Source organism: Rhinoderma darwinii, chromosome 3 (assembly GCF_050947455.1).
Source record: "Rhinoderma darwinii isolate aRhiDar2 chromosome 3, aRhiDar2.hap1, whole genome shotgun sequence".
Taxonomy (NCBI): domain Eukaryota; kingdom Metazoa; phylum Chordata; class Amphibia; order Anura; family Rhinodermatidae; genus Rhinoderma; species Rhinoderma darwinii.
In genome coordinates this window covers 123,427,544-123,553,871 of record NC_134689.1, presented here as the reverse complement: position 1 = coordinate 123,553,871, position 126,328 = coordinate 123,427,544, and the positions used below count along the sequence as shown (strand labels likewise).

At 41.8% G+C, this 126,328-nt stretch overlaps 1 protein-coding gene across 1 annotated transcript; it reads right to left on the bottom strand.

Annotated features, from left to right (window-relative positions):
- Window positions 1–5,045: 5,045 nt before the first annotated feature.
- On the bottom strand, window positions 5,046–72,972 carry ALDH1L2 (aldehyde dehydrogenase 1 family member L2). Its single transcript, XM_075856645.1, has 23 exons — window positions 72,817–72,972; window positions 55,427–55,571; window positions 54,353–54,587; window positions 53,873–54,038; window positions 52,151–52,252; window positions 50,240–50,329; window positions 46,596–46,730; window positions 45,179–45,304; window positions 44,901–44,992; window positions 43,423–43,567; window positions 42,140–42,259; window positions 41,428–41,555; window positions 40,655–40,805; window positions 36,688–36,758; window positions 35,407–35,512; window positions 35,159–35,246; window positions 19,510–19,603; window positions 19,292–19,391; window positions 18,380–18,478; window positions 14,986–15,151; window positions 13,963–14,068; window positions 9,233–9,432; window positions 5,046–7,149 (listed from the first exon to the last, which is right to left on the bottom strand). Exons 1-23 carry the CDS (start codon window positions 72,862–72,864, stop codon window positions 7,094–7,096), a joined length of 2,769 nt encoding a protein of 922 aa, XP_075712760.1. The 5' UTR covers window positions 72,865–72,972; the 3' UTR covers window positions 5,046–7,093.
- Between the last annotated feature and the right edge of the window lie 53,356 nt (window positions 72,973–126,328).

Here is a 126,328-nt window from a genome sequence, read left to right as displayed (position 1 = left end):
CACATTTTTACGGGCCCATGGACTTCTATTGGCCACGGGTACCTCCCCATATGCTTACGGGAAGGTGCCCGTGCCGTTGAAAAATATAGAACATGTCCTATTTTAGGCCGTAATTACGGCACGGGCAGGCCCATAGAAGTCTATGGGGCTCCCGTAATTACGGGTGACTACGTGTGTGCACCCGTAATTACGGGAGCGTTGCTAGGTGACGTCAGTAAATAGTCACTGTCCAGGGTGCTGAAAGAGTTAAACGATCGGCAGTAACTGTTTCAGCACCCTGGACAGTGACTTCCAATCACAATATAGATCAACCTGTAAAAAAAAAAAAGACGTTCATACTTACCCAGAGCTCCCTGCTTCTTCGTCCAGTCCGGCCTCCTGGGATGACGTTTCAGCCCATGTGACCACTGCAGCCAATCACAGGCTACAGCAGTCACATGGACTGCCGCGTCATCCAGGGAGGTCGGACTGGATGTCAAGAGAGGGACGCGTCACCAAGACAATGGCCGGGTAAGTATGAATTTCTTTTACTTTTTCTGCGGAAAGGGTTGCCCCTTCTCTCTATCCTGCACTGATAGAGAGAAGGGCTGCCGATTAGTGCAGTGCAATTTTGCAGCGAAAACGTGCCCGTAAATATGGGTGGAATACGGGTGACACCGGACCCCTATTTATGGGCACGGGTCCGTAAATACTGGTGCAATACGGGTCGAATACGTGTGACCAAGGACCCGTATTTACGGGAGGACAAAAATACGTTCGTGTGCATGAGGCCTTAGTATTGCAATTTAAAATAGCGAAAGGTAGATCCAGCTTTTAAATGTAAGTGTAGAATCGGTTTAACCCCTTCAGGACTGAGCCTGTTTTGGCCTTCAGGACACAGCCAATTTTTTCAAATCTGATGTGTCACTTTATGTGGTAATAACTTCGGAATGCTTTTATGTATCCAAGCGATTCTGAGATTGTTTTCTCGTGACACAATGTACTTTGATAGTTGTAGAATTTGGTCGATATATTCAGTGTTTATTTGTGAAAAACCACAAAATTCTGAGAAAATTTGCAAAAATTAGCATTTTTCTAAATTTAAAGAGGCTCTGTCACCAGATTTTGCAACCCCTATCTGCTATTGCAGCAGATCGGCGCTGCAATGTAGATTACAGTAACGTTTTTATTTTTAAAAAACGAGCATTTTTGGCCAAGTTATGACCATTTTCGTATTTATGCAAATGAGGCTTGCAAAAGTACAACTAAGCGTGTTGAAAAGTAAAAGTCCAAGTGGGCGTGTATTATGTGCGTACATCGGGGCGTGTTTAATACTTTTACTAGCTGGGCGGTCTGATGAGAAGTATCATCCACTTCTCTTCACAACGCCCAGCTTCTGGCAGTGCAGACACAGCCGTGTTCTCGAGAGATCACGCTGTGACGTCACTCACTTCCTGCCCCAGGTCCTGCATCGTGTCAGACGAGTGAGGACACATCGGCACCAGAGGCTACAGATGATTCTGCAGCAGCATCGGCGTTTGCAGGTAAGTCGATGTAGCTACTTACCTACAAATGCTGATGCTGCTGCAGAATCAACTGTAGCCTCTGGTGCCGATGTGGCCGACACGATGCAGGACCTGTGAGTGACGTCACAGATCTGCACTGCCAGAAGCTGGGCGTTCTGAAGAGAAGTGGATGATACTTCTCATCAGAGCGCCCAGCTAGTAAAAGTATTAAAAACGCCCCGATGTACGCACATAATACACGCCCACTTGGACTTTTACTTTTAAACACGCCCACTTGCACTTTTGCAAGCCTCATTTGCATAAATACGAAAATGGTCATAACTTGGCCAAAAATGCTCTTTTTTTAAAAATAAAAACGTTACTGTAATCTACATTGCAGCGCCGATCTGCTGCAATAGCAGATAGGGGCTGCAAAATCTGGTGACAGAGCCTCTTTAAATGTATTTGCTTGTAAGACAGATAGTAATACTACACAAAATAGTTACTAGTTAACATTTCCCATATGTCTACTTTATGTTTGCATCTTTTTTTAAAGTATTTTTATTCTAGGACGTTACAAGGATTAGAACTTTAGCAGCAATTTCTAACGTTTTCCAGAAAATTTCAAAAGGCCATTTTTTCAGAGATTAGTTCAGTTCTGAAATGGCATCGAGGGCCTTATATATTAGAAAGTCCCCATAAATCACCCCATTTTAAAAACTAGACCCCTCAAAGCATTCCAAACAGCATTCAGAAAGTGTTTTAACTCTATAGGCGTTTCACAGCAATTAAAGCAATGTAGAGGGGAAATTTACAATTTTCATATTTTTTTGCCAAAATTCATTGGTAATAAAAAAAAAATCTTTAACACAGAAGGTTTTACCAGAGAAACGTAACTTAATATTTATTGCCCAGATTCTGCAGTTTTTAGAAATATCCGACATGTGGCCCTAGTGCGCTAATGGACTGAAACACAGGCCTCAGAAACAACTGAGCACCTAGTGGATTTTGGGGTTGCCTTTTTTAGAATATATTTTAGGCACCATGTCCGGTTTGAAGAGGTCTGGTGGTGCCAAAACAGTGGAAACCCCCCAAAAGTGACCCCATTTTGGAAACTACACCCCTCAAGAAATTTATCTAGGGGTATAGTTAGCATTTTGGCCCCTCAGTTTCTTTACTAAACTTATTGGAATTAGTCTGTATAAATGTAATTTTTACATTAAATAAATGAGAGAAAGCACCCCAACATTTGTAAAGCATCTTCTCCCGATTACGGCAATGCAACATATGTGGTAATAAACTGCTGTTTGGACCCACGGCAGGGCTCAGAAGGGAAGGAGCGTCATTTGGATTTTGGAGAGCAGATTTTGCTGGAATAGTTTTCAGTGCCATATCGTGTTTGCAACGCCCTGGAGGGACCAAAACCGTGGAAACCCCCCAAAAGTGACCCATTTTTGAAACTGCACCCCTCAAGGAATATTTCTAGGGGTATAGTTAGCATTTTGACCCCACACGTTTTTGCAGAATTTATGAGAATTATTCTGTGAAATTGAAAATCTAAATTTTTTATAATAAAATTTAGTTTTAGCTCAGATTTTTTCATTTTTACAATAGATAAAGGAGAAAAAGTACCCCAACATTTGTAAAGCAAACTCTTCTGAGCACAGCAATACCCATATGTGGTAATAAACTGCTGTTTGGACACATGGTGGGGCCTAGAAAGGACGGAGCGCCATTTGACTTTTGGAGCTCAAGTTTTGCTGGAATGGTTTGCGGCACAATGTAACATTTGCAAAGCCACTGAGGGGCCAAAATAGTGCAAACCCCGCAAATGTGACCCCATTTGGCAAACTACACCACTCGTGGAATTTATCGTTATAGTGAGCATTTTGACCCCCCTGTTTTTTGCTGAATTTATTGGAATTAGGCAGTGAAGATGAAAATCTACATTCTTTCCACTAAAATGTTGAATTTTCTTTATTTTCACAAGCAATAAACGAGGAAAATCACCCCAACAATTGTAAACCAATTTCTCCTGAGTACGGCAATACCCCATGTGTGGTAATAAACTGCTGCTTGGACACACGGCAGGGCTCAGAATGGCAGGAGTGCTACTTTGCATGTAGATTTTGGTTGATTGTTTTTTGGGCGCCATGTTGCATTTGCAGAGCCCCTGAGGTACCAGTACAGTAAAAACCGCTGAGAAGTGACTCCATTTTGGAAACTATACCCCCTCAGGGTAATCATCTAGGGGTGTAGTGAGCATTTTGATCCCTCAGGTGTTTCATAGATTGTATTAGAATGAGGCAGTGAAAATGAAAAAAAAAAATTTTCCCCAAAAATATGTAGTTTTGCACCCAATTTTTTTAGGACAAAAAAACAACACAATTTGTTACCCAATTTCTCCGGAGTACGGCAATACCCCATGTGTAGCCCTACCTGCTGTTTGGGCACATGGCAGAGCTCAAAATGGAAGGAGCGCCATTTGGCTTTTAGAGTGCAGATTCTGCTGGACTGGTGTACGGGCACCATGTCGCTTTGCAGAGCTCCCTTCGGTACCAGAGTAGAGTGTAAAACCCTGAAAAGTGACCCCATTTTGTAAACTACAACCTTCAAGGCATTTATCATTTGCCTGCACTCATGACAGGGCTTAGGAGTGAAAGGCGCATGTGAGACCTATTTTGGTGATTTTCACAGCATTAGCCCACAATGGCCGCGCTCTGGGGTCAAATAGTAAAACATACCCCTGAATGCATTTTATTAAGGGGTGTAGTGAGAATTTTGACCACAGGTTTGTTTTTTTTATTAGAAATTTATGCTCAGTGGATGGTACAAAGTGAAAATTGCAAATTTCCACAGGTATATGCCATTTTAGTGCACAATATGTTGTGCCCAGTTTGTGCCACTGAAGACAAATACCTCAAACTGTTAAGCGGGTTCTCCCGGGTATGGCGATGCCATATATGAGGACGTAAACTGCTGTTTGGGCACGCTGCAGGGCTCAGAAGGGAGGGAGCGCCATTTGACTTTTGAGATTTTGCTTAGTGGTAGTTCTGTTTGGCGTTTTGCTGGTATTTCAGTTTATAATGTGGGAGGCATATGTAATCTGTGCGGAGTACATCAGGGCATATTAAGAGGGTATAATAATGGGGTAAATAAATAAGAATACATAGATATGTGGCCGGTGTCGCACTGATAAATGGTGCCAGATGTTATCCACTTTTGGACACTCTGTACATTTTGCATCGCCATATTCTTAAAGCCAGAACTTCTTTATTTTTTCTCCATTGGTCCTGCGTGAGGGCTTATTTGTTGCGGGAAAATCTGTAGATTTCATTGGTACCATTTTGGGGTACATGCGATTTTTTTTATTTCATTTTTTGGCAAGCAAGGTGACCAAAAAACAGCAATTCTGATGTTTTTTATTCTTTTTTTTTTTTTTTACGGCGTTCGCCATGCGCTATGAATGACAATTTTACTTTATTCTGCGGGTCGGTATGATTACGGCGATACCATATGTATATAGTTTTTCTTATGTTTTGCAGCGTCTGCACAATAAAATCACTTTAAATTCAAATTATTTATTTTTTGTGTCGCCATATTCTGAGAGCCGTAACTTTTCCGTCAAAAAAGCTGTGGGAGAGCTTGTTTTTTGCGGGATGGGCTGCAGTTTTTAATGGTATAATTTTGGGGTAGATCCCTTTCTTTATTCTGTTTTGGGAGGGGTAATGACTAACAGCGATTCTGGCATAGTTTTTTATAGCGTTCACCGTGCGGGTAAAATAGCGTGATATTTTTAATGTCCGGTTGTTACGGACGCGGGGATACCACATATGTGTACTTTTTTTGTTTAATGTGTTCCGGTTTTTCCTATAATAAAATAATTATTATGGGGAAAAATGTCTTAGTGTTTTTTTTAACATGAAACTTATTTTCTTTTACTTTTTTTACAACATTTTTATTAACTTGTTTTAACTTTTTTTTTGTCCCACTACGGGACTTGAAGGCATGAAGCCCTGATCGCTATTCTAATACACTGCACTATCTACATCGTGCAGTGTATTAGAGCTGTCAGCTATTCACTGACAGCAAGCCTATTAATCTTCACCTCCCGGCGGGGCCTAATAGGTTTCCATACTAGGAAGTGATTGTTAGTCTACGGTTGCCATTCGCAACCATAGGCTGCGATCTAAGGGGTTAATCGGCCGGATCAGAGCCTAGCTCCGGTCCTGGCCGTTTAGAGCACGATGTCAGCTGTGATAAACAGCTGACACCCGCACCTGTGGCAACCATTATGGTTGCCGACAGGCTAGAAGACACTTCGGTGCAGCGATTGCTTTGATCGCTGCATCTAAGGAGTTAATTGGCCGGATCGGAGCCTAGCTTTGCGTACTACGTGCGGTTTTGTGTGCGGCAAATACAGCGTAATACAATACCAGCATAGACCATGAGATTCTAGGGAATCTCATGTCCACACTGTGGTATTTTTCGGGACGCAAATTGATCCGCGGTGCTTATTTTCGAAAACCGCGGCATGTGATAAACCGCGGCATGTGAATTTATCCTTGTAGTTCTACAAAAATGTGCGGCAAAACCCACAGCATGAAAACGCTGCAATTTACTCAGCAAAACGTAAAAACTGCACCGAAAAACGCATAAAAAAGCGCACATTGCGGTTTCCTGTGGTTTTGCTGTGTATTTTCCGCATCGAAATACACAACGTGTGCATGTAGCCGGGTTATGTTCTTCTGAAAATGTTTGAGCCCTTTTACATCTGTTATAACTGGAGGGACACTTTACAGCAGAGTTGCCAATTGTGATTGTTTGTTGTACAGTATAGTTTAAAGGGAACCTGTCACCAGCATTTCACCTATTAAACCGACTATACCTGGTGGTAGTGGGTGAAAAATCATTTCTATATAACCTATAATTGTCTTCTTAGTCGGCTCTGTAGCTTTAGTATTTAGCTTTTTAGTGTTCCCACACCGTATGCTAATGAGCAGAAAAGAGTCAGATCTTCATTTGAAAAGAGTCAAATCTTCGTTTGGAAAGAGTCATATCATCATTCCTCAAGTCTTTCTAAGTTTACTTCGCCTCCTTACTTTTGATTGACATCTCCTCGCCTTCCCCCAGCACACAAAATCCCGCGCTTGTGCATTGATGTCCCCTTCTGGGGTGTGCGCACAAAGGGACACCGGATTATTACGATAAAAGGTGCAAAACGTTTGCAGACCGATATTTACAGTCGGAAGAGGAGTTTAGGAGCGGGGATAACGGCAATGAACTTTTTATAGCAGCGGCCAGTGAGTGATAAGTAAAGTTCAATAGGTGAAATGCTGGTGACAGGTTCCCTTTAAGAAGACTTGCGATTAAGTTTACAGTTGATACATTTCCCACTAGACTGAAGAAAACAATCCCTGTCTTTACTGAGAGATTGCATATATCATGTTTTCATGAAGGGAAGGTGCTGCATGAAAGTGACGGGATAGGCACGTGGTTTTCATTGTTCTCCATTTTCAAATATGCAGTTCTTGATATCGTGAAGATGAAATGCAATAGGAAAAGAAGTCCATGATGATATTTACTGATATGTGGCTGTAGAAAAACTGTTAATACTCCACTGTAACAGCTTTTGTTCTGAGGTATTCATGGAGAGCCTCTTCTCCTGCAGTAAAGAAATACACCGAATTAGAAGCCATAGTCACTATCTAGATGGAGTTTTCTGTAACAGAAAATACATCATTGAAGGATAGTCCTATAACAGAGCTGTGGCATACAGGCAGCCGAGGACAAAAGAAGGGTTTGAATAGGTATATTAGAGTCTTTGCTTAAAACACTTTGGCCCTGTTCACACAGTTTTTTGCAGCGGCAAAAAAAATGGCCCATATTGCATCCCATTGCCGAGGCGTTTTTTTCCCCCGCGAGCACAAAAAAACGCTTGCAGGAAAAAGAAGCAACTTGCCCTATGTTGAGGCGTTTTCTGCCTCAAAAACCCCATTGAAATCAATGGGAGACGGAAAAGACCGCCACGGCGGTTTTGATGCTTTTTTTTACGCGTTTTATCGCAAAAACCGCTCAGTTTTTTCCTTTGACTGTTGAAGAAAGGTAAAAAAACAACTAAAAACGTGTCAAAACGCCTGTGGTGCAAAACCACTTAAAAAAAAAAGAGCTGATTTTTCCAGGCAGTCTTTTCTGCCTGCAAAAAACTTTGTGAACAGGGCCTTAGAGTTCCAGACACAATGCCTCTAAAATGTAGAATTTGTTTGTAAAAGCTAATTGATAACAAGCCAACAGATAAGGCTACATTAACCCCTTAATGACCGGGCCATTTTGCACGTTAATGACCAAGGATTATTTTTTGTTTTTCCACGGTCGCATTCCAAGAGTCGTAACTCTTTTTTTATTCCGTCGACATAGCCGTATAAGGGCTTGTTTTTTCCGGGACGAGTTGTATTTTGTAATTGTACCATTTTTAGATGCTTATAACATATTGATTAACTTTTATTAACTTTATTTTAGGAGAGAATTGAAAATAAGCAGCTATTCCAGCATTAATTTTCACGTTATAAATTTACGCCGTTTACTATGCAGCGTAAATAACATGTTAACTTTATTCTATGGGTCGGCACGATTACGGGGATACCACATATGTAAAGGTTTTATATGTTTTTTCTACGTTTGCACAATAAAAACCCTTTTAGAAAAAAATTACTTGTTTTTGCATCGCCGCGTTCCAAGAGCAGTCATTTTTTTATTTTTCCGTCGATGTGGCCGTACGTGGGCTTGATTTTTGCGGGACAATGTGTAGTTTTCATTAGTACTATTTTGGGGTACATAGGACTTATAGATGAACTTTTATTTTATTTTTTATGGGGGGAATGGGAGAAAAGAGAGAATTTTGCCGTTGTTTTTTGCGTTTTCTTTGGACGCCGTTCATCCGGCGGTTTAATTAATGTGTTCATTTTATTGGTCAAGTTGTTACGATCGCGGGGATATCATATATGTGTATGTGTGATTTGTTTTGACCGTTTTATTAAATAAAACCACTTTTTGGGGCAAAAAAGTAGTTTTATTTGACTTTGACTGTAATTTTTTTTATTTTTTTTTTCCACAAACTTTATTTAACTGTTTTACTTTTTTTTTTTTTGTCCCACCAGGGGACTTCACTATGCGATGTGCAGATCGCATATATAATGCTTTGGTATACTTCGTATACCAAAGCATTATTGCCTGTCAGTGTAAAACTGACAGGCAACCTGTTAGGTCATGCCTCTGGCATCGCCTAACAGGCAGATGCTGAAGACAGACCTGGGGGTCTTTGTTAGACCCCCGGCTGTCATGGAAACCCGACGGCGACCCGCGATTTGTTTGCGGGGGCGCCGATCGGGAGACAGAGGGAGTTCCCCCTTCTGTCAAACACATTAAATGCCGCTGTCACTGTTGACAGCGGCATTTAATGGGTTAAACTGCCGGAATCGGCGCGTGCTTCGATTCCGGCAGTTGCAGCAGGAGCCAGGCTGAGTATAACAGCCGTGCTCCTGCCGCTGATCGCGTGGGTAAACTGTCAGTACCCGCGCGATCACAGGACGGATATATCCGTCCTCCTGCGCGAACTAGCAGCTGCTGAGGACGGATATATCCGTCCTTCGGCGTTAAGGGGTTAAAATCAGTCCTCGTACATAAAAATATATACAGTGATCTGTTTTATCTGGCCACTTCAATGTAAAATTAGCTAATCAAATATTTACCCAAGTCTTTGCCAAATCCAGACTGTTTAAATCCTCCGAATGGTGCCGCCACATCAGTTTTGTTGTAGGTGTTGATGAAAACAGTTCCTGCTTCCAGCTTGTCGCTCATATACATGGCCTTGCTAATGTCTCTTGTAAAAACTCCAGATGCTAGCCCATATTCTGTGCTATTGGCTCGTGCCAGAACTCCATCAATATCACTGTATGAGGGGAGAAAAAAAAACAGGTCAAATCAAAGCTGTCTGCACCTGATGACCATCCATCAATAAGATATCCGTTTCAGGCCGGGATCACACATCGATATGGAAATTCTGCAACAAAGTATAATAAAAGGTCATTACAACATTAAAAAATCAGCAGCAGATTCTTAGACATGATGCGGATTTTCAAATGCAAAAAATGCAGAAAACTTGTGTGAAAGTGTTCCGGGGTGTGGCATTCAAATCTGCAATGTGTCATTATATGCTGCGGGTTCTGTGCATGAATTCTCTTTGATTGGGCCATAGACATGAATGGGGAGTTTTAGTTTTGTTGCGGTTTTTACAGTGATTCCGCAGTTAAAACCACAGTAAATGTCCACCTACATATAAAGTTTTCTACAATGAATGCTTCACGCTAAATCCGAAGGTAAAACTGCTGTGGAAAATCCGCAGTGATTTCTGTAGTCACAATTTATTTCTGCAGCACTATTTGCAGCTGATTTCTGACTGATTTACCTGCAGATTTCCAGTTGCGGGAAATCTGCTGCGTATCCAGTCTGTGGGTACATGCCGTTAGGTTGTCATTAACCCCTTCAGGAGCCTGTTTTGGCCTTGTGGACGCAGCCGATTTTCTTTCAAATCTGACGTGTCACTTTATGTGGTAGTAACTTGTGAATGCTTTTACCTATCCAAGCGATTCTGAGATTTTCTCATGACATACTGTACTTTATGTTAGTGGAAAAATTTGATCAATGTATTTGTTTGCGAAAAACACCAAAATTTTTCTAAAATTTGCAAAAATTAGCATTTTTCTAAAATTAAATGTATCTGCTTGTAAAACAGATAGTAATACCACACAAAATCTTACACCGAACAAGGAAAGAACCAAGGAGTCTCTAAGTCAAAAAAATATATACATAATCTTTTTATTTGACAATATTGCACTGTTTACACAAAACGAGTTTCTAAAAATGAATCACAAATAAAAGCATGGCCGCCACATGGGTCAGCTGTTAATCAAATATGGACCCCCAGACGAAGGCGGAAGCCGAAACGCGTTGGAGCCGGCCGCCATTTTTGGAGTCTCAGCTACATGGGTTAGTACTTTGCTAGCACTCCTTGGTCTATTGTTTGCTGCTTTTTTGGTATTTGGGCCTTTACATATATATGGTTATTAGCCTAGTATCTATATATACATTAGCTCTCTCTTTTTTGGACATTATAACACATTGTTCATTCAGTCCTATTTCTATTGCACTTTTCATGCATGGGAGTAACATCCCTCTTACCGACTTCTTGAAGCAGTTTAACATATCACCTGTAGCCAGTATACCTCACCTTATCTATATCATGCTACCTATACTGTTGTTTTGAGGTATACTTTAATATGTCTTTACTTACATGACCATATTTGATTAACAGCTGACCCATGTGGCGGCCATGCTTTTATTTGTGATTCATTTTTAGAAACTCGTTTTGTGTAAACAGTGTAATATTGTCAAATAAAAAGATTATGTATATATTTTTTTGACTTAGAGACTCCTTGGTTCTTTCCTTGTTCGGTGTAATATATTTTGGGAGTACAGTCGCAAGTTATAAGGGAGGATATATATATATATATATATTGTGCCAGATGATGCAGCATGCATGCCCTGTATATAGGATTTATTTTTTTATGTTGGCATCGTTTTTTGACCATCCTTTTTTTTTTTCCTAGGACGTTACAAGGCTTAGAACTTTAGCAGCAATTTCTCACATTTTCAAGAAAATTTCCAAAACCTATTTTTATAGGTACCAGTTCATTTCTGAAGTGGCTTTGAGGGCCTTATATATTAGAAACCCCAGTAAGTCACCCCATTTTAAAAAATGCACCCCTCAAAGTTTTCAAAATAGCATTTAGAAAGTTTCTTAATCTTTTAGGTGTTTCACAGGAATTAAAGCAAAGTAGAGTGGAAATTTACAAATTTCTTTTTTTTTTTTTGTCAGAAAATCCATTTTTTTTCTGTAACACAAAAGGTTTTGCCAGAGAAACACAACTCAATATTTATTGCCCAGATTCTTCAGTTTTTAGAAATATCCCACATGTGGCCCTAGTGCGGTAATTGGACTGAAACACCGGCCTCCTTTTTATTAGAATATATTTTAGGCACCATGTGAGGTTTGAAGAGGTCTTGTGGGGCCAAAATAGTGGAAACACCCCCAAAAAGACACCATTTGGCAAACTACACCCCTCAAGGAATTTATCAAGGGGTATAAAGCATTTTAACCCCACAGGTTTTTTTCTGAATTTAGTGGAATTCGTCTGTAAAAATGAAAATCGAAATGTTTTCCAATAAAACTTAGAAATTATCAATTTTTACACGGAATAAAGAAGAAAAAGCACCCCAAAACTTGTAAAGCAATTTCTCCGGATTACGACAATACCCCATATGTGGTAATAAACGGCTGTTTGGACACATGGCAGGGCTCAGAAGGGAAAGAGCGCCATTTGGCTTTTGGAGCTCAAGTTTGCTGGATTGGTTTTCGGGTGTCATGTCGAATTTGCAAAGGCCCTGCGGGACCAAATCAGTGGACATCCCCCAAAGGTGACCCCATTTGGGAAACTACAGCCCTGAAAATAAACTTGTCTAGTGGTCTAGTGATGATTTTGATCCCATAGGTTTTGTGCTGAATTTAGTGTAATTAGGCCGTGAATACTTCTATTGTTTTTTATTGTTTTTTGTTTTTTTACGGCGTTCACTGTGCATTATAAATGACATATTTAATTTATTCTGTGGGTCGATGCGATTATGGCGATACCATATGTATTATCAATATATAAACTCCAAAAGCATTTATAATGAGGGCTGGGCACGAATTACAACAAAAACGTCACCCCATAGTTTACCATACAGGTAGCTCCATATAATAGACCATACACAGAAGAACACATAAGAGCCATAAAGCCAATTTGTATAAAAAGTAGAAATTTATTTAACACATATCACAGACAAAGTTTAAAAATAAATAAGGACAAGACCCTAGTATGAACAACGGAGCAATTATTGGCACTTGCAAAATAATGTCTATGGATGTAAGGGCTATATAGACAATTGTATAGACTGTATAGAAACCCAAAAGGGAAATTTCCCTATTAATAAAAAAATGAACCCTTTAAGTATGTTCAGTGAGTAGAAGCAAAATAGGGGGAAGGGAAAATTGAATAATGTGACAGTGCATCAGAATATCATTAGTATCCAACAGCCTTACCTATAGCAGCAAGAAAACGTAGTAGTCAGTGCTCGCTCCTTCACATGAACCCCAACACGCGTTTTGCTAAAGGTGCTTCCTCAGGGGTGACGCACATCCCCCCTGAGGAAGCACCTTTAGCTAAACGCTATGGGTAAGGCTGTTGGATACTAATGATATTCTGATGCACTGTCACTTTATTCCATTTTCCCTTCCCCCTATTTTTCTTCTACTCACTGAAATTGCAAGTGGCAATAATTGCTCCGTTGTTCATACTAGGGTCTTGTCCTTATTTATTTTTAAGCTTTTTGTCTGTGATATGTTATAAATTTCTACTTTTTATACAAATTGGCTTTATGGCTCTTATGTGTTCTTCTGTGAATGATACCATATGTATATAGTTTTTTTTATGTTTTACGGTGTTTGCGCGACAAAATCACGGTTTTAAAAATAAATATTTATTTCTTGTGTCGCCATATTCTAAGAGCCACAACTTTTTTTATTTTTCCATCAAGAAAGTTGTGTGAGGGCTTGTTTTTTTTTTTTTTGTACCATTTTTGAGTACATGCGACTTTTTAGTCCCTATTTATTCAATTCTTTGGGAGCTGAAGTGACTAAAATAGCGATTCTGGTCTAGTTTTATTTTTTTTATGGCGGTCACCGTGCGGGATAAATTACATTATATTTTTATAGTTCAGGCCGTTACAGACGCGGCGATACAAATTATGCATAGTTTATTCTTTTCATCTTTTTTCTAATAATAAAGGACTTTATAAAGGGAAAAGGGGCGATTTTTAATTATATTGAAATCCAATTGTTGGATCGTTGTTATAATACCCTGCAATACTTATGTATTGCAGGGTATTATACCTGTCAGTTTCACACTGACAGGAGGCATATTAGGTCCTGCCTCTGGCAGAACCTAATCGCCTTCCATAGATGGCAGACCGGAAGCCTTTGTTAGGCTTCCAGTTGCCATAGCAACAATCGGCAATCGCGTAGCAGGGTGCCAATATTGTTGTAACAACTTAAATGCGGTGGTCGCTATTGACTGCTGCATTTAAGGGGTTAATCTGTTTGGATCACCGCTGTGAGTTAAGCTGTCCATACATATTAAATGGTGGCCAATCCTGCTAATTTCATCACCATATTTTTTGTTATTTTCATTTGTTAGTACATTTTTAATTTGATCATACACAGTGCAGCAATATTTGGACTGTATTTGGAACCACAAGAGCTCCATATTGCAAGTTATTTTGTAATGTTTGGAAAAGGATTCCATGATTAAACTAAAGTACTTACCCATCTTTGAACTTGGAAATGACCATTACTGGTCCAAAGGATTCTTCTTCTGCAATGTACATCTGGTCTTCCACATTTGTAAATACTGTGGGTTCCATGAAGAATCCTACAATGATTAAAGAAGTTATCCTAAACATTCTATAAAAAGCAAAGGAGCATGTATTTAGTGAATATAAATGCTGTAACAAAACTCCTGTGTGTAAATAAATGTCATTCAATTCAATGATAGCGCCACCTAGATTTTCTACTGACCCTCTAATGCTGTGTCCACCTTCCAAAGCAGTCAGCAGTGGACACGCATGCGCCATCTCTAATACTTTTCAGAGTTCAAGTGGAGAAGATCCCACATAGGCACTATCCGCGTATGACAGCAGAATAATAATTTATACCGTAACATCAAAAGATTATTCTGATAGTGTGGATCGAGATGCTTCAGTTTATGGGGGTGGGGTTACAAGCTCTGGACTGCAATGAATCAATGGGAGATAGATCGGCAGGTGGGTCATGTTGGGCGGCGCTCCTGCTCACCCAAAACAGAACTACAGAACAGCGAAAGCATTGCGGTAAGGAAAGGATGAAAAAAAAATTAATTTATGGTGTTTTTTCTTTTATTAATAAAATTAGTCTATTTATTGAATCGCTCTCTCTATATATATATATTTTTTTTTTGTAAGGCGGTTCGTGGGATAATCCCTTTAAGTAAATTATGCTGTTTATATAAATTGACTACATTTACTGACAGAAGAGGGTTTTCTTTTGTGAAACTTTAAAAGCTCTTTCATATGAAATATAAAAATTTTCATTCACCATTACAGATAAGGGGATAATTTCTTCTAGTTTGCTCTTTAGCCCAATTCACCAGTCTTTAGAATACAATAGAAAAGTAGTTTCACCTATTATTTTCTTAAATTTGGCAAAAGCAAACCTCAATCTTCACAAACCGATTCCCTAATGTATTCTATTGGCCAGTGACCTTATGGTCATCTTGCAGTTCATTACTTCATTTGGAACCGTGTTTTTCACCTGGCCGAGGCACTTGTCTGGCTCCATAAACCAATGTTGCTCCCTCCTTGACTCCAGTTTCACAGTATTCCAGCAGTTTGTCTAAGTGTGCCTTGTGGTTCTGAGGACCATGGTCGGTAGACCTGTCCAGAGGGTCTCCTATCTTCATCTTCTTAATTTCTTCCACCTACAGAATGGCCATAATGCTTCGTCATAAATTTTATAGATATTGAAAAGCAAGCATGAAAAGGCGGAAGCAGGCATTTTCATAAGAGGATGGAGACTACCAGTTTTACTACATACAACTAATAATTTTCTAGTATACGTAATGCAATGCTCTAAACGCAACATCGGAATCTGATGACATTTAATAGTTTGACTTAAAACAGGATCTTTTTTGTTGTTTTTTTAAGATTAAAGCATAACTAAAAAAGATATCTCTCCCTACACACATATATATATATACACACACACACACACACACACACACACACACACACACACACACACACACACACACACACACACACACACACTAACACCCCCCCCCCCCCGCACTCCAGCAAGGTCCAGTAAGAAACTCTGTGGTTTTATTTGCCCATGTTTAGAGCCAAGTTTACACACACATGCTCTGTTTAGCTAGAACATTAAAACTAAGGGTGGGTTCACATCAGCTTTAGGTTTCGTTGATGGAACCTTACAGAACGGAGACAAATGGAAACCATAAGCAATGGAAGCATTACCATTTAAGTCTATAGTAATGCTAAGGGAAAGGTATGGCTTACGTTTGCCTTTCTGTTGATGGGTTACCCTGATGGAACCCATCAACAGAAATGAACGCTGATGTGAGCAGACCCTAACAGTGAAATAAATGGGCAGGTTCAAATCTGCTGTGACTGCAAAGCGATATCAAACAAAGACGCAGCAGAACTCTGCAGATGTTAAGATATATGAAAACATTGCACCTGTCATGGCAGGTAAGTTCACACAATTTGAGCCCATTCTCCAGAAGCTTTACTTCCCTTCCTAACCAGGCACCTTTTGATTTTTAGCAAAGTACAAATTAAAAAACAAATTGTTCTATTAGGCTGGGTTCCCATGGGTCGGATACGCTGAATAAAAATCATGCAGCGTGTCCGACCTGGAACCCATAGTACATTGTGGTGTGGTTTTTCTAATGGAATTTTCACTGCGGAAAGCAACGCTATGGGGAAAAAAAAGCCATTCATACTTACCCCTCCCTCTTCTCTGCACGTATCCTGGCCTCCTATGATGACATTGCAGGCCATGTGACACTGCAGCCTGTGATTGGTTATAGTGGTCACATGGGATGAAACATCATTCCAGGAGGCAGGACTGCAGGAAGAAGGAGAGTGTTCTGGGTAAGGCTGGGTTCACACACCTTATTTACGGACCTAATTCGGGCATTTTAGCCTCGAATTACGTCCGAAAATGCGGCTCAAAAGCGTCGGCAAACATCTGCCCATTCATTTGAATGGGTCTTACGATGTACTGTGCTGACGGGCATGTCACTTCTTCAGACGTAAATGGAGCCGTTTTCCATTGACTCCATGGAAAAACAGCTCCAATTACGTCCGTAATGGACGCAGCGAATAACGCCTGCACATGCCATTACGTCTGAAATTACGGAGCTGTTTTCTCCTGAAAACAGCTCCGTAATTTCAGCCGTAACGGAGGCTGCCGTGTGAACATTCCTAAAAAAATAAAAAAAATTCCCGTAGTGGTGCTTTTGCAGCGTAATTGCTGCGATGCCGCCTCAGAAGTCTCAACACTTCTTTCTGTGGCTGGTTTTGCATCCCCATTGAGTTCAATGGGAAAAACCCGCAGCAAAAAATCAACAGAAATGCAGCATAAATTGACATGCTGCGGATTTAAATTCCACACCGCAGGTCAATTTATTAACGTTTACGCTGTGATTTTTCTGCACATAATTCCGTTGCGGAAATTCTGCAGCGTTCACGCTACGTGGGAACCCGGCCTTACTCTTCCAACCTACATGCATTTGGTCTTATTTTTTTCTCAAAACATTTCATATTCTGTAAAAAAAAAATAAGTGATATATTTTGCTTTTTAAAAAATGTAAAAGAAAAAAAATAGTGAACATGTAATTTTAGGTAATGTTTTTTGACATGTGGAAAAACACACACCAATACACATTTGGCAACTTCTGCCGACTTCAGCGATACAAAATGTGTGTATTTCTTACACACTGAGCGCAAGTCGGAGCTTACAATGAATGCACATTTTCTAAAGCTGGTTTGCTGACACCATACGACAGTTACAGATGTTGTGAAGCGCCAAAACACTGTCAACATCCCCAAAATGACTCTCTTTTTAGGAAATTAGAACCCCCCCAAGGTATTATTAATGACATATAAAAGATTTTAGCCTTCTATTTCTTTTTCCAGACAATGCATTGACTTCAATAAAAAAGTTGGCATTTTGTTTTCAAATATGTGAATTCAGATGACCTTTTTTTTTTTACATCTGGTGCATGCCACTGGGTAAACACACCTGAATACATATTTGGCAACTTCTGCCGACTTCAGCGATACCAAATATGTGTGCGCAAGGCGGAACTTCTAATTAATGGGGCGCAAACTGGCTTTTGGAGAGCAAATTTACCAAAGCTTGTTCCAAAGCGATCTTTGTGCATGCGACCAGTGTCGCGGACAAAGTTGCCGTGTAGCCCAGCCTAAAACTGTACAATACATTAATATATATATTTATATATGAAAGATAAAGAGGTAGATAGAAATAATAATAATCTTTATTTGTATGACACAAAAAAACCTAAAACGATGATTATATCTTTATATATATCGATCTCGTATATATTGATACACGATATAGTAATAGGCTGCGGCTGCACAGCGACTTTGGACACGAAACAGGTCCGATGGCCAAAAATCGCTTTGTCCAGTAGCCTAAAATGCAAGTAAAATTACGGCGACCACATTCCCTGTCCTTACTTGCCATGTAGGCTACGAAACAGTGATCTTTGGCCGTGTAGCCCCAGCCTAAAACTATACTATATATCAATATATGTGAGAAAGATAGAAATAATAATCTTTATTTATATAACACAAAAAAATCTGCATATAGGTAGATGATTATTATAATATCTTTATTATGGACGAGATAGATATGAAAAGATATGAAAAGAGGATCCGGCACACCAATTTGAGGTAAAGGTCATTTTTATTTTGTTTTTAAAAGTGCAATGTTTTTCACGTCCGAGATGTGCAACGCCCGACTGAATCTAGCCTAAGGCTCACCAAAGGCAAGAGTGCTATTTAGCTTGTATTAGTTACTCTTTTGTTATTTATTAATTTTGAGCCTGTTTATAATACAATTTTTAATTTGGTGCTATTCATTTTGTTTACACACTTACCACTCTTCTAACAAATTCATCATGAATCGATTCTTCAACAAAAAGTCTACCAGCTGCAATGCAGTTTTCACCTTTGTTAAAGTATACGGCTCCCATACCCTGTAATAAGAAAAAATAAATGTAAACAATTAACATGCTGCCGATTTTTAAATACGCACCGCTGGTCAATTTATGTACAGAAAAAAATCTGCAAAGTGTAGATGAGATTTCTTGGCATGTCATTTACTTTGCTGGTACTGTATTGCACTGTGGATTTGTCGCACGGAAATACGCGTGGCAAATCCGCATTTAATACTCATCGTGTGCGTTTGACCTAAGGGTGTATTTGGGAGGAATAGCTGTTCGTCCGACAGCTATTTTAAGTGTATGGCCAGCTTAACGCATGCAGATTTTGCTACAGATTTTAAAGGGGTTGTCGCAACATGAATGGGAGTTGCAGTACCAGGCACAGCTGCTCCTTTCGACAAGCCTCTGCGCTTTTGTAAACGATAAAGGTGCAGCCCCATCATTCAGCTGATTGGTGGGGTCCCAGGAGTCGGATCCTAAGAATAGGCCATCAATGTTTAAGTCCTGTAAAACCCCTTTAAGGCACAAGTATGATTTGGTACTATTACCGTATAGGCGTAATGTGCTATGTTCCACTAAAACAGTGTGTTGTGTGCGATTATTTTACTACTATGGGGTCATACTGCTATGTGGGCACTGCTGCCTTCACACAATTGTTCATAAATCTTATTGTGGACAGAAATTACAATGTGGTGGCGCATAAATAGCACTATTTTTGTGTGTGCATATTGAATAGGAGCCATATCTTAATATTTAACTCTTTTCCACTCTAAATTATTTCAACAGCTTAACCACGGGACAAATAATCAAATTTATAAAAAAAAATTTTTTTTTTAATATACTCACCATTCTCACAGCTTTGTCAAGATCACAGTCATTAAATATGATAAGTGGAGATTTTCCACCAAGTTCCAGTGAAACCTTTTTAAGATTGCTGAGAGCACAACTGTATAAAAACAAATAAATAATGCATAACACTACAGAAAGGGAGAATGGTAGATACAGCGTTTACGTCTATGAAAAAGAGCATCCAGTAAAACCTACAGACCAGTATATGAGAATACCTTTTCATGATCTGCTTTCCTATTGGGGTGGATCCAGTAAAACCAAGCTTTCGTATGTCTGGATGTTCAGATAACCTCTGTCCAACGAGACCTCCTACAGAAGCCAATAGGAAAACAATTTAATTGGTTTTACAGTTTAGCTGAAATAATTCTAGTAATGTAGCAGAAACTTGGTTTGCACTCTCTAAGGACTCAGTCTTTTTGCAGGAGGCCTTATGGTGGTACACAGAGCCCCCTGGGGCGCTGTACTAAAGGGATGCAGGGATTGTGTTTGCTGATGTATGGTGCTTCGTGTGGCGCCATATGTCGGAGATATATTCCTCCGTAATTTTACATCTGATGGGGCATGCCCCGATTTCTCCAAAATCAGAGGCATATGGAGATACAGTAGTACAGTGCCCTATTATGGATTTGTAGAACTCCTGACATTAACTACCACAAGTGTTAGACTGACTGACTGACTGACTGACTGTCTGTCTATATACTAGTCCTTCTCAATGAATTGGAATATCATCAAAAAGTTAATTTATTTCAGTAATTCAATTCAAAAAGGGAAACTCATATATTATATGGATTCATTACACGCAGAGTAATCTATTTCCAGCATTTTATTATTTTAATGTTGATGATTATGGTAACAGTTCATGAAAACCCAAAATGTAGTGTCTCAGAAAATTAGCATATTATATAAGCTCAATTTCAAAAATGATTTTTAATACGGAAATGTTGGCCTACTGAAAAGTATGTACAGTATATGCCCTCAGTACTTGGTCGGGGCTCCTTTTGCATGAATTACTGCATCAATGCGGCGTGGCATGGAGGTGATCAGCCTGTGGCACTGCTGAGGTGTTATCAATGCGGCGTGGCATGGAGGCGATCAGCCTGTGGCACTGCTGAGGTGTCATCAATACGGCGTGGCATGGAGGTGATCAGCCTGTGGCACTGCTGAACCAACACTGTTGCTCAGTGGTCCAAAGTCCTGTTTTCAGATTAAAGTAAATTTTGCATTTCATTTGGAAATCTCGGTCCCAGAGTCTGGAGGAAGAGTGGAGAGGCATCAATCCAAGATGCTTGCGGTCCAGTGTGAAGTTTCCACAGTCAGTGATGGTTTGGGGAGCCATGTCATCTGCTGGTGTTGGTCCACTGTGTTATATCAAGTCCAGAGTCAGCGCAGCCGTCTACCAGGAAATTTTCAAGCACTTCATGCTTCCCTCTGCTGACAAGCTTTATGGAGATGCTGATTTCATTTTCCAGCAGGACTTGGCACCTGCCCACACTGCCAAAAGTACCAATACCTGGTTTATTAACCACAGTATCACTGCGCTTGATTGGCCAGCAAACTCGCCTGACCTAAACCCAATAGAGAATTTATGGGGTATTGTGAAGAGGAAGATGAGACACCAGACCCAACAATGCAGACGAGGTGAAGACCGCTATCAAAGCAACCTGGGCTTCCATAACACTTCAGCAGTGCTGATCGCCTTCATGCCACGCCGCATTGATAACACCTCAGCTGTGCCACAGGCTGATCGCCTCCATGCCACGCCGCATTGATGCAGTAATTCATGCAAAAGGAGCCCCGACCAAGTATTGAGGGCATATACTGGACATACTTTTCAGTAGGCCAACATTTCGATATTAAAAATCATTTTTGAAATTGTGCTTATATAATATTCTAATTTTCTGAGACACTAAATTTTGGGTTTTCATTAATTGTTACCATAATCCTCAACATTAACAGAAAAAATGCTGGCAATAGATCACTCTGTGTGTAATGACTCTATATAATATGAGTTTCACTTTTTGAATTTAATTACTGAAATAAATTATCTTTTAGATGAAATTCTAATTCATTGAGAAGGACTTGTATATACTGTATAAATAAATAAATATATATATATAAAAAAAATTTCAATACTCTTGGCAAGTTACTGCCATTAATCCAATGTGGGGCGTTACAGAAACAGCCATGCTAAGAAGGCCAATTTCTAATTTTAAGAAGGCCAATTTCCCCAGGGCTGCAATTAAGGATATAGACTGGGAACAACTAATGTCAACTAAAGGTACAAATGATAAATGGGAGATCTTAAAATCTACTTTGTATAATTATAGTGCAAAATATATTCTATAGGTAACAAGTACAAACGACTAAAATTAAACCCCACATGGCTTACACCTTCTGTAAAAAGGGCAACACATGACAAAAAAAGGGCATTTGAAAAATAAAAATCTGAGGGCACAGCTGTATCCTTTGTAAATTATAAAGAGCTTAATAAAATCTGCAAAAATACAAAATTAAAGGCAGGTGGCCAAGGATAGCAAAACAAATCCCCAAAAATTCTTAAAGTATATAAAATGCAAAAAAAAAAACAAGGTCTGAATTTGTAGGACCCCTAGATAGTGGTAATGGGGAGTTGGTCACATGGGATCAGGTGAAAGCAGTGTTACTAAATAGGTTCTTTAGATCTGTATATACAACAGAAGAAAGAGCAGCTGATGTAGCCGGTGCCAGTGCTGTTAATATATCAGTTGATATACTGAATTGGATGAATGTAGATATAGTCTGAGCTAAGTTAAATAAAATAAATGTGCACAAGGCCCCGGGACCAGATTGGTTACACCCAAGAATTCTTAAAGTACTTAATTCAGTTATTTCTGTCCCCCGCTTCATAATATTCAGAGATTCTCTAGTGACTGGTATAGTGCCAAGGGACTGGCGCAGGGCAGATGTGGTGCCAATTCTTAAAAAGGGCTCTAGGTCTTCCCCAGGTAATTCTAGACCAGTAAGTTTAACATCAATCATGGGGAAAATGTTTGAGGGGCTATTGAGGGACTATATACAGGATTATATGACAAAAAAATTGTATTATAAGTGACAGCCAGCATGGTTTTACTAAGGACAGAAGTTGTCAAACCAACTTGATTTGTTTTTATGAAGAGGTGAGTAGAAGCCTAGACAGAGGGGCCGCTGTGGATATAGTGTTTTTTTGACTTTGCAAAGGAATTTGGCACGGTCCCTCATAAACGTCTAATAAATTAAGGACTATAGGTTTAGAAAGTATGGTTTGTAATAGGACTGAGAATTGGCTCAAGGACTGTATCCCTCAAGTTGTGGTCAATAATTCCTACTCTAAATGGTCCCTGATTATAAGTGGTGTACCCCAGGGTTCAGTGCAGGGACCACTATTATTTAACTTATTTATTAACCCCTTCACAAATGCCATATGGGTATTTACTTTCCAACTGCCGATGCCCCGTGCAGTTGCCACGTGTACAAACGTTGACAGCCTTGAATGGGGTTTAATGAGTGCAGTGCTGCACTCTCTCATGTCTGCCGGGGCATTAAGAGCCCCGGACTACATCCCCACTGTAGATAGCGCCACACACAACCCCCTGTAGATAGCACAAAACCCCCTGCAGATAGCGCTACCTAAGCTCCCTCTAGGAACGGAATCTCCGGGCAGCTCTCTGGCCAGGGACCCTGACATTTCTTCATACCCGCTGTAAATAGGACCCCCCCCCCTGTAGATAGCAAACCCCCTGTAGATAATGCCAACTAAACTCCCACTAGGAGCGGAATCCCCTGTGTCAGATCGCTCTGTGCCGGGGCTCTCTGTGAGCGGAATCCCTGGCCAACACTCTTACCAGGGAGTCCGCTACTGGAGAAGCTCCTGGCGTCACTATCCATATATGGACAGTGACGTCAGTGGCTCTCTCTTGCAGCGGAATCCCCGGTGTCAGATTGCTCTGTGCCAGGGATTCCGCTACTGGAGGAGCCCCTGACATCACTAGCCATATATGGACAGTGACGTCAGGGGCTACTTCTGGAGCGGAGTCCCCGGCCACAGCGCTGCTGAGGCCGGGGATTCCGCTTTTAGAGTTAGCCCCCTAACGTCACTGTCCATATATGGAAAGAGACATCAGGGGCTCTCTCTAGGAGCGGAATCCCCAGCCAGATGGATTCCGCTCCTACAGGGAGCTACAGTGGTGTTATCTACAGAGGAAGGGGGTGCCAATTACCGGGGTGGGGGGGTGCTGATACATACAGGTGTAGTGGCACTATCTATAGGGGAAGTGGTGCTATCTGCAGGGGGTGGTGCTATCTGCAGGGGGTGGTGCTATCTGCAGGGGGTGGTGCTACCTGCAGGGGGATGTTGCTACCTACAGGGGGATGTTGCTACCTACAGGGGGAGGTGCTATCTGCAGGGGGGATAGTGCTATCTGCAGGGGGTGCTATATAAAGGGGGTGTGGCAGTATTTATATGGGCACTGGCATTATATGGGCGCTACCTACAGGGGACACTGTGGCGCTATGTGGGCACTGGCACTATCTACAGTGGGCACTGGCACTATCTACAGTGGGCAATGTCGCACTATCTACAGTGGTATTGCATCACTATCTACATGGGCACTGTGGTGTTTTCAGGTGGCTGCGACAAAAAAAACCCTAACGAATAAAATTTAATTTTTAACGTCCATGAAAAATGTAAGGCAAATGTCGGTGAAAAACGGCCAGATGATCATGTTATGGATTCAAATTTTTAGACGCATTGATGCAAAATAGCCATGAAAAACTAACAGTTGATTGTGTGAATATGACCTTATAGCCCTCTTATCTGCTCACAGCGATCCAGAGTGACAGTGTGTATGTGTGTGTATGTGTGCACACACACACACACACACACACACACACACACACACACACACACACACACACACACACACACACACACAATAGAAATATATAAAAATAATTACAAAAGTTTTTTTTCTTCAAATGTTTAAAAACATGGAATTAATTAAGCTAATGTAGAAAATGAAAGCCTCATAAGTCTTGTAAAAAAACGAAATAAAAATAGTTGTGATATTCAAAGCGGTTGCAAAGATATTATCGTTTAACCCCTAAGGGTATGTGCACACACACTAATTACGTCCGTAATTGACGGACATATTTCGGCCGCAAGTACCGGACCGAACACAGTGCAGGGAGCCGGGCTCCTAGCATCATACTTATGTACGATGCTAGGAGTCCCTGCCTCTCTGCAGGACAACTGTCCCGTACTGTAATAATGTTTTCAGTACGGAACAGCAGTTCCACGGAGAGGCAGGGACTCCTAGCATCGTACATAAGTATGATGCTAGGAGCCCGGCTCCCTGCACTGTGTTCGGTCCGGGACTTGCGGCCGAAATACGTCCGTGAATTACGGACGTAATTAGTGTGTGTGCACATACCCGGACGCAGCCTAGTTTTGGCCTTAAGGCTCAGAGCCCATTTTTCAAATCTGACATATTTCACTTTATGTGGTAATAACGTCGGAATGCTTAAACCTACCCAAGCGATTCTGAGATTGTTTTCTCGTGACACATTGGGCTTCATGTTCTAGGTAAAATTTGGTCGATATATTCAGTGTTTATTGGTGAAAAATTGCAAAATTTAGAGAAAATGTTGAAAAAATTGCATTTTTCAGAATTTAAATGCATCTGCTTGTAAAACAGACGGTTATACCACCCACAATAGTCACTAGTTCACATTTCCCATATGTCTACTTTAGATTGGCATCGTTTTTGGAACATTCTTTTATTTTTCTTGGACGTTACAAGGCTTAGAACATAAACAGCAATTTCTCATATTTTTAAGAAAATGTCAAAAGCCTTTTTTTTAAGGTACCTGTTCAGTTCTGAAGTGGCTTTGAGGGGCCTATGTATTAGAAACCCTGATAAAACACCCCATTTTAAAAACTAGACCCCTCAGAGTATTCAAAACAGCATTTAGAAAGTTTTTTAACCCTTCAGGCATTTCACAGGAATTAAAGCAAAGTGGAGGTGAACTTTGCAAATTTCATTTTTCTTGCAGAATTTCAATTTTATTCATTTTTTTTTCTGTAACACAGAAGGTTTTACCAGAGAAACACTACTAAATATGTATTGTCCAGATTCTGCAGTTTTTAGAAATGTCCCACATGTGGCTCTACTGCGCTCGTGGACTAAAACACAAGCCCTAGAAGCAAAGAAGCACCTAGTGCATTTTGAGTCCTCTTTTTTATTAGAATATATTTTAGGCAGCATGCCAGGTTTGAAGAGGTGTTGAGGTACCAAAACAGTAGGAATCCCCCAATAGTGACCCGATTTTGGAAACTACACCCCTCAAGGAATTCATTTATGGTTGTTGTTACCATTTTGACAGCACAGTTTTTTCACAGCACGTATTTGAATTGGGCTGTGAAATGAAAAAAAATTCATTTTTTCCAATAAAATGTCATTTGTGATCAAAATTTCTTATTTTCACAGGGAACAAAATACCCCATTTGGTTGCCCAATTTGTCCTTAGTGTGGCAATACCCCATTTGTGGTGATAAACTGCCGTTTGGGCCCATGGGTGGGCTCAGAAGGAAAGGAGCGCTATATGTTTGTTGGAGTCCAGATTTTGCTGGATTGGTTTTCGGGTGCCATGTCGCATTTGCAGAGCCTCAGGGGTATCAAAGCAATGGAAACCCACCAAAAGTGACCCCATTTTGGAAACTACACCCCTCAAGGAATTCATTTATGGTTGTTGTTAGCATTTTGAGCACACAGTTTTTTCACAGCACCTATTTCAATTGGGCTGTGACATTAAAAAAATGACATTTTTTCCAATAAGATGTAATTTTTTATCAAAATTTCTTATTTTCACAGGGAACAAAATGCTCAATTTTGTTGCCCAATTTCTCCTGAGTGCAGCAATACCCTATTTGTGGCAATAAACTGCCTATTGGGCCCATGGGAGGCCTCAGAAGGGAAGGAGCGCTGTGTGTTCTTTGGAGTCCAGATTTTGCTGGATTGGTTTTCGGCTGCCATGTCGCATTTGCAGAGCCCCAGAGGTATCAAAGCAATGGAAACCCACCAGAAGTGACCCCATTTTGGAAACTACACCCCTCAAGGAATTAATTTATGGGTAATGTGACCATTTAGACCCCATAGTTTCTTCACAGAACTTATTTGAATTGGGCTGGGAATTAAAAAAAATATATATTTTTTCCAATAATATGTCATTTTAGCTCAAAAATTCTTATTTTCACAAGAAATAAAATACTCCATTTTGTTGCCCAATTTGTCCTGAGTGCGGCAATACCCCATTTGTGGTGATAAACTGCCGTTTGGGCCCATGGGAGGGCTCAGAAGGAAAGGAGCGCTGTGTGTTCTTTGGAGTCCAGATTTTGCTGGATTGGTTTTCGGGTGCCATGTCGCATTTGCAGAGCCCCAGAGCTATCAAAGCAATAGAAAACAATCACAAATGACCCCATTTTGGAAACTACACCCCTCAAGGAATTCATTTATGGGTGTTGTGACTATTTTGACCCCATAGTTTTTTCACAGAACTAATTTGAATTGGGCTGGGAATGAAAACAAAATTATTTTTCCCAAATAATATGTAGTTTGGGCTGAAAATTTCTTATTTTCACAAGAAACAAAATACCCCATTCTGTTGCGCAATTTGTCCTGAGTACCGCAATACCCCATTTGTGGTGATAAACTGCCGTTTGGGCCCATGGGAGGGCTCAGAAGGAAAGGACCACCATTTGGCCTACTGGGGATTTTCTAGTGCGAAGTCATGTATGCAGAAGCACCTGAGGTACCAGTACAGTTGAAACCCGCAAGAAGTGACCCCGTTTTAAAAACTACACCCTTAAGGCATTCATCTAGAGGTGTAGTGAGCATTTTGACCGGAGACCTACACCCCATAAACTGTAATGTGGGTTCTCCCGGGTATGGCAATACCCTACATGTGGCTGTTATCAGCTGCCTGGGCACACAGCAGGGCTCAGAGGGGAAAGACGAGGGGGGATAAGCTGTGCGGAGGGCATCAGGGTAAGTAAAATTGGGGTAAATTATAAACCAAGGGATGTATGATAAATTTTAAAACACTCTTTCATACAGAGCTCTGGTTATTCGGGACACGTGTCACAATGATATATTGTGTCATCCCTTATCGCCCTCTTATAGCAGACTTTGCACCTCTTTTGACTTTTTCCCTTCTTGCCAGTTTGGGGAACTTCCCCTGGAAAGTGTTGCCGCCCTGGTACGATGCGTGTGGCCCCGCTTCCAGAAGTACTGGGTGCCCCCCCTTCCTGGTCCCTAAAGATTAGGTTCTTGATAATCACCTCTAGAAATTCCAGGAAAGTTCCCGTCTGGCCTGCACATCGACGTAGCACGTACGCATTGTACAAAGCCATCTGTATGATGTGCACGGCCAGCTTCTTATACCACACCGCATAGCGCTGTAGGGCTTCAGGGCTTGATCTTACAAGTCCACCCCTCCCATGTACCTATTGTAGTCCAGGATGCAGTCTGGTTTGGGGGTGGCCTTTCCTTCATATATCCTAAACCTGTAGGTATACCCTGATGCACTCTCGCACAGCTTATACATCTTCACGCCATACCTTGCCCTCTTACCCGGCAGGTACTCGCGGAATTGAACCCTCCCTTTAAAATGTACCAGGGACTCATCTATAGAAATACACTTCTCGGGGTGTATGATTGGGAAAACCGGGCACTGGAACGGTCTAATAGGGGTCTCCGTTTATACAAACGGTCAAAACTGGGGTCATCTCGGGGTGGGCACGGCTCATTATCAGTATAATGTAAGAAGCGAAGTATTGCCTCATTTATTTATTTTTTTAGGTTCCAGTTCAGTTCTGAAGTTGCTTTGAGGGGCCCATATATTAGAAACCCCTATGAAATACCCCATTTTAGAAACTAGACCCCTCAAAGTATTCACAACAGCATTTAGAAAGTTAATGAACCCTTTAGGTGTTTCACAGGAATTTAGAGCAAAGTAGAGGTGAAATTTACATTTATTTTTTTTGTCAGAAAATCCTCTTTATACCATTTTTTTTATACCACAAAAGGATTTATCAGTGAAACGCAAATTAATACGTATTGCCCAGATTCTGCAGTTTAGAGAAATATCCCACATGTGGCCCTCGGGCGGTAATGGGCTGAAGCATCGGCCTCCGAAGCAAAGGAGCACCTAGTGGATTTTGAGGCCTCTTTTTTATTAGGCACCATGTCCGGTTTGAAGAGGTCTTGTGGTGCCAAAACATTGGGAACCCCCCAAAAGTGACCCCAATTTGGAAACTAGACCCCTTGAGGTATGCATTATAGTTTTCTTGGGGTGCATGCGGCTTTTTGATCAGTTTTTATTCTATTTTTAGGTGGCGTGGTGACTAAAAAACAGCAATTCTACTATTGTTTTTTTATTATTTTTTTTTTACAGCGTTCACCGTGCGCTATAAATAAAATATTCACTTTATTCTGCGGGGCGATACGATTACGGCGATACCAGATGTTTATAGTTTTTTTTTATGTCTTATGGCGTTTGCACAATAAAATACGTTTTGTAAACAATCATTCACTTTTTGTGTTACCTTATTCTAAGAGCCATAACGTTTTTATTTTTCAATCAATAAAGCCGTGCGAGGACATATTTTTTGCGTAACGAACTGTAGTTTCGATCAGGACCATTTTTAGGTACATGCGACTTTTTGATCTCTTTTTATTCCATTTTTTGGGAGGTGAAGTGACCAAAGAATTGTGATTGTGGTACGGTTTATTATTATTTTCTTTTACGGCGTTCACCGTGCGGGATAAATAACAAAATAATTTTGTAGTTCAGGCCGTTACGGACGCGGCGATACCAATTATGTATAGTTTATTTGTTTGTTTATATATTTTTATTAATAATAAAGGACTGATAAGGGAAAAAGGGGGATTTTTACTTTTATTACTTTTAAATCTTTTATTTTCTTATTTTTACACATCTTTTTTTAACTTTTTTTTTAACTTTATTACTTTGTCCCACTAGGGGACTTGAGGGCAGGAGGCCCTGATCGCTATTCTAATACACTGCACTACATGCGTAGTGCAGTGTATTAGAACTGTCAGCTACTCACTGACAGCAAGCATAGTGGGTCCTGACGTTGTCAGGACCCACTAGGCTTCCGTCTATGGCATAGCCGGACGCCATTGTTTGGTGTCCGGTTGCCATAGTCACCATCGCCGGCCGCTATCGCGTAGCAGGCCGGCGATGGCAGCTTAACCCCTAAAAAGCCGCGATCTCTATAGAACGCGGCTTTTAAGGGGTTAATCAGCGGGGACACAGCGATCGGTCCCCGCTGTAGGAGCTGTGACAGCTGCTGAACAAGACAGCAGCGTCACAGCTCCTGTATGTGTCGGGAGGACGGCCGAAACGGCCGTTACTCCCGTGACGTACTATTACGTCATGGAGCGCGAACGATACAGCTGCCATGACGTAATAGTACGTCAAGGAGCGGGAAGGGGTTAAAGAAGTGCATATCAGAAATGGAAAATGTGGCCTGGACACAGGGGTATAAATTACCCTTGGTCATGAAAGGGTTAATAATATAGAGGATGGGATTAATAGCATTCTATTTTTGCAGATGACACCAAGCTATGTAATATAGTTCAGTCTATGGAATATGTTCGTAAATTGCAAGCGGATTTGGACACGCTAAGTGTTTGGGCATCCACTTGATAAATGAAGTTTAATGTAGATAAATGTAAAGTTATGCACCTGGGTACGAACAACCTGCATGCATCCTATGTCCTAGGGGGAGCTACACTGGGGGAGTCACTTGTTGAGAAGGATCTGGGTGTACTTGTAAATCATAAACTAAATAACAGCATGCAGTGTCAATCAGCTGCTTCAAAGGCCAGCAGGATATTGTCGTGTATTAAAAGAGGCATGGACTCGCGGGACAGGGATATAATATTAACACTTTACAAAGCCTTAGTGTGGCCTCATCTAGAATATGCAGTTCAGTTCTGGGCTCCAGTTCATAGAAAGGATGCCCTGGAGTTGGAAAAAAATACAAAGGAGAGCAACTAAGCTAATAAGGGGCATGGAGAATTTAAGTTACGAGGAAAGATTAAAAGAATTAAACCTATTTAGCCTCGAAAAGAGACGACTAAGGGGCGGACATGATTAACTTATATAAATATATTAATGGTGTAAAGGATTTGCCAGACACAGGTTCTGTGTCGACGGCCGTGGGCAATCAGTCTGCACCTGCTCCTATGTCTGTGAGACTGTCTCCATCTTCCACCACTCAGCATGGCAGGCTTAGGAGTGGGAGAGCCTATCACAGCCTGGCCAGACGGAGCTAGTTCCCGCCCACTGTCTATTTATACCTGCCTTTCCTGTTCCTCCTTTGCCTGTGATTCTTCTATGCTTGTTTCCTGGCTTGCTGCTGTTGCTCCTTGCCTTTCTGACCACTCTCCTGCTCAGCGTTTTGTACCTCGCTCTCTCCTGGTTTGACTCGGCTCGTTCACCACTCTTGTTGCTCACGGTGTCTCCGTGGGCAGCTGCCCCGTTTCCCTAGCTTCTGTGTACCCCTGTCTGTTTTGTCTGTCTTACACTTACTGAGCGTAGGGACCGTCGCCCAGTTGTACCCCGTCGCTTAGGACGGGTCGTTGCAAGTAGGCAGGGACTGAGTGGCGGGTAGATTAGGGCTCACCTGTCTGTCTCCCTACCCTGTCATTACAAATGGCACATACAAAAAATATGGTGAAATCCTGTTCCATGTAAAACGCCCTAAAAAAACAAGGGGGCACTCCCTCCGTCTGGAGAAAAAAAGGTTCAACCTGCGGAGGCGACAAGGCTTCTTTACTGTGAGAACTGTGAATCTATGGAATAGTCGCCGCAGGAGCTGGTCACAGCAGGGACAGTAGATGGCTTTAAAAAAAGCTTAGATAATTTCCTAGAATGAAAAAATATTAGCTCCTATGTGTAGAAATTTTTACCTTTCCTTTTCCCATCCCTTGGTTGAACTTGATGGACATGTGTCTTTTTTCAACCGTACTAACTATGTAACTGGTATGACCTGTCCAGTGGCGTAGCTATAGGGGTCGCAGCGGTCGCACTTGCGACCGGGCCCCTAAGCCTGGGGGGCCCACGGGCCCCCGTTGCCATACTGTATGCTTCCAAAAAAAATCTTCTTTGCCGTAAAGCCGGCACTTCCCGGTTACGGTCACATGGTACACTTAGTGTACCATGTGACCGTGTTGTCACGTGACACGTCTTCCGGACAGTGGAGTGGAAGAGTCGGTGCCGAGGACTCCAGGTGAGCTGCAGTCTGTGTTGTGTTGTAATGTATTGTGATGTAATGTGTTGTGATGCCTTGTAATGTATTGTATTGTGCTGTTTGCGGTGGAGAGGGGGGGGGCCGTTAAATCACAGCCCCCCCCCTCCTCTCTCCACCGCAAACTTCACAATACAACACAATACAGTATAGTACACATGACTATGAGAGCGGGGCTGCGGCTGTGTAATACAGCCATTGCCCCGCTCCTGAGTCCTGACATGTGCGCGCCGTCAGCATGATGTGATGCGGCCGGCGCTGCACTAATGATCTGCGGCACTGAAGACAGAACATGGCACCCCCATGTTCTGTCTTTAGTGCGTGAACCCCCGCTCATTAGTGCAGCGCCGGCAGCATCTCCTCATGCTGACCGCGCGCGCACTTACTGTCAGGAGCGGGGCGATAACTGTATTACACAGCCGCAGCCCCGCTCTATAACGGCGGAGATCAGAGGAACCTCTCATCTCCGCCGCTATTCTCCTGAATGCTGCAATCAAAGCCGACTGCAGCATTCAGGGGAAAATGAGAAGGGGGGGGGGGGATGCCCCTGGATCGTGTCACAGGGAATTCCTGTGACGCGATCGAGGGCCATACCATATATGGGCAAACAGCCCTGGGGTCTATTGAAGGACCCCAGGGCTGTCTTACCATATTTCCTGTTAGGGCATACTGAGGTATGTCCAACAACTGCCTGTGTGCTATCTGTCCACAGGCTAATGTACTGGCACATATCTGATATATGTCAGTACATTAAAGTTTAAAAATAAAGTAAAAACAAAGTAATGTTAAATAAAAAAACACACATTCACCTTTTTTACAATAAACATTAAAATAGGTCTCAATACATAAAATATACACATATTGGGTATTGGCGCGGCCGTAATAACCTGCACAACGTTTTTTTTTGCATTATTTGTGATGTGTACGCTGTAAAAAAATAAAATAAACTGCTTTCTATCACTTATTGTGAGGCACGAGGTGTGATGAATTTAACCTCCATGTGCCTCACATTAATAGTAATTAACCCCATCATGTTCCTTACACATTAACCCATTATGACTGAGAAACATGATGGGGTTAATCACTATTAATGTGAGGCACATTCAAAATTCATCATCACGCCTCACATTAGAAAACGAAAGACCTTTTTTTTTTTATTACTGTAAACGAAGTATCGGTATCAAAGTCCAAATTTTGGTATCGTGACATCCCTACACTGTGGGTCGCGTCCCCCTGGGGGTTCGTGTGAAGACCTCCGGGGGGTCGCGAGTCACTCACCGAGGTCCCGGTTCCATTCAATCCTGGAGCAAGGAGCTGGCATCTTCTTGATCCAGCATTCACTGTGCCCTGAGCGGCTCGACGCAGGCAGGCAGGATGTGTTGACATCATCGCGCCTGTCTGCGCTGAGTCACTCATAGCACAGACCGGAGGAGGCGAAGGATCCTCCACCCGACGTGGGAACGGGGATAGGTAAGTAATTATGCTATTTTTTTTATTATGCACATATGGGGGCATTATACTGTATGGGGGCTGATATTGTGTGGGGGGCATTATACTGCATGGGGGGCTGATAAGGCATGAGGGCTGATAAGATGGGGGGGGCATTATATTGCATGGGGGCTGATATGGGGGCATTATACTGCATGGGGGGCATTATACTGCATGGGGGGCAGATATGGCATGGGGGCTGATAAGATGGGGGCATTATACTGAATGGGGGCTGATATGGGGGAATTATACTGTATGGGGGCTGATATGGGGAGCATTATACCGTATGGGGCTGTTATGGGGGGCATTATACTGTGGGGGCAGCTATGGGGGGGAATTATACTGTGTGGGGGCAGCTATGGGAGCATTATACTGTGTGGGGGCAGCTATGGGAGCATTATACTGTGTGGGGGCATTATACTATGGGGGCTGTTGGGCAAAGCGTCTGGGCATAGGCATGCATAGGGGTCTGATGATAATGATGATGGTGGTGTTGTGGAGTGGTAGGGGGGCCCAAGCTGAATTCTTGCACCCGGGCCCATGAGCCTTTAGCTACGCCCCTGGACCTGTCAAATATTTATAGAACATTTTAGGGATACCCCATAGATGTCCCTTGTTCATAAGGCTCATGCACACTGCCACATTATGGATCTTTGTTGTACAGTACTGTAAAACTATGCTTACCGTATATCCTGCTATAATACTGTACCTCTGTGTAGCTCAAATTTTAAACGGAATGTGAGGGAAAAAAAATATGTTGGCAATTGTTGCCTTGCTTCATGAGGAGAATACAGTGTTTCAAGGAGGCTACCACAGTACACAGAGTTCCTACTGGTCCATAATACAGATCTGTAGGGACTTCCTGTGCCGCTGTACAGGGTCAGTGCACACAGTTTTACCATGAGAATGAGCCCTTATTCATATACCGATGTATAGAAATGTGAAAGAACATGTACCAGTTGTGGCTATCCTAGACTATAAGTAGTCCAGCATTAGTACAGTATTCATAAAGATAATCTGTCACCAGGTTTATGCTGTCCTATCTGAGGGCAGCGTAAAGTAGTGCCAGAGACCCTGATTCCAACTCTGTATTACTCACTTGTCAATGATCAATAGTTTTTATAAAAATAACTTTCTCACATCCAACTCGTATCCATGAGCTCTGGCTAGCCCTGCCCACCAGCCACTGATTAACAGCTTTCTCCTTATACCGTGCATTGAGAGAAAGTTGCCAATCAGAAGCGTTGGGTGGTGCTAGTGGAGGTTGTGCAGGGCTAGCCTTAGCGCATAAACATTGAGGACAACATAGCGCAGACTATGGAGTCCTTGATATTCATCAGGTGTGGCTAGCACCGCCCACCCGCTACTGATTGGCAGCTTTTTCCCTATTCACAGTATTGGGAGAAAGATGTCATTTAGCGGCTGGTGGGCAGGGCTAGCTGCAGCTCATGGATACAAGCTACATGAGAAAAATAGTTTGTTGCCCTCAGGCAGGGCAGTACAAACCGGTGACAGATTCCCTATAATAATATTGCATTAGGTTTCACATAATATATATTACTGTATTTTGTACATTTGGGTTATCTAAGTCTTTTTGCTGATTTTCTAATTGAATAAAATCAGCTACCATTTAGCATCTCTACTGATATTGTATTAAGTAAATTAAAAAAATAAAATGGCAATTCAAATTTTACAAATTGAGATTCATTAGTGTCCCTCCACTTGTACTGACATCGAGTGTGGAGAAAGGCTCCAGCACACTAGGCGTGGCAACTGTGCGACGGCCGAAGAGTATCGTGCATGGGTCCAATTCGGATACTCTCGGCATCGTACGTTTGCCACGTCTCTCCACACCTGGATACTTTAATCACTCTTGGCTGACCATTCTTGAAAACCTCGGGCATCTACATGTGAAGATATTCAGCTACAAGCTTAAATATGGAGAAAATTGTTATGTACCGTATGAAAATCATGAAAAGCAGCACATAAAAGTATACAAACAGCAGTCTAGAGTGTCAAATTACCTGATCCAGGCAGGATATTGATGACACCCTTGGGTACACCTACTTTAGCTGCAAGTTCTGCAAACTTTAAAGCTGTTAATGGAGTCACCTGAAATAAAAGTAATGATTAATATGACAGCACATACACACAGATTAAACTAGGTAACAGTTACATTCAAAAACCCGGATTTTGCACCGCAACAAACACCTATAATAATAACATGGTAAATGTCGATATATGCTGTAGAAAGAAAGAAAAGATAGAGTACCTGTGCAGGTTTTAAAACAAGGGTATTGCCTGCAGCCAGGCATGCGGCACTTTTCCAGGCGAGCATCATCAATGGATAGTTCCACGGGATAACTATGGCACAAACTCTGCGGACAGAAGACACCTGCAGATATTATAGATAAATTCTGAAAAAGCAGAAACAATGTAATCATGTTCTTCATGATTGACAAGAAAGGACACCAGCATGCTTAGGCCTCCTTTACACACCATTTCCTTTCTTTTCAGCATTTTAAAATGCATGTAAAAACGCCATTCATTTTAAGGCCTTGTTCACACGGTGCTCAAAAAAACCGACGTGTAAACGTGGCAAAAATGCTAGCGTTTTTGTAGAAATCTTTTAAAATACAGGCGGTTTTGACGCTTTTTGCCATGTTTTTTTGGTGGGTAATTAGAACTCCCATTGACTATGGGAATAGGGCGCGTTTTACGCGCCAATGATTGACCTGATGCTCCTTTTTTTAACACGATGCGTTTTTTAAACATGCATGCGTAAAAAAACGCGTTGTATGCACTACAATGCGCTTTCCCATTGATGTCAATGGGAAGCTTAAATGATGCATTTTTGACACGTTTGTATGGTGCGTAAAACGCGTCAAAGACATGCCGAATACACCCAATGTAAACAAGGCCTAAGGCTTTACATGTGTTTTTTTTATGAAGTTATTGATTTTATTTTGTTCATGTTTTCTATGGAAGAAAAAGGCAGAATAAACGCCACATCAAGAGCATGCTGCAATTTGAAAAAAAAGAACGTCATGGACTCCAAAGACGCTACAAAAATTCCACAAACCAAAATGCTGTGTATGTAGGCATCCTCATATTTGACAACAATTAGCCAAAAATCCAGCGAAAAAAAGCCAACGGAAATGCGAGTAAACGAAGTGTGTGAATCCAGCCTAAAAGCTCAAAGTATGAGGTTGTTTTTTTTTTTTTAAGTAAAACCTTCACCAGTTTGACCGTTTGTACATGGATCTGTACAGAACCTGTACTGAAATAGCCCCCAGTCACATTACAGATTAGAAAATGAAATGAATCCCCTTGTTGTTAATACTGTTGTTATTATTATTATTATATGCTATAAATGTCTGATAGTTGGGGGTCCAGGCGAATAGCCATCTGGCCATTCAGTCTCAGTCTGGATTTAGCCACTACCATCTGCCTTTCCTCTCGAAAGGTGGCTCTCCCAAAGGTTGGACCCCTGTGGATATGCCATAAAATATTTTTGGTAACTTCAGTAGCACTAGTATTATCATGTACTTACCCAAGTGGCTCCTTCTTAGTAAATGTTAAGTTGCGACTTGGACGAGCTTGATTTATTGGAATTGTAGAGCCCTAAGAAAAATAATGTTATTGTGGTGTTTACTACACACAAATATATACTGACATTCTCTATATATTCTGTACACTTAGAGGGGAATTTATCAAGCTGTTTAAGCCACTATAGTGGCAGAAAAAAAAGTAGCAAATTTAGGTGCACGTCTGTTTTGCGCAAAGATTTTCAACTTCTTTCACTTTTATGCCACATCCGGCACTTTAAAAAAGGGAATCTGCCGTAAATGATAGCGAAAATTTCCCTTTCCGGTGCACAGATGGCCAGAGATGCGCCTTATTTATTAATTATTATTCATTTTAATAAATTAGGTGTATCATACTCCAGCTTGCTATACTGTAGATTAAGACTGACATATGAAACACCAGTCTTCATAAATCTCCCCCTTAGTATTGCAGAAATGAAGTGTTTATTTTCTTGTGTATAAGAACACCGTTCAGCAGGGCCAGACCGGGACATAAAATCAGCCCTGGCCTTTTATAGCACACAGGTCCATTAGCTGTACAATAAATGTGTTTCTGCCTTTGCGGGCCCACCCTTCAGCTATACAAAAACATTAAAGGGGTATTCCGAGACCCTTCCCCCACAAAAAAAAAATATGATCAATGTGCTTTCCTTACTGTAATCAACCTGCTGACACTATACCTCCACAAAAAATAGATACTTACCATTTCTAGCGTTCTCGGTGCGGGCCATTTGTTTACATCGATTTCGGGGCTTGTTTGTTTTCATATAGAAGCGTGCATTAGGCTCCTCCCTCTTGTTTAATGCATGTTACAGAGAATAGCAGGGAGCCGCGCATGAGTGGTCCCGGCAGTAAAAGAAGACGCCCACATAAAGTAGTGTCACTAGTGACGTGCCGTATACTAGTCTAGGACTATTTTAACTTTAGTGTGTGGGAGAGTGTAAAATTAGTGGACAAATAAAAATGTAAATTGGAAAACCCCTTTAAACTTTGTTAAATGATGCCTTCCTGTTGTGGTATTCCGATATTTTATAAATCAGTAAGTTGCAGAAAAAAGCTAAATGGGAGCAGGCATGTGAAGGGCTGAATGTACACACTGTATATATATTGTACACAAATGCCAAAACATACTGTACACATGACTAATTCCATCATATATACTGTACACATGAACAACGACCGTAAACTGTATACATAAATAATGCTGCTATATATACACTACACACATGAATAATGCCACCATATATACTGTACACAAAAATTATGCTTATATGTAATGTACACAAGCATAATGCCGAGATATGTACTGTACACAGGAGTAATGCTGCTATATACACATAAATAATGCCACCATTTATAGAGTACACACAAATAGGAACACTATATACTGTACACATGAATAATAGCACCATATACACAGTTGAGTCACATATACAGTAGGGTTCACTGAAATTTTGTTTTAGACACACGTTTGGTAGCCCCTGGTTGATTTTCACAGTGAGCTGCTCCACTGTAGCGTGTTGTTCGGCCCTCGTGCACCTTCGTAGCAGACGTTCACCTCTCACATTAACCCGTTAGTGACCGCCAATGCGCCTTTTCACGGCGGCCACTAATGGGCTTTATTCTGATGCATAAGCCTTTTTACAGAGCTGCATCAGAATAAACAGAGCAGGGAGCTGTCAAATCTCCCTGCTCTCAGATGTAGCTGAGAGCTGGGGGCGTCCCTGCTCGAACGTGTGAGATCGACATAAGTATCGATCTCACCCGTTTAACCCCTCAGATGGGGCGCTCAATAGCGTGCGCCGCATCTGAGTTGTTTTGGAGAGGGGGAGGGAGCTCCCTCTCATCCCACTGACACCCGGTGATAAGATCGCCGAGTGTCTGTGTCTCCGATGGCAGCCGGGGGCCTAATAGAGGCATCCAGGTCTACCTGTAGTGAATGCCTGTTAGATCATGCCAGAGGCCTGACCTAGCAGATGCCTGTCCATTTTAAACGGACAGGCAGTAATACACTGCAATACAAAAGTATTGCAGTGTATTATAATAGAGATCAGATGATCGCATATTAAAGTCCCCTAGTGGGACTAGTAAAAAAGTAAAAAAAAGTTTAATAAAGTTAATAAAAAAAAAAGGTGAAAAAAAAAAATGAAAAACCCACTTTTTCCCCTTACAAACTGCTTTACTATTAAAAAACCAAAATAAAGTAAAAAAGTTATGCATATTTGGTATCGCCACGTCCATAACGACCCCGACTATAAAGCTATTACATTATTTAATCCGCACAGTGAACGCCGTAAAAAAAGAAATAAAAAACTATGGAAAAATTGCTGTTTTCTGTGAATCCTGACTTAAAAAAAATGTGATAAAAAGTGATCAAAAAGTCGCATCTACTCCAAAATGTTACCAATAAAAACTACAAGTCTTCCCGCAAAAAAAAAAAACCCTCATACAACTGCATCGGCGGAACAATAAAAAAAAGTTATGGCTCTTCAAATATGGAGACACAAAAACAAATAATTTTGAAAAAAAAGCGTTTTTACTGTGTACACAGTACTAACATACAAAATCTCTATAAATTTGGTATCATTGCAATAGTAACAACCCGCTGAATAAAGTTATTGTGTTATTTATACCACAAGGTAAACGGTGTAGAATTAGGATGCAAAAAAGAGTGGCAAAATTTCTGTTTTTTTTCTATTCCCCCCCAAAAAAAAGTTAATAAAAGTTAATCAATAAATAATATGTGCCTCAAAATGGGGATATTAAATAATACAACTTTTCCCACAAAAAACAAGACCTTATACAGCTATGTCGACGCAAAAATAAAAAAGTTATAGCTCTTGGAATGCGACGATGGAAAAACGTAACAAATACCTTGGTCATTAAGGTTTCAAATAGGCTGGTCATCAACGGGTTAATGGCACGTGGTGCTCCGCAGTTTCCACTAACGTGTGTTGACACAGCTCAGTAAAAAAAAGACCAGAGGGGATCACTGAGGCGCCGGCAATGAATTTAAAAGGTTAGTAATGCTTCTTTTATGTGACCTGTTTTTTCTTGACCCTGACTAACCCCTCTAATAAGAACTATGTGGGTGCAGTCAACCAGCACACTGTGCAAAGACACATCTGGAATTTGCCAGATGGCCAGTCAAGTCCTGTCGTTCAGTCATAACATTTAAACCACTGACAGGTGAAGTGAATACCATTGATTATGTTGTTAGGGTGCCAATACACTTAGCGGTTTGTGCCGCATGGCCAGGAACTGCATGGCATAAATCGAAAACAATTTACCATGAATTGACGCAGTTTTGTGATGCGGTTTTTGGCCACGTGTCAGGTACATGTGAAGTACATGGCTTCTTATGTGCTTCATCTGTAGTGCCCAAGTGGCAAATATTTACTGTAATACCGTTTCAACTATGGGATGCTCTCAAAAAACAAGTCTGATCCATGGAGGCCCCATCTGGCAATCTACAGGACTTAAAGGATCTTTTGCTAACATCTTATTGCGAGACACCATAGGACACCTTCAGAGGTCTTGTGGAGTCCATGCCTCGACAGGTCAGAGCTGTTTTGGTGGTATCGGCTGACCGGTGCATCTATATCACTATTAGATACACACTTTATCTGTATTTTTGTGGACTATTTGACACCTTTTAAAGGGAAAAGATGTATGCTACAAAAATGCAAACAAGCCAGATCTGAGATACCTACATTAAATCACACATGTTTTTACCCGTAGGCTTAATAAAAAAAAATTATAACATGCACTGGCATTCATGAATAATCTCCAATGTGTGTGTAAAGGAGGGACGTTTTTACAAAAACACTGGTTTCTATTACCAAACTTCCTTTATCTGAGGTACATGATAAGAAATCACACAATCAATCAGCAATTGAATCTAATAAAGTAACCCTGTAAGTAAACTCTTGCCTGAATTTTGTCGCACCATCCAGCGAAGTACCTGAAGGTCTGCACAGACATCCCCACATGGGTCTTCAGAGCCAAAGTGTACACTGCTCCCGAATCTAGAGCTTCAATGGTGGCAAATTCTTCTTGATGCTCTTCCATGAGATCTGCAAGCCTTGTGTTATAGTAATATGTACAGTTACTTAGAGTAGTAAATGCAAATATTCCTTTATTATACAATAAAAATAAAAAAAAGTCAGAAAATCACAAATGCAATTCTACAATGACTATTTCTAATATGAGCATAACTCCTAAAAAGGGGGCGAGGGTGAATGTGTGTGGTATGGGCAGATCCTGCAAATACTTAGGTATAGTCTAGCACAATTAGAAACAAAGTGCAAGGTTATACGTTTTTCTGGGAACCTGAAGATGATTCATGCTTTCCACAAGTTATTTCCAGCTTGCATACCCCTCCTTCTAACACATTTTCATTATTTCCCATGGTAACACCACAGCTTACTACTGCCGACTACAGAAACCTATGCTTAAAACTTTCAGGATCACAACCTAAAAAAAGTGCCAACTATTTCAAGCCTACTCTATTTGGAGATATTGACTTTCGCTGTCTTGATCAACTTTTTTGTTTATCTCTTCCGGAATTTCCTTTGTGTTCTTTACTGCCTACTGAGGTCACTAAAAAGGGTGGGGCCTGCTGTGACTACTAGGGAGTTGGTTGGAGTAAGGCCGCTGGAAGCGGAGGAAAGAGTGTGGGACACAATTTTTATTCACGTACTCACCTGTACAGTATTCTTCCCCTATCTCGAGCATTCATTTTTCCCCACTCCCCCTTTTCAAAGGCATCTTTTGCTGCTGCCACTGCTTTGTCTACATCTGCTACAGAGCAGTATGAGACTTTGCATAAAACCTATAAGCATACAAAAATGTTATTAATCAATGTTTACATTTTAAAGTGATTGCTCCCATTTAAAAAACATTGAAATTAGGCAGGAAATGCAACGCTCTTGCAGTCTCAAACAGAACTGCCTGCTGGGTCATCCATCCTTTATCAGTTGTTGCTTCTGAATGGCATAACTAAGATATATAATAAAGGAAGGAGAATACAGTAGTCAACAATAGTGAACATTTTTTCAAGTCCTGCCTAATTTCCATGGGTAATAACAGATTCTCCATTTACGTGCCTGGCAGGCACATTTTGTAATACTTTTTTATTTAAGTTATGCCAATTCTGTATCACAGTCCAATTTAGCAATACATCCCTGACTTGTGAATTGGGAAAGGACAGTTATAGTGCACTATGATATGGAGCTTAGATTGGTTGTGGCATTTTTATCATTACTTTGATAAGTCAACCGCATTTGCACACAACATTCATAGTGCCGGCTCATGCAGTATGGATTTCCTTTATGCTCAGATTAGTAATTTCAGTTTTCACCTTTCTAACAATAGCCTACAAATGTTTTAGATAAATAAAAAATCAACCACACTCACTGATCCATCTGTTGGATTAATAGTGTCATATGTTTTCCCACTGTCAGAGTCCAAAAACTGCCCATTAATAAAACACTGGTATGGCATCTTCACAGTCATATTGTTCACATTTAATGTAGCCTGCAGAAAAAAGAATGAGCAGAAAGACAATATATTTATATACAAGTATATTTTAGGCAGGTGGCTTTACTACAAACTTGGTTCAGCAAGGTCATTTTATTCGTCTAGAGCAGCCGGCAGGCAACCAAAGGGCTGCGGCTGCACCATTTTAAGCCACTTCTACAATCTGAAGTCATATTTAGTTTTCTTAGAAGAATCAAAGAATTGGGGTTTATTGTCAAATGTAGTAAATGGATTATGGATACTTTTTTTCCGGTTTTTAAAAGGTTTGTCTTTCTTTAATTATCCCCTTCACTATGTCCTAATAGAGGAAGGGGGGGGGGGGGGTGTTCCACAATTCCGGCTTCTACTGCAATAAAGAAAGCTTGAAAGGGGTTCCCAGCAGCAGGAACCTTGCAATCACCTCATATTAAAGCAGTTGTCCAGACTTGACAGCTCCTTTAATTTTATCTGTCGGTGCCTCTAACAAGGTGGAGAATGTTATCAGTGTAGTATCGAGCACTTTTCTTATCATTTGTAACACTCAATATCTACCTGTACATGGCATAAGCTTAGATCTGAGTTAGGGTCCTTCTACGCCGGCTAACTTTGGCCGTAACAACAAGCGTTGATCAACGAAACCGCTGGTTGATTGATGCTCGTTTGCGCCTTTCACAAGGAGCTATGATCAGTAATGTATGTATGGGGACAAGTTACTACGATTGCTCGTAGCCATGCATTACCATCATGTCGGCAGCACATCAACCTGTTTACACAGGGAGATGTGCTGCCGACAACGATAATATTTTCTGCTGCATAATCGATACAATTAGCCGATGAACGAGTGTTTGCTCCTTTATCGGCTGATCATTGCCCTGTTTACACAGGGAGATGTGCTGCCGACAACGATAATATTTTCTGCTGCATAATCGATACAATTAGCCGATGAACGAGTGTTTGCTCCTTTATCGGCTGATCATTGCCCTGTTTACACAGGGCAATGATCGGGAACATGCATTCATATGAACGCTCATTTGCCAGATCGACGGCCCGTGTTAAAGGGCCTTTAGCAAATGTTTTTTAATTACTTTGGCTAGAATAAAAGATGAGCCCTGTTATTGAGGACAGATAAACACACAAGCACAATGTTTACATTCACATTCTACAACTGAATTAAGACTTACATAATCTATAACCAGTTCTTCTTTATCCTCTCCCCTGAATTTCCTCACTACCATCTGTATAAAGTCTTGGAATGTGGTGGCCATGTAGACATCTTCATTCTGTAACTCTAACCCAGCACATTTTTGTTTAATCTCTTCCACCAACCTGTGGACAAAATAATTTTTTTTGCCATAAATATAAAAACAAACAATAAATGAAGTCACATAGCAGCAAAACATTACAGGCATATAGGTCAATAGTAATCACAGAAAAGGGAAAGTCGTGACCAGTAACAGAAGTGACATAAACTGTAAGGCCCTGTTCACACAGATTTTTTGGGCACGTTTTTTGATGCGAAAACCACACCAAAAAACATCCGAAAACAACTTCCATTGATCTCATTGGGAGGCGGAGACTATTTTTTTCCTACGAGCAAAAAAAAAAAAACGCTCGCGAGAAAAAAAAAAAGAATCATGACCTATCTTGAGGCGTTTTCCGCCTCAATAACCCCATTGAAATCAATGGCAGATGTAAAAAACCGCCACGAACGGGCGCGGCATTTTTTGACGCGTTTCTTCACAGATTTTTTGGAAAAAACGCTTGCATTGTTTTCCTTTGCCTGTTGAAGAAAGAGGTAAAATAAACGCCTGCAAAAAAAACTTGGCAAAAATCGCGGCAAAAAACGCGTGTGGTGCAAGAAAAACTGAGCTGATTTTTCCAGCATAATTTTCTGCCTGCAAAAAAACTCTGTGTGAACTAGGCCTTAGAGAGAAGTTAAAAAGGAAGTACGTCGTGTTCTCAACCTTTTCGTCTCCTTCTCTCTTTCCAAGAATGCCAAGGAAAATTCTTATTTGATGACGGCTGCACCCCTGATCTTACTCCATATTTGCATACAAGAGGTTGTGTGTGCAAGTTTCTTACCATTTGTTTCTTACCAATTTCTTACTATTTGAGACTTTATGTATTACATACTGCCCTGTGAGTTGTCCTTTGTTGTTTTTATGTGGTTTCCTATGAACTGGTAGAGTTTATAGTGGGCAATGTTGCCAGTGGTACCCCAGTAATTACTGACTTGGCAGTGACTAAGATTATGAGCATGTGCATCTAGATTTGATAGGATATTTCTCACTCACACATATCCTGTTAAGCCTTTTAATGTATAACAGAGCATAACACCACTTTAGGATGATATACAAATATATTTTTAACTCGTGTGATCTATTTCCTTGATCCTTGTATCCCCTAAAAGCAAATATTGGAGGGTCAGCTCCATAAACGCCTGGATTTCAGCAGATGTTTTCTCTTGAAATTAACCTCATATTTTTAAAGCCTGAACATATGGGGTGTGGACATACAGTAGCCTTAGATGGTTGGCAGGCGATATTAGTGAGATCTGGCGACAATTATCAAATGTGTATGGCCACCTTAATGTAAAACATATCAAACTGATATACATTTGACTTGCACAAGCCTGCTCTCTTCTTACTATATCACTTACCTGACAACATCCATAGACGCAGCTCCAGATTTAAAAAAGTCTGTGGTATCTTCAATCACTGCAACATTGCTTAGAATCCCCTTCCAAATATTCTAGGTACATAAAAGAGTCACCTTATGTACACTAATACAGTACCCAAAAAGATCAAACAGATTTACAAACTCCAACTGTTGTCCCACATTCATGATTCATATTGTTTTCTTCTTTTGTAAGTCACATAGTAGCATGCAATTTACAGTCATTTTTATTCCTGCAGTCAATTTTACATTACAACTTACCCTGATATGAGACTCCATGACCTTTTCCTCCTCTGTTAATTCCAAATCTGTAACATCACCCATTGAAAAGTAATTTGATGCAGGAATCATTTTTCCATCTTCAAATTGAAGATTTCTCACTATTAACTGAAACACATAAGAACATATTAAGAAAGTACTTACCCAATTGTCCCCTAAAGTTCCCTAGCCATCTTCGCTTACAAAATACACAGGTGACCACATTGGTCTCTACAAAATCATGAAGATCCATTGGGGTCACCAACAGCTGGGCCCTATTGCAAGGCAGCACCCAAACTCCCTCGAACACAGAGCTTGCATACATTAAAGGGTATTCAGAGCTCCTTAACGGCAAGGTATCATCAGAAAATGACCGATTTTTTAACCCCATCCTGCAAAATGACGTACTATATTAACGTTAATATTGAGCTAACCAAATTACGATGTATTATTACGCCCTAGTGATCGGTTGCAATGACCGCAAGCTCGGCTATAATTGATCTGATCCCAGCCATTTAATCCCTTATAGTCTATGGTCAATAGTGACTGTGGCATATAAGGAGTTTGAAAAAGGGAGGGGGCTCCCTCTGTCAGCCCAACTGCGCCCCGCTAGATGCAATTGTAGGGTGATGATGAGTTGCACACGGCAGCCGGGTGGGGGGGGGGGGGCTGACAAAGACCTTTAGGTCTGCCATAGGTATCTGTGTCTGCAATGTATGTGGCCTAATAGATTGCCTGTCAGTGTTACACATTAATGGTAATAATGCTGTGGAAAACAAAGTTTTCCAAAGCATTTTGGTAGCGATCAAAAGATCGCAGCTTCAGAGACAAAAAAATAATTACAAATACATTTAATAAAAAAAAGAAAACAACCCCCCAAAAAAGTAAACCTTTTTTGTTTATTAACAATGTTTTATTGTTACAAAATAATAAGCCATAAAAAAATACATATGGGGTATTGCAATACAGATTAGTTTTAACAAGCTATGCATGGTGAAAAAAATAGAATACAAAAAACCAATGGTGGAATTGCGGTTTTAGTTCCCATTCAGATTACACAAAAATATAATAGAATTCAATAAATTATATGTACCCCAAAATGGTGGCAATAAAAACTATAACTTATCGGGCAAAAAACATTGCTAAATCGACAGAAAAAGAAAAAAGTTATCTATGAATATGATTGGACTAAAGCCGTGCATCGGGTCTGGGGTGCCGCAAGTAATAAAATCTAAATTCTCATAAACTACAGTGATTTTCCCACTTGGTGACAGACTTCTGAAATCAGCATGTCTGTCACTTCTTTATGCTGCCCCCAGACAGGGCAGAATAAATATATGACAGATTAGCTTCAACAATAAACATTGAACGTTTAATTTACTTCAACCCTTTAACTAACTACAGCAGAATAATAACTCACCATTTTCCCATCTTTACCAAAGAGAACTACTCCATTTTTTGTGACAAGTCCTGACCTTGAAGCTCCTTCAACATGTAGTGGCTCACCTTTTGGCACTGCACCCTCCAGCAAAGAAGATCCATATAGTGTAACTATCTGGGAAAAAAATAAATAAATATATATATATATATACACTACCGTTCAAAAGTTTGGGGTCACCCAGACAATTTTGTGTTTTTCATGAAAACTCACACTTATATTTATCAAATGAGTTGCAAAATGACTAGAAAATATAGTCAAGACATTGACAAGGTTAGAAATAATGATTTTTATTTGAAATAATAATTTTCTCCTTCAAACTTTGCTTTCGTCAAAGAATGCTCCATTTGCAGCAATTGCAGCATTGCAGACCTTTGGCATTCTAGCTGTTAATTTGTTGAGGTAATCGGGAGAAATTTCACCCCATGCTTCCAGAAGCCCCTCCCACAAGTTGGATTGGCTTGATGGGCACTTCTTGCGTACCATACGGTCAAGCTGCTCCCACAACAGCTCTATGGGGTTGAGATCTGGTGACTGCGCTGGCCACTCCATTACAGATAGAATACCAGCTGCCTGCTTCTTCCCTAAATAGTTCTTGCATAATTTGGAGGTGTGCTTTGGGTCATTGTCCTGTTGTAGGATGAAATTGGCTCCAATCAAGCGCTGTCCACAGGGTATGGCATGGCGTTGCAAAATGGAGTGATAGCCGTCCTTATTCAAAATCCCTTTTACCTTGTACAAATCTCCCACTTTACCAGCACAAAAGCAACCCCAGACCATCACATTACCTCCACCATGCTTGACAGATGTCGTCAGGCACTCTTCCAGCATCTTTTCAGTTGTTCTGCGTCTCACAAATGTTCTTCTGTGTGATCTAAACACCTCAAACTTCGATTCGTCTGTCCATAACACTTTTTTCCAATCTTCCTCTGTCCAATATCTGTGTACTTTTGCCCATATTAATCTTTTCCTTTTATTAGCCAGTCTCAGATATGGCTTTTTCTTTGCCACTCTGCCCTGAAGGCCAGCATCCCGGAGTCGCCTCTTCACTGTAGACGTTGACACTGGCGTTTTGCGGGTACTATTTAATGAAGCTGCCAGTTGAGGACCTGTGAGGCGTCTATTTCTCAAACTAGAGACTCTAATGTACTTGTCTTGTTGCTTAGTTGTGCAGCGGGGCCTCTCACTTCTCTTTCTACTCTGGTTAGAGCCTGTTTGTGCTGTCCTCTGAAGGGAGTAGTACACACCGTTGTAGGCAATTTTCAGTTTCTTGGCAATTTCTCGAATGGAATAGCCTTCATTTCTAAGAACAAGAATAGACTGTCGAGTTTCACATGAAAGCTCTCTTTTTCTAGCCATTTTGAGAGTTTAATCGAACCCACAAATGTAATGCTCCAGATTCTCAACTAGCTCAATGGAAGGTCAGTTTTATAGCTCCTCTAAACAGCAAAACTGTTTACAGCGGTGCTAACATAATTGCACAAGGGTTTTCAAGTGTTTTCTAATCATCCATTAGCCTTCTAACACAGTTAGCAAACACAATGTACCATTAGAACACTGGAGTTATGGTTGCTGGAAATGGGCCTCTATACACCTATGTAGATATTGCATTAAAAACCAGACGTTTGCAGCTAGAATAGTCATTTAGCACATTAACAATGTATAGAGTGTATTTCTGATTAATTTAATGTTATCTCCATTGAAAATAACTGTGCTTTTCTTTCAAAAATAAGGAAATTTCTAAGTGACCCTAAACTTTTGAACGGTAGTGTACCTTTTGGAATTATGGGCAAAAAGTTCAACCTTGGTCTTATCAGACCAGAACATGTTTTCCCACATGCTTTTGGCAGACTTGATGTAGGTTTTTGCAAAATATAGCCGGGCTTGGATGTTTTTCTTCGTTAGAAAAGGCTTCCGTCTTGCCAACCTACCTCACAGCCCAGACATATGAAGAATACGGGAGATTGTTGTCACATGCGCTACACAACCAGTACCTGCCAGGAAGGCCTGTAGCTCCTTTAATGTTGCTGTAGGCCTCTTGGTAGCCTCCCGAAACAACTTTCGTCTTGTCTTTTCATCAAGTTTTGAGGAACGTCCAGTTCTTGGTAATGTCACTGTTTGTGCCAAATGTAATCCACTTCTTCAGGACAGTCTTCACTGTGTTGCATGGTATATCTAATGCCTTGGAAATTCTTTGGTACCCTTCTCCTGACTGATGCCTTTCAACATTCAGATCCCTTTGATGTGTTGTAAGTTCTTTACAGACCATAGCTTTCACATGCAACAAAGAAAATGTCAGGAAAATCCTAATAGAACATCTGAACTTTATATGGGGTTACTCAGAATCACTTTAAATAATGGCAGCTGTGTACTGACTACTATTTAACATGAGTTTAAATGTGATTGGCTAATTCCGAACCCTACAACATCCCTAATTATAAGAGGGTGTTCACACTTATGCAACCACATTATTGTAGTTTTGTTATTTTTATTTTTCCCCTATAAATGATTTCAGTTTGTTTTTCAATGAAATTGTACAGATTATGGGTCACATTAAAGGTGGAAAAAGTTCTGAAATTATTCATCTTGTACTGATTTTTTGATATGACAAAAACCTAGCATTTTAACAGGGGGTGTGTAGACTTTTAATATCCACTGTGTATATATATAATATATATAAAAATGGAAATTAATTTACGTTAAAGGGGTTTTCCGAATTATTTAATAAATTGGCCACGGTAGGAAGGATGCAAAAAAAAGTCATTGCTCACCTCACGGATCCCCATTGTTCCAGCGCCGCCACTTCCGTTCCTGCCCACCGCTGTGTATTGACATGATCACTGCAGCCAAGCACTCGTTCAAGTGTAACTTCTATGGCTGTGTACTGTCGTTCTGACTTACCCTCTGACGGCCGCGGCCATGGACGTGTGAATTCCCGACGGCATCTCCCTCCTGAGAGACGCGTGCACGGCCTTAAAGGGCTAGTGCGCACACAGTTGCAGAATATCTGCAATTAGCCCAGAATGCTGCTGGACTATAAAAGGGGCTCTGCCCTCTTGATCATTGCCTGAGCGTTGTTGTGTTACCTAAAGTTTGTCTTGCAAATGGTCTCCTAGTGTTTTCCAGTTTCCAGTATTACCCGTTCCTGCTGCCTGTACCCTGTATCCCGTGCTACCGTGCCGTCAAGAGTTGGAGTCGTGTTGTATGCTCCGCTGCATCTAGTGTGTCGCACCCCGCCGGGTGTCTTTCTACTATCGGAGCCTTATCTTAGCCTGAATCCATAGCTACTGTCTACATTGCCTCAGGTACCCTTTCTGAACTATAGACATTGCATTGTACCTGTTTGGCCAGCTGCTATCCCGCTACGCGGTACGGCCCAGTGAGTCCACACCCTGCGCCGTGACAACAAGCACATCATCGCTGCAGATATGACAATAAACAGCAGTGTGGAGGAATGGGGCGGCGGCGCTGGAACAGCGGGGATCTGTGAGGTAAGTAATTGCTGTTTTGTTTTGTTTTTTGCACCCCTCCTACATTGTCCAATTTTTTTAATAACTCAGAAAACCCCTTTAATACTAAATAACAATATAACAGCAGTTTTAATAGTCTTTTTTTAGTTGACATACCTGATCATTTATGACTGTCCACGCTCCAGGCACTTTATCATGTCCTCTTATCCAATTATGGATTTCTTCAGCAGAGTTGTCCCAACATATCTAGCCAGTTTAGTGAATTAGAAAATGATTAAAATAGACAATTCTTCATTAATGATATTTATTTTCTCTTCTGGAAGTATTGTGATGTTTACGAACATAAAAGATTTATATTATGCTCTGGCACAATGGCATGTCTCACAAGTATCGCAGATTGCGCCATAAAGCAGTCCTCATGCAGACGTACCCCACATGGGCAATCATCGGCTAGTCAGAGTTGGGCTTAACCCCTCTAGAACATGGCCTATTTTGGCCCTCGGTAAAGCTGTAGATTTTAATTTTTCGGCTAAAGGTCATATGAGGGCTTCTTTTTTATCAAGATGATTTGTATTTTTTTTAATGACACCATTTTCGGGTGCATATAATGTATTGGAAAAATTTAAATTATATTTTTTGTGGGGGTAAGGAAAAAAACATCAATTTTGGCATGTTTTTTGCATTTAATTTTTGTGGCATTTAACGTGCGGTTTAATTGATATGTTTAACTTTATTGTGTTTTACAACTTTAAAAAATCATTTCTTTTTGTGTTGCCATGTTTTGAGACATTTTTTATTTTTCCATTGATGGAGCAGTGTGTGGGTTTCTTTTTTGCTGGATGAGTTAACGTTTTAATTGGTACCATTTTGAGGTACCAATGAAAACGAAAACTTTTTATTGTTTTTATTGGGTAGACAAGGTGAACCAAACAACGCAATTCTGTTTTTTTTAAATTTTTATTTACCATGCAGGTTAAATAATGTTATACTTTTTTAGTTCAGGTTGTTACAGATGCGGCTATACCACTAAGGGCTTATTCAGATGAACGTGATATACGTCCGTGCAACGCGTGTGATTTTCATGCGCCTCGCACTGACCTATGTTAGTCAATGGGGCCGTTCAGACAGTCAGTGATTTTTACGCAGCGTGTGTCCGCTGTGTAAAACTCACGACATGTCCTATATTTGTGCGTTTGTCGCGCATCACGCACCTATTGAAGTAAATGGGTGCGTGAAAATCACGCGCAGCACACGGAAGCACTTCCGTGTAACGCGCATGATTTGCGCAACAGCAGTGAAAAGGATGAATGAAAACAGAAAAGCACCACGTGCTTTTCTGTTTACAAACATACAAACCGATTGTCATAATGATGGCGGCTGCGCGAAAATCACACAGCCACGCATCACACGGGGCTGACACACGGAGCTGTTATGGACCTTTTGCGTGTGCAAAACGCTGCATTTTTTGTGCGCGCAAAACACACATGCTCGTGTGAATCCGGTCTTATGTGTACTTTGTGGCTTATATTTTTCTTTATTTTCTTTTTTTTAGATATTTTTAACATTTCATTTATTTATTTTTTACGTTTCCTTAGGGGACTTGACTATGTATGAGCTTGATCACTTATATATTACACTGCAGTACTTCTATATTGCAGTGTATTATGCATTTTAGCATAACGCTGTCAGACATCCTATTAGGCCCTGTATATGTATTTAAATGTCCAGCGAATAGGGATTCAAATGATGGAAGATATGCCCAATGGTCACCTGTTGCTGATTAAAAGCAATGTTCTATTACAATAATGTACAATGATGAGGTCATGTTGGGCAGGTGATGTACTCTTCATCAGAGTACTGTATGCCTGGAGGACTGGTTATACTGGGCTAGTGTAGTATCTTAGGTCTATAAAAAGTGTACTAAGCCTGCTCAATGGTCATATAGCATAGACTAAACACAATTTACTTTTTTATTTTTTTGGACTCTAAAATTAGCAGATAAACATGGGCTCATGTGTCATGTTACAAACAATGTTGCATGAAATATACCATAGCACTACGGTTTACCTTCGCATTCTCCTTCTTTTGAATTCCTTCATAAGTAGCTCCATCTTCTGGTTGGCCTATACGAGGGGCTTTCCCATCGGCAATCAATTGTACAGCTTTCATCTAACCAGCCAAAAAAATATCTAAGCATACAAATCATATATTGTATAAAACATATAGTGCAGACAATTTCATGTCAATTTGTATATTAACAATAAGTAGCATGATAATAAAAATTGAGATGGCAAGGGCAAGGGTAGGTGGGAAAGACAACCTTCTAAGGTGCAGCTGCCTCTCCTGTCTAGGGGGGGGGGGTGGGCACATGACAATGACCTTGAACTTGATCCACAGTGGTAGTTACTTAGAACAGAGGACATAATGCCATCACTTGATCTATGTAGGTGTATGAATATACTTGTGAGGGTATTTTCACACGGCCTATTTTCAGAAGTAATTCGGGCGTTTTCCGTCTCGAATTACGCCTGAAAAAAACAGCTCCAATACGTCTGCAAACATCTGCCTATTGATTTCAATGGGTTTTAAGATGTTCTGTGCAGATGAGGTGTAATTTTACACGTCGCTGTCAAAAGACGGCGCGTAAAAAGACGCCCGCGTCGAAGAAGTGCATGTCACTTCTTGGGACGTAATTGGAGCCGTTTATCATTGACTCCATTGAAAAACAGCTCCAATTACGTCCATAATTGACGCCGCGAAAAACGCGTGCACTTGTAAAAACGTCTGAAATACAGGAGCTGTTTTCGCCTGAAAACAGCTCCGTAATTTCAGACGTATTTGGCGTTGCCGTGTGAACATACCCTGAGTATAAGTTCCTGTCAGTGAAGGGAAGCAATGAGTGTATTAGGGTATGTTCACATGGCTTATTTTCGGCGATTTTTCGGGCCGTAAATGCCCGAAAAACGGCTAAAAGACGGCCAAAAAATCGGAAGCAGAACGCCTCCAAACAACTTCCAATTGATTGCAATGAGAAAAACGGCGTTCTGTTCCGACGGGCCGTTTTTTTACGCTGCCATTTTTCAAAACGGCCGTGTTAAAAAAACGGTCGCGAAAAAGAAGTGCAGGTCACTTCTTGGGATGTTTTTGGAGCCGTTTTCATAGACTATTGAAAATAGCTAACAAAATGGCCATAAAAAACGCAGTGAAAGACGCGAGTTGCTCAAAAAAAGTCTCAAAATCAGGAGCTGTTTTCCCTTGAAAACAGCTCCGTATTTTCAGAAGTTTTTGAGTTTGCGTGTGAACATGCCCTTAACAAAAAATGTCTGAAAATAATGAGCTGTTTTCAGAGAAAACAGCCCCTCATTTTCAGGCGTTTTTGAAGCTGAAAATGAAGCTTCTTTTAATTTGGAGCTTCTTTTCAGGCATTTTTTGAGGCGTTTTTCATAGTGTTCAATGGAAAATCAGCTCCAAAAAACGCCTCAAGAAGTGACATGCTCTTCTTTTTACAGAGCGTCTTTGTGCGCTCCGTTTTTTAAAACAGCGGCGTAAAAAGGCGCCCAGTATGAACTAAATGCTGTTTTTCCCATTGATTTCAATGGGAAGATGCTTGTAGGCGTTCAGCTTCCGTTTTTTCAGGCGTTTTTCGAGGCATAAACACCCCAAAATATGCCTGAAAACACAGCGTGTGAACATACCCTAACTGTATCTAGCACTCATGAGGCACAGTGCAAGAAAGTAACAAAGTTTTACTTAACAAAGAAGATACAAAGAACTGAGAAAGGCTCTTACCATGGATTTCACTCCTTCTGGAAAGAGAAAACGGTTGTACAGAGAATCTACAGTATCATTGGCCTCCACATCACAAACTCTCTGGAGCAGTATTGGTCCTGTATCCAGCCCATCATCGGCCCAGAAAACAGAAAAGCCCGCCTTTTTATCTCCATGAATTAAGGTCCTGTGAATTACATTACATTACTTTGTTTTCCCTCAAAGTTTCTGCAGTGAATTATAGTTAATTTGTGAGGCTGCAAATGGCCCCGCCCCTTCCGCTAAGCTTCCTCACCTTTTTTTTTATATAAATGCCATGATCGCTATGAAATGGAAAAAGTTTTAAATTATTTCGCAAATATTGCGAGCGCCATAGCTTACGACTTTTTAACGCCACAAAACTGGTGTAATGCCATTAATAAATTTCTCCTAATGTTTTTTTGGTTACTTTGCCTTGCAGAACTTTTACCTATTATAATATTTCAACAGAAGTGGGCTCACCAATTGATAGCTGAGGCCCCTCTGTGACGAGGCAATATGGAAGGATGATAGATAATAGATCCATGCTTAGGATTATCAATGACATCCATAGGTATGAACTGGGAGCAAAAAGGCAAAACATTGAGTTCAGCTCCAACAGACTTGTAGGCTTCCACTACTTCTGGGATAGATTTCCCTTTTAGTCTCCATCGGGGGAACTTAAATACTGGTGTGCCATCCTTTTCGGCTGCCACTGCTGGAACGGAGATAATAAAATAACGGTCAATTGATTGTCAGCAGTCAAGTCTAGTACAAACAACAAAACATGTTTGAATTAATAGACTACACATAGATGTTATATCGCTCTGGTCCCTCGTTGTCATCTTTCCACAATGGCCACCGCAGTCTGAAACTTCCTAAGAATGCTCTGAATAGGGAAGTGTGAAACACGCTTCCCCTCTACTGCCCTTTGATGCGCAAGCACTGATGATGTCATCAGTGCTTTAAACCATCGTCCCCTGTCCATGTGTTTTGTCTCGGACAGGAAGCCTAACACGCGGTGCTCATTGCACTCAATTTACCCTTCCTGTCCTGCACTGATCATACGGATCAGTGCTGGCAGTGACAGAGAGGACTGTGCAGCTGTGAATGAATAGCTGCACAGTCCTAGAATATGGCAGATCTCTTTATGTTTAAAAAACAGGAACGGGGTCCCTGGCACCTAATTTCTGAATATAAGCTACAATGGTGTTTTTTTTTTTTTGCTAAATACTGTCAGTCAAAAAATCTGGTATTTATTTGCTAAGGAGGCTTTCAACATTAGACAGCTGTCAGCCAAAAATACCTATAAGCACAGATATCAATAATGTGGACTTTTGCTAAACGAATGTATTACAGTAACTATTATAATTTACATTTACAATTAGTAATTTTTTCCACTTAAATAAAAAGTATGACATTGGAAAAGCCTAAAATGAAGAAAGGCCTGTGGTCAGGTAAGGAGTCGGATGTTGAATAACATAGAATGACTCCACAATGTCATTATACAGTATCAGAGAAACAAGTGTCCAGGCACCCCTTGAAAATAACACTTACCTAAAGGATCTGCCTTCCCATCCTTGTCCGGGACGGTGAAGACTCCCACCACTTTATGTCCTTCCTTGCGTAGGTTACTATACACTTCCTGACCGAAGACACTCTGACCAATAAGAGCTAATCGTAGCTTATTCTGATAGTAGACCTGTAACACAAATCAACAATAGCAACACTCCCTATAGACAGCACTGAAATGATAATACTACAGGCAGAGGTTTGGCTTTAAGAAGTAGCAAGTGATATACTAGAGAAAAAGTATAGATAATTCAGACTAAATGACAATGTCATTTCACAATGACATGTGGCAATAATATAATACTAGTAGAATATTCTTCTGATTTCATTGCATTATATTATCAAATACAATAGGGCGACATACTTCGCAAGCACAGAATAATAACAAAAGGATAAGATTTAATGAGTCTCCAGAAAACAGTATAACTGATAAAAAAAATTGCAGAACATGTAATACAGTAATAGACAAAATACTATAGCTGCCTCCCGGATAACTAGGTATGAACTAGTTCATAATAGATGTATCTGATACAAGGAAGAAAACGAGATATTTCATAAATGGCTGCAAAATAATTTTAAAGTGTACCTGTCATTTCAGTAGACTTTTCATCATAAGATGTCATGTGTGTGTACATGAGGAATAACATTATTTCTGGCCTTTATATGATTTTTTTTTTTACATGGCATTTTTTTCAGCAGTTTTCCACTCTGCAGTCCTTATCTCTAATTCGCAGTTGTCTCTGAGCTAGTGGGTAAGCCTAACGGCTATCATGTCTTCTATACACCGCACACAGAGAAGAGGAGAATCTCGCCCTCCTATCGTTATTTATCACAGGGGCGTAGCTATAGGAGGTGCAGAGGTAGCAGTCGCCCAAAAGCCCCTCAGCCGCATAAGAAGGCACTAGTATTATAAATGGCACATGGTAGGGGCGCCCTGTTACAGATTTTGCATTGGGGCCCAGGAGATTCAAGTTACGCCTCTGATCTTTCACACACATAGAAGCAGCAGCAGCAGCAACATGGAGGACATTATACAGCAGTAATGAGCAGCGAAGCTGTGAAGCCAGCACCATACCTCCCAACTTTCGATGATTGCAAGGAGGGACGATTCATTCAGTGTACATCATGTGCCATGGCCATTTTGTCTTTGTTAAGCCAAGCCTCTAACCCCGCCAAATCCCTGTCCATATGTAGTGACCACTTAGGTTTGATAGAATTCAGTATTTAATTATACACAGTTAGGCCTCATTTACACGAGCGCAAAAAAACGCAGCGTTTTGCGTGCGCAAAAGGCACTTGCCAGCTCCGTGTGTCATCAGTGTATGATGCGCGGCTGCGTGATTTTCGCGCAGCCGCCATCATAGAGATGAGGCTAGTCGACGTCAGTCACTGTCCAGGGTGCTGAAAGAGTTAACTGATCGGCAGTAACTCTTTCAGCACCCTCGACAGTGAATTCCGATCACAATATACAGCAACCTGTGAATAAAAAAAAGCCGTTCATACTTACCAAGAACTTCCTGCTTCCTCCAGTCCCGGCCGTTGCCTTGGTGACGTGTCCCTCTCTTGACATCCGGCCCCACCTCCCTGGATGACGCGGCAGTCCATGTGACCGCTGCAGCCTGTGATTGGCTGCAGCCTGTGCTTGGCCTGTGATTGGCTGCAGCTGTCACTTGGACTGAATCGTCATCCCGGGAGGTCAGACTGGAGGAAGAAGCCGGGAGTTATCGGTAAGTCAGAACTTCTTTTTTTTTTTTACACGTTCATGTATATTGTGATCGGAAGTCACTGTCCAGGGTGCTGAACCAGTTTAACTCTTTCAGCACCCTGGACAGTGACTGTCTCCTGATGTCGCGTACCGGAACATTTTTTGCCGGGTTCGGTCAAAACGAGTTCGGCCGAACCCGGTGAAGTTCGGTTCGGTTCGAACGGTTCGCTCATCTCTAAGACACTCCGTTTGGATGTTAGTAAACAGAAAAGCACGTGGTGCTTTTCTGTTTACATTCAGAGTTTGACAGCTCTTGCGCGAATCACGCAGTTCGCACGGAAGCACTTCCGTGCGACCTGCGTGGTTTTCACGCACCCATTGACTTCAATGGGTGCGTGATGCGCGAAAAACGCACGATTATAGAACATGTCGTGAGTTTTACGCAACGCACTCGCGCTGCGCAAAATTCACGCATTGTCTGCACTGCCCCATAGAGTAATATAGGTGCGTACGACACGCGTGAAAAGCACGCGCGTCGCACGCGCGTATATTACGCTCGTCTAAATGAGGCCTAATAATGACAACAATTGTAATCCACACGGACTAAATCAAAGTCTTGTTAACTATAATCCGCCAAGACCAGATGGCTTTTAATTTTTATAATCCACAGGGAATAATTTAAAGTCTTGTTAACTGTAGTCCACCAAGAACAGATTTTTATTTCTTTGAGATGATATTTTATAATTGTACGTACAACATTGGTGTTTACTTACACCAATCTTCGCTACCTCACTTTCTTATTTATGTAGGGTATTCCTCAATCTGTCCTTTTTCAGATCAGTACTATCTGACGCACCTCTAAAATCCTCCCTCTCTTTCTAACTCTCTTGAACTGAACACCCTTGTGCTTCCCGCTCTTTCCGCTCATCCATCTTAGCTCCTCTCCCCTTTCCTTTAGCTTCTCCCCTGACATCTTCCACCTCCTGTATCCGCTATCTCCTTCTTCTCTCTACTGACCAATCGCAAACCAGGACCGGACTACTCCCATTCCAGACCCTCTGCTCTCTGACACCTCGCCGCACAAAGAAAGAATGCTCCACGGAAATCAACTCCCCCATTGCTCCAGCCACAACCCTGTCCACACGCCGATGCGGTCTCTACTACAGTGTCCCACACACACAGTATCATGTCCCCACACAGTATAATGCCCCCATAGTGCCCTCACACAGTATAATGCCCTATACACACACAGTATCATGCCTCCACACAGTATAATGCCCCCATAGTGCCTCCCCACACAGTATTAGGACCCCATAGTGCCTCCCCACACACAGTATATTCCCCCATTGTGCCCTCAACATATTATGCCACCATTGTGCCTCCCCACACAGTTTAATGCACACATCGTGCCCCCAACACAGTATAATGCCACCATAGTGCCCAGCACACGTGGTAATGCTTCCAATATTGCCCATAATGTGTCCTGAGGATGTAGAAACAGTTAAAACAAGGTATTGTCACAGTCCTCCCAGGACAGCGGGACATTGCCCGGAATCGGGGTCTGTACCGATGGATTTGGGATGGTTGGGAGGTATGCAGCACTGGTGTGAAATATAACCCTTACCAGAAGCTGCAGCAGCGTGTGTCTCTCTGCCTCTCTCAAACTCTGAGTGAACATTAGGAGGGGGGGGGGGGGGACTGATAAGTGGAGAGAGCCATTTTTCTCTAAAAAGATATACAGTACATTTGGAAAGTCTTCAGACCCTTTTCATTATTTCACATTTTGTTACGTTGAAGCCTTGTGCTAAAATAAATAAAAAATTCTAGTTTTTTTCCCCCATTGTTCTGCACTCATTACCCCATAATGACAAAGTGAAAACAGAATGTTCGTAATCTTTGCTAATTTATTGAAAATAAAAAAATAAAATATTGAATTTACATAAGTATTCAGACCCTTTACTACATACTGTAGTTAAAGCATCTTTGGCAGCAATAACAGCCTCCAGTCTTCTTGGGTATGATGCCACAAGGTTTGAACACCTGGGTTTGAGGATTATCTGCTATTCTTCTCTGCAGATCCTATCAAGCTTTGTCAGGCTGGATGGGGACCGTTGGTGGATAGCCATTTTCAGTTCTCTCCATGTTCGATTGGGATCAAGTCAGGACTCTGACTGGGCCACTCAAGGACATTCACAGAGTTGTCCCTAACCGACTCCTGTGTTGTCTTGGCTGTGTGCTTAGGGTCATTGTCTTGTTGGAAGGTGAACCTTCGGCCAAATTTGAGGTCCAGAGCATTATGGATCAGGTTTTCATTAAGAATATCTCTGTACTTTGCTTCATTCCTCTTTCTCTCAGCCCTGACCAGTCTCCTGTCCCAGCCGCTGAAATACACCCCCACAGCATTAATCTGCTACCACCAAGCTTCACTGTAGGGATGGTATTGGGCAGGTGATCAGCAGTGCCTAGTTTCCTCCAGACATGACTCCTAGAATTTAGGACAAAAAGCTCAATTCTGGTTTCATCAGACCATAGAATTTTGTTTCTCACAGTCTTAGGGTATGTGCACATGACCTCTTTTCAGACGTAATGGAGGCGTTTTACGCCTCGAATTACGCCTGAAAAGACGGCTCCAATACGTCGGCAAACATCTGCCCATTGCTTTCAATGGGTCTTACGATGTTCTGTGCAGACGAGCTGTCATTTTACGCGTCGGTGTCAAAATACGGCGCGTAAAATGACGGCTTGTCAAAAGAAGTGCAGGACACTTCTTGGGACCTTTTTGGTGGCGTTTTCTCATAGACCCTAAAAAACGCTGCGAAAAACGCGAGTTGCTCAAAAAACGTGTGAAAATCAGGAGCTGTTTTCCCTTAAAAACAGCTCCGTATTTTCAGAATTATTTTGTTAATCGTGTGAACATACCCTTAGGCCTGATTTACATGAGCGTGTGCGTTTTGCGCACGCAAAAAAGCGGCGTTTTGCATGCGCAAAAGGAACTTAACAGCTGCGTGTGTCATCAGTGTATGATGCGTGGCTGCGTGATTTTCGCGCAGCCGCCATCATTATGACACTCCGTTTGGATGTTTGTAAACAGAAAAGCACGTGGTGCTTTTCTGTTTACATTCAGAGTTTGACAGCTGTTGCACGAATCACGAAGTTCGCACGGAAGTGCTTCCGTGTGACCTGCGTGGTTTTCACGCACCCATTGACTTCAATGGGTGCGTGATGCGCGAACAGCGCACAAAGGACATGTCATGAGTTTTACGCAACGCACTCGCGCTGCGCAAAATTCACGCACTCTCTGCACTGCCCCATAGCCTAATATAGGTGAGTACGACACGCGTGAAAAGCACGCGCGTATATTATGCTCGTGTAAATGATGCCTTAGAGTCCTTTAGATGCTTTTTTACAAACTCCAGGCGGGTTTAATGTGTCTTTTACTGAGGAGAGGCTTCTTTCTGGCCACTCTGCCATAAAGCCCTGATTGGTGGAGTGCTGCAGTGATGGTTGGCCTTTTGGAAGTTTCTCCCATCTGCACACAGGATCCTTGGAGCTCAGCCAGATTGACCATTGGGTTCTTGGTCACCTCTCTTACCCTTTTTCCCTGATTTCTTAGTTTGGTGGGGCAGCCAGCTCTAGGAAAAGTCCTGGTTGTTCCAAACGTCTTCCATTAAGAGCTATGGAGGCCACTGTGCTCATGGGAACTTTCAGTGCAGCAGATTTTTTTTGTACCCTTCTCCAGCTCTGTGCCTCCACACAATCCTGTATCTGAGCTCTACAGGCAGTTCTTTCCTCCTCATGGCTTGGTTTTAGCTCTGATTTGCATTGTCAGCTGTGAGACCTTATACAGACAGTCTTTCCAAATCATGTCCAATCAAATGAATTTACCACAGGTGGACTCCAATCAAGGTGTAGAAACATTTCATAGATGATCTAGAGAAATGGGAGGCCCCCAGAGATAAACGTCAAGTGTCATAGCAAAGGGTCTGAATACTTATGTGCATGCAAAATTTGAGTTTTTCATTTTTTATAAATTTGCAAACATTTCTAAAATGTATCACTTTGTCATTATGCGGTACTGAGTCCAGAATGATGGAGAAAAACGGGATTTTTTTTTATTATAGCACAAGGCCTCAACATAACAAAATGTGAACGGGTCTGAAGACTTTCTGAATGCACTATATTACAAAGTTTCTTATATGCTATTGTTTTATGCAGTTTGTTCGAATGACAGTGCCTGTTTTAGGGACTTTACCTGAGGAGTCAACTCAAGGACTTAGGCAGAACACAAGTGTATTACAATACATTACCAATATGGTGTTCTATACAGATGCAAAAAACACATTATAAGAACACTAAACATAAAATGCAGAAAACAAAATGAAAAAACAAATTTGTCTCATACTGCAATTAACCCCTTCCCGACATCCGCCGTATATATACAGCGCTGTCGGGCAGGGCTTCCCACAAAGCGCAATACCATTACATCACGGTGATAGTGCGGGCCCAGGAGCTGAGCCCGCACCATCACCGCCGGGTGCCAGCTGTATGTTACAGCTGGCACCCTGAGGTATTGGCCAGGACCGGAGCTAGCATCCGATCCGGACGATTAACCCCTCAGATGCTGCGTTCAATAGAGATTGTAGCATGTGAGGAGTTTTTAGCCACCGGCACCCCAGCAATGTTATCTCCTGTTTAGGGATGCACGATGCATCGAAACTTCGATACTGTTTCGATACTTTGCATCCCCAAACGGTTCGATACCGTTATTTCATGTATTTCGATACTAAGTTGTGCGGCCGCACGGCTTAGTATAGTAACACATGAATGTATGAGAGCGGGGATGTGGCTGTGTAATACAGCCATTGCCCCGCTCCTGAGTCCCTGGCAAAGTGCGCGCCGTCAGGATGATGTGATGCTGCCGGCGCTGTACTAATGATTGCCGGTACTGAAGACAGAACATGGCGGACATACTGCAAAACACCCCCCCATGTTCTGTCTTCAGTGCTTGAACTGCCGTTCATTAGTGCAGTGCCGGCCGCATCACCTCATGCTGACCAAGTGTGCACTTACTGTGAGGAGCGGGGCAATGGCTGTAACACAGCCACAGTCCCGCTGTAACGGCGGAGATCAGAGAAACCTCCCATCTCCGCCGTTATTCCACTGAATGCTGCGATGAAAGCTGACTGCAGCATTCAGGGGAAAATGAGAAGGGAGGATGCCCTTTGGATCGTGTCACAGGGAATTCCTGTGACACGATCGAGGGCCACACCATATAAGGGCAGACAGCCCAGGGTCCATTGAACCCCATGGTTGTCTGACCATATTTCCTGTTGTTAGGGCATACTTTGGTATGCCCTAACAACTGCCTGTGTACTATCTGTACACAGGCTAATGTACTGGCATATAGATATATACCAGTACATTAAAGTTTAAAAATAATAAAGTAAAAAAAACAAAAGTAATGTTACATTTTTAAAAAAAACACACACACTATAATAAAACATTAAAATAAGTCTCGATACATAAAGTATACACACATTCGGTATAGTCGCGACCGTAATAACACATTTATAGCGTCATTCATGTTTACGCTGTTATAAAATGAAATAAAAACTGCTTTCTTTCTTTGCTATTTTACTATGTCACCAAATGCTATCACAGCTTTTCGAAACATACAATACCAAATATATAAAATTCTGAAATATTGTTAATATCATTGTCAATAACACCACAAGGAAATTAATTAACGTGAACTTCCAGTTTTAACAGTCTTTTTATATGCCATTCTTCAGCACAACGACACCCCTCTATAAAGAGAATAATCTCTTTGAGCTAAATGGATATAAACCTGCGTACCATGGCAAAAAACAACATATAACTTCTATCCCAGTCCAGTAAGTCCTTCCATAATGAACGGAACAAGAAATCACAAGGTTGTTCTTATTGACATTAGTTTGGGAGTAGATGATTTACTGGCACAAAACCCATCTGCCTGGGAGTAGCTGATTTACTGGCACAATACCCATTTAGGGCACACCTGAGCCAAGGCATTCACATAACAGCACTTTCAATTGCCTTCGGAAACAACATATTCTGTACCTTTAGGCATTCTTCACACACTGTTTTTCTGCTGTTTATTTTAAATAATATAGCTATTTTTGTGGTGCTTTTGGTGACATTTTTCATTTAGTGTCATATTTTACTATAGACATAAATGTAATATCTGGCTGCACAAAAGAAAATCACAACAAAAAACATAAATATGCACCACAATAAGTGAAACACCACGAAAAAAAACCACAAAAACGCAGCACAACGCTGTATATGGAAATAGAGGTAACTGTGTTGACAACTGGTGTAAATCTGCTATGTCTGCGACTAGTTTATTCTGGATTGACAATAACTAATGGCTGCTATATAAAATGGCCAGTTTTCAATTTAGCCTAAATGGCATATAATCTGCTTTATTATGGAATGTAGCTCTACATATCAGATTATCTAAATTGCAGGCATTACCAAGTACATATCTACAAATCAGGGTATGTCCACACATAGCAAAAATACTGCAGCTTTTCCACAACACATTTCATTGACCTGCGGTGCGGTTTTTCAATTAGCAGCATGTCAATTTATGCTGCAAAATCGCTGGTTCTCTTTTGCGGGTTTTCCCCATCAAGGTAAGACCCGTGACAAATAGCAGACGTTGCGATTTTTGCAGCGGAAAAGCAGCGATTCTTCTGCAAAAATCGTAAGAACAAAAAAAGCCAATACTTATTTGTCATCATGGCGACGCATTCCTCTGACATTCTGCAGCCCGGCCTCCTGGGATGATGTTTCATCCCATGTGACTGCTGTAGCCAATCACAGGCTGTAGCCATCACATGTATTGAAACGTCATCCCAGGAGGCTGGGCTGCAAGGACGTTAGAGGGACGCATCGCCATGACGAGGGGTAAGTATCGCCTTTTTTTCTTTACCGCTGTTTTCCGCAGCGGACCTTCCGGGCGAAAAAGTGCACAACAATTTTGTGCCGTTTTTTGTTCGGAATTCCGTGCGGGGTCCAGGGCCGATACGCTGAATGAAGGTACACAGCCTATGTGCTCTGTGTGAACACACCCCCATAGAAAACAGACCATGCAACTGCTATGGAACACAAAAGCACTGATGTAATATAAAAACATTTTTCATACAGCCGCTGTGTGTAAATGACATACATAATGTAAACTACGTAGGTAAAGAAACAACTTGTTTATTGGAATATATGAAAATATGTAATTGTAATAATGATTAGCGTTTTCAGAACATAGAACATTATTTTGCTTTAGCATTGCGCTACTGACATAATTAGGATCTCTTGACACTTCCAGTTATGTCTTTGAACTTTACACAAAAATATTCTTAATTATGTATACCCATAAAATAAATGGCTGCAAAAGGTAAGGAGTAAACAACATGTCTTGTGAACGTGAACAAAACTCTAAGTTACGCTCACACGTGGCATAATTGCATTCTATTTCCGCAGCGTAAACCTATCCTGCAGAAAACTTCACAATGTATGCCTATGGGAAACACAATGCAAGTACACCATGTGTGAGCGCACCTTTACATTGCTTCCATTATCCATATGTCTGACATTTACCAAGACCATAAATGCCACGGCAGCCTATAGCTGGATAGATGCATGAGATCCTTTTCAAAAGACATTAGCAAAAATATAAAAAAATTTGCATTATATAAAAATATGTCTACAATTCCAAAACAACTGTATGCAACAATCTGAAAACCTTTTGGACTGTTAAGAAGCTTAACCCTTTGACGGACCGGTCTCATAGTTGAGGTACCGCTTATACTGGGGATGTACCCTATCGCCCCCTCTGACCGCTCCCCCGGCTACTTTTTACTATGCCCTAACACAAAACCAGTTGCCCTGGATCGGGCGGCTCTGTATTATCGGCTCAATAGAGCTGGATGCAGCAATTATTTTTCTCCCCCGGTGGGTACACATAGCTTTTGTTCTTTAAATAAACCAAGTAACTAACTACACACAAATATGCTAATTTACTGTGCCCTATGTTTTATGTATGGAATAGTTTTGTGTCTAATGATCTTATACAACTGTTTGTACGTTTTTGTGAACCACTATTGTCTCATGCACCTCTGATAGGCTGTTGTAACTGCCACTCATGGGGTATTCTGGCGTTTTTTTATGTTTATAAACCACACTATCTGTGACTTTTTATGTATAAGGTCTGATGAAGGTGCCAGTCCAGCGTTGAAATGCGTCACCCCATTAAAGACTTTATTATAACCAAGCGATTTTCACTACCACCTTCTTGATAAAATAGCGCTATCTGACTTCACAAAAATATTTTTTCTCATCTAAATGCAAAACGACGTCGTGGAGTCTTATGGTCCCATCGGCTAGGAAGAAGCAGCAACTCCATCATTTTATTTCCTTTAAACAGTGTTGTGCCTGGATACCGCACAACGAAACCAGGTGAGGATTATTCTTACGACTGTATTTACAGACTTAATTTTTTGGGGTATTCTGCACCATGAGGCGCTTCTTCCCTTGATATATTTCAGATATAAAGTGTCCGTTAGGGAAGGGGCCTCGATAGATTCTAAATATTGTTGAATGGCTTTCACATGCGCTAATGGAGGAACTAAAGAGGACTCTCTCTTAATATCATATAAGTCAGAGTAGTACGCCTGAGATTCCCCAGTTATCAAGTCAGTCTTAGTGAGTTACATGCCCGATGCACTTTTTATTGATGAAATAAATGTTTTCTCTCGTTGTTGTTTAATGAGGGTGGAATCAATTTTGTACCCTTATCCCCATGTGCGTATGTTCTATATTTCAACAGTTGGAGGGATTTGGCTGATTGTACATTTAGGATATTCTTTAGTTTTTGTCTGAGGTTCCTTAATTCAGATTGCACTGAAGCAAGCTGTGAGCGTTTGTGAATATTTTCTAAGGCAGATATTTGACTTAATAAGTATTCATTTGTTTGGCTATCTCTTTCTTTACTCGGAAACCCAAGCGATAAGCTCTCCCCTCACGAAAACTTTATGCGTCTCCCAAAGGATAGGTATTGAAATGAGGTTCATCATTAAGCGTAAGAAATTCTACCAGTTTACGTTCCAGGTTGCTGGCATCAGAAGAGTTTTCAAGTAAGGTATCATTGAATCTTCAATTCCAACTACGAACAGGAAGATCTTGTAACCAAACTATAATAGAAATTTGAGTGTGCTCAACTCCCTAATAAATTGTGTAGAAAAGTCTTGTAAGCTATAAATCACGTACAGTAACATAATCGTATAGGCAAACCATAGTACAATATAATGAAATAAAATAAAAAGAGATAAAATTAAAGAAGACATGGAAAAAAATCTCAGATTGAGCTGCTCAGGGGCAACTCTACAACGGACAGTCACTCTCGTATATTTTCAACCTTACAACTTGAGGCCAGAAATGGAGGAAGTTCTTTCATTCGTGACTAAAGATTCAAGTGACCAGGTTAGTCGTATCAGAGTTCTTGTTTCTTGGAGATTTCAGCCTGGAAGCCACTTGCCAGACCTGTTGTGGAGGCAAATGTGGGAAATCAGGGTCCATTTGCACTGGAAGCCAGGATGGGATATCCACAGGTTGTATATCCATTTTTCCCAAAATTTGGGGTGGTCTTCCAGTGTGCGGATTATGATTCGACGTCCATCTTTCATGGTTGCCAAACTGAACGGGAATAACCATCTCACCTGCATCAGTTATTGGTCTCAGTTTTGCTAGAGTGCTCAGGGCCAGTTCCTGAAAAAAATAAGATTTTTGAACCTTCATATTGAAAGTCATGTTGCTACCTTGCTGCTTTCAGTAGAGTTGAAGTGTCCCCGAAGCTTAATAAGCCGCAAATAGCAACCCTCGGTGGGTCGTCCGCCGCTACCGATTCGGGAAGTCTTCGGATTTTGACGTTCCATCTGCGACTACGGTTCTCCTGATCTTCGATCATTAGGTGGGTAGTATTAAGGTGTTGCTGGTGTTCAGCAAGTGTATTGTAGACCGCTTCACTGTCTCAAAATTCAGGTTTGCGCACCTTCTAGCGAATCCACCCTGTGATCTACCTGTCGGATATCCCCTTTGATATCGGCAAGTTCTTTCATTACCGGGGAGATATCTGGAGTCAGGACTTTTTTGAAATATGAGCAAAACAGCGTGTCTCTACTCCCCGCTGCATCCGAATAGGCAGCAGAGCTGTCTCCATCGAATTCTTCCTCGCGAGCTTCATCTTATCTCGGCTAGATGGAGAGGTGAGTTTCTTCCTGAGGAATTTATCCATTTCGGACTGGTTATTTCCATGTTTTGTAGTGCTAGGGGAGTCTTTGAACATTTCTTTAGAGGTTTTAACCATTTTGCTGTCTCTTTTGTAATCAATATTAGCCGTAGAAGCTGTTGTTTCTAGAGATGAAGTGAGGAGCTCCAGAATTAAGCGTCCATCACGACTGCCCCCCCTGGAACAGCATTTTATGGACAGATGAAACTAAGATCAACCTGTACCAGAATGATGGGAGGAAGAAAGTATGGAGAAGGCTTGGAACAGCTCATGATCCAAAGCACACCACATCCTCTGTAAAACATGGTGGAGGCAGTGTGGTGGCATGGGCATGCATGGCTGCCAAAGGCACTGGGTCAGTGGTGTTTATTGATAATGTGACTGAAGACAGAAGCAGCCGGGTGAATTATGAAGTGTTCAGGGATTTACTTTCTGCTCAGATTCAACCAAATGCAGCAAGATTGATGGACGTCGCTTCACAATACAGATGGACAATGACCCTAAACATACTGCGAAAGCAACCCAGGAGTTTTTTCAGGTGAAGAAGTGGAATATCCTGCAATGGCCAAGTCAATCACCAGATCTCAACCCCATCGAGCATGCATTTCACTTGCTTAAGACAAAACTTAAGGCAGAAAGACCCACAAACAAGCCACAACTGAAGACGCTGCAGTAAAGGCCCGGCAAAGCATCACAAAGGAGGAAACCCAGCGTCTGGTGATGTCCATGGGATCCAGACTTCAGGCAGTCATTGCCTGCAAAAGATTCTCTAGAAAGTATTAAAAAATATATATATATTTTATTTATGGTAATGTTAATTTGTCCAATTACTTTGAGCCCCTGAAATAAGGAGGCTGTGTAGAAAAATGGTTGCAATTCCTAAACTCACAGGATATTTTTGTTCAACCCCTTGAATTAAACCTGAAAGTCTACAATTCAACTGCACCTGTTTCATGTCAAATCCAATGTGGTGGCATGCAGAGCCAAAATCATCAAGGTTGTGTTACTGTCCAAATAATTCTGGACCTAACTGTATACAAATTAAGAGAGTTCTGTCCACATCATGTTTGTCATCAGCCATCAGATTCTAGAGGGGAAATCAATTTCCATCACCCACTCCAGAATAGAGGGGGTCTTGGTAGAAAGCCAATGGCGGGGAATAATCAAACGAGCGGCCGGTCTCAGGAGCCCCCCTTTGTACATACGACTTTTTTATCACTTTTTATTACATTTATTTTGGGATCTAAAGTGACCAAAAAAAACACCGTTTTTTTTTTCTTTACGGCATTCACCCTACGGGATTAATAATGTTATATTGTAATAGTTCAGATTTTTACGAATACTTTGATAACAATTAGTTTTATTTATTTTATTTTTGCCATTACTTTAAGTAAAAAAATGGGAAAAGTTTATTTTATCCTTTTCATTTTAATATTTTTTTGTACATTACTTTAAAACTTTATTTAACTATTTTTTACATTTTCTTTAATTGCCCTAGGTGACATAAAAAAGTGATCATTAGATCGCTGGTACAATATACTGCAATGCTTTTTGTGTTGCAATGTGTTGCGATCTTTACTGGCTTCGATTAATTCCTGTTTGACCTGTGGCAGAAATCCAAGACAGTTCTGTCGCAGATATGCTGCGGATGTGCTGAATCACAAGGAAATAAGGAGCATGCTACTTATCCTCGCGGCAAATTTGTTCCCGCATTGCGGACATAAATCTATGTGGACATTTTTTGCAGCTCGTTGAATAAGATTTGAGGTGGAATCCGCACTGAAATCAGTCTCAAGTCCGACACGTGTGAATGGGGCCTTATCATTTTGAACCTATTTAAATTTTTAAAAAAAAATTGTGTTTAAGGCCTCATTTACACGAGCGTGTGCGTTTTGCGCACGCAAAAAACGCAGCGTTTTGCGTGCGCAAAAGGCACTTGACAGCTCCGTGTGTCATAAGTGTATGATGCGCGGCTGCGTGATTTTCGCGCAGCCGCCATCATAGAGATGAGGCTAGGCGACGTCAGGAAATAGTCACTGTCCAGGGTGCTGAAAGAGTTAACTGATCGGCAGTAACTCTTTCAGCACCCACGACAGTGAATTCCGATCACAATATACAGCAACCTGTGAATAAAAATAAGACGTTCATACTTACCAAGAACTTCCTGCTTCCTCCAGTCCGGTCTCCCGGCCGTGGCCTTGGTGACGCGTCCCTCTCTTGATATCCGGCCCCACCTCCCTGGATGACGCGGCAGTCCATGTGACCGCTGCAGCCTGTGATTGGCTGCAGCCTGTGCTTGGCCTGTGATTGGCTGGAGCTGTCACTTGGACTGAATTGTCATCCCGGGAGGTCAGACTGGAGGAAGAAGCCGGGAGTTATCGGTAAGTCAGAACTTCTTTTTTTTTTTTACACGTTCATGTATATTGTGATCGGAAGTCACTGTCCAGGGTGCTGAACCAGTTTAACTCTTTCAGCACCCTGGACAGTGACTGTCTCCTGACGTCGGAACATTTTTTGCCGGGTTCGGTCAAAACGAGTTCGGCCGAACCTGGTGAAGTTCGGTTCGCTCATCTCTAAGACACTCCGTTTGGATGTTTGTAAACAGAAAAGCACGTGGTGCTTTTCTGTTTACATTCAGTTTGACAGCTCTTGCGCGAATCACGCAGTTCGCACGGAAGTGCTTCCGTGCGACCTGCGTGGTTTTCACGCACCCATTGACTTCAATGGGTGCGTGATGCGCGAAAAACGCAGAAATTTAGAACATGTCGTGAGTTTTTTTCAGCGCACTCACGCTGAGCAAAACTCACGGACTGTCTGCATGCCCCCATAGACTTGTATAGGTCCGTGCGACCCGCATGAAAAGCACGCGCGTCGCACGGACGTATATCACGTTCGTGTAAATGAGGCCTAAAGGTGGACATTCAATTTAAGTCATATCTGTGTCATTGTTAAGATAAAGTATTGCACATTTTCTGTAGATAATCAAGCTTGTGTGAAATTCTTTGCAATGATATAATGATACCAGCGCTACACCTAGACTTTTTGTAGCGCTACTGATTAATTTTAACTATTCATCTACACCTGAAGTCTAAATAAATACATTGAGTTGCATGCAATCTTGTGGAGTGCAGGTGTCACTCAACAGTTAAAGTCAATCAGTAGCGCTACAAAAAGTCTAGCTGTAGTCATGGCCTTAGGCCAAGTTCCCACGTAGCGTAAATGATGCTGAATTGCCGCAATGGAATTCTGTGCGGACAATCTCATGCCCACGCTGCGGAAAAAAACACAGCGTAAACGTTAATAAATTGAGCTGCGGTGCGGAATTTAAATCCACAGCACGTCAATTTATGCTGCGTTTTTGTTGACTTTTCGGTTTTCCCCATTGAATTTTATGGGGATGAAAAATCTGCAACAGAAAGGCAAGTGTTGCGACTTTTGCGACGGAATAGCAGTGATTACACCGCAAAAATCTCAACTCCGGAAAAAATAAAAAATCATACTTCTGCAGAACTCCCTGCTTTATCCTGCAGTCCGGCCTCCTGGGTTGACGTTTCATCCCATGTGACCGCTGCAGCCAATCACAGGCTGCAGCGTCATATGGCTTGCAACATCATCTGGGAAGGCTGGACTACGTGCAGAGAAGAGGGAGGGGGTAAGTATGAAATTGCTGTCCGAAAAATTCGGACGTAAAGTGCTGTGGGTTCCAGGTCAGATACGCTGCACAGTTTTTACGCAGTGTATCCGGGCCATGGGAACCCATGCTTAAAGGAACTAAGGCTGGGCTCACACTGCGTTTTTAGTTTGCAGGAGTTCATTGACAAAACCCCAAAATTGCATGCTAAAAACGCAACAAAAAACGCACAATGTGAACCTAGCCCAACATTGACGCAATATTAATAGGATAAGCAATTAATGCCTGATTGGTGGGGGTCCAACTACTAATTGGACCCCCACTTATGCCTAGAGTGAAGGGGCTACATTACAGCCGTACCTCTGGCTTTTTTTTTTATAAATAGCGCCACTGCCAATACAGCTCTGTGCAGGAACTGTAAGGCTATGTTCACACGGGGTATTTTGCCGAGTTTTTTGACACGGAAACCGCCTCCCATTAATTTCAATGGGAGGCGTCGGCGTCTTTTTCCCGCGAGCAGTAAAACTGCCTCGCGGGAAAAAGCGACATGCCCTATCTTCGGGCGCTTCCGCCTCTGACCTCCCATTGACTGCAATGGGAGGCAGGAGAAAGCGTATTTCTCGCTGTTTTATGCCCGCGGCGCTCAATGGCTGCGGGCGAAAAACGGCGCGATAATCGCTGCGAAAATCGGCGTGCAGGGAGAGGAATATCTGCCTCAAAGTTCCAAACGGAATTTTGAGGCAGATATTCCTCCCCCAAAATACTCCGTGTGAACATAGCCTAACACTGCATTTACTAAATGGGGCTGCGTTGCAATATCAGACACCTGGTCAAGAGCAGCACCTTGTCAGAGAGAAGATAGCCAATATATATCAGATATTCATGGCATATTCCATGACAATGTTATACCATTTTTTCCGAATACCCATTAAATCATTTAAATTTATGGGACACTCAGATTAAACATCCCTGCCTCGGCCCCCTGAGGGCATGCCCACACGTAGCGGAATTGCTGCATATTTTCCGTCCGGAATTGCAGATGGAAAATACGCAGCAGAATACAGTATCAGCTAACAAATCCCATCCACAAGCTGTATAAAAATTCCCAGCAGAAATTCACCTGCAGTGCTTATAGGGATCCATTGTTTTCCGCAGAGACCTGTGGTCCCTGGAGCTGTTGTGAGCTTCAGATCCCCCTCAATTGACGGGACCCCATTTCTGCTTCTTCAGCATCTCCTAATAGGACATTTATCAGGTGTTCAGGGTAGCCCACCAAAGTCCCAGAGGACCAGCTTCTTGTCATGTGCCATAAATAAATATTGTATAGTTTATTGTTTTTAACAAAAATTGTAGATCTACGTCCAGACTGCAATCATACTGTATATACATGACTGTTTTCTAGACATAGTCTATGTATCGGTGTATTGGTTTCTGCAAGCAACATATGCAGCAACTGCAACAAAGCCACGGTCCTCCAGAGGTGGTCGCTGCAATATATATTGCTATGCCAGTATTTCGTTAACAGATGAATAAATGATTTTGATTTGATTTTCCATAGTCATGTAATAAACAGCCTAGAATCATTCTTGTAGAATCTCAGACTAATTCGATCACAGAGCCACATGGCATGAACGTCCAGGGTAGATAGGATTATATTTAACCTAGAGGCTGAGTGCCAGCGTATAATCATGCCAGTTCAGTGCCAGGTTACTCACTGTTGCGGTGGAGAATTTCCTGAAGAAGTGATTGGCAGTCCACATCATTTTTATAAGTGGTCAGCTCAGCGTCACCCAATTCCACCCAGACCGCAGCAGAAACAGAGCAATCCGCAACTATAGCCCTGAGTCCCCTGCTGCCTGCGCAGCTTGTCAAACGACGAGAACCAGATTCAGCCACGCCTCCGCCACAAGCCCCGCCCACTTTACTGTCTGTCATTGACGGGGAGCGCACGCCGCAGTTGTAGTTTTGCATATTGTCGCGTCAGGCTACGCCCACCTGTCACTCAGAACACGCCCCTATCTGACCATTTGCTACGTAGTGGCTGATGCAACATCTATGGAGGCGTATATAATGCATATTATGGTCAGAATCCTGAGCCATATCACATACGCTTCTATATCTCACTTGTATAGGTCACACTATGTGCGAAGCATAGCTACTGCTTGACGTGTTATGACGTGTCATTCTTGCACGGATAGAGGTCCCGATTTCTATAAATAGATGTGTAGGCCCAGGGTGAGTGCAAGAGGGGCACAACATTCAAAGGGTAACTAAACCTTCAACAAACTTTTGACATGTCAGAAGTTTTGATTGGTGGGTATCGGAGCACTGGCACCCCCACCAATCGCTAAAACGAAGCGGCAGAAGCCCTCGTGTGTGCGCTGAGTCAATTCGTTTCTGCTCGGCTTTTTCCGGAAAGCCGATGTATCGGAGTACGGACTCATAGTCTTTGGCTGGGTTCACACGACCTATTTTCAGACGTAAACGAGGCGTATTATGCCTCGTTTTAGGTCTGATAATACGGCTCCAATACGTCGGCAAACATCTGCCCATTCATTTGAATGGGTTTGCCGACGTACTGTGCCGACGACCTGTCATTTACGCGTCGTCGTTTGACAGCTGTCAAACGACGACGCGTAAATTGACTGCCTCGGCAAAGAAGTGCAGGACACTTCTTTGCAACGTAATTTGAGCCGTTCTTCATTAAAGTCAATGAAGAGCAGCTCAAGATTACGGGCGTCAAAGACGCCTCGAAAATGCGAGGAGGAGCTTTTACGTCTGAAACGACGCAGCTGTTTTCTCCTGAAAACAGTCTGTCTTTTCAGACGTAAAAGACAGTTCTCGTGTGCACATACCCTTTCTATTGAGTGCGTACGCCGCTACATCGATTTCCAGAAAAAGCCGAACAGACATGAAGCGGATGAGTGCTCACATGAGCGCTTCTGCCGCTTCGTTTTAGCGATTGGTGGGAGTCTCAGTGCTCGGACCCCCACCAATCAAAACTTCTGACATGTCACTATGACATATCAGAGGTTTGTTAAACGTTTAGTTACACTTTAAAAATAGGGGAACTTAGTGGGTTATATTAGGGATGAGTTGTATTTTTCAATGACAACATTATTTATATAATAACTTTTATTCATTTTTTTGTGGTTGGAATAGAAAAAAATAGTAATTCCGCCATTGTTTTTTGCATTTTTAATTTACGCTATTCACGGCGGCATAAATAATGTATTCCCTCTAATCTATGCGCCTGTACAATTATGGTGATACCAAATATGTGTAAATTTTTTGTTTTACTACTTTTGCACAATAAAAACACTTTTAAATAAAAATTATGTTTTTATATCGCCACATTCCAAGAGCCATAACTTTTTTTCCATCAATGTAGTCATATGGGAGCTTCTTTTATGCGGGAGACGTAGTTTTCATTCGTACCATTTTAAGGTACATGAGACTAAGGCCTCATGCACACGACCGTGTTTTTGCGTCCGCAATTCCCCCGCAAATCCACGGGAGAATTGCGGACCCATTCATTTCTATGGGCCCATACACACTATCCGTGTTTTCACGGGTCTCCGCATGTCCGCAAATCCGTGCCGCAGAAACTCAGGACATGTCTTATTACGGGCCGCAAATTCGATGCGGACATGCCAATAGAAGTCAATGGGCCCGTGGAAATTGCGGATACACCTCCGTGTGTCATCCGCAGTTTTGCGGATTTGCGGAAGTGTTGCTAGGCGACGATCGGGAATGAGTTCTGTCGTCATCCTGTTTTACCTAGGCTTTTTTTTTTTCATCCGCATTTTGCGTATTACATACGGATGAACTGCGGATTACATACGGATGAACTGCGGATGACATTTCACGGAACACGGTCCTGGAATTTGCGGACCAGAAAAACACTACGGTCGTGTGCATGAGGCCTAACTGATTAACGTTTATGAATTTTGTTGGGGCGATAGAAAAAACATATACCAATGTTGTCTTTTTGATTTTTTTTTGTCGCTTACCATGTGGTCTAAATAATATTAACTTTGTCGTCCGGTCGTTACGATCGAGGCGATTCCATGGTTACTTTTATTTATTTTTTACTCTTACAAATTAAAAATACTTTTTATTCAAAAAAATGTTTTTTTTTTAAGGTTTACTTTATTTCACGTTAATTAATTTGAAAAAATATTTCCACTAAGGGAATTTACTATGCTATATGCTGATCGCTTATATCAGTGATCCCCACCCACCGGCCCGTGACCCAATACCGGGCCACGGATCATTTGGTACCGGGCCGCAGTATCTGGTATCCGCCCCGGTGGCAGCAGGAAATTCCGGGCGAAAAACCGCACTAAACTGTCGTCCAGTTTTTGGCCCGGAATGTCCGCTACGGAAAACTGAGCATGTAGATTGGCTGTGATTGGCTGCAGCGGCGGTCACATGGGATGAAACGTCACCCAAGGAGGCCGACCCTCTAACGTCATCCAGGTGGGCCTCCTGGGATGATGTTTTATCCCATGTGACCGGCCCATACCTCCCAACCGTCCCAGATTCAGCGGGACAGTCCCGCATTCCGGGCGGTGTCCCAGGCGGCTGGGTGCATGTCCCGCCATCAACTGTATGCGTCCTCAGGACGCAGATACAGTTGAACCCAATTCTGAAGCAGAGAACCATCATTTCCCTGCTTCAGAATTAGTTCAGAGTGGAGAAGCAGAGGGAGCTCCTCCCCTCACCGAGGACTCCCTGGGCACAGCGCTACTTTAAGCACTGTGCTCGTGGAAGCCCTTGATGTCACTGTCCATATATGGACAGTGACGTCAGTGGCTACTTCTTGAGCGGAATCCCCGTTGCCGATGATCTGGCCGGGGATTCCTCTCCTAGAGAAAACCCATGAGGTCACTGTCTATATATGGACATTGACGTCAGGGGCTCCTGGAGATTGGCTGTGATTGGCCGCAGCGGCGGTCACATGGGATGAAACATCACCCAAGGAGGCCGACCCTCTAACGTCATCCAGGTGGGCCTCCTGGGATGATGTTTTATCCCATGTGACCGGCCCATACCTCCCAACTGTCCCAGATTCAGCGGGACAGTCCCGCCTTCCGGGCGGTGTCCCAGGCGGCTGGGTGCATGTCCCGCCATCAACTGTATGCGTCCTCAGGACGCAGATACAGTTGAACCCAATTCTGAAGCAGGGAACCATCATTTCCCTGCTTCAGAATTAGTTCAGAGTGGAGAAGCAGAGGGAGCTCCTCCCCTTACCGAGGACTCCCTGGGCACAGCGCTACTTTAAGCACTGTGGTCGGAGAAGCCCTTGACGTCACTGTCCTTATATGGACAGTGACGTCAGTGACTACTTCTTGAGCGGAATCCCCGTTGCCGATGATCTGGCCGGGGATTCCTCTCCTAGAGAAAACCCCTGAGGTCACTGTCTATATATGGACATTGACGTCAGGGGCTCCTCCTGGAGCGGAATCCCCTTTCGACAATGGGGATTCCGCTCAAGGAGTAGCCACTGACATCACTCTCCATATATGGACAGTGACATCAGGGCTTCCCCTTAGGAGTGTAATCCCCGGCCTATGCTCTGGCTTGGGATTGCGCTCCTAGAGGGAGTCTCTATAGGGGAAGTGGCACTATCAACATGGTCACTGGGCACTATATAGTGGCACTATCTACATGGTCATTATCTACATGGACACTGTGGCACTATTTAGAAGGGCACTGACACTAGGGGCTGCTTTGGGGGCATTATACTGTATAAGGGCAGCTAGGGGGCATTATACTGTATGGGGGCATCTGTGTAGGCATTATACTATATGGGGTCATTATACTGTATGGGGGCATCTATGGGCGCATTATACTGTATGGTGGAAGCTATTTGGCATTATACTGTGTGGGAGTCACTATGGGAGCATGATGCTGTGTGGGCTGAACTGCTGCGGTGGTCACATGGGATGTAACGTCATCCCAGGAGGCCGGCCTGGAGGAACAACACAGACCTCTGGGTACGTATATATATGTATATGTATATATATATATATATATATATATATATATATATATACAGTCCAGCAAATAGATGAACACAGCACTCCACAATAGCAAAAAATAAGGCCATGTGCTCGTCACCAGGGGATGAATCAATTCCCCTTTTTTTTTTTTTTAAATAGAAGAAAGCATAGAACACAGTGACGGCACCAGGACTTCAAGTCAGATGAAAGCAAAGTGGATTTATTCACCTAAAAAAAACAGCAACGTTTCGGTTCAACAGGAACCTTTCTCAAGCCTTGAGAAAGGTTCCTGTCGAACCGAAACGTTGCTGTTTTTTTGAGGTGAATAAATCCACTTTGCTTTCATCTGACTTGAAGTCCTGGTGCCGTCACTGTGTTCTATGCTTTCTTCTATATATATATTTATACACTATTTACGCAGCGTGTGGATGAGATCTGTATTATGCTGCCGCTTTTCCACGACGAATTCCATTGTGAAAAATCTTTGGTATTTACACAACGTGAGAACTGACCTTAACCCCCCAACTGCAAACTCCCCCACCCTCGCCAGTCCCTGGAAAAATTTTCTTGCATAAAACTGGTCCTTGGAACAAAAAATGTTGGGGACCGCTGACTTATATAATGCCTTGGTATACTTCGTATACCATAGCATTACTCTAGCTTTTCTGCAGCCTGAGGCGAAAATTTAAATGGCGCCCCCCAGATTTTGATTGACATCCCCCTGTCTGTTCTACATCACTAGCAGCCTCCTCCAACTCTTGCGGCTGTGTCGTTGCCTTGTACTCCCCTGGCATGCGCGGTGCAGCGTTGAAGCCTGGCAAAGTACACCTCGCTGCACAGTGTGTGCCCGAGTAGTACAAGGCAATGGCGCACCCGAGAAAGTTGGAGCGATAACAGCCAGGGGGATGTCAATCAAGCATGGAAAGGTGGGTTTGGAGGCAGGACAATGTGACTCGGCCATTCAGCGCTTATGCGGTTTTTCCTATAGATGCAGATACAATTATAGTGCAGAAGGGGGTGGCCGTGGCTGGTTTCAGTGGCGCCGCCGCCCCCTTAGGCTGGGTCCACACTGAGTTTTTTGCAGGCGGAAAATCTGCCTCAAAATTCCGTTTGGAATTTTGAGGCAGATTTTCTTCTGCCTGCACGCCGATTTTTGCGGCGTTTTCCGAAGATAGGGCATGTCCCTTCTTTTTAAAAAACGCCTCCGCCTCCCATTTCAATGGGAGGCATTTTCAGCCATTTTTTGGCGTGTTTTGCGGTGCGGTTTCCGTGCCAAAAAACTTGCCAAAAAACTACATGTGAACTCCCCCCTAAGTGAGGCAGCAGGCCACTGCCTGATGCGAGAAGCTCATCTCACCTCATGGATGGTGCAGCCCTGATTATTGCCTGTCAGTAACTGACAGTCAGTCTATTAGGACATGCCTCGAGCATACGGCCATGGCAAGCCTGGGGGCCTATATTAGGCACCTGGCTGCCATGGCAAACCATCGGTGGCCCGCGATTGCACTCGCGGGTTACCGATGGGTGACAGAGTGAGCCCCCTCCCTCAATAAATCACTTAGATGCCACAGTCGCTATTGACCACGACATCTAAGGTGTTAAACAGCCGGGATCGGTGGTAACTCTGATCCCGGCCATTAGTGCAGGAGCCTGGCTGTCAAAAGAAAGCAAAACACTCTCTCCTCCCGGACACGCATTCTGGGCTTATTCCGATGCACCGTGAATAAGTCAATATTTATCAGAATAAGGCCCCTTTGTGACCACTGTAAAAAGGTGTATTGGTGATCACTAAGGGGTTAAGGTGGCTTATATTCTTCCATTGCGCTGTAGAGATGGTTGTAAAACCCACCAGCAGATCATAGCAGCCTTCGGTGCAATGAAAGAATGCAGACTGCCACAAATGATGGCTTTTTATTGACAGGCCTTACAGCGAATATGAAAGGGATCTGAAATTTCCCATAGCCCTGTAGGTTCTTATCAATTAGATCTGCAATACCAATAATAACATTATATAAAGGAATTACTATGTATGCAATCCTATATAGTGTCATGTTACTGTAACTTCTTAGCACAATCGATGTACAAATGCTATTTCTTGCAAGCAGACATTGTACTGATGACTGCTGATTATGTTTAGCTGTTATTGACTGTCCAACTTTTGGCATGTAAGCAGAGATAAGAGTTTCTTCCTGTTTCAGCTATCCGGCACAAAATAGTGACTCCAAGGCACATCAGAGAGGATGCCCCCTATGAAATTATGGGGGAAATCCTGGTGACATCATCACTCGATTTTCTTCCATGATCAGGGGCGGATTATAATGAGGGCAATCTGGGCAAGTGCCCGGGGCCTGAGGCTGGAAAGGGGGCCCAGGCCGTACGGCTCCCGTACGGCTGTTAAACTTACAATTGCTTACTGTAGCACTGGCGAGACAGGGAACTATCCATTCCCTTCCTCCCATTCGGCGTTTTATTAATGACATAGTCGGCGCGATTATGTCATCACGCCGACTGCGCCATTATGCTGGATGACTCCGTCTGGTCTCTGACCAGTCCTGCGGCGCTGGAGGAAGAAGCGGGAACGGGGACAGGTGAGAATGTTTTTTTTTGTTCTGGGCAGCATTGGGAGTAAAAGATGCTGGGGGCATTATCTACAGAGGACATTGTAAGTGGCGCTATCTACAGGGGTCATTATCTACTTAAGGCATTGTAACTGGCACAATCTACAGGGGGCATTATCTACAGAGTGCATTCTAACTGGCGCTATCTACATGGGTCATTATCTACTTAGGGCATTGTATCTGGCACAATCTACAGGGGGCATTATCTACTTAAGGCATTGTAACTGGCACAATCTACAGGGGACGTTATCTACATAGGGCATTGTAACTGGCACTATCTACAGGGGACCTTATCTAAATAGGGCATTGTAACTGGCAGTATCTGCAGGGGACGTTATCTACATAGGGCATTGTAACTGGCACTATCCACAGGGGACATTATCTACAGAGGGCATTGTAACTAGTGCTATCTACGGGGGGGATTGTTAGTGTGTGGTGTTTTACGTTACACGGTTTGACACCATTTAATTCAGGGGCACAGTGTGTAATACTATTATTTTCAGGGGCACAGTGTATAGTACTATTATTTTCAGGGGCGCAGTGTATAGTACTATTGTATTCAGGAATACAGTGTATAGTACTATTATATTCAGGAGTACAGTGTATAGTACTATTATATTCAGGAGTGCAGTGTATAGTACTATTATATTCAGGCGTGCAGTGTATAGTACTATTATATTCAGGAGTGCAGTGTATAGTACTATTATATTCAGGAGTACAGTGTATAGTACTATTATATTCAGGAGTGCAGTGTATAGTACTATTATATTCAGGCGTGCAGTGTATAGTACTATTATATTCAGGGGCGCAGTGTATAGTACTTTTATATTCAGGAGTCCAGTGTATAGTACTATTATATTCAGGAGCACAGTGTATGGTAGTATTATATTCAGCACAGCGTATAGTACTATTATATTCAGGAGTACAGTGTATAGTACTATTATATTCAGGAGCACAGTGTATAGTACTATTATATTCAGGAGTACAGTGTATAGTACTATTATATTCAGGAGTACAGTGTATAGTACTATTATATTCAGGGGCACAGTGTATAGTACTATTATATTCAGGCGTGCAGTGTATAGTACTATTATATTCAGGAGTACAGTGTATAGTACTATTATGTTCAGGAGTACAGTGTATAGTACTATTATATTCAGGGGCACAGTGTATAGTACTATTATATTCAGGCGTGCAGTGTATAGTATAATTATATTCAGGAGTACAGTGTATAGTACTATTATATTCAGGGGGACAGTGTATAGTACTATTATATTCAGGGGCACAGTTTGATACTTTTATATTTAGAAGCATAGAGTGTGGCATCATGAGAAATGTAATCTTCATTTATAGGTGCGGAAATGTTGGAAAAGTGAGGAGATGAAGAAATCTCAGCTTCAAACTGTAGAAATGGGCCATGCCCGGAAGAAGTCTGGACCGGATGGAGAAAAAAAGAGAAAAAGAACGAAAAAGAATCTGAGACATCACCTGTGAGTCACTCAATGTAAATGTTCTCCCTGTGACTGATCAGTACTGTAGTCACTGTATGATCTGCAGCGAGATGACGGATGGTAGCATTCTTTTTTTGTTAAATCGCAACTCCCAGCATAACCTAATCATCATTCTGGCTATACTGGGAGCTGTTGGTTTATGTCGTACAAATGTATACAGCAGGGGTTAAACTGAATTTGCAAATGATCTCTGTACTGAACTGTATTTGTTCTGGTGCTGTATATATGTACTGAGCTCGGTTCTGTTGCTGCATATATGTACTGAGCTTGGTTCTGGGTCTGTATATTTGTAATGGAAAGAGGGGAGGAGACCTCCAGCTCACCTAACACACTCCGGTGTGTTGTGGACGGCACACGGATCCTCGTGTCGGCACACGGTAGATAGACAAAGGGGAAGGAGTAGGATCCAGCGCTGAATCAAGTTTTAAAATGGATTTTCTTTTCCAAGTTTATTGGCAAGATGCTAAAAGGAAGTCCAGTTGTGGAAAGTCCTGGGTTAGTAAGAAGTAAAGGTGATATCCTCGGGCCTACGCGTTTCGGACGACTGCCTCGTAGCCAAGTTTAAGGACGAGGCAGTCGTCCGAAACGCGTAGGCCCGAGGATATCACCTTTACTTCTTACTAACCCAGGACTTTCCACAACTGGACTTCCTTTTAGCATCTTGCCAATAAACTTGGAAAAGAAAATCCATTTTAAAACTTGATTCAGCGCTGGATCCTACTCCTTCCCCTTTGTCTGTATATTTGTACTTAGCTTGGTTCTGGGGCTGTATATATGTACTGAGCTTGGTTCTGGTGTGGTATATATTTACTAAGCTTGGTTCTGGGTCTGTATATATGTACTGAGCTTGGTTCTGGTGATGTATATATGTACTGAGTGTAATGGCAGGAAGGAGGTGAAGGGAAAGTGAGCCCTAATCTACCCACCGCCCTGTCCCTGCCTACTTGCAACGACCCGCCCTAGGCGACGGGGTACAACTGGGCGGCGGTCCCTACGCTGTCTAAGTGCACGGGAGAACAAACAGGGAACACGCAAGGGAAGGGGCAGTAGCCCACGGAACGCCGCGAGGAAACGGAGCGGTGAATGAGTAGTCAGGACCAGGATGAAGAGGAGTATACCCAAGTGAGCACGGAGGAGGAAGCAAGCCGGAGGCAAAGCAAAGCAGGTTAAGCAGAACCGCAGCAAGGCAAAAGCACGGCAGAAGCAGGCTGGAGCAAGCAGCAGTGGGGCCAGGAATCCAAAAGAATTACAAGCACTGAGGAGGAGAACACGGCAGGTAATAAAGGACAGGGGGCGGAGCTAACTCCGACTGACCAGGCCGCGATAGGCTCTCCCACTCCTGAGCCTGCCACCCTGGTTGGTGGGAGATGGTGTCAGTCGAACAGGTCTGGCCTCAGGTGTGGATTGATTAATCCCAGGAGTATACCTAGACGTAGTACCTGGCAGATCCCTAACAGTACTCCCCCTTTTATGAGGGGCCACCGGACCCTTACTAAGTTGACCCGGTTTAGTAGGGAAGAGAAGGTGGAACCTCCTGATCAATACCCCAGCGTGAACATCACGGGCAGGTACCCAAGTCCTCTCCTCCGGCCCGTATCCTCTCCAATGGACCAGGTACTGGAGGGAGCCCTGGACCATCCTACTGTCCATAATCTTGGCCACCTCGAATTCCACCCCCTCAGGGGTGAGAACGGGAACAGGAGGTTTCCTCGAGGGGGACCAGGATGGGGAGCAGCGTTTAAGGAGGGAGGCATGGAAGACGTCATGTATGCGAAAGGATGGGGGCAGCTCCAGACGGAAGGATACAGGGTTGAGGACTTCAATGATCTTATAAGGTCCAATAAATCGGGGAGCAAACTTCCTGGACGGGACCTTAAGGCGCAAGTTCCTGGACGACAACCAGACCAAATCCCCGACGACAAACCGGGGGTTAGCAGAACGTCTACTATCCGCCTGAATCTTTTGTGCGCTCTGGGACGCCTCTAGGTTCTTCTGAACCTGGGCCCAGACAGTGCACAGTTCCCGATGAACATCCTCTACCTCAGGATTATTGGAACAACCAGGGGAAACGGAGGAGAACCTTGGGTTAAACCCGAAATTACAGAAAAACGGGGAGACCCCTGACGAGTTACTGACCCGGTTATTCAGGGAAAATTCAGCAAGGGGAAGGAATGAGACCCAATCGAATTGACAGTCAGAGATGAAACACCTTAAATATTGTTCCAGGGATTGGTTAGTCCTTTCCGTTTGGCCATTAGTTTCGGGATGGAAGGCGGAGGAGAAGGACAGATCAATCTCCAACTTTTTACAAAAGGCTCTCTAAAATAAGGAAACAAATTGTACCCCTCTGTCAGAAACTATATTGACTAGGGCCCCATGGAGACGCAGGATGTGTTTCACAAACAAAGAAGCTAACGTCTTGGCGTTAGGTAGCTTCTTAAGGGGCACAAAGTGGCACATCTTGCTGAAGCGGTCTACTACCACCCACACCACCGACTTGCCCTGAGATGGAGGCAAATCGGTGATAAAATCCATGGAGATATGGGTCCAAGGTCTCTGGGGAATGGGCAAGGAACGTAGTAGGCCCGCAGGTCGGGACCTAGGGGTTTTGGACCTAGCGCAAACCTCACAAGCGGCAACGTAAGCCCTAACGTCTTTAGGCAACCCAGGCCACCAATAGTTTCTGGTAATGAGGTGTTTGGTGCCCAAGATGCCAGGATGACCAGATAGAGCGGAGTCATGGTTTTCCCTGAGTACCCTTAGCCGGTATTGCAGGGGAACAAACAGTTTGTCCCCAGGGACGTTCCCGGGAGCTGCACCCTGATCAGCCGCGATATCAGAAGCTAAATCAGAATCCGTGGCAGAAACGATTATACCAGGGGGTAAAATACAAGCAGGATCCTTCTCGGAAGGAGGATTGGCCATGAAACTACGTGACAGGGCATCAGCCTTAATATTCTTGGACCCAGCCCTATAGGTAACCAAGAAATTAAATCTGGTAAAGAATAGTGCCCACCGAGCTTGTCTAGGATTAAGCCTCCGGGCCGATTCTAGGAAAACCAGATTCTTGTGATCCGTAAGGACCGTTACCTGGTGTCTGGCCCCCTCCAGTAAGTGCCGCCACTCTTCAAAAGCCCATTTAATGGCTAGAAGTTCGCGGTTGCCAATATCATAGTTACTCTCCGTGGGCGAAAACTTCCTAGAGAAATAAGCACAGGGGCGGAGATGGGTGAGGGAGCTGGTACCCTGGGACAAGACGGCCCCCACTCCCACCTCGGATGCGTCAACCTCCACAATAAATGGCTCCTCTTGGTTGGGCTGAATCAGCACGGGGGCCGAGATAAAGCACTTCTTGAGGGTCTCAAAGGCCTGGACGGCCTCAGGGGGCCAATGGAGGACATCAGCACCCTTGCGAGTAAGGTCCGTAAGAGGCTTAGCGACGACCGAGAAGTTGGCAATAAATCTCCTGTAATAGTTGGCGAACCCTAAAAAACACTGTAACGCCTTAAGGGAGGCAGGTTGGACCCATTCTGCCACAGCCTGAACCTTGGCAGGGTCCATGCGGAATTCATGAGGAGTGAGGATTTGCCCTAAAAATGGTATCTCCTGTACCCCAAAGACACATTTTTCAGCCTTAGCAAACAGATTATTCTCCCGAAGGACCTGGAGCACCTTCCTGACATGCTCCACGTGGGAGGACCAGTCCTTGGAAAACACCAGTATGTCATCAAGGTACACAACAAGAAAATTACCCAGGTAATCTCTCAGGATTTCATTAATAAAATTCTGGAAGACAGCAGGGGCATTACACAACCCAAAGGGCATGACCAGGTATTCGAAATGACCCTCGGGTGTGTTGAACGCAGTTTTCCACTCATCCCCCTCTTTGATGCGGATAAGGTTATATGCCCCCCGTAGATCGAACTTAGAAAACCATTGGGCTCCCTGAACCTGATTAAAAAGATCCGGAATCAAAGGAAGTGGGTACTGGTTCCTTACGGTGACCTTATTCAGGTTACGATAATCAATGCACGGCCTAAGACCACCATCCTTCTTCCCCACGAAGAAGAAGCCAGCACCTACAGGAGAAGTCGAGGGGCGAATGAAACCCTTGGCCAGGCATTCTTGGATATACACCCTCATAGCTTCACGTTCAGGACATGAAAGATTAAATATCCTACCCTTAGGAAGCTTGGCACCAGGCACCAAATCGATGGCGCAATCGTAATCTCTATGGGGGGGCAACACCTCGGAGGCCTCCTTAGAAAACACATCGGCGAAGTCCTGAACAAACTCAGGAAGCGTGTTTACCTCCTCCCGGGGAGAAATAGAGTTAACAGAAAGACATGACATAAGACATTCACTACCCCATTTGGTGAGATCCCCAGTATTCCAATCAAACGTGGGATTATGCAACTGCAACCAGGGAAGACCTAATACCAGATCAGACGATAATCCCTGCATCACCAGTACAGAGCACTGCTCCAAATGCATGGAGCCAACCAGGAGTTCAAAAACAGGAGTATGCTGAGTAAAATAACCATTAGCAAGGGGAGTTGAGTCGATACCTACTACAGGGATAGGATAAGGTAAATCAATAAATGGCATCTTTAGAGACATAGCAAATTCCACAGACATGATATTAGCAGATGAGCCAGAATCCACGAAAGCACTGCCCGTGGCAGACCGGCCAGCAAACGAGACCTGAAAGGGAAGCAAAATTTTATTGCGTTTCACATTAACGGGAAATACCTGTGCGCCCAAGTGACCTCCCCGATGATCACTTAGGCGCGGAAGTTTTCCGGCTTTTTATTCTTGCGCCTGGGACAGGTGTTCAGAAGATGCTTGTCGTCCCCACAGTAGAAGCAGAGACCATTCATTCTGCGAAACTCCCTACGTTGTCGAGGGGACATGGAGGCCCCGAGTTGCATAGGTACCTCCGAGTCCTCCGTGGAGGGGCGAGGAGACGGGACCTCGGGGGGGATCGCAGAAAAGTCAGAGGGCAGCACATTGAAGCGTTCAAGCTGACGTTCCCTGAGACGTCGGTCAAGTCGTACTGTTAGGGCCATAACCTGGTCAAGGGAGTCAGAAGAGGGGTAGCTAACCAGCAGATCCTTCAGGGCGTCAGATAATCCTAACCTAAACTGGCACCTTAGGGCCGGATCGTTCCACCGAGAAGCTACGCACCACTTTCTAAAATCAGAACAGTATTCCTCAACCGGTCTCCTACCCTGACGTAAGGTCACCAGCTGACTCTTGGCTAAAGCAGTCCTGTCAGTCTCGTCGTAAATGAGTCCGAGGGCAGAGAAAAAACGATCAACAGAGGAAAGTTCAGGGGTGTCAGGAGCCAAGGAGAAGGCCCACTCTTGGGGCCCTTCCTGGAGTTGGGATATGATGATACCCACCCGCTGGTTCTCGGAACCTGAGGAGTGGGGTTTTAGGCGGAAATACAGTCTGCAACTCTCCCGGAAGGAGAGAAACGTCTTACGGTCCCCTGAGAACCGGTCAGGTAACTTGAGGTTGGGTTCTAGAGGTGAGGTGAGGGGAACTACTAAGGCAGCGTCACCCTGGTTGACCCTCTGGGCCAGGGCCTGGACCTGTAGGGAGAGGCCCTGCATCTGCTGGGTCAGGGTCTCAAGGGGGTCCATGATAGCGTCAGCGTAGGAGAAATGGTAGACTAGGTATAGGCTTGTAATTATGTAATGGCAGGAAGGAGGTGAAGGGAAAGTGAGCCCTAATCTACCCACCACCCTGTCCCTGCCTACTTGCAATGACCCGCCCTAGGCGATGGGGTACAACTGGGCGGCGGTCCCTACGCTGTCTAAGTGCACGGGAGAACAAACAGGGAACACGCAAGGGAAGGGGCAGTAGCCCACGGAACGCTGCGAGGAAACGGAGCGGTGAATGAGTAGTCAGGACCAGGATGAAGAGGAGTATACCCAAGTGAGCACGGAGGAGGAAGCAAGCCGGAGGCAAAGCAAAGCAGGTTAAGCAGAACTGCAGCAAGGCAGAAGCACGGCAGAAGCAGGCTGGAGCAAGCAGCAGTGGGGCCAGGAATCCAAAAGAATTACAAGCACTGAGGAGGAGAACACGGCAGGTAATAAAGGACAGGGGGCGGAGCTAACTCCGACTGACCAGGCCGCGATAGGCTCTCCCACTCCTGAGCCTGCCACCCTGGTTGGTGGGAGACGGTGTCAGTCGAACAGGTCTGGCCTCAGGTGTGGATTGATTAATCCCAGGAGTATACCTAGACGTAGTACCTGGCAGATCCCTAACACTGAGCTTGGTTTTGGGGCTGTATATTTGTACTGAGCTTGGTTCTGGGGCCGTATATATTTACATTCTCTTAAGGTAAAAGTAGATGTTAAAATCTACTTTTACCTTAAGAGAAAGTAAATATATACAGTAAAATCTAAACCCAAAAAAACATGGAGGAATCTCCGTTTTTTCCAATTCACCCATTATATGGTACTTTAAATGGTGCCAATAAAAACTACAACTCCTCCCGCAAAAAAATAATCCTTCACACACCACTCCATTGGCGCAAAAATAAAAAAGTTATAAAGTTCCTGACCACTTTAGTGTCTCAAAATATTCTGCTTTTTCTCTTCTGTATGGCTCAATCTGCTTTTACAGCTAAATCAAAACCGTTCCAGATCTGTGGCCACCTAAACAGAGATCTCCAAATATATACGGTACAGCATCTTCAAAGTTCTGTCTTAAGAGTTCAGAGGGGGGGGGGCCTAGACTTGAAAAAGTGCCCGGGGCCCATGGTACCCTTAATCCACCCCTGTCCATGATCCCGCAGTCCAAGGTTCAATAGACACTCAAAAAAGACGGTCTGATCAGATTCCCTGATGTTTGGGCAATTTTCTATTACCTAACATTAGCTTAGATCCCAGTTATATCTAGGCTATTGTCCTGCTAGCATATGCCATGAAATGAAAAATATATGCACAACCTCTGTCTGTATGCTTTTTTAGGGCATATGAACGATATGTATAGAGAGGAGTCACCTGCTCAGGATGCACCTCTATAAGCCAAAGCAGAGTGCCGTGTAGAACTCAACATAAGCCAGATTCACACGAGCGTGTTCAGTCCGTGATATACGGTACGCAGGTCGGCCGCATTTCCCGGACTGAGCACACTGCAGGGAGCTGGGCTCTTATCGTCATCGTTATCTATGACGCTAGGATTCCTTGCCTTGCTGCGGGACAACTGTCCCGTACTGTGATCATGCTTTCAGTACGGGACAGTAGTTCCGCGGAAAGGCAGGGACTCCTAGCGTCATAGATAACGATGACGATAAGAGCCCAGCTCCCTGCAGTGTGCTCAGTCCGGGAAATGTGGCCGACCTGCGGACCTTATATCACGGACTGAACCCGCTCGTGTGAATCTGGCCTAACCATGTATTTTATGGTTGCCCAATGATTTTAATGAGCGCTGTTTAATACTACATTTCTCCTGCAGCAATACTGGCAGGCAGACCCCCTAAGATCAGGTGATCACCGGAGGTGCTGCATTTGGAAAGAGGGTAGTTCTTATGTGCAACTCTTTTTAAAAGAAATGTGAATAAAGTGACGTCTAGATAAAGCATTTTAATAAAACTTGTACAAAAAGCAACAATTAAACAAAATAGAGTGTATTAAGCATACTGTCACGTTGGGTTCGTGGACCCACTGGACCGTACCGCCTTGACGGTATGGCAGCTGGCCAACAGGGCGTAGGTCACAGTCTATAGTTCATATAGTGTTCCTGTGGCAGCTCGGACAGTAGCAAGGCAGGCTCTGCTGGAACTAGGCAGCAGATAGACGTCAAGCGTGGAGCAGCAGGACAGGCGTGGAATACAGCACAGCACGACTACAGCTCAGCACGGCACTTGACCAGGATAGCACAGGATACAGGATACAGGTACGGGGAACACTGAGAACTGGAAAACACCAGGAGACCATTTGCATAGACAAACTTTGGGTAAGACAACAACGCTCAGGCATGGGAGGAAGGGGCACAGCCCTTCTTATAGCCCAGGGTGCTCTGGGAGCAATCAGCTCAATCTCCCACCTGCGTGCGCTTTAGCTTCTTAAGTCTGGACTGAGCTCGCAAGCGCACCCTGGTGGTCACTGTGGAACAGGACGACCGTATGTGCAGACATCTCTGGCGAGAAGGGCGTTGACAGGATGGAAGGAGTTCGTGGTCAGTGACCACGGATGTTACACATACATTACCATTATCATAAAATACACATATTCAATATCCTTACAACCATAACTACTTAATTTACGGTGTTTGACAAACTTTCAAACAATTTACAAAAATAATGTCAGAATATTTTTTCCCCCCAATTTTGCACAATTGTCAACATTAGATAACTTGAAAGTAAATATATATGTACCAGCAGGGCCGGCTCCAGGTTTATGTGGGCCCTCGGGCGACACAGACTTAGTATGCCCCTTTGCGGGGAAACTCACAGCGGCAGTAAAATGGCAGAAAACTTCACTTTGTGCCCCCATATAGATGTTAGGCCCTTTTTATTTCCCCATATAGAAGTTAGGCCCCAGTTTGTACCCCATAAATTTAGTGATCTCTGTAGATAGCGACACACAGCCCCCTCCCAGGTAGCGCCATACAGCCCCCCTCCTGGTACAGCCCCCACCTCCCAGGAAGTGCCACACAGCCCCCCTCCCAGGTAATGCCACACAGCCACCCCTCCCAGGTAGTGCCACACAGCCCACCTCCCAGGTAGTGCCACACAGCCCCCTCCTCACAGGTAGTGCCACACAGCCCCCTCCTCCCAGGCAGTGACACACATTCCCCCTCCATGGTAGTGCCACACAGCCACCCTCCCTGATGAAGGTAGCGCCTTTGGGGTTCCCTCTAGGAATGGAATCTCCAGCCAGAGCATTGACGATGCTCTGGCTGGGGATTCCGCTTCAGGAGAAACCCCTGACGTCACTGTCCATATATGGACAGTGTTGTCAGGGCAACCCCAGAGCCATAGTCCCGGGCAGAGCACTACTAGTACTCTGCCTGGGAATCCTGCTCTGCTCTTGACATCACTGTCCATATATGGATAGTGATGTCTGGAGCAGAGCAGAAGTCCCAGGCAGAGCGCTAGTAAAGGCTCTGCTGCGGTATTCCAGCTCTGGGGAAGTCCCTGACATCACTGTTCATATACGGCTAGTGATGTCATGGGCAACCCCAGAGCCAATGTCCCGGGCAGAGCGCTACTAGCACTCTGCCTGGGACACTGCTGAGCTCCTGACAACACTGTCCAGATATGGACAGTGATGCCAGGGGCTTCCTCAGAGACTGAGTCCCGGAGCAGAGCTGCCTTTAGCACTCTGCCTGGGACTCCTTCTCTCCTCCTGACATCACTGTCCATATATGGACACTGATGTCAGGGGCTTACCCAGAGATGGAGTCCCAGGGCAAAGCTGCTAGCGCTCTGCCTGGGGCTCCTTCTCTCTTCCTGACATCACTGTCCATATATGGACATTGATGTCAGGGGCTTCCCCAGAGACAGAGTCCCAGAGCAGAGCCGCTAGCGCTCTGCCTGGGATTCCTTCTCTCCTCCCGACATAACTGTCCATATATGAACAGTGATGCTTGATGACAGCAGCGACAGCACCCTGCGGCGGAGTGGGCCCCCCAAGGGTAGTGGGCCCCACCACTTGCCGCCGGCCCTGTGTACCAGTAAATTGTACCCAAAAGCATATAATTTATATTAGAAACAAGTTATAATATTTAGACATAAAAATTAAAAAACGAACGGCACTGCAATGTGACAACAAAAAAAAATGTTTTCGCCAAAATTTACTACCATGCCAAGAGGTCATAAAATGTCAGGCAAAACTGAATATTCAGCCTTGCCGATCACTCCCCCACCTCTATAACTTCTTCTGTATCTTGGTCTGCAGCTTGAGTGCTATGATTACGACGACGCTATTAATTAAGCTAAAAAATGGAAACCTTACGAAACGTAGACAAACGGAAACCATTTACAACGGAAGCATTACCATTGAAATCAATGGTAATGCAAACGGAAGCCATAGTTTCCATTTGTCTTTCCGTTCATGGGTTCCTCCGCGGGAAAGGTCTATCGGAACCCATGAACGGAACCCGACGCTGATGTGAACGAGGCCGAAGTTATACAAAACTGAACGGAGCAAAAGATCCGAAAAGTTTAGTACAAAGAAAAGCATAACATCATAGTAAGAATATCAAGTTACAAGTTCAAGGTCGAACCTTGACGCCAGTGGATAGGATTGCAGTGAGAATAATTTCTGGTTGACATATGGTTGCAGATTACACTCAATAGCGATCTGATAAACAAAACGATCCAGCTTGTAAGTGAGCCACAAGAATATGTAGAAACAAACAACAAACAGAGAAGGTTGAGGAAAGAGGGAAAAGGGAAGGTAGAGAAGGTGTGTATGTAGGAACTGGTCTTCTCGCGATCAGTTCACTCATGGTGAATTGTAAGCCAACCAAGACTTAAACCCATGGGATTCCTTGAAGTGATAGGCTAAGACATTAAGAAACACCCCTTTGGGAGGGGCTCTAAGTTGCTTACAATGGGAAGCTATAATCCGGCAAACTGCTGCCCGGAAATGTCTTAGTAGGAATATTTTAGATATGGACAGAGGATCTTGAATCAAGGACAGCAGTGCAATGACCGGGAGGTATGCAGTCTTGGTTGGGGAGAATGTGCTATATAGGGGGAACACCTTTTTCCAAAAGGTTTGGATTTCAGGGCCATCCCCTCAAATATTAAAGTACGGAGTTGTTGGTTGAAGGGTGTACCTTATGAGAATACATAGAATGACAGTACAACATATAGCACAGGTTTCCCTACATCATGTCGCATGTTACACTAACATTCCTGCATATCTAAAAGGCTGAGAAGCGATAACTCGAAAATGCGACATGCCGTCGCTGGCTAGTCCCCACTGCTTCAGCTTTCTGAGGACATGGTGGCAACTTCAAAGCACGCTCTGGGTCTTGCTGGCACTTTCATTCACAGGGAGAGGCATGGCTTGACTCTTTTTCAGCCACGACAATGCTCTTCAAAAAGGAATTAAATTGGCATAAAACGGACTCATTCACTCTTCAGCCATGTGCGCCTACCCTCAGCCAACCCTGAATGCCCACACCAGGCGGCTCCCTCTGCACAGGATAGATCACCTGCCATACACTGCTGTCTGACTGACTGGCCATTCTAACAATGTGTGTGTCTGTGGATGGCTGGAGTCCCTTTATTGGGTCATGACCTCTGGCAGCTGAGGGGCTTCATTGTGACACGCACAGTATTCCAACTATGCAAAGGCCCAATGAGCCTCACAATATCAGTCAGTCTCCATTTTGTTTTGAACCAGGCGGCTTGTGCTCCTTGCCAACTGCCTTCTACTGCCCACAAGAGGGAGACAGCAGTCCACAAAATGGGAATTAAGCAGTCACAAGCGTTGCTGACATCTTCTTCAACAGTTTTTTAATGAGTACAGGTAACATAGTAACATATTAACTTTGTCTTTCAAGGTGAGTTTTTTGCAAGGTGTCTTAGTGTGGCTTGTAAATGCAGGGAGGGGGACATTCCATGTATCCAGGCCACAGTTTCATGGCAGCAGCTTCTTTTTAAATATCCTTCTCCAATCTGGTACACCACTTAGTGGCCCGCTCAGGTGCAGCGTGTTACCTGGGAGAGGGCATATCAGATATTAAACGGGTAAGAACAGATTTTTTTCAGATAGAAAAAATTTATTAATAATCAGTCGTTTTAAACATACAGACAATGTATTGTGACGCAGCGCAGGCTATGAACTGGCACATGATAAATAATCACATACATCATATGTAGCATGACAGTAAAATATAGCACAGGTTTCCCCACACCAGGGGTAGGCAACCTTTCTTGTACAGCGTGCCGATTTAAAAAAATAAATAAAAGATGAAGTACATAGTGTGCCATGCAACATGAAAGTCATATCACACAAACTGTGACCATGTATGTGACATAAACCAATTAATCAGGTAATCAAACTTAGATTTTAGTGTGACCCTTGTTTCTGACTTTTCAAAGTTGACCCATCTGTGGTGCCTACGAGGTGACTGGGCTGAACACAGGCCTCATAGGGGTCTGCAGTTAGCCTGCTTCGTGAGGGGCTGAGGATGGAATTCATGTGTGAGAAGATCTGCTCCCACAGATATGTTAAAAAAGTTGCTACACTAATATTCCTGCATATCCCAGTCTGAGAAGCAAAAACCCGAAAAACGTGGCCTGCCATCTCTAGGTGGTCGCTTCAATGAACGCTCTGGGTCTTGCTGGCACCCTCATCCATGGTGAGAGAAATGGTATTGCTATTTTCTATTCACCACAATGCACTGCAAAAAGGATTTAAATCTGCATAAAAACTGGCACTTTATATGTGGGCATTCCCACTAGGGGCAGCTAAGGGGGCATTATACTGTATGGGGGCAGCTATGGGACATTATATTGTATGGGACATTATATGGTATGGTGGCAGCTAAGGGGGCATTATACTGTATGGGGGCAGCTATGGGACATTATATTTTATGGGACATTATATTGTATGGTGGCAGCTAAGGAGGCATTATACTGTATGGGGCAACTATGGTGGCATTATAATGTATGGGGCAGCTGTGGGGGCATTATACTGTATGAGGCAGCTGTAGGGGCATTATACTGTATAGGGGCATCTATGGGGGCATTATTCTGTAGGGGGCAACTATGGAGTATTATACTGTATGGGGCAGCTAGGAGGGCATTATATTGTATGGGGGCATTTGTGTGGGCATTATACTTTATGAGGGCATCGGTGTGGGCATTATAATGTATAGGGGCAGCTATGGGGCATTATACGGAATGGGAGAATTTGTTTGGGCATTATACTGTATGGGGGCATCTGTATGGGAATTATACTGTATGGGGGCATCTGTGTTGGCTTTATACTGTATGGGTGCATCTTGGGGGCATTATACTCTATGGGGTCATCGGTTGTCCCTCTGCGATACTTGAAAATTGGGAGGTATAGTAACTCTGTCTCTGGGAGCGGGCGAGCATTTGTGGCAAGGTGGGCGAGTGTAGCTTTTAACCTCCTTCCACCCAATCGCATACAGTTACGTCATGGCTGCCAGAGTCTTAGCGTCTTCCCACATAACTGTATGTGATGGTGAACGTGCGGACTCAAAAGCTGAAGAATAAATAAAATTTTCTCATAAAACTTGCACAAAAAACAACATTTAAATGAAATAGAGTGTATTAACCCCTTAAGGACCCAGTCACTTTTGGACCTTATGACACAGCCTAATTTTTTAAATCTGACATGTGTCACTTTATGTGGTAATAACTCTGGAATGCTTTTACCTATCCAAGCGATTCTGAGATTGTTTTCTCGTGACATATTGTACTTTATGTTAGTGAAAAAATTTGGTCGATAAATTCAATATTTATTTGTGGAAAACACCAAAATTTAGAGAAAATTTGCAAAAATTAGTATTTTTCTAAATTCAAATGTATCTGCTTGTAAGACAGATAGTAATACCACACAAAATAGTGACTAGTTAACATTTCCCATATGTCTACTTTATGTTTGCATCATTTTTTGAACATCCTTTTATTTTCCTAGGACGTTACAAGGTTTAGAACTTTAGCAGCAATTTCTCATATTTTCAAGAAAATTTGAAAAGGCTATTTTTTTAGGGAACAGTTCAGATCTGAAGTAGCTTTGAAGGCCTTATATATTAGGAACCCCCACAAATCACCCCATTTTAAAAACTGCACCCCTTAAAGTATTCAAAACAGCATTTAGAAAGTTTCTTAACCCTTTATGCGTGTCACAGGAATTAAAGCAAAGTGGAAGGGAAATTTGCACATTTCATTTTTTTTTGCAGAAATTCCATTTGAATCCATTTTCCCTGTAATACCGAAGGTTTCTACAAGAGAAACACAACTGCATATTTATTGCCCTGATTCTGCAGTTTTTAGAAATATCCCACATATGGCCCTAGTGCGCTACTGGACTGAAACAAAGGCCCCAGAAGCAAAGGAGTACCTAGAGGATTTTTCGGCCTTTCTTTTCTTAAATTATATTTCAGGCACCATGTCAGGTTAGAAGAGGTCTTGTGTTTCAAAAACAAAGGAAACCCCCCAAAAGGGACTCTATTTGGGAAACTACACCCCTAGAGGAATTCATCTAGGGGTGTCGTGATCATTTTGACCACACAGGTGTTTCATAGATTTCATTAGAATTGGGCAGTGAAAATGAAAATGAAATTTTTCAATAAGATGTAGCTTTACCTCAGAATTTTTTATTTTTTTCAACAAATAAATGAGGAAAAGCACTCCAACATTTGTAAAGCAACTTCTCCAGAGTACGGAAATACCCCATATGTGGTAATAAACCACTGTTTGAATACACATCAGGGCTCAGAAGAGAAAGCACGCCATTTAGCTTTTGGAGCGCTGATTTTGCTGGTTTGATTTCTCGGCACCATGTCTCATTTGTAAAGCTCCCAAGGTACCAGTACAGTGGTAACCCCCCAAAAGTGACTCCATTTGGGAAACTACACCCCTAGAGGAATTAATCTAGGGGTGTAGTGAGCATTTTGACCCCCCCCAGGTGTTTCTTAGATTTCATTAGAATTGTGCAGTAAAAATGAAAAATTACATTTTGTTCCACTAAGATGTAGCTTTAGGTCAAAATGCTTCATTTTCTCATCAAATAAAGGAGAAAAAGCACCATAACATTTGCAAAGCAACTTCTCCAGAGTACGGCAATACCCCATATGTGGTAATAAACCACTGTATGAATACACATCAGGGATCAGAAGGGAAGGAGCGCCATTTGGCGAGCAGATTTTGCTGGATTGGTTTTTCTGCACCATGTCGCTTTTGCAAAGTGCCTTGGGTACCAGTACAGGGGAAACTACCCAAAAGTGACTCCATTTGGCAAACTACACCCATTGAGGAATTCATCTAGGGGTGTAGTGAGCATTTTGACCCCACAGGTGTCTCATAGATTTTATTACAAATGGCAGTGAAAATGAAAAATTACATTATTTTCCAATAACACGAAGCATTAGTTCAAAATTTTTCATTTTCTCAACAAATAAAAGAGAAAAAGCACCGTAACATTTGTAAAGCAACTTCTCTGGAGTACGGAAATACCTCACATGTGGTCATAAACTACTATTTGGACACACAGTGTAGCGTCCATGGCCGCGGGCCGTTGGGTTTACTCACCTCCCGACGCCCGCAGCCATGGATCTGTGAGCGCTGCTCCCCGTCTCCCTCCTAGGAGACGCCAGCGCTCACTTCCGCTCCGTTCGACTGTGTCCCGTAGGGTGCGCGTGCACGCTCGCGCCCGGCCTTAAAGGGCCAGCGCGCGCAATTAGGAAATCGTCATCATCATCAACTGCCACGATTTCCTGGTCTATAAGAAGGCCCCTGGCCTTCTAATCCTTGCCTGAGCATTGTTTGTTTTCCCAGTCTGTCTTGCAAATGGTCCCTTAGTGTTTCCCGTTCCTGTTGTTACCCGTACCTTGTTCCCCGTTCCTGTTTCCCGTGCTTTACCTTCCGTCTGAACGGCTTGCCACTGCATATTGTCTCGGATCGAGGGGTCCAGTTCACCTCAAAGTTCTGGAGAGCACTCTGCGGCCTACCGAGTGTAAAGTTGGATTTCTCTTCGGCCTACCATCCTCAGTCCAATGGCCAAGTCAAGAGGGTTAACCAGATTATAGAGAACTATCTGCGGCACTTTATCTCCAGACAGCACGATGACTACTTCCTTGGGCTGAGTTCTCTTATAATAACCATACCAGTGAGTCCACCACCTCCAATCCATTCTTCATTGTTTTCATTGTTTACGGCCAACATCCACGAATACCTCTTTCTGCCTCCACTATGTCCCAGGTACCTGCAGCTGATTCTGCCTTCAGGGACTTTTTACAGATCTGGCAACAGAAAAAATCTTCTATTCTACTGGTGGTCGAGCGCAATAAGAAAAAGGCAGACACTAGAAGACGTGAACCTCCCCAGTTTCTTCCAGGTACCAAGGTCTGGTTGTCTTCCAGGAATAACCAGCTGAGGGTGCCATCTTGCAAGTTTGCTCCCAGGTTCCTATGACTTTTCGTGATTCTGCTGCAAATTAATCCCGTCTCTTACAAACTTTGGCTGCCTCCTACCCTCAAGATCCCAAACTCCTTCCATGTCTTCTTGCTGAAGCCTGTGGTCCTGAACCGCTACTCCAGGACTCCTAGTTCCGCAGTGGTTCCTGGCGGATAGTCAGGTACTTTCGAGGTGAGGGAGATCCTGGCCACCAAGAAAGTGGGAGGAAGGACATTTTATTTGGTGGATTGGAGGGGATTTGGTCCAGAAGAGAGGTCTTGGGAGCCATGGGAGAACATTGATGCTATCCTCGTGAAGAAGTTTCTCTCCCGCTCTGGTCCCAAGAAGAGGGGGCGTAAGAGGGGGGGGGGTACTGTAACGTCTATGGCCTCGGACCGTCGTCCTGACTTACCCTTTGACGGCCGCAGCCATGGACGTGTGTGCTCTCGGCGGCATCTCCCTCCTGAGAGACGCTGGCACTCACTTCCTGGTCCGGACACTGTCTCACTTAAGGGGCCAGTGCACGCACAGTTGCAGAGAATCTGCAATTAGCCCAGAATTCTGCTGGACTATAAAAAGGGCTCTGCCCTCTTGGTCATCTCCTGATCGTTGTTGTGTACCTAAAGTTTGTCTTGCAAATGGTCTCCTAGTGTTTTCCAGTTCCCAGTGTTAACTGTTCCTGCTGCCTGTACCCTGTATCCTATTCTACCGTGCCTCTGTGACGTCCAGAGTTGGAGTCGAGTTGTGTCTTCTGCTGCATCTATTGTATCACACCCGCCGGGTGTCTGTCTACTGCCTGAGCCTCATCTCAAGCCTGTATCACCACTATGTTCTACATTGCCTCAGGTACCCTTTCTGGACTATATACATTGTATTGTACCTGAGTGGCCAGCTGCCTTCCCGTTGCGCGGTACGGCCCAGTGGGTCCACACCCCGCGTTGTGACATTGACTATGCCATTTTAAGAGGTCTGTGTGGATGTTTTGAATTAATGGGGGATAATTTACTTCATAGAGGGGTCTAGGGGAATGTCCCATGTTTATACCCAGATATACAATATTTGTCCTCGCAATCTCCACGCCCAATGAGTTGAGTTGTCGGCTGTTCCCCAAATCATGAGGCGTCAAGTCTAGTAGTTAAAATTTTGAAGTATTTTCCCTGAAGCCCAAATAAGACCCAAATTCTTTCAGAACCTGAAATATCGCTAGGACAGCTCGTGAGGGATCAGAGAGGAATAATATTATGTCATCTGCAAACAATGACTCTTTGACCTCTGCTTTCTCAACCGATATACCTTTAAATAATTAAAATAAGGTCAAATATCAGGCCTGTGGTTCCAATGCTAGATCAAACAGCAGAGGGGACAACGGACCGTCCTCCCTCGTGCACTTTTGTAATCTGAAGGGCTGGGACAGGAATATATATATATATGTCCTAATAGAGTTCTAAATGCTCCAGTTATCCCTATTCTATCCAAGACTGCTGTTAACCACGTCCATCTCACATTGTTGTAATGATTCATGATTCATGATGCGTGATACATGATTTGAGATTCATGATTCATGAAAAATGATTCATGAAAAATGATTCATGATTCATGATACATGATACATGATTCATGATTCAAGATTCAAGATTCATGATTAATGAAACATCATTCATGATTCATGATACATGATTCATTATTCATGATTCATTCATTATACATGATTCATGATTCATGCTTAATGATTCATGATTCAGGATACAGGATTCAAGATTCATGATTAATGATTAATGATAAATGATTTATCATACATAATTAATGATTCGTAATTACTGATTCATGATTCATGATACATGATACAAGATTCGTGATTAATTAAAAATGATTAATGATTCAAGATACATGATTCATGATTCATGACTCAAGCTTCAGGATTCATGATTCATGATCCATGATGAATGATTCATGATTCAATACTCATGATTGTTGATTAATGATTTGAGATTCATGATTAATGATAAATAAATCAGGATTCATGATTCATGATTCATGATTAATGATTAATGATTCATAATACATGATTCATGATTCAAGATTTATGAATAGTGATTTATGATGAATGATTCATGAGTCATGATTCAAGATTCAAGATTAATGACTCATGATACATGGTACATGTTACATGATTCAAGATTCATGATTAATGATATATGATTAATCATAAATCTTGAATCATGTATGATTTATGATTAATGATTCATGATCCATGATTTAAGATTCATGATTAATTATTAATGATTCATGATTCATAATTAATTATTCATGATTCATGATTCAACATGAATCATTCATGATTAATGACTCATGATTAATGACTCATGATACAAGATTCATGAATCATGATTATTGCTACATGATTTATGATTCATGATACATTATTCATAATTCAAGATTCATGAATAGTGATTTATGATACATGATTCATGATTTATAATGAATGATTCAAGATTCATGATTTGCGATACATGATTAATGATAAATGATTTATGATTCAACATTCATGATTAATGATAAATGATTCATGATTAAAGATTCATGATTAATGATTAATGGTTCATAATTCATAATTCATAATTCAAGATTCATGATAACATGACACATGATTCAAGATTCATGGTTCATGATTTATGATACATGATTCAAGATTCATGATTAATGAATAATGATTCATGATTCAAGATTTGTGATTAATTATTAATTATTAATGATTAATGATTCATGATTTAAGATTCATGACTCATGATACATGATACATATTTCATGATTCAAGATTCATGATTATTGATACATGATTCATTATTAATGATTATTGATATATGATTCATTATTCATCATTCAAGATTCATGATTAATGGTTCATGATTCATGATGAATGATTCATCAAACATGATTCATGATTCGAGATTCATGATTAAAGATTCATGATTAATTATTCATGTTTCATGATACATAATTCATGATCCATGAAATATGATTCATGATTGATGAAATTAATACATAATTCATGATTCTAGATTCATGATTAATGATTCAAGATTCATGATGCGTGATACAGGATTCAAGATTCATGATAAATGATTAATAATTAATGATTCATGATTAATGATTCATGATTTAAGATTCAAGATTCAGGATGTATGATTCGAGATTCATGATTATTTATAAATGATTAATGATGCATGATACTTGATTAATGATTAAGGATTACTGATTACTGATTCATAATACATGATTCAAGATTCATGATTTGAGATTCATGATTAATGATGAATGATTCATGATTAATTATTCATGATTTATGATACATGATTCATGATTGAAAATTCAAGATTTATGATTTGAGATTCATGATTAATGATTCATGATCAATGATTCATGATACATGTTTAATGATTCAAGATTTATGATTAATGTTTGATTCATGATACATGATTCATGATTAATGATTTATGATACATGATACATGATTTATGATTCAAGATTCATGATTAATGATGTATTATTCATGATACACGATTCATGATTAATTATTTATGATTCTTGATTCATAATTCTAGATTCAAGATTCATGATTAATGTTTCAAGAGTCATGATTCATTATTTATGATTCATACTTAATAAATCAGGATTCATGATTCATGATACAGGATTCAAGATTAATGATAAATGATTCATGATACATGATTAATGATTCGTGATTACTGATTCATGATTCGTGATTACTGATTCAAGATTCATGATTAATGATTCAAGATTCGTGATTCAAGATTCATCATTCATGATACATGATTTGAAGATTCATGATTAATGAATAATGATTCATGATTCGAGATTCATGATTCATGATGAATGATTCATCAAACATGATGCATGATTCATTATTCGAGATTCATGATTCAAGATTAATGATTCATGATTCATGTTTCATGATACATGATACATAATTCATGATACATGATTAATGATTAATGATTCAAGAGTAACGACTAATGATTAATTATTCATGATCCATGATTTATGTTTATTGATTCATGATTTATGATCCATGAAATATGATTCATGATACATAATACCTAATTCATGATTCTAGGTTTAAGATTCATTATTAATGATTCATAATTGATGATACATGATTCATTATTCCTGATTCATGATACATGATTCATGATACATGATACATGATTCAAGATTCATGATTCGAGAATCATGATTAATGATAAATGATTCATGATTAATTATCCATGATTTATGATACTTGATTCATGATTCAAGATTCATGATTTGAGATTCATGATCAATGATAAATGATTAATGATCAATGATCCATGATTCATGATACATGTTTAATGATTCATGATTCATGATACATGATTAAAGATTTACGATTAATGATGTTTTATTCATGATACATGATTCATGATTAATGATTTATGATACATGATTTATGATTCAAGATTCATGATTAATGATTTATGATTCATGATATATGATTCATGATTAATGATTTATGATACATGATTTATGATTCAAGATTCAAGATTCATGATTAATGATGTATGATTCATGATACATGATTCATGATTTATGATTTTTGATGTATGATTCATGATACATGATTCATGATTTATCATTCTTGATTCATAATTATAGATTCAAGATTCATGATTAATGCTTCAAGTGTAATGGGGGATAGGGAAACAGACAAGTGAGCCCTAATCTACCCGCCACTCAGTCCCTGCCTACTTGCAACGACCCGCCCTAGGCGACGGGGTACAACTGGGCGACGGTCCCTACATTCAATAGGTGCACGACAGACAAACAGACAAGGGTACAAAGAAGCAAGGGGAATGGGGAAGTTGCCCACGGAACACCGTGCGCAACAAGCGAGGTGAACGAGCCGAGTCAAACCAGGAGATGAGCGAGGTACAAATACGCAGAGCAGAAGAGTAGTCAGAAAAGCCAAGGTCAGTCACAAGCAGAGGATAAGTAGTTCAAGAAGCTGCAGCAGGGCCAGGAAACCAACAGAGAAGAATCACAAGCAAGGAGGAACAGGAAAGGCAGGTATAAATAGACAGAGGGCGGGAGCCAGCTCCGTCTGGCCAGGCTGCGATAGGCTCTCCCACTCCTAAGCCTGCCATCCTGAGTGGTGGAAGATGGAGTCAGTCTCACAGACATAGAAGCAGATGCAGACTGATTACCTATGAGCGTTGACACAGAAGCTGTGCCTGGCAGATCCTTTACATCAAGATTTATGATTCATACTTAATGAATCAGGATGCATGATACTTGATACAGGATTTAAGATTAATGATAAATGATTTGTGATACATGATTAATGATTCGTGATTACTGATTGATGATTCATGATTAATGATTCATCATTCAAGATTCAAGATTCATGTTTAATGATAAATGATTCATGATTCATGATTCATGATTCATGATACACAATTAATAATTCATGATACATGATTCATGATTCATAATTCATGATACATGATTCATGGTGAATGATTCATGATAAATGATTCAAGATTCATGATTATTGATTCATGATACATGATTCAAGATTCATGATTTGAGATTCATGATTTGAGATTCATGATTAATTATTCATGATTAATGATAAATGATTCATGATCAATGATCCATGGTTCATGATACATGATTCATGATTGAAGATTTATGATTAATGATGTTTGATTCATGATACCTGATTCATGATTAATGATTTATGATACATAACACATGATTTATGATACAAGATTCATGATTCATGATTCATAATTCTAGATTCAAGATTAATGTTTAAAGATTCATGATACATGATTCATCATGATTCATGATCCAGGATTCATGATACATGATTCATGATCCAGGATTCATGATACATGATTCATACTTAATGATTCAGGATTCATGATTCAAGATTCATGTTTAATAATAAATGATTCATGAATCATGATTAATGATTCATGATACATGATTGATGATTTATGATACATGATTCAATTTCATGATCCATGATTAATGATTTATGATTCATGAAACTTGATTCATGATACATGATTCATGATACATGATTCATGAAACATGATTCATGAAACATGATTCATACATGATTCATGATTCTAGATTCAAGATTCATGATACATGAGTCATTATTCATGATTCATGATACAGGATTCATTATTAATGATCCATGATGCATGATTCATGATTAATGTTTCATGATTCATGATTCGAGATTCATGATTAATAAAAAATGATACATGATTCAAGATTCATGATTAATGATAACTGATTCATGATTCATGATACATGATTCATGATTGTAGATTCAAGATTACTGATTCATGATACATGAATCATGATTCATGCTTAACCCCTTCCCGCCGCAGCCCTTTTTCAGATTTTCATTTTAGTTTTTTCCTCCCCACATTCCAGAAGCCATACGTCTTTATTTTTCCGTCTATATAGTACTATGAGGGCTTGATTTTTGCGGAATGAGTTGTAGTTTTTCGTAGCACCATTTATTTTGCCGTATAATGTACTAGGAAACGGGAAAAAAATTATTTGTGGGGTAGAAAATGAAAAAAACAGCGATTCCTCCATGGTTTTTTGTGCGCCGTTTTTACGGAATTCACTGTGCAATTAAAACAACATTTACTTTATTCTGTGGGTCAACACGATTATGGCGAAACCAAATATATATCGTTTTTTCTATATTTTACTACTTTTACATGTAAAAACCTAAGTGTAAAAAAGAAAATGTATTTTGCGTCGCCAAATTCCGAGAGCCATACGTTTTTTATTTTTCCGTCGATTAAGTGGTATGAGGGCTTATTTTTTGAGGGATAAGCTGCAGGTTTTAATAATACAATTTTGGTGTACATGCGATGGTTTGATCACTTTTTATTTCATTTTTTTGTGGGAGATTAGGTGACCAAAAAATAGACATTCTGTCGTCTACAATTTATTTTTTTACGGCGTTCACCGTGCGGGTTAAATAATGATATATTGTAATATTTCAGTCTTTTACGGACGCGGCGAACAATTATGTTTATTTTATTTATTTTTTTACTATGCTCTAGGGGGAAAATTGAAAAAGGGGGATTTTTTTGAACTTTTCATTTTTTTAATTTTTTTTTAGACAAATTTTTTTTAATTTAACTCATTTTTACTTTTTTTTATTAATCCCCCTAGGGGGCTTCAACCGGCGATCATTAATATATTGCAGTATATCGTGATTCTGACAGGCATCAATTAAGCCCTGCCGGAGGCAAGGCTTAATAGGTGTACAAACATGGCGGACCTGGGGGCGTTCATTATGCCCCTAGGCAGCCATAACAACCATCGCCCCCCCGCCGCGATTGCGTTGCGCGGGGAGCGATGAGCTGTTAGAGGGGGTCGCCCCTCTCTTTCTGACGATCTAAATGCTGAGGTCAGTATTGACCGCAGCATTTAACGAGTTAGACTAGCGGGATCACGCTCGAGCACGATGCCGCTAGTTACTCTGAAGTGTCGGCTGTAACATACAGCCGACACCGGCATCGTATGGAACGAGCTCACTGCGTGAGCCTGCTCCATACTTCCCCTACCCGACTTTGGCGTATGGATACGTCAAATGTCGGGAAGGGGTTAATAATTCAGGATTCATGATAGCAGATACATGATTCATGATTCTAGATTCAAGATTCCTGATTAATCATTAAATCTTAAATCATGAATCATTAATAATGAATCATGTATCATGTATCATGTATCATGAATCTTGCATCTTGCATCTTGCATCTTGAATCTTGAATCTTGAATCTTGAATCATGAATCATGATTCAATAATCATGAATATTTATTCTTGAATCATTAATCATGTATCATGTATCATGTATCATGAATCATTAATGATGAATCTTGAACCATTAATCGTGTATCTTGTATCATGTATCATGAATCATGAATTATGAATCATGAATCATGTATAATGTATCATGAATCTTGAATAATTAATCATGTATTATGAATCTTGAATCATTAATCATGTATTATGTTTCATGTATCATGAATCTTGAATCATTAATCAGTAATCATGAATCAGTAATCATGTATCTTGAATCATTAATCATGTATCATGAAATGTGTATCATTAATCAATAATCATGTATCATGAATCATGAATCATGAGTCTTGAACCATTAATCATTAATCATGTATCATAAACCATGAATCATGAAACATTAATCACGTATCATGAATCATTAATCATGTATCATGTATCATTAATCATGTTCAATGAATCTTGAATCATGAATCAAGAATCATTAATCATGAATCCTGAATCAAGAATCATTAAACATGAATCGTGTATCATGTATGATTAATCATGTATCATGTATCATTAACCCCTTAACGCTCCAGGACATACTATTATGTCATGGTAAGTGCATCGTTCGCGCTCCATGACATAATAGTATGTCATGGAGTAAACACGGCGCCGTTCGCGCGGGGCGCGTTCATGAGCTGTGATAGCTGCTGTTTCCGACAGCAGACTATCACTGCTCAATGTGCCGGGACCGATCGCGGAGCTCCCCCGCCGATTAACCCCTCAGAAGCTGCGTTCAATAGCGATCGCGGCTTCTTAGGGGTTAATCCGCCATCGCCGGCCTGCTACACGATAGCGGCCGGCGATGGGGACTATGGCAACCGGACACCAAACAATGGCGTCCGGCTATGCCATAGACGGAAGCCTAGTGGGTCCTGACAACGTCAGGACCCACTATGCTTGCTGTCAGTGAGTAGCTGACAGTTCTAATACACTGCACTACGCATGTAGTGCAGTGTATTAGAATAGCGATCAGGGCCTCCTGCCCTCAAGTCCCCTAGTGGGACAAAGTAATAAAGTAAAAAAAAAGTTAAAAAAAGTTGTGTAAAAATAAGAAAATAAAAGTTCTAAAAGTATTAAAAGTAAAAATCCCCCCTTTTCCATTATCAGTCGTTTATTATTAATAAAAATATATAAACAAACAAATAAACTATACATAATTGGTATCGCCGCGTCCGTAACGGCCTGAACTACAAAATTATTTGGTTATTTATCCCGCACGGTGAACGCCGTAAAAAATAATAATAATAAACCGTACCACAATAACAATTGTTTGGTCACTTCACCTCCCCAAAAATTGAATAAAAAGAGATCAAAAAGTCGCATTTACCGAAAAATGGTACTGATCGAAACTACAGTTCGTTACGCAAAAAATAAGTCCTCGCACGGCTTTATTGATTGAAAAATAAAAAACTTTCTGGCTCTTAGAATAAGGTAACACAAAAAGTGAATGATTTTTTCCAAAAGTATTTTATTGTGCAAACGCCATAAGACATAAAAAAAAACTATAAACATAGGGTATCGCCGTAATCGTATCGCCCCGCAGAATAAAGTGAATATGTCATTTATAGCGCATGGTGAACACTGTAAAAAAAATTGAATAAAAAAACAATAGTAGAATTGCTGTTTTTTAGTCACCACGCCACCTAAAAATAGAATAAAAACTGATCAAAAAGCCGCATGCATGACATGAAAACTGCAATGGATTCCTCAAGGGGTCTAGTTTCCAAATTGGGGTCACTTTTGGGGGGTTTCCAATGTTTTGGCACCACAAGACCTCTTCAAACCGGACATGGTGCCTAATAAAAAAGAGGGCTCAAAATCCACTAGGTGCGCCTTTGCTTCGGAGGCCGGTGCTTCAGTCCATTACCGCACTAGGGCCACATGTGGGATATTTCTCAAAACTGTAGAATCTGAGCAATAAGTATTAAGTTGCGTTTCTCTGATAAATCCTTTTGTGTTATAAAAAAAATGGTATAAAGAGGATTTTCTGACAAAAAAAAGTTAATTTCACCTCTACTTTGCTCTAAATTTCTGTGAAACACCTAAAAGGTTCATAAACTTTCTAAATGCTGTTGTGAATACTTTGAGGGGTCTAGTTTCTAAAATGGGGTGTTTGATAGGGGTGTCTAATATATGGGCCCCTCAAAGGAACTTCAGAACTGAACTGGAACCTAAAAAAATAAATAAATTAGGCAATACTTCGCTTCTTACATTATACTGATAATGAGCCGTGCCCACCCTGAGATGGCCCCAGGTTTGACCGTTTGTATAAACGGAGACCCCTATTAGACCGTATCAGTGCCCGGTTTTCCCAAGCATACACCCCCGAGAAGTGTATTTCTATTGATGAGTCCCTGGTACATTTTAAAGGGAGGGTTCAATTCCGCCAGTACCTGCCGGGTAAGAGGGCAAGGTATGGCGTGAAGATGTATAAGCTGTGCGAGAGTGCATCAGGGTATACCTACAGATTTAGGATATATGAAGGAAAGGCCACCCCCAAACCAGACTGCATCCTGGACTACAATAGGTACATGGGAGGGATGGACTTGTCAAATCAAGTCCTGAAGCCCTACAGCGCCATGCGGTGTGGTATAAGAAGCTCGCCGGGCACATCATACAGATGGCTTTGTACAATGCGTACGTGCTACGTCGATGTGCAGGCCAGAGGGGAACTTTCCTGGAATTTCAAGATCTAATCTTTAGGGACCAGGAAGGGGGGGCACCCAGTACTTCTGGAAGCGAGGCCACACGCATTGTACCAGGGCAACACTTTCCAGGAGAAGTTCCCCAAACCGGTGGAAAGGGAAAGAGTCAAAAGAGGTGCAGAGTCTGCTATAAGAGGGGGATAAGGAAGAACACAATATACCAATGTGACACGTGTCCCGAAAAACCAGGGCTCTGTATAAAAGATTGTTTTAAAATGTATCATACATCCCTTGATTTTTAATTTACCCTGATGCACTCCGCACAGCTTACCCCCCTCATCTTTCCCTTCTGAGCCCTGCCGTATGCCCAGGCAGCTGATAACAGCCACATGTAGGGTATTGCCGTACCCAGGAGAACCCACATTACAATTTAAGGGGTGTATATCTCCGGTGGCGCATGCTGGGCACAATATATTGGACACTGAAATGGCATATATATATATAAAATTGCAAATCTCACACTGCACCATCTGCTGCGCATTATCTTTTACACAGTACCTGTGGGGTCAAAATGCTCACTACACCTCTAGATGAATGTCTTAAGGGCTGTAGTTTTTAAAATGGGGTCACTTCTCGGGGGTTTCAACTGTACTGGTACCTCAGGGGCTTCTGCATACATGACTTAGCACCAGAAAAGCTCCAGTAGGCCAAATGGTGGTCCTTCCCTTCTAAGCCCTGCCGTGTGCCCAGGCAGCTGATAACAGCCACATGTAGGGTATTGCCGTACCCAGGAGAACCCACATTACAATTTAAGGGGTGTATATCTCCGGTGGTGCATGCTGGGCACACTATATCGGACACTGACATGCCCTATATATATATAAAATTGCAAATCTCACTCTGCACCATCTGCTGCGCATTATCTTTTACACAATACCAGTGGGGTCAAAATGCTCACTACACCTCTAGATGAATGTCTTAAGGGGTGTAGTTTTTAAAATGGGGTCACTTCTCGGGGGTTTCAACTGTACTGGTACCTCAGGGGCTTCTGCATACATGACTTAGCACCAGAAAAGCTCCAGTAGGCCAAATGGTGGTCCTTTCCTTCTGAGCCCTCCCATGGGCCCAAACGGCAGTTTATCACCACAAATGGGGTATTGCCGTACTAAGGACAAATTGGGCAACAAAATGGGGTATGTTGTTCCTTGTGAAAATAAGAAATTTTGATAAAAAATGACATCTTATTGGAAAAAATATAATTTTTTCATTTCACAGCCCAATTCAAATAGGTGCTGTGAAAAAACTGTGCGGTCAAAATGATAACAAAAACCATAAATGAATTCTTTGAGGGGTGTAGTTTCCAAAATGGGGTCACTTCTGGTGGGTTTCCATTGCTTTGATACCTCTGGGGCTCTGCAAATGCGACATGGCACCCGAAAACCAATTCAGTAAAATCTGGACTCCAACAAACACATAGCGCTCCTTTCCTTCTGAGCCCTCCAATGGGCCCAAACGGCAGTTTATCACCACAAATGGGGTATTGCCGCACTAAGGACAAATTGGGCAACAAAATGGGGTATGTTGTTCCTTGTGAAAATAAGAAATTTTGATAAAAAATGACATCTTATTGGAAAAAATATAATTTTTTTCATTTCACAGCCCAATTCAAATAGGTGCTGTGAAAAAACTGTGCGGTCAAAATGATAACAAAAACCATAAATGAATTCCTTGAGGGGTGTAGTTTCCAAAATGGGGTCACTTCTGGTGGGTTTCCATTGCTTTGATACCTCTGGGCTCTGCAAATGCGACATGACACCCGAAAACCAATCCAGCAAAATCTGGACTCCAACAAACACATAGCGCTCCTTTCCTTCTGAGCCCTCCAATGGGCCCAAACGGCAGTTTATCACCACAAATGGGGTATTGCCGCACTAAGGACAAATTGGGCAACAAAATGGGGTATGTTGTTCCCTGTGAAAATAAGAAATTTTGATAAAAAATGACATCTTATTGGAAAAAATATCATTTTTTTCATTTCACAGCCCAATTCAAATAGGTGCTGTGAAAAAACTGTGCGGTCAAAATGATAACAAAAAACATAAATGAATTCCTTAAGGGGTGTAATTTCCAAAATAGGGTCACTTCTGGTGGGTTTCCATTGTTTTGATACCTCAACACCTCTTCAAACCTGGCATGCTGCCTAAAATATATTCTAATAAAAAAGAGGCCTCAAAATGCACTAGGTGCTTCTTTGCTTCTAGGGCTTGTGTTTTTTTTTTTTTTTAAATATCCTTTTTATTGTCAGTTTTCACATTTTCTTACAAACATTTCATGTAAGAGTTACATCATGAGTGCGCAGCACTCAACTGTCAATGGATTAACTTTTAAATTAAATTCAACATAACATATAAACACACCAACCTAGAAACATGGCATAATTGTCGATCTTCAGATGGACCAAACAAACATGACTCCCCCAACTCCAACACCACCTAGATCATCAATGAGTTTCCACTCATCCTTTCTCCCCCAGCTGGTTCACAGTTGCATCCTCCCTAAAACACCTGCCAAGAGCTGCGTGCAGTACCACTTTGTGTACTGGAAAGGCCTAACAATTTCCGCTATTTCGGCTGTTGTACATTGCGTTTCTATAAATACTTGCCACTTATCAAATAGCTTCTTGGTTCCCGTTTTCTTCCGTCTTTCCACCTCCACCCTCTCAAGAACCAATAACTGTTTCAGCCGTGACACAATCAATTCTAACCCCGGCGTGTCTGCCTCTAACCAGTGACTCAGGAGGCATCTCAAAGCTACCAGTAAAATCGTGTGCACCAACACGGGAGGTGATCTTACTCCTCGAGCACCCTCTTCCTCTGGCGGCCGCGCCTGATGGAATAGTAGCGCTTGAGGCGTCATTGGGAGATTAGTTTTCCAATGGTCCTTCATATATTTCTGTACCATCCCCTAAAATCGTTTCGTATGTACACACCCCCACACTCCATGCCACAAATTCGTCAGTGGTGTATTGCACTTGGGACAACTTGTAATGCGATCAGGGAAAGATTGTGAGGGCAAAATATTAAAGCCATATATAGCTGCATGCATCAACTTGAAATAGGTTTCCCTCCAGCTCTCATTTATCACACTCTTCCGTACCGTCTCCCAACCCCCCAGTATGGTCTCTCCTATATCTGGATCCTGAGTCCACCGTTCCCAGCTTTTAAAACTAATCCTTAATTGCGGACGAACAAAACCCTCTCTCAATGCTCTATACATTCCTGAAATGGTCGCCCGCCCAGTTGTTGTACCTATGACCTCATCCAGAGTGTGCGTAGTAGCTTCCTTACTCAAATCCCTGAGCCTGGAGGTACAAAATGTTCGTACCTGAAGTACTGGCAAAAAATTGACTCTATCTACTATGGGTCTGAGTTTAGCGGTGATTTCCTCCCCAGTTAACCACCTCTTTTCCTCTGTATGCATAAGATCCCCTGCGCTACCAATGCCTACCCTCCCCCATGAGGCAATTCCTTCCCCCTTGTCCATTCCCGGTAAAAACTCCGGATGACCGCTCAATGGCATATACTTCGATACCAGGTGGGGTAACCCAAACTGCTTACGTACCACTTTCCAAGCTAGAACTGTATCTCTCAATACAATGGAGGTTTTGAGACGGCACGGAAGAGAAGCGATTCTACAATGTAACAAAGCTTTCAGGTTCCAGGGTGATGCATACTCCCCTTCTAAATTGGAATAATTGCTTGTTTCATGAAGCCAATCTACTACATGACGCAAAAGACAGACCACGTTATAACCCCTGACATTCGGAAAGTTCACACCCCCTTCTTGTTTACCCATCATGAACTTGGTGAGTGCTATACGCGGCCTTTTTCCTGCCCATATAAATTTAGTGAATGAAGCCGTCAATTTCGAGACATCCACATGCTTCAATAAGAGAGGTAGCGTTTGAAAGGGGTATAGCAATCTAGGAAAACTAACCATCTTGATCAGATGACATCTTCCCAAGAGGGACAACGGCAATTGGCCCCATCTAGTGAGTTCCGCTTGTATTTTTTTAATTAACGGGGGATAATTTAAGCCATGTAGAGTGTCTGGTACCCTCCCTATTTTGATACCCAGATAGGTAATGCAGTGTTCCACCGGTGATATCCCGCAACCCAAGGATTGCCAAAAGGTCTTTGGCAATGGCCTGCCCAACTCCAGCAGTTCGCTCTTAGCTATATTGACTTTGTATCCCGAGCATTGCCCAAATTCCTGCAAAAATTGAAAAACCTTCCCTAAATGCTCCTGAGGGTTTGACATAAAAAGTATGACATCATTAGCGAACAGGGCTAATTTCACTGCACAAGATCCCACTTGAATGCCCCTGAACATATCCGATTCCTCCAAGAATCTGGCCATAGGTTCCAGTGCTAGATTGAATAGCAGGGGCGACAAGGGGCAACCCTGTCGTGTTCCTTTATGTAATTGGAAGGGATCTGATAGGAACCCCGAGGAGTGAACACGTGCTTGCGGGCTATTGTAGACTCCCTTCAGGAAGACCCGGAAATCTCCCTGAATGTTCATTTTGTCTAGCACCATCCCCAGCCATTCCCATTGTATGTTATCAAAGGCTTTCTCTGCGTCTAGCGCTAAAAGTGCCGGCCTGGTACCTGGCTGGGGATCGTGCCTGACTGTTTCTAGCACCGTCAATACCTTGCGTAAATTTGTCACTGCAGCCCTGCCCTTTACAAAGCCTACCTGAGATTTTCCCACCAGTATGGGTAGATACATAGCCAGTCGATTGGCCAAAATTTTTGTGAGCAATTTCTGATCTTGATCTATCAGCGAGAAGGGGCGGTACGACCCCGGGTCAAGAGGATTCTTCCCCTTCTTGGGTAACACCTTTATATGCGCTACCTTGGCCTCTGCTGGTAAAGCTCCCATTCCTAGTAAAGTATTATAGTATGCCACCAAGGTAGGGCTGATTTCTTCTCTCAGAGATTTGAGAAACTCCCCTGTGAATCCATCCGGACCCGGGGCCTTTCCGTTAGATAATGTTTTAATGGCGCTCCAAACTTCCTCTAGTGTAATCTCCGCGCTCAAATGACCATTCTGCTCCTGGGTGAGCCCTGGCAACTTCACCTTCTCCAAAAATTCCCTCCCTTTTTGGAGATCTATGGGTGTTTCTGAGTAAAGGGCTTGGTAATATTTACTTAATATGGTATTGATTTTTTTTGGGTCCGAGGTAGGAGTTCCGTTTGATTCTTTAAGTGTTGAAATATGTGCCGGTGCATACCTCCCCTTTGCTAACCGCGCTAATAATTTGCCCGCCTTATTGCCGAAACGCATTAAATCAGCATCAAATTGGGACCGGTAAATACTCTCTCTTTTGTCTAACCATTGATCAAACTGTCGCTTGGCTTCCTTCCATTCCTCCCCCAATAGCATTGATGGCGAATGTAGGAATGCTGTGTACGCACGCCGCAATCTGTCGCTCGCTGCCTTGTATCCTTCGGTCGTCTTACGTTTAAGATTAGACATATACTGCATGATTTTCCCTCTTATTACCGCCTTGGCTGTACGCCAATACAATGACGGTTCCGAGCGATGCGCTACATTATCCCCATCAAATTCCATCCACCACCCCTTAAGCTTCTGTGTAAAGCCCTCATCCTTTGCCAGAAAAGCGGGAAACCTCCAGATAAAATCCGTTCCTCTAGCTACTGTGTCAGCCAATGTAATGGTAACCGGAGCATGGTCCGAAATAACTAGATCTTCAATTGCCGCTTCACGTAAACGTCGCGCCATTGCATCACTAACAAATAATCAATACGCGACCATGACTGATGAACATGAGAGAAATGTGTATATTCCCGCGCATCTGGGTGTAAACTCCTCCACGCATCTATTAGGGCCGTGTGTCTTAAAAAGTCGGGCAAGATCCTATCTCTGCTTCTCTGCGAACTAGTCCCTGCGCTCCTATCCTCCTTTGAAGACCTTACAGTGTTAAGGTCTCCCCCTAAAATCAAAAACCTAGTGCGATCCTGCTGGAGTTGGGTTTCCAAGTGACCAAAAAAACCAGTGTTAACCGTATTTGGGCCATACACATTATAAATACTGATGGTTTCCCCTTCATGCTCCATCACTAGATGGATCCAACGGCCCTCGTCATCCCGCTCCTGGGACACCAGTGTAAACGCAAAGTTTTTATGTACCAGAATTATAACTCCCGCCTTACCCTCCCTTGCCGACGAGCCAAAAACCTGACCCACCCAGAACTTTTGCAAATACTTAAACTCCGGCTCGGTAAGGTGAGTTTCCTGCAATAGGGCCACATCAGGATGCAATCGTTTCATGTGCCTTAAAAGTTTAGTCCGTTTCTGTGGGGATCTCAGCCCTTTAACGTTCCAAGAAACTATTTTCATGTTATTGGACCGTGTTTAAGATGAGCTAAAGTGCCTAAAAGTCGTGTGGAGTCCAGGGAGTCAGATCCGTCTTTTCCCAAGAGCCATGTAGAAACATTAACATCATAACCAAACCCTGGCTTGTAAGCCAGAACCAACAAGGCCAACCATCCCTTACCTAACAAAATCATAAAATCACCTGCGGCAAGGGTTAGCAGTCCCTTAATACCCACTGGTGTATGTGACTTCACTTTTTTCTGTTATACCAGAACGCGCCCCTCCCTCCCCCTCCCCCCCAGCCTGCCTATATGGCTCCTTCCATGAGGAAGTAACACCTGCCCTTGCCCCCTCAGTACCTCTTTGTCGCCTGCGCACCCTTATGTACATTCCCTTATCATTACTTTAACAGCCTAGAGTCCGTTAGGATTGCATCCTCACATTTCCCTATGAACCTTGCTTCGCTTCAAGGTTTCCCTACCTCCGTGTCCCCTATCTCCTACCACAATTTCCCTCAGTCTGCCATTGTAACAGATAACACTAATCCCTTGCGTGGGGGAGGCATTGTATCACTCCCGGTCAATCCCGCCCACCAGGGACAATCTCAGATCCTGATCTAACTCCCTCACAAATATCTTGCAGTGAAAATGCAGGGAAATATCAGAATGCATATACTTCAACCTTGATAACATTGTAACATTGTAACAATAGGTCAACTATTGACCGGTACATAGTGCTGTATAAGACCGCAAAATATCCCCCTCAATAACTTTCAGATTATCTGTAAACTTATCTGTAGCTGGTCGGAATCTGCAATTGGTCTACAGCGTCCACAAAATCATCATCACAACAGCTTAAATAAAATGCGCCAAAAAGGACTTCGTCCGTCAATCAGGAGACGTGGATCGGGTGCGGTCCCGTGTTCGCCTCTGCGGCTTCGGAGAGTCCCCTCTATTTCCGGCTCGACCCCCCCGGGATCCTCCAGGTGTGGGCATTAAGGCTTCTGCCCAGGTACGCTCCATATTTAGCCGGTTCCTTTTGTCTTCTCTTGACTTGCGCTGCGGACTATGTACTGGACTGTGACGCTCCTCTTGCTGTGATCTGTTCCCACAAAGCTCCGCAAGTGTGTCCTCCGCTTCCTGTGGAGTGGTGAAAACCTTATTCCGCCCGTTCTCTTGAAACACCCGCAGGATGGCTGGGTACTGCAGGCTAAAGCGTATTCTCGCTTGGAACAGCGCGGTGCAGATCTTGCTGAAAGCCCGCCTTCGTTTTGCAACCTCCGCCGAGAAATCCTCAAATAGTAGCACTTTCATGCCCATTATTTCCAAAGGACGCGATCTGCTGTGGAAAGCTTTCATGAGTGCCACCTTGTCATTGTAATCCAACAGTTTGAAGATCACTTGTCTGGGACGATGTGAATTGTGGTCAGCTGTTGCTGGGAGGTTTCTGGGGTCCGGCCCCACTCTATGCGCCCTCTCCACCCGGCATGGACGGGGGAGACCTAAGGCTTCCGGCAATGTCCTCTCACACACTCGTTGCAAATCAGCAGATATCACCGCTTCTTTCAGCCCCACCAGCCGCAGGTTGCTCCTCCTGGAGCGATTTTCCAGATCCTCCACCTTGTCCCCCAACTGCGTAGTTAGGGTATGTTCACACGTAGTCAACAAAAACGTATGAAAATCCAGAGCTGTTTTCAAGGGAAAACAGACCCTGCTTTTCAGACGTTTTTTTACCAACTCGCATTTTTCGCGGCGTTTTTTACGTCCGTTTTTGGAGCTGTTTTCATTGGAGTCTATGAGAAAACAGCTCCAAAAACGTCCAAAGAAGTGTCCTGCACTTCTTTTGACGAGGCTGTATTTTTACGCGTCGTCGTGTGACAGCTGTCAAATGACGATGCGTAAATAACAGGTCGTCTGCACAGTATGTCGGCAAACCCATTCAAATGAATGGGCAGATGTTTGCCGACGTATTGGAGCCGTATTTTCAGACGTAAAACGAGGCATAATACGCCTCGTATACGTCTGAAATTTGGCCGTGTGAACATACCCTAACAGACAGCACCCCTCTGAGTTTGGATTGCAGGCGTTCATTTTCATCCTCCAGCAGCGTCATACGCTGTTCTAACTCATCAGCTCTGATAGTGACTTGTGCCAGCTCCGCATGCACGCGGTTTAGAGAATCTTGCACCGTTTTTTCCAGCGCCTTTTGCAGGTCTGGCGCTATCTGTTTGGCTACTTCACGGGCCAGGGTTACATAGTCAATGGCTACTGGAAGAGCGGACAGTACATGCTCTGCCGGGCTTGAAAGCTGGGACTGATGGTGCTGCAGCTCATCTTCCTGTGTGTATAGCAGGGTCGCAGTGGCGTGAAGCGCCGCCATCTTACCTCCCTTTACCACGGCCGCGGCTGATTCCTCCTTGGCTGGCTTCTGCGCACTTCTGAGGAGGTACCTGTCCATACAGGCACCACCGATGATGTTGCCGTGTGCAGGGCTGGTGACTTCCCCGCTGATTATCGTCGCCGTAGCGACTATTGCGAGCTTACAGGCTGGACGGGAGCGGGAGCTCAGTCACTCGCGTCCTGCATCCCCAGCGCCGGAACCGGAAGTAGGGCTTGTGTTTTAGTCCACGAGCGCAGTAGGGCCACATGTAGGACATTTCTAAAAACTGCAGAATCTGGACAATACATATTTAGTAGTATTTCTCTGGTAAAACCTTCTCTGTTACAGAAATTTTTTTAATAAAATTGAAATTCAGCAGAAAAAATGAAATTTGCAAATTTCATTTCCACTTTGCTTTAATTCCTGTGAAATGCCTGAAGGGTTAAAAAACTTTCTATATGCTGTTTTGAATACTTTGAGGGGTCTAGTTTTTAAAATGGGGTGTTTTATGGGGGTTTCTAATACATAGGCCCCTCAAATCCACTTCAGAACTGAACTGGTACCTTCAAAAAAAGGCTTTTTAAATTTTCTTAAGAATATGAGAAATTGCTGTTTATGTTCTAAGCCTTGTAACGTCCAAGAAAAATAAAATAATGTTCAAAAAACTATGCCAATCTAAAGTAGACATATGGGAAATGTGAACTAGTAACTATTTTGGGTGGTATAACCGTCTGTTTTTCAAGCAGATGCATTTAAATTCTGAAAAATGCTATTTTCTCTACATTTTGCAATTTTTCACAAATAAAGACTGAATATATCGACCAAATTTTACCACGAACATGAAGCCCAAAGTGTCACGAGAAAACAATCTCAAAATCGCTTGGATAGGTTTAAGCATTCCGCCGTTATTACCACATAAAGTGAAATATGTCAGATTTGAAAAACGGGCTCTGAGCCTTAAGGCCCAAACTAGGCTGCGTCCTTAAGGGGTTAATCATGTATCATGATTCATGAATCATTGATCATAAATCATGAATCTTGAAACTTGAATCATGAATCAATCATGTATCATGAATCATTACTCATGTATCATTATTTATGAATCTTATATCGTGTATCATGTATCATGAATCATGAATTATTAATTATGGAACTTGATTCACGAATAATGTATCATAAATCATTAATCAAGAATCTTGAATCATAAATCTTTAATCATGAATCATTAATAATTTATCATGACTTTTGAATCTTAAATTATGAATCATCTATCATAAATCATAAATCATGTATAATGGAGCATGAATCATTAATCATGAATCTTGACTCATGAATCATAACTCTTGAATCATGAATCTTTAATCATGTATCATGTATACTGAATCATGAAACATTAATCATGAATATTGAATCATGTATCATGTATCTCTAATCATGTATCATGTATCATGAAAAATGAATCATCAATCATTAATCATGAATCTTGAATCATGTATTATGTATTATGTATTATGTATCATTAACCCGTTAGTGACCGCCAATACGCCTTTTAACGGCGGTCACTAACGGGCTTTATTCTGATGCATATGCCTTTTTACGGCACTGCATCAGGATACAGTAAACAGAGCAGGGAGCGTCAAATCTCCCTGCTCTAAGCTGCTAGAGGCAGCTGAGGGCTGGGAGCGTCCCTGCTCTGCCGGGTGAGATCGATAAAAGTATCGATCTCACCCGTTTAACCCTTCAGATGCGGTGCGCAATAGAGTGCACCGCATCTAAGTGGTTTTGGAGAGAGGGAGGGAGCTCCCTCTCTCTCCCACCGACACCCGGCGATACAATCGCCGAGTGTCTGTGTCTCTAATGGCAGCCGGGGGCCTAATAAAGGCCCCCAGGTCTGCCTGGAGAGAATGCCTGCTAGATCATGCCGGAGGCATGACCTAGCAGATGCCTGTCCGTTTTAAACAGACAGGCAGTAATACACTGCAATACAAAAGTATTGCAGTGCATTACAATAGCGATCGGAGAATCGCATATTAAAGTAAAAGTTTAATAAAGTTAATTTTAAAAAAAAATGTGAAAAAAATGTAAAAACCCAGCTTTTCCCCTTACAAAATGCTTTACTATTAAAAAAACAAAATAAAGTAAAAAAGTTACACATATTTGGTATCGCCGCGTCCGTAACGACCCCGACTATAAATGTATTACATTATTTAACCCGCACGGTGAACGCCGTAAAAAATGTAATAAAAAACTATGGAAAAGTTGCTGTTTTCTGTGAATCCTGACTTAAAAAAAATGTGATAAAAAGTGATCAAAAAGTCGCATCTACTCAAAAATGGTACCAATAAAAACTACAAGTCTTCCCGCAAAAAAAAAAGCCCTCATACAACCGCATCGGCGAAAAAATAAAAACTTTACGGCTCTTCAAATATGGAGACACAAAAACAATTAATTTTGAAAAAAAAGTGTTTTTACTGTGTAAAAGTAGTAAAACATACAAAAACTATACAAATTTGGTATCGTTGCAATCGTAACAACCCGCTGAATAAAGTTATTGTGTTATTTATATCACACGGTAAACGCTGTTGATTTAAGACGCGAAAAAGAGTGGCGAAATTTCAGGTTTTTTTCAATTCCCCCCCCAAAAAAAAGTTAATAAAAGTTAATCAATAAATAATATGTCCCCCAAAATGGTGCTATTAAAAAGTACAACTTGTCCCGCAAAAATAAAAAGGTTATAGCTCTTGGAATGCGACGATGGAAAAACGTAAAAAATGGCTTAGTCATTAAGGTCTAAAATAGGCTGGTCATTAAGGGGTTAATCATGAATCATGAATCTTGAATCATTAATCATGCATTAGGTATAATGTATCATGAACCTTGAATCATTAATCATGCATCATGAATCATAAATCATGAATCATGAATCTTGAATCATAAATCATATATCATATATCATGTATCTTGAATCATTAATCATGCATTATGTATCATGAATCATAAATCCTGAATCATGTATCATGAATCATTAAAAATAATAATAATAATTAACCATGCATCTTGAATCATTAATCATGTATCATGAATCATTAATTATTAATAATGAATGTTGAATCATTAATCATGTATCATGAATCTTGAATCATGAATCATGAATCTTGAACCATGAATCATGATTCATTAATAATGAATAATGAATCTTGAATCATGAATCATTTATCATGAATCTTGAATCAGTAATCATGAATCATTAATCATAAATCTTGAATCATGAATCTTTAATCATGAAACGTATCATGTATCATGAAACATGAATCTTGAATCATGAATACTGAATCATGAATCGTGAATATTGAATCATGTATCATGTATCATGAATCATGAATCATGAATCTTGAATCTTGAATCATTAATCATGCATTAGGTATAATGTATCATGAACCTTGAATCAGTAATCATAAATCATGAATCATGAATCGTGAATTGTGAATCTTGAATCTTGAATCATGAATCTTGAATCTTGAATCATTAATCATGTATCATGAATCATGTATCATGTATTCTGAATCATTAATCTTGAATCATGCATCATGTATCATGAAAAATGAATCATTAATCATATATCATTCATCATTCATCATGAATCATGAATAACGAATCATGAATCATGTATCATGAATCATGTATCATGAATCATTAATCATGAATCTTGAATATTGAATCATGTATCATGAATCATGTATTATGAATCATGTATTATGAATCATGTATCATGAATCATGATTCAATAATCATTAATATTTATTCTTGAATCATTAATCATGTATCATAATTCATGTATCATTAATCATGAATCTTGAACCATTAATCATGTATCTTGTATCATGTATCATGAATTATGAATCATTAATCATGTATAATGTATCATGAATCTTGAATCATTAATCATGTATTAGGAATCTGAAATCATTAATCATGTATTATGTATCATGTATCATGAATCTTGAATCATGAATCATGTGTCATGAATCATCAATCAGTAATCATGAATCTTGAATCAGTAATTATGGGTCATGAATCTTGAATCATTAATCATGTATCATGTATCATTAATCATGTATCATGAATTATGTATCATGTATAATTAATCATTAATCATGTATCATGAATCATGAATCATTAATCATGAATCTTGAACCATTAATCATTAATCTTGAATCATTAATCATGAGTCATGTATCATGTATCATGAATCAGTAATCATGTATTATGAATCATTAATCATGTATCATAAACCATGAATCATGAAACAGTAATCATGTATCATGAATCATCAATCAATCAATCAATCAATCAATCATTAATCTTGAATCATGTATCATGTATCATTAGTCATTAATCATTAATCTTGAATCATTAATTATTAATCATGAATCTTCAATCATTAATAATGTATCATTAATCATGAAGCTTGAATCACGAACCATTCATCATTAATCATGAATCTTGAATCTTGAATCATTAATCATGTATCATGAATCAAAGCATGATTCATTAATCATGTATCATAAATCTGGAATCATTAATCATTAATCTTGAATCATTAATCATGTATCATGTATCATTAATCATTAATCATGTATCATGTATCATTAATCATGTATCATTAATCATGTATCATTAATCATTTATCATGTATCATAAATCATTATCTTGAATCATGTATCATGAATCATTAATCATTAATCTTGAACCATTAATAATTAATCTTGAATCTTGAATCATGAGTCATGTATCATGAATCATTAATTATGTATCATGTAACATGAATCATTAATCATGTATCATAAACCATGAATCATGAAACATTAATCATGTATCATGAATCATCAATCATGAATCATTAAATTTGAATCATGTATCATGTATCATTAGTCATTAATCATGAATCATTCATCATGTATTATGTATCATGAATAATTAATCATGTATCATGAATCATGAATCTTGAATCATTAATTAATAATCATGAATCTTGACTCTTGAATCATTAATCATGTATCATGAAGCTTGAATTACGAATCATTCATTATGAATCTTGAATCATTAATCATTAATCTTGAATCTTGTATCATTACTTATGTATCATTAATCATGTATCATGAATCGTTAATCATGTATCTTGAATCTTGAATCATATATCTTGAATCTTAAATTATAAATCTGTAAAAATAAAAATCTATTTTTTTCTGAAAAAACATAGAAATTTTTAATATTTACGAGGAATAATGAAGAAAATCACCCCACCATTTGTAAACCAATGTCTCCTGATTACAGCAATATCCCATATGTGGTAATAAACTGCTGTTTGGAGCCACAGCAGGTCTCAGAAGGGAAGGAGTGCCATTTGGATTTTGGAGAACAGATTTTGCTGGATTGGTTTTCGGTGCCATGTCGTGTTTGCAATGCCCAGGAGGGACCAAAACAGGGGGAAAACCCCCAAAAGTGACCCCATTTTGGAAACTACACCTCTCAAGGAATTTATCTAGGGGTATAGTTAGCATTTTGACCACACAGGTTTTTTGCAGAATTTAGTGGAATTAGGCAGTGAAAATGAAAATCAACTTTTTTTTCTGAAAAAGCATAGAAATGTTACATTTTTACAAGGAATAAAGGAAAAAAAGAACCACAACATTTGTAAAGCATTTTCTCCTGATTACGGCAATACCCCATATGTGGTAAATATACTGCTGATTGGACCCATGGCAGTGCTCACAAGGGAGGAAGCGCCATTTGGATTTTGGAGCACGGATTTTGCTGGATTGTTTTTCGGTGCCATGCCACATTTGCAATGCCCTGGAGGGACCAAAACAGTGGAAGCCCCCCAAGTTACCCCATTTTGGAAACACCCCTCAAGGAATTTTTCTAGGGGTATAGTTAGCATTTAGACTCCATGGGTCTTTTGCAGAATTTATTAGAAAATTAATATCACAATTTTTTTCCACTAAAATGTTGCATTTTCTCATTTTCACAAGGGATAAAGGAGAAATAAATAACCAATTTTTGTAAAGCTATTTCTCCCGAGTACGGAAATACCCCACATTGGGTCATATATTTTTTTTCATTAGAAATGAATTAACCCTTTCAGGACTGATCAATTTTTTGCTTTCTTATTTTCGTTTTTCACTCCCCGCCATCCAAGAGCCATAACTTTTTCCTTTTTCCGTCAGTAGAGTGATGTGAGAGCTTATTTCTTGCGGGAGGAATTGTAGTTTCTATTGGTACCATTTAAAGTGCCATAAACAGTACTGGGAAACTGAAAATAAATAGGAAAATATAGTAATATAGGAAAAAAATCTGATTCCATTTTTGGGGGTTTTTGTTCTTACAGCTTTTGCCGTGTGGTAAAAACGAAAACTACAGCGATTTTGGCGGTTTAAATTATTTAAGTTTTTACGGTGTTCACCGTGCGAGTTAAATAATGGTATATTGTAATAGTTCGGCCTTTTACGGACGTAGCGATATCAATTCTGTTTATTTTTTTACATTTAGAAGAAAAATGAGAAAAGGTTTTTTTTAACTTTAAACTTTTTTCTTTCTCACTACTAATAACTTTAATTCTTCTACACATTTTTTTTAGTCCCCTTAGGGGACTTGTACCAGCGATCATTGGATCACTGGTACAATATACTGCAATACTAATGTATTGCAGTATATTGTTATTTTTACAGGCTTCTGTAACCACACGATCGCTGTTCCTGTCCGTTAGTCCCGGGTGTCAGCTGTAATACACAGCCGACACCCACAGCGTATGGAGCGGGCTCAGCACGTGAGCCCGCTCCATACATCAACACCCGCACCATGATGTGCTATTATGTCATAGTGCGCAAAGGGGTTAATGCACAGCGGATGGTGTGAATATTGCAATTTTCCACTGGTATGCCATTTTAGTCCATAATATGTCGTGCCCAGTTTGTGCCACTGAACACAAATACCTCATAAAACATTAAGCGGGTTCTGCCAGTTATGGCGATGCCATATATGTGGGCGCAAACTGCTGTTTGGGCACGCTGCAGGGCTCAGAAGGGAGGGACACCATTTTGATTTGGAGCACAGATTTTGCTTGGTAGTTTTTCTGTTTTGGGTTTCGCTGGTATTTCAGTTTATAATGTGGGGGCATATGTAATCTGTGCGGAGAACATCAGGGCATAATAAGAGGGTATAATAATGCGGTAAATAAATAATAATTCATAGATGTGTGGCCGGTGTCGCACTGATAAATGGTGTCGGATGTTACCCGCTTTTAGAACGCTCTGCACATTTTGCATCGCCATATTCTGAGAGCCAGAACTTCTTTATTTTTTCACCACCGGAGCTGCGTGAGGGCTTATTTGTTGCGGGACAATCTGTACTTTTCATTGGTTCCATTTTGGGGTACATGCGATTTTTTTGATCACTTTCTATGACATTTTTTTGCAATGCTGGGTGACCAAAAACAAGCAATTCTGACAATGTTTTTTAGTTTCTTTTTTGCGGCGTTCACCATGCACTATAAATGACAATTTTACTTTATTCTGCGGGTCGATACGATTACGGCGATACCATATGTATATAGGTTTATTTATGTTTTGCAGCGTTTGCGCAATAAAATCACTTTTTAGAAAATAATTTATTTTCTGTGTCACCATATTCTCAGAGCCGTAACTTTTTTATTTTTCAGTCAAAAAAGCTGTGTAAGGGCTTGTTTTTTGCGTGACGGGTTGTAGTTTTTATCGGTACTATTTTCGGGTACATGCGACTTTTTGATCACTTTTTATTCTCTATTTTGAGAGGAGTGGTGACCAAAAAAATAGCAATTCTGGTGTAGTTTTTTATTGATTTTTTTTGGGGTGTTCATCATGCAGGAAAAATAACAAAGTTTTATAGTTGGGGTCATTACGAACGCGGTGATACCAGATATGTGTACTTTTTTTAACGTGTTAATTTTTTTCCTATAATGAAAGACTTATTATAGGAGAAAAATTCAGTGTTTGTTTATATAACTTATAACTTTTATTTTTACACTTTTTTAAAACATTTTTATTACTTTTTTTTTACTTTTTTTACTTGTCCCACTAGGGGACTCTTAGACTTGCAGCTTTGATCGCTGCTAGACTACATTACACTACACACGGAGTGTAATGTACTCTGACTGTCATTGTGACGTGACAGTCACACTGACAGGAAGCCTCGGAGGACCGGCAGGAGGCTGCTCCTCTGAGGCTTCCGTACATGGCAACCCGCAGGTCATTGTCTGACCTCCGATTGCCACGACAAGCATCGGTAGCCCCCACGATCACTTCGTTGGGGCTGCCGATGTGCTTCAAACCACTTAAATGCGGCGATGGCAATCTGTCGCCGCATTTATGGGGTTAATTGCCGAAATCAGCGGCGATGGTCTGCTGACCGCCAAGGCTGGAGTGTCAGCTGTCGGGGACAGCTGACCTCCCGGTTCCCAGACACTGTCGCGGGACGAGGTTAATCATTAATCTTGAATCATTAATCATGTATCATTATTTGTTAATCATATATCATGAATCTTGAATTATGAATCATGTATCATGAATCATTAATTATGAATCTTGAATCAAAAATCATCATGAATCTTGAACCTTGAATTATGAATCTTGAATCATTAACCAAGTATCAAGAATCATGAATCATTAACCCCTTAAGGACGCAGCCTAGTTTTGGCCTTAAGGCTCAGAGCCCATTTTTCAAATCTGACATATTTCACTTTATGTGGTAATAACGTCGGAATGCTTAAACCTACCCAAGCGATTCTGAGATTGTTTTCTCGTGACACATTGGGCTTCATGTTCGTGGTAAAATTTGGTCGATATATTCAGTGTTTATTGGTGAAAAATTGCAAAATTTAGAGAAAATTTTGAAAAAATTGCATTTTTCAGAATTTAAATGCATCTACTTGTAAAACAGACTGTTATACCACCCAAAATAGTTACTACTTCACTTTTCCCATATGTCTACTTTAGATTGGCATCGTTTTTTGAACATTCTTTTATTTTTCTTGGACGTTACAAGGCTTAGAACATAAACAGCAATTTCTCATATTTTTAAGAAAATTTCAAAAGCCTTTTTTTTAAGGTACCTCTTGAGTTCTGAAGTGGCTTTGTGGGGCCTATGTATTAGAAACCCTGATAAAACAACCCATTTTAAAAACTAGACCCCTCAAAGTATTCAAAACAGCAGTTAGAAAGTTTTTTAACCCTTCAGGCATTTCACAGGAATTAAAGCAAAGTGGAGGTGAAATTTGCAAATTTCATTTTTCTTGCTGAATTTAAATTTTATTCATTTTTTTTTCTGTAACAAAGAAGTTTTTACCAGAGAAACACTACTAAATATGTATTGTCCAGATTCTGCAGTTTTTAGAAATGTCCCACATGTGGCCCTACTGCGCTCGTGGACTAAAACACAAGCCCTAGAAGCAAAGAAGCACCTAGTGCATTTTGAGTCCTCTTTTTTATTAGAATATATTTTAGGCAGCATGCCAGGTTTGAAGAGGTGTTGAGGTGTCAAAACAGTAGGAATCCCCCAATAGTGACCCCATTTTGGAAA

Excerpts from the sequence above, each read along its gene's own strand:
- ALDH1L2 (XM_075856645.1), bottom strand. The coding sequence starts at position 72,864 with ATGATGTGGACTGCCAATCACTTCTTCAGGAAATTCTCCACCGCAACA. Across the intron at positions 54,588-55,426 it reads TGGGAAGGCAGATCCTTTAG|CAGTGGCAGCCGAAAAGGAT; the intron begins GTAAGTGTTATT and ends TCTCCGTTCCAG. Across the intron at positions 36,759-40,654 it reads GATGGTGCGACAAAATTCAG|GGCTCTACAATTCCAATAAA; the intron begins GCAAGAGTTTAC and ends TATTTTTCTTAG.